Source organism: Mesoplodon bidens (genome assembly GCF_964165515.1).
Source record: "Mesoplodon bidens genome assembly, chromosome: 17".
Lineage (NCBI taxonomy): Eukaryota > Metazoa > Chordata > Mammalia > Artiodactyla > Ziphiidae > Mesoplodon > Mesoplodon bidens.
In genome coordinates this window covers 19226499-19370677 of record NC_138174.1, presented here as the reverse complement: position 1 = coordinate 19370677, position 144179 = coordinate 19226499, and the positions used below count along the sequence as shown (strand labels likewise).

Genomic DNA, 144179 nt, shown 5'->3' with positions numbered 1-144179 from the left:
CACCAGACCAAACAAATGAAGAGGAAATAGGCAGTCTACCTGAAAAAGAATTCAGAGTAATGATAGTAAAGATGATACAAAATATTGGAGATAGAATGGAGAAAATACAAGAAACGTTTAACAAGGACCTAGAAGAACTAAAGAGCAAACAAACAGTGATGAACAACACAAAAAATGAAATTAAAAATTCTCTAGAAGGAATCAATAGCAGAATAACTGAGGCAGAAGAACGGATAAGTGACCTGGAAGATAAAATAGTGGAAATAACTACCACAGAGCAGAATAAAGAAAAAAGAATGAAAAGAATTGAGGATGGTCTCAGAGACCTCTAGGACAACACTAAATGTACCAACATTCAAATTATAGGGGTCTCAGAAGAAGAAGAGAAAAAGAAAAGGACTGAGAAAATATTTGAAGAGATTATAGTTGAAAGCTTCCCTTATATGGGAAAGGAAATAGTCAGTCAAGTCCAGGAAGCAGAGAGAGTCCCATACAGGATAAATCCAAGGAGAAACATGCCAAGACACATACTAATCAAACTATCAAAAATTAAATACAAAGAAAAACTATCAAAAGTAGCAAGGGAAAAGCAACAAATAATATACAAGGGAATCCCCATAAGGTTAACAGCTGATCTTTCAGCAGAAACTCTGCAAGCCAGAAGGGAGTGGCAGGACATATTTAAAGTGATGAAAGGGAAGAACCTACAACCAAGATGACTCTATCCAGCAAGGACCTCATTCAGATTCGATGGAGAAATTAAAACCTTTACAGACAAGCAAAAGCTAAGAGAATTCAGCAACACCAAACCAGCTTTTCAACAAATGCTAAAGAAACTTCTCTAGGCAGGAAACACAAGAGAAGGAAAAGACTTACAATAACAAACCCAAAACAATTAAGAAAATGGTAATAGGAACATACATATCAATAACTACCTTAAATGTTAATTGATTAAATGCTCCCACCAAAAGACCTGGACTGGCTGAATGGATACAAACACAAGACGTCTATATATACTGTCCACAAGAGACCCACTTCAGACCTAGGGACACATACAGACTTAAAGTGAGGGGATGGAAAAAGATATTCCATGCAAATGGAAATCAAAAGAAAGCTGGAGTAGCAATTCTCATATCAGACAAAATAGACTTTAAAATAAAGACTATTACAAGAGACAAAAAAAGGACAGTACATAATGATCAAGGGATCAATCCAAGAAGATATAACAATTGTAAATATTTATGCACCCAACATATGAGCACCACAATACATAAGGCAAATGTTAACAGCCATAAAAGGGGAAATCGACAGTAACACAATCATAGTAGGGGACTTTAACACCCCACTTTCACAAATGGACAGATCATCCAAAATGAAAATACATAAGGAAACACAAGCTTTAAATGATACATTAAAAAAGATGGACTTAATTGATATTTATAGGACATTCCATCCAAAAACAGCAGAATACACTTTCTTCTCAAGTGCTCATGGAACATTCTCCAGGATAGATCATATCTTGGGTCACAAATCAAGCCTTGGAAAATGTAAGAAAATTGAAATCATATCAAGTATCTTTTCCAACCACAACACTATGAGACTAGATATGAATTACAAGAAAAAAACTGTAAAAAATACAAACACATGGAGGCTAAACAATATGCTACTAAATAACCAAGAGATCACTGAAGAAATCAAAGAGGAAATCAAAAAATACCTAGAAACAAACGACAATGAAAACACGAGAAACCAAACCTATGGGATGCAGCAAAAGCAGTTCTAAGAGGGAAGTTTATAGCAATACAAGCCTAACTCAAGAAACAAGAAAACTCTCAAATAAACAACCTAAAGCAATTAGAGAAAGAAGAACAAAAAAACCCCAAAGTTAGCAGAAGGAAAGAAATCATAAAGATCAGATCAGAAATAAATGAAAAACAAATGAAGAAAACAATAGCAAACATCAATAAAACTAAAAGCTGGTTCTTTGAGAAGATAAACAAAATTGATAAACCATTAGCCAGACTCATCAAGAAAAAATGGGAGAAGACTCAAATCAACAGAATTTGAAATGAAAAAGGAGAAGTAACAACTGACACTGAAGAAATACAAAGTATCATGAGAGATTACTACAAGCAACTATATGCCAATAAAATGGGCAACCTGGAAGAAATGGACAATTTCTTAGAAAAGCACAACCTTCTGAGACTAAACCAGGAAGAAATAGAAAATATAAACAGACCAATCACAAGCCCTGAAATTGAAACTGTGATTTAAAATCTTCCAACAAACAAAGCCCAGGACCAGATGGATTCACAGGCAAATTCTATCAAACATTTAGAGAAGAGCTAACACCTATTCTTCTCAAACTCTTCCAAAATATAGCAGAGGGAGGAACACTCCCAAACTTGTTCTACGAGGCCACCATCACCCTGATACCAAAACCGGATAATGTAACAACCAAAAAGAGGTTACAAAAAAAAGAAGACTACAGGCCAATATCACTGATGAACATAGATGCAAAAGTCCTCAACAAAATACTAGCAAACAGAATCCAATAGCACATTAAAAGGATCATACACCATGATCAAGTGGGGTTTATTCCAGGGATGCAAGGATTCTTCAATATACACAAATCAATCAATGTGATACACCATATTATCAAATTGAAGGATAAAAGCCATATGATCATCTCAATAGATGCAGAAAAAGCTTTTGACAAAATTCAATACCCATTTATGATAAAAACTCTCCAGAATGAAGGCATATAGGGAACTCACCTCAACATAATAAAGGCCATATATGACAAACCCACAGCCAACATCATCCTCAATGGTGAAAAACTGAAACCATTTCCTCTAAGATCAGGAACAAGACAAGGGTGCCCACTCCCACCACTATTATTCAACATAGTTTTGGAAGTTTTAGCCACAGCAATGAGATGAAAAAGAAATAAAAGGAATACAAATCATTAAAGAAGAAGTAAAACTGTCACTGTGCACGGATGGCATGATACTATACATACAGAATCCTAAAGATGCTAACAGAAAACTACTATAACTAATCAATGAATTTGGTAAAGTAGAAGGATACAAAATTGATGCACAGATTATCTTGCATTCCTATACACGAATTATGAAAAATCTGAAAGAGAAATTAAGGAAGCACTCCCATTTACCACTGCAACAAAAAGAATAAAATACTTAGGAATAAACCTACCTAAGGAGACAAAAGACCTGTATGCAGAAAACTATAAGACACTGATGAAAGAAATTAAAGATTATACCAACAGATGGAGAGATATACCATGTTCTTGGATTGGAAGAATCAACATTGTGAAAATGACTAAATTACCCAAAGCAATCTACAGATTCAGTGCAATCCCTATCAAACTACAAATGGCATTTTTCACTGAACTAGAACAAAAAATTTCACAGTTGGTATGGAAACACAAAAGACCCCAAATAGCCAAAGCAATCTTGAGAAAGACAAACGGAGCTGGAGGGATCAGGCTCCCGGACTTCAGACTATAATACAAAGCTACAGTAATCAAGACAGTATGGCACTGGCACAAAAACAGAAATACAGATCAATGGAACAGGATAGAAAGCCCAGAGATAAACCCATGCATATGTGGTCGCCTTATCTTTGATAAAGGAGGCAAGAATATACAATGGAGAAAAAACAGCCTCTTCAATAAGCAGTGCTGGGACAACTGGACAGCTACATGTAAAAGAATGAAATTAGAACACTTCTTAACACCATACACAAAAATAAACTCAAAATGGATTAAAGACCTAAATGTAAGGCCAGACACTACAAAACTCTTAGAGGAAAACATAGGCACACACTCTATGACATAAATCACAGCAAGGTCCTTTTGACCCACCTCCTAGAGGAATGGAAATAAAAACAAAAATAAACAAATGGGACCTAATGAAACTTAAAATCTTTTGCACAACAAAGGAAACTACAAGCAAGATGAAAAGACAACCCTCAGAATGGGAGAAAATATTTGCAAATGAAGCAACTGACAGAGGATTAACCTCCAAAATTTACAAGCAGCTCATGCAGCTCAATATCAAAAAAACAAAAACCCAATCCAAAAATGGGCAGACAACCTAAACAGACAATTCTCCAAAGAACGTATACAGATTGCCAACAAACACATGAACGGATGCTCAACATCACTAATCATTAGAGAAATGCAAATCAAAACTACAATGAGGGGCTTCCCTGGTGGTGCAGTGGCTGAGAGTCCGCCTGCCGATGCAGGGGACATGGGTTCGTGCCCTAGTCCGGGAAGATCCCACATGCCGCGGAGCAACTAAGCCCATGCACCACAACTACTGAGTCTGCACTCTAGAGCCAATGTGCCACAACTACTGAGCCCACATGCCACAACTACTTAAGTCCACGTGCCTAGAGCCCATGCTCCACAACAGAAGAAGCCACCACATGAGAAGCCCACGCACCGCAACAAAGAGTACCCACCCCCTGCTCGCTGCAACTAGAGAAAACCTGCGTGCAGCAACAAGACGCAACGTACCCAAATAAATAAAATAAAGTAAATAAATAAAACAAAATAAAAAACACTAAAATAAATAAATAAATGAGTAATAATGATTGATTGTTCCAATTAAATACATTTTTCCCTGATTCAGAAATTGCCCAGCAGTGAAGCTTGAATCATTTGGGTTCTGTATAATGTCTTTAAGCTCTGTCTTCAAGTTCTGTCTTTGAGCTTTGAAAGATGGTAGAGGAAATTGGCTTGCATCCTGAGGAAAGCACAGAGGAAGTTTGAAAGGAGAGGAAGATATGACCCTTAGATGAAAAGGAGTGAGTGTCCAGCCAGGGTCAGAGGTCAGGGGCCAGAGGTCAGAGACCGGTCAGCTCTTTGGCCTGCAGGCCCCTTGCCTTTCTTCTCCAACACCCTGTATTCTATTCAATAGAAGACTTCCTGCATCCATTTGCTCTCAGCACATTTTACAATCATCTTTTGTAGCTGGGGGTACAGTTAGAAAGAGATTTACTCTCTCCATATTGATACATGGGCTACTATATATCTAATTATGCTGGGTGCTAGAAACACACCAGCAGACCAAAGCAGTGTTTTCCAAGTCCATTGCTATGAGCACGTTGATGAATTGGGGGAGATTTCCCAAGCTAAGGGGCAAGGGCCATAGCTGCTAGTAGTATTCTATATACTTTTAAATCTGGGCTTAGACCTAAAGTAGTTCCTGTTCAAAAAAGTTAAGACCTAAATTTATTTCAATCCATGCATTGCCATACGTTCTGCCCAGTATCACCACAGACGCATTTCTCTGCAATCCAAATCTATTCCCATCCGCCAAGAATTAGTGTTTAGTCATTATATTTTAATCAAAGAGTCCAAACCAAGTATAAATTGGTAAACCTTTCTGGAGGACAAGTTGGCAATACATACATAGTAAATTTTATTTTAGGTCTACAAATTCACTTGCTGTAGTGTGCAGAAATACAGGCCTACACCTATGTGTTACAGCATTGTTTGTAACAGGAACATTAGAAACAACATAAATCCATTCATAGGACTGGTTAAATAAATCACTGTACATCCATACAATGGAATATATGCAGTCATTAAAAAGAATGAAGTATATATCTCTAAATAGTGACAATGAAGATGGCCAAGACACATGATCAAGGGGAAAAAAAAACAGGTCTGTTATATATATTATAAGCCCACTTATGTAAACAGAAAAATAACTTGTTTATATGCTCATATAAACATAGAAAATGTAGAAAATATTTGAAACTATTTTATTTCATCTAGTAAATTTTTATATGAGCCTTACAATGTACCAGGCACTATTTTAAGCTCTTTGTAAATAGTAACTTGTTTAATCCTTACGACAACCTCTGAGGTAGGTACTGTTACTATTTCCATTTCAGGTAAGAAACAAGAGAGTCAGACAGCCCAAGGTCACAGCCAAGATTCCACGCAGGCAGTTTGGCCCAGCAACTCTTCAGCCATTGCAACATGCTCCTTCTTTCCAGCACTGCTTTAATATTTTTTAAAAATAAACAGTTATTGCTTTTATTTTAAAATGTAAGAATTAAGAGAAAAAAGGCCTAAACCCATTTGGGGCCTATCAGTGGCTGTTTTAAGGCATAAAAACACATTGCCGTCTCAGGGTTTAGGTTTTTGAGAACACAATTCAGAAACAGGAGCAGGGTTTTTGCCTTCTCAGTGATAGGAAAAGCAGAATTTAAAATTTTGATGCTTACTGAAACCTAGCTCAGGAGAGCAAGTTGATCTGAGAGATCCTACTTTTAGAGACGTGTCCATGAGATCCTCAGAGAGAAGCCAGGAGTAGCATTTCCCAGCAAAGGAGCTTTCCAGTAAGACCTCGCTCCCGCAAGGTGGCCAGGAAGCAGATGGGGAGGAGAATGGGAACTGTATTGGCTGTGGATACCCAAGGGTCAAGCAGATCTCAGGAATATCATAGTAATTCCCCTCCCCTTTAAGGTGGACACTGAAATTATTGGAAGTGACTCACCGCTTCCCTCCTCTTAATGGTTTTGGCTTCAACCAGCTGGGGGGTTATCACTGCTGCTCCATTTAAATGATGACATCACACGTGAAGTTTTGTTAGATGTACTGAGAGGTGCGCAAAGGGTCTGTGGATGAAAAACAAAAATGGAATCAGCTGGAAAACAGAAAGGAGAGGGGCCCTCAGTCCAGAGGGTCCCTCGGGATCTGGGGAAGGAAACAACCCCAAACCACGTGTATGGGACCAAGCGAGAGGGCATGGGTGGGGCAGGGCATCGTGAGTACACGCAGGGCTGGTGAGAAGGGCTTCGGAACAGCCTGGAACTTGGCTGCAAATAGTAAGAACCAGCCCGCGGTAGCTAACAGAAGAGGGAGTGGGTGAGGTATGACAAGCACAGAGGGAAGCCAGTGGCTGTCCACAGTCCTGAAAGAGCCGAACTTGAAACTGGAAATCCAGCAGGCTCCCTGGTTGCAGAATTCTCAGACCTGCCAGAGTTCCAGTCCGTTAATAGCCTTCACCCCACATCCACAGCAGAAGAAAGCACTGTCTCTGTCACCTTTCCAGGCTTTCGTCACTGGTTTCCAAAAATCCAGACAGTTCCAGCATCTATAGCAAGTTGGCGGTGTCCCTGGCTCCCTGGATGATTTTGCAATCTGCCACTCACACCTCTTAGCCTCCTTGACAGGAGGAAAGGGAGACAGCATTTCCATTTCTCTCTGCGATGCCAACTTCTTTTCTCCTCTCATTTTATCTTCTTTCTTTCTTCTTCCATGACTTTTCTCTGGCTGGCCAGAAAGTCATTTACAGACTCCCTCATGGCTTCTCTTGTCCCCTCCCCCGGCCACGAGTCTTCCCTGTGGTACATTTCTGTAATAGTTTATTGATTGCTCTGAATGGAACTATTCTGCTGTCTGCATTCAGGCTTAACTGCACACACAACAGCAGTGCCCTGACCCATGGGCGGTCTAACTGTCCTGCAGAGAGCAGGGTCCAGAAACTTTAGAGTGCTGAGGATGACCAGTTTTCACATCAGGAGCTGTCTTAGTTTGGTCTCCACTGAGAGCAGAGCCTGAGATGAGAACTTGGTGTGGGTAGTTAATTTGAGAGGCGATCCCAGGAAGCAGGAATGGGGGGAGGGAGGCGGCGGTAGCAGAAGGCACGAGAACGAGGAAAAATTCAATTTAAGGGTATGTTATCAAGATGGTCTCAGCAGGTAACTGGGGATGCATTCTGCTGGGGACCTCTGTCAAGTGCGTCAAACGTTCGGATTCCTCCCAGAATTACCAGCCGAAAGAGGAGGAGATCAAAATTCTCTTCCCCCCTTGTTAAAGCTTATCCCCAGGGGTCTGTATGCATCTCCACTTCCTAGTTGCTCCTATTCATGAACCAGGCGGGCTCCCATGATTCTGAAGAAGTCTTTTGAGGCATAAAGCAAATTTAAAAAAAAAAGAAAGAAAGAAAGGAAAAAAGAAAAAAAAAACAAGCAAAAGGAAAAAGAAAGCAATAGTGGGAGCCAGACACTGTCAGTAGAAGCAAGGTAAGAATTTGCAGAGAAGAGCCTGCTGCACTGCAGCCAAACTCAGGAGTGGGCAGAGAGGGTGGGACACAAAACCCTACCTGGGACACGTCTGGAACTGCTCAAAGTAGAGTGTGCACGTGACTTTTTTTAAAATCGACTAGAGAAGAGTACAGAGTAAAAAGCAGCAATTTCATACTCATCCCTCCCCAAAGTCAACCACTTATAACCATTACTGATTTTTCTGATATTTACCTCCAGGTGCTTCTAGTTCTTACTCTTCCTCAAAAGAAATACATTGTAAAATCATCCATTCTATCTACATCAGGGATTTTTCATGAAGCTTTAGGGTTTTTTTTTTTTAACTTTTTTTAGTAATTTATTTATCTTTTTTTTTTTTTTTGGTTGCGTTGGGTCTTCATTGCTGCGCACAGGCTTTCTCTAGTTGTGTCGAGCTGGGGCTACTCTCCGTTGCAGTGTACGGGCTTCTCATTGTGGTGGCTTCTCTTGTTGTGGAGCATGGGCTCTAGGCACACGGGCTTCAGTAGTTGTGGCACGCGGGCTCAACAGTTGTGGCACGCGGGCTCCAGAGCGCAGGCTCAGTAGTTGTGGCACACGGGCTTAGTTGCTCCGTGGCATGTGGGATCTTCCTGGACCAGGGTTTTTTTCCTGATCTACCTTTTTGCCTAAGGAATCACAGATAAAAAAATGGGAGAGGGGTTGAACCCAGAGTTTAGCTCTTTGTATATAGGCATTTATATCTCATGAAGGTTAGGAAGTACTTGGATTCATACAATTTTATTTCCTTGCCCGAGATGACTGCAGGAAACAGAAATAGTTGTTGTGATACAAAGGCAGAATCCTAGAGCAGGAAATAAATGGAATTATAAATCTGGAAATTGGTGCCATGGACATGGCAGATTGTTTTGGATAAGCACTGATTCTAACAAGAATTGAATTTCTGAAAACACTATACCCAACCCAAGGAGATATCTTGGAACATGGTGGGTTTTCTCTGAAGACTCAGAACTTCTCTTTACCCAGTCAGCATAGAGAGGATCATTTAACTGTGTGATGGAGGTAACATGTCCAAGGCAGATACACACCCCAGATTTGCTGGGACAAACACAATTACAGATATTCTATCCAAGTGAATCTTTAGGGCCCTTGTTAGATCACATATATGGCAACACAAGACACTGGCTGACAAAAAGAGAGGTGAACCTAGCCCTAGACTAAGAGTTAAGCCCAACAGCTGTGAACTTAACTGTCTTGACACACCTCTCGGCATTGCCACACTTAGGGAGGGGATGATGACATGATAGCTATCTACAATATTTCCTGGATTAGACATATTCAGAAAGAAATTAACTGGGACTAATGAATACAAGTAAAAGGGAAACTTATTTGTTTACATATACACACACAAATATTTTTAAATAGGAACATTAAAGAATTTTTAACAATGGGTCACCCAATGAGAAAATGAAAAATCTGCAGCTCCATGAATTTTTTAACAATAACAGTGGTGATGGAAGGATTAAACCATGAATACAAAAACAACATGCACAAAAAGTTTTACCACCCTTATTCAATCAAAGTGCATCATAATATCGATCAAGTCAATGAAACTAGGGGCACTTATAGGAATAAGTGGTCTCCAAAAAACTGAGATCTATTCAACAAGCATATGTATGTCTAAATTTTGACCTCAGATTTATCTCATAGACAGTAGCTCTCAATTTGTACCTCAACTTGTATTTAACTTGTATTTGAACACCTTCATGAAAAAGAAAATACTTTCGTAAAGATAGGTGAAAACAAATATTGCCCAAACTTTAGCCATATAAATTTCATAACAGTTCTGGAATTAATTACTTACTTTTCACATTACAGAGATTCTATATCACCTTGAAAGGCTTAATTATCCCTCAGCCCAGTTGAGGCCCCTCAAAACTAAGCCAAACTAATAGGACATATTCTTGAGAATTCATCACATCCTCTGAGGCTTGCACTTGAAAGACTGTTGCAGAAACATAATGTATAATTCATACTCCTCAGATATCTGTGAGTATCTTCTGAAATTGTGTCTTCATTTCCATTAAATAGCTCTGGAATTCCACAAAGCATATGAATCTACTGAGCTCAGGACAGATCAGCAAGAGGAAATGAGCATAATCTCCAATAACCATCTGTTTAAACCACAAGTGAGTCAGTTAGGATGTTTTCAGTAGCTAAGAAGAGAAAACTCAACTCAGACTGGCTCAAACATTGAATGAGATTTATTTGCTCACATAACTTAAATTTCAAAGTTAGCACATATCTTAGGCATGATTTCTTTAGGACTCCAGCTCAATACCTCTACATTTCTCTCGACGTTATCATTATGTCTGCGTGAGCTGCTTCACAGAACGGCTTCCCAATACGATACAATCATGGTAGCATTATGTATCCATAATCTCCATTATCCCAGAGAGAGAGAGAAAGAGAGATTTCCGGGGTCCCAGAACTCTCAGTAAATTTTCTAAATTTTCTAAGTATCATATTGATTATGCAACCTCTGAACCAATTCCTGGAACTAAGGGAATATCATGCACTGAATAGCTTAGAACTGAATTATCTGAAGCAATAATTGTGCAGACAGAGGAAGCAGGGCAAGACCTGGATCTGTAGCCAATTCCCACGGTTGTACATATTATACTACTACCATAGCCAATAAGGTGAGACAAAGAGAAGAGAAAAACTATGAAGAATGCCAGAGACATTGTCAAAGATAAAGAAGGAAGAAATAAATTGAAGAAAACATTTGAAGGCATTGGGGCCAGGGGCGGGGCAGGGGAGGTGGTGGAAATAATGCCTTTCCCTGATTGTACCCTACTGAGGTAAGTCCACTTGATAAAATGGTTACATATATAAAGACTGGAATAATAGACACCAAGACATTAACAGTTGTGATTTTTTGGTGGTAGAATTATGAATAAACTTCTTTTTTTAAAATATACATTTGTATGAATGTATAACATTATTTTTATAATAGGAAAAAGTGATATGTTCTTAATACTATTTGCCAAACAAAAGCAAAGCACATCAAAAAACAGATTGCCAGCAATGAGCACTCCAAATGTAGCATTCTCTAATTATGTATAATCAATCAACAAGCATTCCTCTCAAGCAAAGTAATAGAATATTCCTTTAACTTTAAAGGAATGAATTCTTTAATAAAGGAAATGGTTGCTTTTCACATTATAAATATGCTTCTTCTGCAATTGTCACTCAAATATTTATTGATCGTCCTCTATCTACCATAATAGTCTTCATGAATTGCTCCAAAACAGTTTTGTTGACATTCATCTTTTTAATAATATTCCAAAATTTTAATTGGAATAAAAGTCATATAAATGAGTGCATGTTTTACAGATTAATCATCTTATTCAGCTATTACTGTGGTGCTTACTTAGAGCTGCAAGTCACAAAAGAATGGGAAAAAAATGATGAAGTTGATGGACCAGCAAAATTATCTATTAATTTTGTCAGGAAATTAAATTATCAAAAACTAAGTGGTTCTCCTTGCTTAAAAAATTATAATGTCTGAGTGGCAGATAAAATGAAATAAGACAGAAATTTATCTTTCTTCCTCTGCCCCTTTTTCATAAACCTTTTTGTTAATTTCAAAATGGAAAGTATGAAGAATTAATGAGATTTCTGCCTGAAGTATATCCTTCTAAGCTCATATCTATTTAAATTAGAAATTCACAGAAATGGTGTGTGCTTTTTCAGTGATTCTTGAACAACAATTCAATAGCCTCCAAATAACAGTCTCAAATGATAAAGAAATTATACAAATATATTTAAGAAACAAGTATCCAAATCTATGTTTTTTCCCTCTTGAATCTTTTTTTTAAGTTGAAGGCTTCAGATGAAATGTTTTATAAGCCTATTCAAATGTATGCACTTCTTTCTGTACCTAGCATAAGATCATATTATTTTGTCATGTCAGAAAAACAGCAGTTATAGAAGCACTACACTGAAATTCATATGCCACAACACATATGTCCAAAGGATTTACAGTGGCGTGACCTTGAGAATAGAAAATGATTTCTCCCTCCAGGTATACATCTTCTATACTAGATTAGTTATTCCTTGAGGCAAGGGAGCATCCTTGTGTCATATGCATCTTTGCATACTGATGGACAAATAATAGGTTTTCAGTGAATATTGGCTGACTAAATGAGTCAGCCATTGAGTGAAGCTCTGATTTGCCCCACGTCTCAAATTCACTAATCCAGAAACAACTTTAAACTTAAATAAACAGAGATGTAAATTTTGATGAGGGACATAGTCACATGGTGGCTTCTCAAGTCATACTAGTCCATTCATTCTCAAAATCTCAGAGAGACCACCTTCTAGGTCAAGGAAATTATGGCATTTCCACATTATTTACTGGAAGCCAGTGCCTAATTCAGGCCTCAAGAAGCCCTCCCAGCAAGGTATTAAGACAAGTACCAGGGGGCTGACTGGAACACTGAGTCCTGAGTTATGGGTGCCCCTCTGTCAATGAATTCTCCCTATCTTATAATTCTCCCTTCCCAGAACTAACATTCTCAAGATCTGCCCCCTACACGTGTTCCCACAGTTCCTCCAGGTACTTCTGCAATTCCTTTGTGAGGACTATTTTTTCCTGAAGCAGGACTCATACTTCCCTATTCAGGCTGAGCAGAGACCTGAATCTGGTTACTGGCATGAACACAAGGAGGGGTGGAAGGAGACAAGGGCTTTCCATTGAGTGGGCAGCTAAGGACTGGGGTACAGAGAAGCAACTCGAATCTAAGGAGGCACATAAACTAAGTCTGATACAACAACTTATAAATTCTCATAGTGTGAGACCTCAAAAATTGGAAACCCAACACAGATAGACAACAGAGGCAAAATTCCTATTTTTAAAAGTTTTCTAAAAATTTCATCAGTACACACACACACACACACACACCAGCTAATTCATAATTACTATATGTTGCCAAACAAACTTTAGGCTTGATTAGCTATACCCAGTGAATTTTTCTGGACTGCCTTGGACACGTTCCACTTTTCTGCATTCTTTTTACTAAAAGCAAGAGTAGAGTGTCTGTGCTAGATTAGCATTTCTTTTGTTGGGCAATCCTGATGTTGGACAAGACCAGATTCTGTCACCCAAGTCTTACTGGAAGGTCTGGACCATCTATCCATTGGTACTCTTTGATTCCAGGATGTCTTAGCATCAATGGTGCCGCCATCTTAGGTCCAGCTCTGGGGTAATTTCCTCCATGGAACAATGTTCTTCTGCAAACATGTGTGTTGCTATTCTTCTTCCATGATTTCTACCTACATGCTTTCTTACCCACACATTCCCTTCTTTATTGGCTTTTTAACTCTAAACTATTTTGTATCACAGTTATAGTTGTTATTACAATTAACCTAGTATTTATGGCTATTAAAATCAAAATTTTAGTTATGATTAAGTTCATCTTAGGATTTGTTCTCAATGGGTTTGAATTCCAGAAAAAGAAATCTAGGGTAGATCAAAGGAATCATTTAAATGATTGATTCTTAAGCTTACAGACACTGATACGGCTACTGAGGAAAGTTCTGGGTCACCTTTCCTGTAAATATCCAAAACGCTTAAAGGAATACACTGCTTCCTATGGAGTTCAGTGTGAGAGTCACTACAAGTCTCCAAATTAAAAAAAAAAAAAAAAGTGGATTAGCTGACCATATGTCCTTATGAATTTAGGACACTGGGGACTTAAGGCCTCTTTGGGTTCTAAGTTTCAACCTAAAAAGCTCACATCAGCAGTTTTCTCCATGAACAGCTCCTCCTCCACTCTGTGGGCAATGCCCAGGTAACAGAGGCCAAAGGCCACAGAGAGCGGGCCCTGTGATGTCACCTTCCTGGCTCCAGGAAAATTCGTAAAAATAATGAATGACAACAAAAGTGTGTTTTTTGTGTGTGTTTTTTTGTTTTTTTAATAAATTTTATTTATTTACTTATTTTTGGCTGTGTTGGGTCTTTGTTGCTGCATGTGAGCTTTCTCTAGTTGCAGCGAGAGGGGGCTACTCTTCATTGTGGTGCGCGCGCTTCAGTAGTTGTGGCACATGGGCTCAATAGTTGTGGCTCGCGGGCTCTAGAGCACAGGCTCAGTAGTTGTGGTGCATGGGCTTAGTTGCTCTGCAGCATGTGGGATCTTCCCGGACCAGGGCGCAAACCCGTGTCCCCTGCATTGGCCTGCGGATTCTTAACCACTGCGCCACTAGGGAAGTCCCAAAAAGTGTGTTTTTATAAGAGCTATGGTTGTAGACGTTGTTAAATGTACTCAAGGACCTAAAGTAGCTTCAGTACTTGGCTTTTCAAACAAAATATAGTCAATGGATTGAAACGGTAATAGCCTGTCAGGATTCCTGACATAAATGGGGCCTGGTAGGCAAATTACTTTATATGGAAATTACTTCAAAGTCTACTCTGATACATACTGTTTTTGAACATATAGAGCAAGATTCAGTAAAGTTAACTCTAATAGGATCTGATATCCTATGTTTTCTTAGTGGTTCTACAGGTTTAGTATGTTTCAGAATTGCTTGAGCTACTTGTTCAATATGCCCATTTTGGATGACACCCTCAGAGCTTTTGAATCAGTAGATCTGAGTGGGATCTAGAAATCTATATTTTTAACAAGTGTCCTCTTCCTTCATGTGATTCTGACACAGGTCATTCACAAAGTGCTCTTTTAAAATAACCAGTGTGGGGGTCTATGGCTTGACCCCTACTCTGAAACCTCAGTGGACCTGATGACTCAGCAAGGATTACAATGGGGAATTTGGTAAGTTGTAAGCATTGGTATCAGACACATCTTCCAACTCCTCTTACAACCCTTCAGATCCTCTCAGGCCTCACTTGTCACCAATTCCCTTAACCTAGCAATCAGCGGCCCGCTCTGCATGGACTCTGGCCAACTTCATGGAGTTACCATCCATCAGAACTTTATCTCACACCTGCGTCTCCCATTCTCCCCAGCCCCCAGGGCTTCAAGGTTGGCCCAGAGACATGAGACATTGTGGGACCCACTGGCACCCACATAAATGTAACTCATAAGTACCTGGGGAATTAATGTCCCATAAAGCAAAACTTTGATCCAGAAAAAATGGAGACAGCAGATAAATTCTTCACTATGCTCCCCCAGTGGACAATCCCAAGAGGCAGTCATTTATATGACCTCCTGGAAGATGGTTCCACTGAGATCAAACAATTATCACACTCAATACCTCAAACAGCTCTCTCTTCTTCCTGCCTTCTCCCCTGGTCCCTCACCTGCACTCTGTGGTATAAAATATACTCCTTGATAACATAAGAGCACATAAGCCTTTGGTTCTGGGTCTGCTTTCTGGAGAATCCAGGCTAAGATACATTATAGAACTAAGTTATTCCATTGTAATGCAGTAAAGAGTTATGAATCTGTGAGCTCCTCTGACCTGACACATTCCTCCCTCATTGAAGATTGCCGAGGCCTGTGACCTTGGGCAGAATATGTCTATGAGAGACAAAGGAGGTCCTGAGAAGCCACACTCACTTATACCAGCATGTATCCTTGGTCCTGTGTGTATCCTTTGCATTACTTGCTAGCTAAAGAAGCTTAGCCAAGCCTCATCTAAATTGTCATTCTCACCAATTCCAAAATCTGGACTGACCAGACTTTACAGTTCAGCATGACTCAACTGGGTCACACAAAATTCAATTAGATTAAAAAGTTTATCTGTTCAGTGAGAATGAACTTGGGTTAGAGATTCAGAACTTTATCCCAACAAAGCTGAAATCCATTTCTCAGCTGTATCCTTTTTATGACCTATCCTAGGCCATCACATCCACCACATTCTACTAATGAGAAGTAAGTCTCCAGTACAGCTCTCATTCACATTCCCGTGGGGGGAGATGAGACTTCAGCTTTTGCATGGGAGTATATCAGAGAACCTACAGATGTAAAGAAAACCACCACCTGGTTTTGCCCTGGAAAGGCTTACAGGCATATTCGCATACCAGAATCCCTAACTGCTCCTTCCTGAGGACAGAATTATGACCACTTCCTAGTGCAGAGCTGTAAGCACAGAAGACCACAAATGTTTGCTAAGTAAATAAACTCAAAAGAAAAGGCCGTTATCTTCACGGTTCCCTGCACTTTAGTTACTTCAATCATCATTAAAACCAGGTATTAACTCACATGAAAGATCAGGTGGAAAATTGAGGCAGTTAGCTGAATAACTCAAGCAAAAAGACCTTTCACTTCAATGGTTTCAAAAGATGACACAGGAATGAACATTTTGGTACATGACTCTTTTTGAATTATGGTTTTCTCACGGTATATGCCCAGTAGTGGGTTTGCTGGGTCGTATGGTAGTTCTATTTGTAGTTTTTTAAGGAACCTCTATACTGTTCTCCATAGTGGCTGTATCAATTTACATTCCCACCAACAGTGCAAGAGGGTTCCCTTTTCTCCACACCCTCTCCAGCATTTATTGTTTCTAGATTTTTTGATTATGGCCATTCTGACCGGTGTGAGATGATATCTCATTGTAGTTTTGATTTGCATTTCTCTAATGATTAATGATGTTGAGCATTCTTTCATGTGTTTGTTGGCAGTCTGTATATCTTCTGTGGAGAAATGTCTATTTAGATCTTCTGCCCATTTTTGGATTGGGTTGTTTGTTTTTTTGTTATTGAGCTGCATGAGCTGCTTGTAAATTTTGGAGATTAATCCTTTGTCAGTTGCTTCATTAGCAAATATTTTCTCCCATTCTGAGGGTTGTCTTATGGTCTTGTTTATGGTTTCCTTTGCTGTGCAAAAGCCTTTAAGTTTCATTAGGTCCCATTTGTTTATTTTTGTTTTTATTTCCATTTCTCTAGGAGGTGGGTCAAAAAGGATCTTGCTGTGATTTATGTCATAGAGTGTTCTGCCTATGTTTTCCTCTACGAGTTTGATAGTGTCTGGACTTACATTTAGGTCTTTAATCCATTTTGAGTTTATTTTTGTGTATGGTGTACCAAAATGTTCATTGCAGCTCTATTTACAATAGCCAGGACATGGAAGCAACCTAAGTGACCATCATCGGATGAATGGATAAAGAAGATGTGGCACATACATACAATGGAATATTACTCAGCCATAAAAAGAAACGAAATTATTTGTAGTGAGGTGGACGGACCTAGAGTCTGTCATACAGAGTGAAGTGAGTCAGAAAGAGAAAGACAAATACCGTATGCTAACACATATATACGGAATTTAAAAAAAAAATGTCATGAAGAACCTAGGGGCAAAACGAGAATAAAGACACAGACCTACTTGAGAATGGACTTGAGGATATGGGGAGGGGGAAGGGTAAGCTGTGACAAAGCGAAAGAGAGGCATGGACATATATACAGTACCAAACGTAAGGTAGATAGATAGTGGGAAGCAGCCGCAGAGCACAGGGAGATCAGCTCAGTGCTTTGTGACCGCCTGGAGGGGTGGGATGGGGAGGGTGGGAGGGAGGGAGATGCATGAGGGAAGGGATGTGGGAACAGATGTATATGTATGACTGATTCACTTTGTTATAAAGCAGAAACTAATTAAAAAAAAAAAAAAAAAAAAGAGAAATCTAGAAACAATAAATGCTGGAGAGGGTGTGGAGAAAAGGGAACACTCTTGCACTGCTGGTGGGAATGTGAATTGGTACAGCCACTATGGAGAACGGTATGGAGGTTCCTTAAAAAACTACAAATAGAACTACCATATGACCCAGCAATCCCACTACTGGGCATATACCCTGAGAAAACCATAATTCAAAAAGAGACATGTACCAAAATGTTCATTGCAGCTCTATTCACAATAGCCCGGAGCTGGAAACAACCTAAGTGTCCATCATCGGATGAATGGATAAAGAAGATGTGGCACATATATACAATGGAATATTACTCAGCCATAAAAAGAAACGAAACTGAGCTATTTGTAATGAGGTGGATAGACCTAGAGTCTGTCATACAGAGTGAAGTCAGTCAGAAAGAGAAAGACAAATACCGTATGCTAACACATATATACGGAATTTAAAAAAAAAATGTCATGAAGAACCTAGGGGCAAAACGGGAATGAAGACGCAGACCTACTTGAGAATGGACTTGAGGATATGGGGAGGGGGAAGGGTGGGCTGTGACAAGGCGAAAGAGAGGCATGGACGTGTATACACTACCAAACGTAAGGTAGATAGATAGTGGGAAGCAGCCGCAGAGCACAGGGAGATCAGCTCGGTGCTTTGTGACCGCCTGGAGGGGTGGGATGGGGAGGGTGGGAGGGAGGGAGATGCATGAGGGAAGGGATGTGGGAACAGATGTATATGTATGACTGATTCACTTTGTTATAAAGCAGAAACTAATTAAAAAAATAAATAAATAAACTTAAAAAAAAAAAAAAAAAAAAAAAAAAAAAAGGCCATGAAGAACCTAGGGGTAAGATGGGAATAAAGACACAGACCTACTACAGCATGGACTTGAGGATATGGGGAGGAAGAAGGGTAAGCTGTGACAAAGTGAGAGAGTAGCATGGACATATATAAACTACCAAACGTAAAATAGATAGCTAGTAGGAAGCAGCCACATAGCACAGGGAGATCAGCTAGGTGGTTTGTGACCACCTAGAGGGGCAGGATAGGGAGGGTGGGAGGGAAGGAGACACAAGAGGGAAGAGGGATATGGGAACATATGTATATGTATAACTGATTCACTTTGTTATAAAGCAGAAACTAACACACCATTGTAAAGCAATTAAACTCCAATAAAGATGTTAAAAAAAAAAAAAGATGATGCAGGAATTTTTGCCTATCATGAGATTTTTTTCTTTCCCCACTAGAGGCAGCAGACTTTCTCCTAAAGCGTTTTCCTCTGTCAATGTCAAATTTCTCCCAGGTGACTCTGAGCAAGCCATAGAAGCGATGTGTCACTGATCCTTCTGTTGAAGGTGTAAGGCACTGCTCCAGTCTAAACTAGTCCCAGATGAGCTGTAAATTAACAAGAACTAACACCTTCATTACCTTCATACAGACAGCCATCCCTGTGATTTCCAAGGGACGAGAACCACACTGTCTCAACAACAAAAACAGGAACCCACTTAGCATCTACAACAAAGCAAGCATCAAGCCCAAGAAGCCAAATGTATATGTTTAAAACTATAGTATCTGAGATTGAAAACAGAGTTGAAAAAGAAAAGAGATTCTCCCCACCTATTCCTAACTACACTTTCTCTAAAAAAGAAACTTTTGCCAAAATGCTTCCATTTACTCCACTTCCCCAAGATCAACCAAAAAAAAAAAAAAAGTCAACATGATCTCCAAAAGAAAAGAATCTGAAGCATAATTTATCCCATTTTCACTATCTAGTTATATCCAATGTTCAAACTGCCTGTGAAGCAATAGTAAGCTTCTTATTATTTATGGCAATGGTTCAAGAATATAAATTCAGCCCTTTCGAAGAAACTCTTATTCCCCTTACCATAAACTCATCCCTTTCTAACTTAAAAAATATGGCATTTTAATTACAGAGGCAGTGGCTGTGAAAAGTCAAGTTTTGCCTATTTTTGGAAACTGAAACCTCCTAGGACACAAATTACCAGGTGTGGCCCACATGTGCTGTGCTAACAATAGACTTGGCCTAGCAGCAAAAGAGAGCATCACTGAGACACAAATATAGAGTGAAGATGTTAGTGGTTCTTAAGAAACAAAGCCAGACGCATCTGGCTTTTTTCACTTACAACTCCCACATCTGTGATAGGAGATACGCGCTCATTTCTTTTATCAGCATTTAAAATGGGTAGGTGACACATGACTGAATTTACCTGCTAGAATATAGGACACATCATTATATAAGGTGCCAAGACTTTGCTCTAAAGGCAAATGGGTAACCGTGACTCTTCTGAGCCATGCCTTACAAGCTAGCCATTACGGCATTAATAGAATATACAGGTGCTTGTGCTGGAGACTGACATTAGATACAGATTGAATTCCAAGGCCTAGGAGATAGAGCAAAAGCAGAGCAGGAGGTGATACAGGATGAGACGCTGACTTAAGAGTAAAAGTTGCCAAGTACAAGGAGGGCCAATGGCCTGGATGAGGCCAGACCCACTGAACTGATGAGGTGGAAGAAAAGGACAGTGGGACCAGGGAGCTTATCTGTGAGACCAGATAAATTTGCACTGATATCATTCTGGAGCAGCTAGACTTCTGTTCAGCTCCAGCCCTGACAGAACTGAGAAGCTGTATTCTGTGCTGGGGCAGCTGGGAAAACCCATTTTTATGTCTCTAAACCGTCACACATGCTTCAATACTCTGCCACTATAAAGGTTTCTATCCAGGGCCATACAAAATTGCTGTCCCAAAGGTCTTTGAGAATGATAAAAATACCCATCGGTCAAAAAGAATTAGAAGTGACAAGACAAATTTTCAGACGCCTCCAGGTGTCTGCTTTCCAATAGGCTTCAAATGGAATTATCCCCCAAACCACCACATTGGCTTTGTAATCTGAATGCCTTCCCAACTGCAATAAAGCTGCAGGATCCATTTCACCCAAGTGAAAAGTCAAGTACAAAGGGTATCAGAGAGAAGAAAAGCAAAGAGAACTAGAACAAGCAGCTTCCAAAATTAAGTGATGAGTATCCAGGGATTCTTAAAAGGTCAGTGTGAGATCATGTCAGAGGTTCATTCATTCCTTGGGCACCATCCATGTGCCAGATACTGTGCTGGGTATGAAGAAGATGAAGATGAAATTCATTTAGGATCTTCAGGACCAGAAATAGAGACTTTACAACACGGTGTGTTACTTTGTATAACACTGAGCAAATGCTGAGGTGTATGGAGGAAAGGACAAATAACTACTGAAGAGTCAGTGGACCTCATGGAGGAGGTGGCCACTGAATTATACCTTAACTGTGAAAGAGAAAATGTAACCATCCAGGAAAGGGAAAATGGACTGTCCAGGAAGGAGAGCTAGCATATAAAAGGTGCATGATGGTGAAAGGTCTCTGACGAAGAAGATCTCTCCACTTTCTTTGCAAAAGATTGGGAGGTAGGGGCCAAGAAAGATGAGTTCCCTTCCTGAACTGCTTTAAACTAAGAATGAAACTTGAGCCATCAAATGCTAAACGTTTCAGGAGCACACCAAAGGGATAAAAGAGATGGTCTCTCTTCTCCCTCAGCACCTCCAGTCAGTAATGTTGGGGTAATTTGCCTTTCAACTCATTCAAGGCTAAAATTAGTATTTACACATCTGTAAGTGAAAGGCTAATATTTTGTGTTTCTGTAATCATAAGATATGGATAATTGTGTTGTGTTAATTTAGAATCTTTAAAGAAATATGATTAATAATTGACATCAGTAACACTGCTTCACAAAACCACTTCCGAGTGAGTGTTCCCTGCCGTGTTGGGTCTCACAGGAGTCCACCTCCTTGCCAATCTCTGGGAAAAACAAGCAATTGCAAGTAGACAACCATCATCTCATCCCCCAGGAAGCCCTTCTCACCACCAAGCGGGGAGAGAACCCTTAGGTCTCAATACTGGCAGAGCATCTGATGGGCCCGCAAATAAAAGGCAACAGGAAACACAGCACCTCTGTATAAGGGCACAAGACTCTCTTCTTTGCTATCAGAACTTGCCGGTATGATCAACGAAAGGCATCTTGAATTTGAGTAGAAACTGAACCTCCCCCCATGCTATTTTTTTCTTAAAATCTTATCTGTCATGCAAACTAAATTTAACATATGATCCTAAGTTGGATCCTAAACCAGAAAAGAAAATTGATATAATAGATCTAGGGACAATTGGAGAAATTTAACTAAGATATAGACTAATCCTGAATCGACGTTAAATTTCCTGATTTTGATCATTGTACTGTGGCTGGGTAAGAGAATTTCCTGATTCTTAGTAAATGCACACTGATGTATCTAGGGGAAAGTGGCAGGATTTCTGCAACTTATTCTCAGATGGTTCAAAAAGTAATTATCTGTAGACAGAAAGAGTGAGAAAGGATAAAGCAAATGTGGCAAAATATTAGCAGTTGGTAAATTAGGGTGAAAGGTATGCAGGAGTTCTTTGTGCTGGAGTTACATTTCTCTAAGTTTGGAAGTTATTTCAAGATAAAATTAAAAAAGAGTTTTATCTGTACTTCTGGTACAGTACTGAGAAATGTATTGTCTGCTTCCTGCCATCATATTGTACTCCTCCCATCTGGCCTTCTCCCACGTGCTTCTGGTTATCACTTGGGGAGCACTTACGTCTCAGAGACTGTGCTGGGTAGTCTGGGGGAATAAAGAGTAGTGAGATGCAAGCCCTACCCTTGGTCCAGTGGGGAAGTTCAAGTGTGGGCACATATAACCACCCCGGAGAAAGTAGCTACCATGTGCAAAGAGGGAGGACACAGGAGGAAATCAGAAACACCGGGGCCAGTTCAGAGTTCAGAAGGCTTTGTGTAGAGGACATTTGAGGTCAACCCAAGGACAGGTAGGATTTTGACAGCAGAATGCAGGGGTGTTGTAGGATGGGTAGCAGAAAGCAAAGGGGTAATTGGAAAGTCCTAATAAGACCCCTGATGCAGGAAGAGCAAGGTGGGTTCAATCTGGGTGGGTAAGTTTGGGAATGCGATGGGCAGGGGTTTGAAATGAGGCTGGAAAGAAAAGACAGGGTGAGATGCTGAGTGGCCTTAAATGACAAAAAGAAAGTATTTTGAATTTTATTTTAGACAATAGGGTATTAAGATTTTTGAGAAAGTGGTTGTTTCCTTCTGAGACTGGGGACCATCTCTTGAAGTATCCTTTGTAGAATTTTAGTTCACACATAGTTGACATTCAATAAATAGCAATGGTGTGATGTTTGTAAAAATAAACACTGACAACCTAATGCAATTTTATTCAAACTCAAATCTCAGAGAGAAATTGTTAAAATGTTGAATAAGTTTTGAAGGGGGAAAAATTGTTGGGTGCCTCCCATATACCAAATGTTTCACATATTCTCTTATTCAACTTCCCCAACTCCCACATTTAAAAAGTAGAGCAAAAAGATTAAACACCCAAAATCATAGTTAATGGACAAGTTAGTGTACTTTGGTTTCAAGCAATAAAAGTGACATTTAACTCAAAGAGAAAATGGGGAGTAATTTAAGAATTGAAGGGAAAGTTTGGCAACCAGATTTAGAAATTACAATCAAGAACCAAGGCAGGGGAAAAAAAAGAAAAAGAACAAAGGTGGTAGCTGCTGAGATGAATTCACCTCTGTGGTTTTTAACCTCTTGGTCATTCTACCCAAGATCCAAATTCTAGGCAGATCTCATTCACAGCCATCCTTAGTTAGGGGAAGGTAGGACACCCAACTGTATTCCCAACATTCTGTATCCATGAGGCAGGTACCGAACCCAAGTTTGGCAGTTCACCACTCAAAAGGCCAATACTGGAGAGACAAGTGTTGGTGGAAAAGGAAATCTTGCTTTATGCAGGAGGCCAGCAACCTGGGAAGACGATGGACTAATGTCCTAAGACCATCTCCAAGTTGCTAGTTAGGAGACAAAGGTTTTAAAGGCGGCGTGAGGGAGGAGGCTGTAGGGTGTGTGAGCAGCTTGTGCACCATTATCGGATTGGTTGGCAACAAGGTGAAGATTTGAGCATCACCAATCTTCTGGTTTCAACCAGTCTGGGGTCTACATGCTTGAGGTCAGCAGTTCTCATCTGGTGAGTGTCCACTTCCCATAAAAAACAACTTAGGGGGCTTCCCTGGTGGCGCAGTGGTTGAGAGTCCGCCTGCCGATGCAGGGGACACGGGTTTGTGCCCCAGTCCGGGAAGATCCCACATGCCGCGGAGCGGCTGGGCCCGTGAGCCATGGCCACTGAGGTCCGGAGCCTGTGCTCCGCAACGGGAGAGGCCACAACAGTGAGAGGCCCGTGCACCGCAAAAAAAAAAAAAAAAAAAGAAAAAAAAACCCTTAGGAATGTGTGTCAGACCTTTATGTACATCTTTCAGGGAACTGAGAGTTTGGTGACTCTGCTACGTGGCTGGTTTATAGTCTAAATTGTTACCAGTTTCCAGCCCAACCAGTATTCTTTGTTTCTACGTCTTCACATTTCCTAACCCTTAACTCTTGAGACAGCCTTTTGAGACTCAGAGGAAGCCTGGGAAACTAAAGCTCTTCTACAAACAAGAGGCAGGCACAGGACACTCGGAGGTCTGTCCCAGGAAGGTCCCATAGGGTCCTACTTGGTTACAGTCCCCCCTTTTCTGTGATACTCCTCAATCTTGAGGGGAACAGATGTAGAACAAAAAAGGGAAGAACATTTTGATAGAGAGGTTAATCATAAACTCAGGAGAGGACTTCGGTTTCAGGCGGACTCAGTTTCAAAACCAGAATATGTTTTTAGAGTCTGTGGTGGTCATGGAAACGGGCCTCTCAGATCCCCCGCTGCAAGGACGTCTGGCAGCCCAGCTGCTGCCCTCTGGACCCACCACCACTTTCCCTCCAAGACCATACATCTCACCACTTGTCCCAGACAACAACTGAACACAGTGGGGCTACTAGGTGAGGACTCATTCCTGCGAGACACAGGCCTCCTCCAACAGACCCCTGTGGCTTGAGATTCCCCACGTTAACACTGCAGTTCAAAACTTCCCACACAACCCTCCTTCCCATCCTCTTTCTCAGGTGTCCGACATGCAAGTGACCTGAAGTCCTGCTCTATTCCAGCCGCCCCCGCTCCCTCCCCCATTAAATCTCTGTACGACTAATCCTGTCCCGGCGTCTGCTTCTCAACAGAGCAGAACTGAAGTAGGAGGAAAGCTAAAAGTTGAACTCTAGTCTATGTGGTCTCAAATCTATGCTTTTTTAGCACTCTCACAGGAGCTGTTGTAGGCAGAAAAAAAGTGATTACCCTAATAATTACAGATTATGAGACCCCCCGCTCTCTTAGGTGTCAAGATAGAGGACATACTTATCTATAACAATAAGAAAGCTAGATATGAAATTTGTTTCTTAAATGGACGGATGAAGAGGTAATTTTTCTATTTCTCACATCTTTGACTCTTTGTGAGATTGGTTTAAAGCCTTGAGTTCTGCTAGTAGGTTTGAAATACACAGTGACTTACTACTACTCTCCCGGCTTCCTGCCCAGTCAAAACTCTGCTCCTGTACTTGGTAACAGCAGGAGGCAAAAAAGAATTCTGATAATCTCCCTCCAAAGCTCTCCTCCCAAACTGGAAACTGCTGCAAGAATCAAGTCCCATTGAGGACAAAGAAAAACAATGGCCGGTATCATGCAGGCTCAGCCCTGTTGCCACTGCCAAGGCGGAGGTGAAAAAGTGTCTTTTATACAAAGAAGACCACTGTATTGTATTTCCAAAAGTTCAACAGAACCCCAGTGAGAGCTGGGCCCCAAGAGACTTCAGAGACACCAGCCAGAAAAGCTCATGGGGCTTCCCTGGTGGTGCAGTGGTTGAGAGTCTGCCTGTCAATGCAGGGGACACGGGTTCGAGCCCTGGTCCGGGAAGATCCCACATGCCTCAGAGCAACTAAGCCCGTGTGCCACAACTACTGAGCCCATGTGCCACAACTACTGAAGCCCGTGCACCTAGAGCCCATGCTCCACAACAAGAGAAGCCACCGCAATGAGAAGCTCACACACCGCAATGAAGAGTAGCCCATGCTCACCGCAAATAGAGAAAGCCTGTGCACAGCAATGAAGACCCAACGCAGCCAAAAATAAAATAAATAAATTTTAAAAAAAGGAAAAGTGTTAAAGTGTTAAAGAACCTAGGATGGGAAAAGTATCTTTTATTGGTCAACTGGAACTACACTGAAGTGAGACTTTTTAAAAAATATATTTATTTGTTTACTTATTTATTCCTGGCTGCATTGGGTCTTAGTTGCGGCATGCAGTGTGCGGGCTTCTCTCTAGTTGTGGCGTCAGGCTTAGTTGCCCCACGGCATGTGGGATCTTAGTTCCCCGACCAGGGATCAAACCCAAGTCCCCTGCATTGGAAGGTGGATTCTTAACCACTGGACCACCAGGGAAGTTCCTGAAGTGAGACATTTTAATTTTTCAGTCCTTTCCACACCACTCAACCAATAGAAGATATTTTTATACTACTGGGGACTTATTTGAGGAAAACTGAAGGTATTCATAACAGAACAAAACAAGAATCTAGAAGACGTAGGAGAAAATCTTGATTGAAATCAAGAAACTTCTATCCATCCATTTATGTAGCAAGTATTTAATGAGTACTTCCTAAGTACATAGTCTTTGCATAGATCAAAGACTCCTTTCTTCAAAGAATTTATAAATCAAATGAGGATGAATAAGTATGTGGGGAATTGTGAATGGAACCAACTTTTATCATGTAGATAAGATACAGGCGCCAGACAAGACATATACATATGAAGATTTCAATAGCAGTACAGGAAGAGAGGTCTCCAGTCCTGAGACATTTACAAGCAAGTGCAAAACACAAGGTACTTAGATTGAAGTTTCTCAAATTGTGGTCCTGGGCACATTAGTAGTAGCATCGCCTGGGAACTTAGAATGCAAAATCGCCAGCACCACCCCAGATCTCCTGAATGCTTGAGGTTAGGGCCCAGAAGTCTGTGTTTTTGCAAACTCTCTGGGTAATTCTGATTCGCACTAAAGTTTGAAAAACACTGATAAAAATAACAAGGGCTCTGAGCCTCCAAGAAGGTGAGGGTGGAAGTGGTTAGAGACGGCGTCTTAGGATCTAAGTTAGACTTGGGAAATGGATGAGAGAGGAACCCCAAAGTAGGGTGGAGTCAGAATGTACACACCCTATTGAACCCCTGCCACTGTTTTCCCCTGGGTCTTGAAAGCTTGCTTTATTTGATGATGGGGCAAATCGCTGCTTTTTAGTTGTAAGGGTGGATTTGAGATACTTAAACTATGGTTTTATTCAGTGGCTTAACTCAGTCTAGTCCTGGTCCCTGATACTGGATCCAATTTAACCTCTCAGTGAAAGTAGTTTGAGCAGTGCTTAGCATCTTAACAAGATGACATTATTAATTCCTAACCCTGCAGATGAAATGCTCTCCCCAGCTGGTCCCTTTCAGCCTGTTACTACCTTGGTTATCTTCCAAACTCTCTTCAGTCTATTTTACTCTCCCCAGTACAAACAGAAGGGATTTTTTTTAAAGGAAAATATCCTGAAGTATAGAACACAGAGAGCATGAATTTCAATCTATCATCTAGGGGAGAATTGCACACTTCAGATGATTATTTAAAACTTGGATAGAAGCGTCTTCTACAGTTGCAGCTGCAGCTTAATAACCAATCACAGCACGGCACTGTGTGGGAATTTCTAGCAGTTATGCAAATACTTCTAAGGCTCATCAACCTGCTTCCCAAAAACGCCTCTCTTTTCCCAGCAAAATTTGCATTTCATCTGCCAATGTCCTACCCTCCTACACACCCCATATTTCTTTCTAGCACTTCTCAAGGTCCCAAGTAAGAGTGAGAACAGGGCTTCCCTGGTGGCACAGTGGTTGAGAATCTGCCTGCCAATGCAGGGGACACGGGTTCGAGCCCTGGTCCGGGAGGATCCCACATGCCGCGGAGCAACTAGGCCCGTGAGCCACAACTACTGAGCCTGAGCATCTGGAGCCTGTTCTCCGCAACAAGAGAGGCCGCGATAGTGAGAGGCCCGCGCACCGCGATGAAGAGTGGTCCCCGCTTGCCACAACTAGAGAAAGCCCTCGCACAGAAACGAAGACCCAACACAGCCAAAAATAAAAATAAATTAATTTTAAAAAAGATACAAGAGTGAGAACAAGTTATAGTTAAAACTGCATAGTTAAACTTATACACTATAACAGAAACAAGGTCTCCATTCTAAGCCACCCAGTGAAATGGGACAAAGACCTCTCGCTTTAAGCAGCGCACACTATAATTATGCTTATTTATTCATTCAATAAACACTTATGAACACCTCCTGTTGGGAGACTCTTCCCACCCCTGGTCCTGAGCATCCTGTGTGTTCTTGCTGACTGTGCCAGACCTCAAGCCTCCTCCATCTCCTGACGCTGAAGATGATGAAGGGGTAGCCAAGAGTAACTACCATGTAACTACTTGTCCCCCAGGGAGGGGAATTAGCTTGTTGCTCGCTGCAGTGTTCACCGCTTGCTCAAAAAGCGCTGTGCCTTTGACCCCAGGCTCCTCAGATGCAGTATAGATTGTGTGTAGCACCCTTCAGCCTCATCACTTTGCACAAGGAACCCCGGGGAACTGGTCCCATCTAGGTAATGCTCCTGCTATTTCCCCACTATGAGTAATCACCATATTGCACTGATCCCTTAAGTCTTTTTTTTTTCTTTCTTTTTCTTTTTTTTTTTTTTTGCGGTACGTGGGCCTCTCACTGCTGCGGCCTCTCCTGTTACGGAGCACAGGCTCTGGATGCGCAGGCTCAGCAGCCATGGCTCACGGGCCCAGCCGCTCCGCGGCATGTGGGATCCTCCCGGACCGGGGCACGAACCCGTGTCCCCTGCATCGGCAGGCGGACTCTCAACCACTGTGCCACCAGGGAAGCGCCAATCCCTTAAGTCTTGTTGTCTACTTTTGGCACCCAGAGAACGGCAGTAGGTTTGCTCCTTATCCTCTGTGAGATTGGGGTTCATCTTTGACACCTACTATGTGCCAGGACCTGTGATAGTCACTGTTGCCCCACATCCCCCCACAAAAGAACCATGGGCCCTGTACTCTCAGCCCCACAAGGCATCACAAGGGATGTTTGGATGGAACTTAGACTGATGGGCAACCTTTCCCAAATCTTCAAGCAAGGCCTTATGACAACATGAGTCCAAAAGAAAGAAAGCGAGTGAAAGCAATGGGGGTCCATCCTTTCGGGAGACACGGAACTGTGCCACCCAGATCCTGATATTATCCACTCTTCACTTAAACCCTTACTTCTTCCTCTCGATAGGCTCAGTTATCCAACTGTTGCCTATCCTCCATTCATGCCCTTAATTTCTCTTCACCTTTCACCTCAGCTGCCCTTAAAAACTCAGCATCTCCATCACGAATCTACCAGAAAAGAGCTCTTCCAGCTTGACCCAGCTCCCATGACAGTCTCTTCAGCATGTTCACTCATTCACGTATTCATTCAATATTTAAGTAGCAATGATTAAATGCCAGGCAGTATAATAGGCATGCAGTAGATACAAGAGAAATAAGATTGCTTTCGTGGAGTGGGAGGACTGACAATAAACAAATAAAGAAGCAAAATAACTCTGGTATGTGAAGAAAATAAACAAGATATTATGATAGGTTATGATAGAAAATAAAAATAACTGGGACAGTTGGACATTTGATCCCTTCTAATCAGGTGTGGTTCCTGGAAGGTAGAACCACCCCAGACCTGTTGAATCAGAATCTACATTTCAACAAAAAGCTATTACAGACCTCCCTTGACCAGCACTAGGACTTACACACCATTGACCAACATAGAAACAAAGGAGGGAGAGAGGATTTGCAGGTGAAAGCTAGATCACGACCTTTGTTGTGAACAAATATGGAGTCCTAACTCAGGAGGGATCCCAGAGTTGAAGCTGTAGGTTTGGGAGCTAAAGTTTCTAGAATGAAACAGGGTACGAGTTTGTGATCTGCTCTTCAATCATCTGCCAGTCAATTTGATGAACCAGTGGTTCTCCATTTTACCTGTACATTAGGACCATCTGGAAAGCTTTGAAAAATATTGACTCTTGGGTCTTGCCCCCAAAGATTCTGTTTTAAGCAGTCTGAGGTGTAGCCTGGGCATTGGGGATTTTTAAAGCTCTCCAGGTGATTTGAAGACAAGATTGAGAACCACTGTAGATCAACAACAATAACAAAAAAATGGGCCTGTGTTCAACATTTGGGACCTGAGGTAAGCTTCTCCTGGTAGGAAATTGCTCTACACATTACCTACTGTCATTCTTGGACCACACTAATTTGACTAATGTTAATTTTATTTTAATTGACCAGTCCACAGATATCTCTTCATTGAAGTCACATGAAAGAAGAATTATTCAGAAGGTTATTGAAAAACCCCTCTCAAGCAAAGTGGCCACAGGTTATCATATTTTAACCAACTTTCTCCACAAACATGGGCATTAAACAAGCGAGGAACTAAATGAATATTGATAGGTCCTTGTCATTTGGTGTAAAGTGATGAAGAGTGAAGAGATCAAGTGATTTGGTGCAAAGTGATGAAGAGTGAAGAGATCAAGTGATTTTTACAACTTGAAATTATGTTGCTTTTGGTCAAGAACCCTTGCAATTGGTTCTTTTCATCTCGAAGCAGAGTGTGAAATTTCAGACTGGTATGAAGAAATAACATCACCCAAAAGGCCTAATGAAGTGTGGCCCCCTCAAAGCACTACGTAGGCAGCCAAGCAGTCTGAAGCTAGAAAAATTAAACTCGAATACGAGTCATTAAGTTTTAAGCTTTTAAATCTTGGTGAGAATAACCCTCCAAAATGGAGTCTATCTTATGTTATCTATGAATAATCTTTAGTGACTCCAGTCCTCCAGTTGTTCAAAACCCTCCCTTACAGTTTTTTTTTTTTTTTAACTCACCAGCTTAGCGTACAAGATATGATATTTGAAGGAGAAAATCCAAACTACTGGTAGGACGTTTGTCATTCTGGGCTTCTCAAAACCCTTTCTAATGTTGGGGTGGGGGACAACACACAAAGGCAGACAGATCTGTACCTTCCTCTACAGAAGTCAAAGATGGGGGGATGTTTGCTCTTTCAGAAACTGGCCCCAAGGGCTCAGCCAATCAGATGTTCCCACCTGAGACCTCCAATCTTAAGGGCTCAGGGATGGTCAAATGTGATAGAGCCAAGGGTACCCTGAGTTAGCTTTGGCTGGTTGAAACCTGAGTGGAACTATACTTCTTAATTGCTTCATTCTTTCTTTCCATACATCCCTTAGGTTGGTGGTGCCCCAACTCTGATGGGGCTATGTTTAGCCTTCTGGGCCATGATGAAGCTCCAGAACCAATGGACACATATAATATTGAAAGCCTTCCATATGTGAACCTCGTAAGTCTAGATTTTATTGACATCCAGTTGTTCTCTCAGTTGATGTGATGATTTTCTTGTGATCATGAACACAACTTTATTGTTTAAAAAAGGAATTAGCAAACAAAAGCACAGTGAAAGTTTGAACCTGCAGAATCTTTTTTTAGGGAATCCCTGTGTTACCAAATGAGGGCTGTGATTTTGAAATCACAGGCAAATAGAACTTCCAACACTTCCTACTTCTAAAATGGATTTACACAGGAAGGAACAAAGAGAGAATGAATAAGGAAAGAAAGGAAACTAGGAAAGAAAGGGGGGGGAAGAGGAAGGGAGGAAGAGAGGGAGGATCAAAGTCAAAAAAGTCACTTACAATGCATGAATAACAGCAGCCTTTTTCCAAAAACTATATCAGAAAGAAAGAGTAATAAGGTACAGCTCTTTTTATTCCTGCCACCACTAAAGCAATTTCATCTACCTGCACAAGGAGATTCTTAAGAGAAAGAAAAGCTTCCCTTTAAGCCAGAAAAACTCTCTCTGGGTCCTGGTATCTCTCGGTCAAAAAAGGCAGCATCTTCTTGGAAGCTACTAAATGTAATGGTACCATGGAGTGTAATAATAAAGTGACCCTCAGGTATCACTCAGGAGCGAGCAGCAGAATACGGAGAAAGGGCTGTCAAGACTTCCAGGACCTGTCCCAGGGTCTAGCTAGATGTGTGTATGTGTGTGTGTGTGAGTGTGTGTGTGTGTGAGTGTGTGTGTGTGTGTCGGGGAAGGGGGAAGTGTCAATTTAAAAGTCTAACCTCTTGCATCTCCCTCCCACCCTCCCTATCACAAGAGGGAGGAGATATGGGGATGTATGTATATGTATAGCTGATTCACTTTGTTATAAAGCAGAAACTAACACACCATTGTAAAGTAATTATACTCCAATAAAGATGTTAAAAAAATAAAATAAAATAAAGTCAGCTGGAGACTCTCAAATAAATAAATAAATAAATAAACAAGTCTAAGCTGTGTCCCATTATAGAACTGTACTTCTAGGAGTGAACAATTTTTTAATTTTAATTTATTTATTAAATTTGTAATTCATCCTCATGATACAACAATTGAGAAAGTTCTAGTGCAGCAGTAAAGGACAGATCTCCTTCCCATCTCTGTCTCCCAGTAATCCTATTGCTTTCCCAAGAGAGTTTGTTTGTAAACGGGATATTCTATACATCTGCAGGCAAACATGTGTGTTCGGGGGGGTGTTATATGCATAATATATATTCTTAAAGTGGAAACATACTATACAAATTGTTCTGCACGTTGTTTGATTTTTTCTTCCAGTTTTATTGAGATATAACTGACATACAGCACTGTATAAGTTTAAGGTGTGCAGCATAATGATTTGATTTATATACATCATGAAATGATATTTTTTATTGCTCCTTAACAATATGTTTTGGAGCTAATTCCATATCAGTATATAAAGATATACTTCATTTTTTAATGACTGTATAATGTACCATCGTACACATTTATAATATTTATTTTAATCCATCCCGTCTTGGTAGACATTTAAATGGTTTAAATATTCTCTACCGTACACGTTTATAATATTTATTTTAATCCATCCCCTCTTGGTAGACATTTAAATGGTTTAAATATTCTCTACCGTGCGGCAGTGAAGGATTGCCTACATCTGTCATTTTATATTTGCATGAGTGTAACTGTAGGATAAAGTTCTAGAAGTGGCATATGCAGGCCAGAAGGCACATGCATTTGTAATATATATCCACGTTAGCAAATTGGTCTCCAGGGAGTTTGTCCTCCCACCATCAATCTGTAAGAGTGTGTATTTCCCACAGCTTCTCTAACAGAGTATGTTATCAAACAGTTTTATATTTTCTAGTTTAATAGGTGAAAGATGATGTCCTAGAATTCAGGTTGCATTTTCCTATTAGGAGTAAAGTTGGGCATTTATTTATATGTTTGAGCCATTTCCATTTCATTACCTCAGTTTATATCCTTTGGCCATTTTTCTATGGGCTTGTTGCTCTTTCATTAAATTATAGGGGCCCTTAATATATTAGGGAAATCAGTGCTTAATCTACGATATGAGTTACAAATGGTTTTTCTCATTTGTTTGTCTTTAGATTTTGATTATACAGGATTTTGCCTCGCAGAAATTTTATGTTTTCATATATTTAAAAATATCAACAGTATCTTTTCTGCTTCTGGGTTTTGTGTCACATTTTGAAGTCTTTCCCACTAGGATAATCGTTTTAACTCTTCCATAGTTTTTCCAAGTACTTTTAATGATTTCATGGGTCAAGTTTAAATATTTGCTCCACTGTGAAATTATTTTTGGTGTAACAGTGTATCTCAACACACTATTCATTGTATCATCCATCTTTTCTCCACTGATTAGAACCATATTATAAAAACTAATAATTAATGTTTTATTAATTTTATAATAAATACTATCTTAGGACTAAAACAACTCTACTTACATGTGCTAAAGTATTTTCTTATTAAATGTAAACATGTGAATTCTAACACAAGTTGGGCTTGTCTTCACTTTTAAGGATGCCCTAGGAACCTCAAACAGAGAGCTGGCCAAGACTTCGCTTCACTGATGAGGGGCCCCTGGAAAGATGACCAGTTCCCTCGAAGCTCCACCTATAGCAAGACCCCTTAGTTCCTCTTCTCTCTTCTCCATCCCCCAGCTCAGAAACATGGAGGAAAATTCCAATTGTCTTAAAGAAGAAAGTCTTGCCTCCAGAGACTGTTAAACAAAGACCTAGATATTCATGTCACCAAGGTGACAACTGTGGTGACTCAGGGCCAACGATGGCAAGAGATGACATGTAGAAGATTGGAGGGGCCAACAAAAGCATCTGAACTGCTTACGATTATGTCCACCACTAGAAAGTCCTCAGAAGTAACTGACAGCAGAGCAGAGGGGAGAAGATTCTGACAAACAGGAGAGAACCTGACCTGGAAAGTGTTCCAGCCCCTCCCTGGGACTGGGCTGCATCAGAGTCCCCCAAACACAGCACAACTGAGGGAAGCACGGTGTGTGTGTGTGTGTGTGTGTGTGTGTGTGTGTGTGTGTGTGTGTGTGTGTGTGTGTGTGTGTGTGTGTGTGTGTGTGTGTGTGTGTGTTGGAGGTGGTGGGGACCTGGTTTTGTTTGTTTGGAGGTTGTGGTTTGGGGCAGATTTGGGGGTTTGGGTTTGGGTTTTGCTGTTTGTTCCATGCAGTGGGTTCTGCACCTGAATGTCTTTTGTTTTACCCTGAGTTGTTTTGACTGTATCCCAAGATGCTTTCCCCAGGGGATATTTTGGTAAGGAGCTCAGAATAGTTAAATTGGATCTAGTTCTCCTGATTATTCAGTGACAGAGATAAGATAATATAAGCTTGCTGTTTATTTTTTGCTCTCTTGAATCTGAAACAAGTTTACTGCCAGAAATGACTGCAGATAAAAATATATTCAAGAGACTGGGACTTGGAATAGCCCACAGAAAAGGGTCTCCTATTTAATGTCAGAAAGCAAAACAAGAAAATGTTGGGTTTTTTGTAATGAATGTTCAGCTAAATAATGTCCACTCCCCATGGAGGCTGGTGGGTAAAGGAGACAGGTAAACACTCCAGTCCCCAGTCCAGGAGAAGTTAACATATAGAAGACTCTGGTGAACAAAAACAGACAGTGCCCTGACCTCCTCCAGCTTACAGTCCATGGGCTGTTAGGATAGAGGCAGAGAGAAGAAATGGCTTTCATTTCTCATAGTGCAATAATTAGAAGGCACATTTAAGAGTATCTACTTGGATGGCCTCATTTTCACAGATGAGGAAACTAAAACTATCCCCAAATAATTCATAACCCCTCACCACAGTCACGTGGAGTAGACTGTACTTAGGCCCATTTTCAGAAAGGTTCAGTCTCTAGGTTGTCAATAACTAACTGATGAATGGATGAATGAATGAATGAAGAATTCTAATGCATTTACTCTGTTGTTATGTCGTCATCATATTCTTCCTCCAGGAGCTCCCTTGACAGGTCATCACTCCCCCACCGAGCCTATCTTCTCCTGGGTTCCCTGTCTCAGTGAATGGCCTACCAAGCAACACTGGCACAAGCAAGAAACTTAGGCATCTCCTTAACCACCACGTTCTCAGGTGGGTGTCAGAGGACACCAAATCCTTCACCAAATCCTAATAGCTTCCCCTCCTAGAATTCTGAATCCACCCACAGCTCTTTACCTCCACCACCTCGACCCTTGTCCAAACTGCCACCATCTCTCACCTGATGACTGCAGCCGCCTCCTAACGGGATCTCCCCATGGACTCTGGGCTCCCTTCAATCTGCCTTCCACATTATAGAAAGAGTGCCCTTTGCAAAAGACAAATCCCTTCATTCTTTTTCTCTTCCTTTTTCTTTCCCTTTCCTTCCTGAACAGTTGAGGTGCAAAGCCACTAGGTGGGACACATCAAGGTAGGCGTCCCAGCCTGAGATCTAAGAAGTTGTCTGAAAAGAGACTCACAGAATACAACCCAAGGTAACATAGGTACGTAGGACCCAAACCAGCTCCATTCAGCTCTCTATCCCACTGAGACTGGGGATTAAAAATCAAGAATTTTGGGCTTCCCTGGTGGCGCAGTGGTTGACAGTCCGCCTGCCGATGCAGGGGACACAGGCTCGTGCCCCGTTCCGGGAAGATCCCACATGCCGCGGAGCGGCTGGGCCCGTGAGCCATGGCCGCTGAGCCTGCGCGTCCAGAGCCTGTGCTCCACAACGGGAGAGGCCACAACAGTGAGAGGCCCGCGTACCACAAAAAAATAATAAATAAATAAATAAAAATAAAAAATTTCCATAGTTATGGAACCTGCTGACAAAGCTCTAGTGAGAGATGAGCCACAGAACCCGGCAACAAAGCAAAGTCTCCTTGACATCCGTCTCCGCTGCCTCTCTCTGTAGGCTCTGATGTCATCCATGGCTCCCCATCTTGTTTTTCCCTTCTTGCCCTTCCTGCTGAGCTCTTTGAGGACAGCCTTGCTATACATGTTAATTCACCAGAGAGCTGACAAAGCCCAAAGTAGTATCAACATCTGCCCGCCCCCAAGCACAGATAGTGGGAAATTATTGAGTTAACACTTAACAGCCCATAGTTTACATCCTCAAGGCCTTAGTCTTAGGTGTGGGCTCATGAACAAGGCAAAAATATATTCTCTTTTACATTTACAAATACTAACGGATTATCTGGAGGGAGGCATAGGAAACTGATGACAACAGCTGCCTGAAGGAGTGGAACTGCTGTGCTGGGAACAGGAATTTGAGTGAAACTGTGTCAGTCAGCATTTGCATTGCAAGCAACAAAAAACAACCCTGGCTGATTTAAGTAGGAAGGGAGTTTGTTAGAAGGATATTGTAAGGCTTAGATAGTTCCGAATCAGGCTTAGGGGACTAAAATGTCAGAAACAATTCCCCAAATCAATTCTACCTTCTGCCGTGAGAAGCAGGCTTTGCCTCAAAAGGATGGAAGAATCCTCCAACACAGCACAGTGGCTTAGAATCTAAGTAACCAAAAAGAATCACAATCCAGCAATTACACTTATAGGTATATAGCCAAAAGAATTGAAAGCAGGAACTCAAACAGACATTTATACCAATGTTCATAGCAGCATTACTCACACTAGCCAAAAGGTGGAAACAACCCAAATATCCATCAATGTAAAAATGGGTAAACAAAATGTGGTATATACATACCATGGAATATTGCTTAGCCGTAAAAAGAAATGAAATTCTGATACCTGTTAGAATGTGGATGAACCTCTAAGGCAGGCAAAGTGAAACAAGCCAGTCACAAAAAGACAAATTGTATATGATTCCACTTTTATGAGTAGTCAAATTCCTGGAGACAGAAAGTAGAACAGTAGTTACCAAAGACTGGAGGGAGGAAGGGAAATTATTGTTTAATGGGTACAGAGTTTTTGTTGTGGGGATGATGGAAAAGTTGTGAATATTGATACTGGTGATGATTATACAACCTTACAAATGTACTTAATGTCATTGAATTGTACACTTACGAATGGTTAAAATGATAAATATGTATTTTTACCAGAATAATAAAAAAGAATTGCAAATACCCGCAACACACTTTTCACTGCATATTCTTCTGTACATTCATATCATAGGCATGCATTACCTATTTAAAGTAGATTTTTTTTTTAAATCAAGGGATTAACTTTTATACATTTACAGGTTGTGCTTCCAACTTGGAAAAAGTGATTCTACTGTATCTTAGAAATGGCAAATTATTGAGAAAAAAACCACAAAAGCCCCAAACTACATCTGTGTGTAAATATATTCATCAATGTAAATAAATTCATCCACTGCTGCTGTCCCCACCAGAGCAAAGTGCAGACTCACGGCCCTCTTTCCTCTCCTCACAGCCCAACCCCAGTTTCCTGTCACACACCTTGAGAATTTCATAATTCTAGCGATCTCTTATCCAAAAATGGCCCTTGGCACAAGATTTATCACTCCCCCAAATCACAATGCAAATTACATTTTTAATGCCTAGAATATTACTTTGAGGAGGCAAGCAAAAATTGCAGGACTGTCACAAAAAGATTTTCAGTCTTTTTTTTTCTAAGGTAGAGAACAATGGAGGATGTTGAAACTGTGACTGGCCAGGAGAGTGCAGACAACCAAAATGGGTTTCCAACAGCATTAAATGAACCACAAAGGAACAGGTTAGTCAGGCTCTATTCCTTGGCTGACACTTTGCACCATGATACCAGAGTGTTCATCCAAGATATTGGAAATACACACACCAAAATAAGTCATCAACACACTTTTAAGAGCCTGGTACACACCCAGAAATGTAACTTCAAGTCTTTATCCTACCGCACCTGTGGCGTCAAGTGGAAAAGGGAAATTTTCCAGCTCTGCCATGCCCTATGTTGAACTTACTGAGAACAGAATATGTTTTGTTCATTGTCCAATCCCTGACAACAGTAGGTGCTTAAAAGATGTTTGAAGTGATGAATGACTGAAGAAATGATGGTCCAGAGCACCTGCCTCATAGGTCTGTGTGCCAATCAACGGGGGCCTCGCCTTCAACATTCAGACCCACGGCAAGCGGATCATTAGGTCAAGCTGTGACCTTGCTGAGTGGTGGCTGGGGAACTAGGGATTTGACTCACCCCAGAAGCACCTGTTGAATGCCTAGTCTGTTCCAGACACTGTACTAAATCCTAAGGGTACAAAGGAAATAGAATGCCCCGTGCTTTGGATGCTTACAGTCTAGGAGGGGAGACCAGCGTGTGAGCCTACAATTACACTGCAGGATGAGAAGTGCCACAGAGCAGGTGTGAGCTGAGGGCTCTGGGAGCAATGGATATGGGCACCACAGAAGATTCTGGTATTTCAAACAGGGACAGCCAAACTGCGGTGGGGTAAGGAATAGCAGGAGGAGAGACCCTCAGGAAAGGGCCACCAAGCGGGTCTGGAGGCGGTGTCCCGGGAAAGGGGAGCTGGACAGGAAGGCGCCAGCACGAGAGCTACAGGTGCTGAAGAAGGAAAAACATAAATGTCAAGGCTGGGGATGGGTAGCTAAAGACAAATTTAACTTGCCCTTTGCATTTCCCCCTGGGAGAACCCTAAAAGGAGGCTGGGTGGGTGGCTTGGTGTTGGGGGGAGCACATTGGGAGTGAGCAATGGCTGAGAGCTGGGAGGCTTCGCCTGGAGCCGAGAGGAACCCTGGGTATGACGAAAGGAGCTGGACGCCACTGCCCTCCTGTCCTTGGGACATGGTATCACTCTGAGGAGGTTTCTGCCTGACTGTCATTCATCCCCAGGGAGGCAGGTAGGGCCTGTAACTCCAGCCCAGACTGGAGCCAAACGAGGTTTGGGGTTGTGGAGAAAGGAGGTTGGGATACCCGATTTTTTTAATCCAGATGTTTCCAGTTCCCCCCCTTTTTTTTTTTTTTTTTTGCGGTACGCGGGCCTCTCACTGTTGTGGCCTCTCCCGTTGCGGAGCACAGGCTCCGGACGCGCAGGCTCAGCGGCCATGGCTCACGGCCCCAGCCGCTCTGCAGCATGTGGGATCTTCCCGGACCGGGGCACGAACCCGTATCCCCTGCATGGGCAGGCGGACTCTCAACCACTGCGCCACCAGGGAAGCCCCTCCAGTTCCCCTTTTTGAATTCAGGATCCTCATCTGTAAAGTGGGTGGAAGGACCAGGTATTTGAAGTCCATTCCAATCCTACTAGCCTCTGACTCTCTGATCTAGGATCCATTACAGGTGTAGAGATATACGGTGCTATGGGCTGACTTGTATCCCATCCAAACACATATGTTAAACTCATAAGTCCTAGTACCTCAGATTGTGACTGTATTGGGAGATAGAGCTTTAAAGAGGTAATTAAGGTTAAATGAGTCCAAAAAATAAAGGTTAAATGAGTCATATCGGTGGGCCCTAATCCAGTCTGACGGATGTTCTTACAAAAGGAAATTTGGACACACAAAGAGATACCAGGGATGCACAGAGAAAAGGCCACGTGAGGACACAGCAAGAAGGTGGCCATCTGCAAGCCAGGGAGAGGCCTTGGGAGAAACCAAACCTGCCAACACCTTGATCTTGGACTTCCAGCCTCCAGAGCTGTGAGTCAGTAAATTCCTCTTTTGTAAGCCACCAGTCCGTGTATTTTGCTGTGGAAGCCCTAGCAAGCGAATACATACGGTAACAGAACAATTGTTAAAAACTTAAATTGTCCAGGAAGAGAACTTCCTCAAGCAAAACAGCTTCTGGTTCTTCTGACATTTAGCCAGTTCACCTGGGGCCCTGTGCCATGACTAATAAGACTCAGCTCAATACAACAAACATTGACTAAGCGACAGTTACAATGAGGGGCACTGCGGTACACATCTAATCCTGCAAAGTCATGGGGATTAAGCAGGGAGGAAGAAAGGACAGGTCAATCAAAAATCTAACAGTACGCAGCAACGTAGATGGACCTAGAGATTATCATTCTAAGTGAAATAAGACAAAAGACAATATCATGATACCACTTATATGTGGAATCTAAAAAAAAATGATGTGAATGAACTTATTTACAAAACAGAAATAGATCGCAGACACAGAAAACAAACTGATGGTTACCAAAGGGGAAATGAGAGGGGAGGGAGTAATTAGCAGTTTGGGATTTAAATAAGTACACAATTATATATAAATAAATAACCAACAAGGACCTATTGTATAGCACAAGGAACTATACTCAGTATCTTGTAATAGCCTATAATGGAAGAGAATCTAAAAAAAAGGATACATACATATATATATATATATATATATATATATATATATATATATATGTACAACTGAATCACTTTGCTCTATACCTGGAAACAACACAACATTGTAAATCAACTATAATTTTCAATAAAAACTTTTAAAAATAATAAATTTTTAAAAATCTAACACTAGCCAAAAAACCCAAACCCCTCCCTCCTTCATATGTAACCTGAGCTGAAACGACTGATAGATTCCCGGCCCTCAGGATTAGCCCAGTCTCTCCCAGAGGTGCTGATAAGCCACGAGTCAGTATGAGAAGGAAGGAGGTATAGACATGCACAAACTCAGAATGGCTGTCCCAACAAAGGAGAAGCTGGGGCTGCTCCCCGTGAGGGAGTCCCCATCTCAAAGGGAAAAGAAAATTCAGGAAGCGTAAGGACCTATGAAAACTTCCCGGTGATCATCATCAGAGCAGCTTCTTTCACTAAGGTGGAAATCCACTGAATAGGAAAGAATTGTTTAGAAAGCCCTTAGATGGTTTTCTCAGATATGCCCAGAAAAGTGTGGAGAAGAAGGAAATTTCACATCGGAGCTCTTTCTTTTGATAAAAATATGATGAAACGGAGACAAAGAGGACTGGAAAATGGCAAGGAGGAAAGAAAGATCTGGGTCTTGCTTTATTCTTATAATTAATGTCCTGTCAGAGATGAACATCTTTAGAAGCCACTCTATTATCACAAATCTTTCAGCCCTCAACAACATTAAAATGAAAACACAGGGCTAAATATTCTATCTCAACATCTTAAACATCAAAGTCCCACACATACCCCTGAAAGGCTTCTGGAATACCCACTGGGAACCTAGGCTCCACCAAGATCTCAGGAAGGTGACCTCTCATCTCTTGCTTTTCAAGTGACAAAGATCTAAGCTCAATTCTAGGAGCCTGCTCCTAGCAGGGGAGCACAGCATAAAGATTTTTTTTCTTAAAGTTCCTTTTGAAATTCTCTGTCCTTATATCCTTCTCCGGCAGAGAAAGGCAGCTGCTGTCCTTCTGGGGTCCTCTCTCCTTTCTCAAGAGAAGCTGGCAGTCATTTCCAGGACCTGGTCTGTACTTCCCAGAATCCACCCTCACTCCACAGCCCACGCCAGGACCTTCGGCCAAATCCTCAGGGCACTCAGCAACCCCAGGCCAAACCGAGGCTGCCGACCATCACAGGCCTGCAGCCCTGGGCAGGAAGGCTTCATCTGCCTGAACCTGGGCAGCAGCATGGGGGTATGGGGAGGCCCTGTGGACAATCCTCTTAGAGAATCAGAGTCTGGAATTTGTGTACTTGCAAAGCTGGTGGTTTGGTCTGAAAGAAACCCAATTGCTAGCAAACATATAACAGAGACTGTGTGTTCTAGAGGAAAGAGCGCTGGACTAGGAGTCTCTAGGGTCTAGCTCCATCTTTGCTGTGTGACCTCGAACAAGTCACCTAACTTGTCTGGACGTCTGTGTTTTTTACTGGAAGAAAGCAAGTGTCAGATCAATCCCTAAGGCTCTTTCCAGCTCTGAATGTGTTAGGGCTTCAGTTTCTTCAATTTGCTCTGGTTGATATTCATAGAAAACAATCTTTAGCCCACATAAGATTATGACTCATCAACAATAAGTTATTGAACTGTCACGGATTGGCAATACTATTTTCCTAATTTACACCTGGTATTTCTCATTCTTTTGGGGCTGCCCTTCCTGTATTGGAGCAATCTCCCACCTTAGGAGGTGTTATGGGTTGAACTGTGTCCCTCGAAAACTCCTATGTTGAAGTCCTAATCCCTAGTGCCTTGGTATGTGACCTTATTTGGAAATAAGTTCGTTGCAGATGTAATCAGTTAAGATAAGGTCATCCTGGAGTAATCAGGCCCTGATCCAATGTGATCGGTGCCCTTATAAAAAGGGACAGACACGCACAGGGAGACACCATGTGAGGATGGGAGTTACACTGCCATAAACCATGGAAGTACCAGAAGCTGGGAGAGGGCCTGGAACATACCCTTCCCCTATAGCACCTTCAGAGGGAGCACGGCCCTGCTCACACCTTGATCTGGGACTTCTGGCCTCTAGAACTGTGAGGCAATAAATTTTTGTTGTTTAAGCCCCCCAGTTTGTGATACTTTGTTACGGCAGCCCTAGCAAACTAATAGAGGAGGTAAAACCCATTTCCTGCTGTAAAGCTGAAGATGCCAGCTCCCCATCTTCCCAGCATTGTCTGTGGCTGGGCTCTGTTGATCAGAAACACCTGCACAGCTAGCGATGCAGAGAAGCGGGGACTGTATAAATCCCATCAGATGACATGCGGTGGCAGCGGCAGCCACTACACACAGGTCCCAGAGGCAGTTACAGCAGAAGCTGCAACAGCGCATCCAGCTGGAAACTGCAGTGCCAACAGCGAGGGCTGGATCGGACATCAAGGGCAACAGTGTCTCTGCAGGACGAGCTCTGCATCCTGATTCCGGGGAGTACTCTGAGTCTGGCCCTTCTGGAGGTTCCTAAGTTACCCAATGCTTTCTCATAAATTTCCTTTCTACTTCCATTAACCAGAGTAGGTTTCTGCTGCCAGCCGAAAACACTTCCTGACACACAGTAAGTAGGTCTCCAGTATTTGTCAGTGTTGAATAAACCCTGAACTGAGTGGTATTATATAAATCACACGACGTTCTAAAACAATTCAATTTAATATACTACATACATTTTGTGAATATCAAAATAACAATTAGGCATTTAATGAACACAGCTCATGTAGCGGGCCCTTACCAAGCTCCCTATTTGTTACCTGAACACGGCAGCACCTCTAGGCTTTCTGAATTTCATAGATGAGGAAACTCATGTTTGGAGACTTGCCAAGCGATGGAGCTAGCAGAGGGCAAATACAGGATTTGAACCCAGGCATTCTGACTATAATATATGTACTGGAGCTCTCTGGAGCAATATGGATAATAAATTTTTTTAAACTTTCAGGTATATACTTTTTTTTTTGCGTTACGCGGACCTCTCTCTGTTGTGGCCTCTCCCACTGCGGAGCACAGGCTCCGGACACGCAGGTTCAGCAGCCATGGCTCACGGGTCCAGCCGCTTCGTGGCATGTGGGATCTTCCCGGATCAGGGCACGAACCTGCGTCCCCTGCATCGGCAGGCGGACTCTCCACCACTGCGCCACGAGGGAAGCCCCTATATACCTTTTTGAAAATGAAAAATTTAAATGACAGTATTAAGAAAAAATTCAAAGGTTCTGATTCTGAACTAGTTACAGAACAATATTTTAAGTTTGCCTTGATGTCTATTTGTCTGGAAATATTTACATGTGCTTTTCCCTGAAGGAAGAGAAATGAACTAGGAACTCCCTACTTTTCTGGGAATGGTCCAAAGGAAATTGATGTAAATAGCTAAATAATTTAGGCCACAAATTATTCAGGCAGTAAAGCTGAGGAATTAATTTATCTGAGAAATTGTGTTGTGTCAGCTTGACTTATAAAACCAAATTCCTTTTTAAAAGTGTTAGCCATTACAAATTCTGAGACACTTTGTAAAGCTCCTGTTTGGCAAATGAGAACAGTTGGAAAAACAAATATGTACAGTGAAAAGAGATAAAATATCTTGTTCAGCAAGAAATTCTGATAACTGTGAAAACCAAAGTATCCAAACAAATGTCCGTTCTTAAGCTTGGCAGCCTGTCACCATCAGAATCATTTGTGAAAAAATATTCAAAAGAAGCCCACAGAGTAGGTGACAGTAACAAATTGTCTGTTGGAGCTTCTAAAGCGGGGATCAGCTGTGTCAGCTGGACCCTGCCCTCCCAATCTCAGGTAGGAATCCTCTCTTGCAGGATTTACTGCTGAAACTAGGTACTTCCCTGTATGTTCACCCAGAATCATATTAAGCTCCGTCATGCCCTCCCACACTAAGAATGGAATTAAGTCCATCTGAGCTCTTTCCCTGCCTGGGTTGGATGGGATACATCCCTTCTCCAGGCCTTGGTTTTCTCACAGAGTGTGAGGTCACCTGCTTTACCCTGCCTGACCTTTGAGGCTGGGATTGCTCCTGACACCCCTGCAAGTTCCCACAGACCTTCCGGTTAAGCCACCATTTAACTCCTAGTTACTTCCATTCCTAGTCTCTCTCCAACCTCTGGGCTCGTACATGTCATGAGGAAGTTGAGAGTTCTGAGACACGAGGCAAAGGCTCAGAGTCCAAGGTTCAAAAGAGCCTCAGGGAAACTGTTTGAACTTATTAAGGTGAAACATACACTAACCCAGTGATTCTACTGCTAAGTGTCCACCCAACAAAAATGTGTGCATGTCTCATCCAGGAGATGTGTGCTCATAATGGGCAGAAACCGGACGCGGTCCACCAATACAATGAACAAACTATGGCATATTCATACATTATTACACAGCAATAAGAAAGAGTAAACCACTTTTATCTTCAACAATATGGATGAATATAAGATGGAATGAAAAGAGGCTAGACACCAAAGAGTGCATACTGTACGACTCCATTTATAGGAAGTTCAAGAAGGGGAAACACACATCTGCAGTGAAAGAGGTCAGAATATGGGTCAAGTCTGAGGGAGAGAGGGTGGGTATTGACTGGGAGGGAACATAAAGGAACCTTCCAGGATGCTGTAAATGTCCTGGATATTTGTCCTAATAGTGATTACATAGGTATATATGTAGGTGAAAATTCAAATAATTTGTATATTTCTGTATGAATATTATATTATTTAAAAAAATAAGGCAGAGGCTTTTGAGACCCAGGACTTCAGTCTTAAAATGATGAGGAATAAGGGGAGATTAGAGGTGCTCAGGTTGGAGCCCTCAGGCCCCACATCCAGATGGCTCAGGATTCAGAGGCTGTAACTGAAGGAAATATCTGCAGGTGAATAATCGTAACCGTGTGAAGCCCATTCCAGGCACCAGGCTCTAGACAAAGCATTTTACAAACACGACCGCATTTAATACTTACAACAACTTTATAAGGTAGGTGCTGGTATTATCTCATTTTATAGAATAATGACATGTCTCGCTCAAGGTCATGCTGCAGTGAGTGGCAAAGCCAGGACGCTAACCAAGAGGGGGAAAAATGGGTTTTCCAGGTTCCTCTGCTCTGGGTCTTTTTTTTTTTTTTTTTTTTTAAGCTGTGTTGGGTCTTTGTTGCTGTGCGCAGGCTTTCTGTAGTTGCGGCGAGTGGGGGCTACTCTTTGCTGCGGTGCACGGGCTTCTCATTGTGGTGGCTTCTCTTGTTGTGGAGCACAGGCTCTAGGCGCGCGGGCTTCAGTAGTTGTGGCACATGGGCTCAGTAGTTGTGGCACGCAGGCTCTAGAGTACAGGCTCAGTAGTTGTGGCGCACGGGCTTAGTTGCTCCGAGGCATACGGGATCTTCCCAAACCAGGACTCGAACCTGTGTTTCCTGCACTGGCAGGCGGGTTCTTAACCACTGCGCCACCAGGGAAGTCCTGCTCTGGGTCTTTACAATTCATGGTAAGAGATTAAGCAAAACTTCAGAAACAGAAACTCCACTCCTGCCCTAGGCAACCAAGCAATCAATACATGAAAATGAAGAATGTTCTAAGGGGACAAATCAGGTCCAGATATGATTGGCTTCTGCTTTTGTCAGCCAGCACTTTTCCTTCCTTTCTTCTGGAACAGGCTTCACAGTGACCCAGCAGGGCCCGTCAGAGTCTCTTCCTTGGGCACATGAAGCACTAGTGCTGACACAAGGATGCAAGAGGGACCAGAGCCACACTGTCATTCAAGGACCAGAACTCTTGTGGCCAAGGTCACAGGGCTGCCGGCTCCCTGCCTTTCCCACACTGCTTGCACCACTTTTCTTCCCCTTTTGTGAACTGCCCCAGGATCTTTTCAATCAAACCTGTGTTGTTAACAGTTAGAGCTCTTGGCTACAGTAAAAAGAACCCAGTTTGTTAGAGACACAGCCCCAGGATGGAATCACGGCCTGGAGCCCTGTAGGGAGCCTGGGGGCCTCTCTCTGCATCACTCCCTCTACTTTCCCTACACATCTGCCCCACTCCTCCCTGTTACTACAGACCAGCCTCCTCGGCTCTTTCATACACTTGGTGGGACACAGCCATACTGCTCACAGCGGTTATACGTTTCAAACTCATATGCCCAATAAGAAGCCCATCTCTAGCTCTTATTTCCAAGGCCAAAATCTCCAGGAAAGGATTGATTGGCCAGCTTGGATCAAATGCCCCTAGACCCAAAAAATGTGGCAGGGGTCAGGATCACATTTAATCAGGGCATCTCCTACCACAATCAGGTGAATGGATGGGGGAAGAAGAAACTAGTAGAAAAGAGATGGTGGACAACAATCTGATGGGCATCTACCACATGGCCGAACTTAACCAATCCTTTGATCATGGGAAATCATTAGCGATGCAGCCTGCTAATTTATGGCATTTCACTGGGGCATCTCATGCTCTTAAAAATTTGTTTTCAAAAAAATATTGGGCTTCCCTAGTGGTGCACTGGTTAAGAATCCGCCTGCCAACACAGGGGACACAGGTTCGAGCCCTGCTCCAGGAAGATCCCACATGCCACGGAGCAACTAAGCCTGTGTGCCACAACTGCTGAGCCTGCTCTCTAGAGCCCGCGAACCACAGCTACGGAGCCCACGTGCTACAACTACTGAAGCCCGCGCACCTAGAGCCCATGCTCCCCAACAAGAGAAGACCCCACTCACTGCAACTAGAGAAAGCCTGCACGCAGAAACAAAGACCCAATGCAGCCAAAAATAAACAAAATAAATTTATATTAAAAAAACACTTTAAAAAATATAGATACATGTGAGTTACCTTAGTTCTTGCTGCAAAAAAGGTGAGAGGCTGAGAGTGTAACGTGCTTCAGGTACCCAAGCTAACCCCTCCCTACAAAGCAGATAGCAGTAACTTTCATCCTTAGGCTGTTTGGATTTGTTGAATGATAAGCAGTAAGTTGTCAGTGATAAGCTATAAATAAGAAAGATCTGAAGAGACCAAAAAGCTTATCACACTATGGTTGGCAGGGGAGGCAGGTGGGAAGTACCTCTTTCTTTTTCTCTTTTCATAGAACGAAGAGAACCATTTCTTACTTTAGGAAATCCTGGAGTATCTCAAACATACATCCTGATTTAACACCTTGAATGCATTGGCTTCACGTTATCAATATCAAGGTGGTATTTTCAGAAAACAAAGACAACAGATATTGACTTTGAACACAGCATGTCAGGGCTTTGAGAAAGTGTCTTGTTAAGAGAAAAGGCCAGTCTCTTAAAGTTTAACATATTTGACATATTGTGGCTTAGAATTCCCAGCACAGCCAACAACCAACTTCTTGCTCACATTAGGATCTGTAATAATTCTCATTCTCTGAGGCTGAATGAAGGCCAGAGAAATTGCTCCATCTACAGAGTCTGCCAGAAATTGGTACATGTGTGTCTATCATATTCAAATTTAGAGTAGCATTTTGTTTATAAAAATTTATAAATAGCCCACATATAATTAGCATTTTATACTGAATAATTTTTCCTTAGGTAAATGAAGAATGTATCTGCAACCTAAAATTCTAGCCCACATTTTATGATGGGAAAGGATTCAAGTCTTCTTTAAGTTAAACCATTTCGAACTGAAAAAGCAGGGATTCCCTCTTTAGCATCATGAAAAACACAGTGTGTTCACATGAGAATCATAGAAACCCACCCAGCACAGGAAACCCCTTTACAACAGTCCTGCAAATGATCATCTAGCTTCTCACTTAATACTTTGAAATGATGGGGACCTACTCAGTAATTTACAGGTATCCTTACTACTGTTTGCCATATTTATATTTATATCCTTTGGTACTTATTATGCTTCCAAAGCAAAAAGAACCATTTCTGATGCTAACCCTCTGATTTAAAAGAGAGGGACAGCTCAATCATCAGCTCCCCCAGAGGATTTGCTTCAGGGAAAGATACAGTTAGAGAGATTGGGTTTTTAAATCAACTTGTGGACAATGTGGCTGACATAATCCTGCAAAAGATTTATAGTGAGAAGCATGTTCTTGGGAAGCGGTGTCCAATTTTTTTTTAAATTCAAAACAGTCTCATTCCTCTTTTCTATCTCTCTTTGAATATATCTCAACTGCATTTGTTAAAACTGTAGGTAGAAGGACAAGGATTACTCTTTAAAGAGGGATAACTGACAAAACAGGAGTGTGTGGCATGAAAATTAGAATGATTATTCTTATGCGAGGGTCAGAAATTATGTCTTTATGATGATGATGTTGTGATTTCGATGTTTACATCCTCTAAAAATTCATATGTTGAAATCCTAACCCCCAACGTGATGGTATTTGGAGGTGAGGCCTTTGGGAGGTGAATAGGTCATGAGGGTGGAGCTCACATGAATGGGATTAGTGTCCTTATAAGAAGAGACCCCAGAGAGTTTGCTCCTTCTGCCATGGGAGGGCCCACAGAAAGAACCAAGAACCAGCAAGCGGGCCCTCACCAGACAGTGAAACTTCCAGCATATTGATCTTGGGCTTCCCAGCCTCCAGAACAGTGAGAAATAAATGTTTGTTGTTTAAGCCACCCAGTCTATGGTATTTTTGTTATAGCAGCCTGAGCTAAGACATATGATAACCTAGTATGCTTTGGAAATGTTCCAGAAGAGAACCATGAGGCATGTAACATACCCTTCAGAAATAAAGGTAAGGTTCTTGTATCATGAGAGTCACTTCTGGTTAGTATAACTTTGTGTGAATTCCCTCTAGCTATTATTTGGGTAAATACCTTTGCCCTCTCCCCACACAAACCCAAACCACTTTTTAGCATTCCTGGGAATATGTGAAGTTTAAGAAGAACATTTGTACCTGACTGGTTTCAATAAGTGTAATTATAAAGCACACTATATGATGTAGATATTAAGCATGAAGTTTATGTTCTATATCTACTCTGAGGGTTCTTGGGCCACCTGGGCAGTCACCATCTTCTCTTTCCCATAATTTTTCCTCACAGATATCACTATTGTATCACTTTCCACTAGCTCAAAGTCACCTCCACTCTGCTATGGGACTAATAGTGTGGCTGTATGCCTGTATCATAGCCTATTACACACTATTTCTGTTCCCTTGTGGACCTTAAGGGTTAAACAAGGATATTCCCAATTACATCTCTGAAGCCATGGATTTCAAGCCTTAGAATCACTTGGGAAGCTTTTTTGAAATGCAAATGCCAAGGCTTCAACCTCAGAGATTCTAATTTAATGGAAGGCCCTGACATCAGTAATTCTTAAAAGATTTTCAGGTGATTTCAATGTGTAGCCAAGGTTAAGAATTATTGTTCTAATACTTTGACATACCTGCAAGCTGTGATGTATGCCATCAGTAACAGGTTCTCATGACTACAGTTACTTTCATAGGGCAGAGGGAGGGAGATTCCTAGAGATGGACAGCTTCCAACAAAGAGTCGCAGAACACCTTCAGAAATAAACAGAATCAAGAATTAAATGTCTCATAAAAGATGACACTAAAATTCACATGGGAAAATAAAGGTTAAGAAAACACTGACAAGGAAGAGTCTGAGGAAGACTAGCCCAAACAGGTATTAAAACATACTACAAAGCCTCTATAATTAAATCAGTGTAGTACTGGTACATGAATAGAAAACAAATGAAAGAAATGGAATGAAAAGCCCGCAAACAGATTCAACTACATATAAAAATCAAGTATATGATAAAGGTAGTATCTTAAATCACTAAAGCAAAGATAGTCACTTGTAATAAATGGTGTTGGGACAACTGGATAGCCATTTGAAAAAAAAAATATTAGATCCACTCCTCATACCAGAGAAAAGAATGAACTTCAAATGGATCAGAGACCTAAATGCAAAAAGTAAAACTGTACAAATATGAGAAGAAAACATGAGTGAATCCTGTTTAACATTGGAGTAGAGAAAGGTTTTCTAAATATGGCTCAAAATTCAGAGGCAATAAAAGAAAAGATTGATAAATTTGACTACATAAAGAAAAAAATTAAAACTTTCGTATGGTCAAAAATACTGTAAGCAAACTATACTACAAAGTTACAGTAATCAAGACAGTATGGTACTGGCACAAAAACAGAAATATAGATCAATGGAACAGGATAGAAAGCCCAGAGATAAACCCACGCACATATGGTCACCTTATCTTTGATAAAGGGGGCAAGAATATACAATGGAGAAAAGACAGCCTCTTCAATAAGTGGTGCTGGGAAAACTGAACAGCTACATGTAAAAGAATGAAATTAGAATACTTCCTAACACCATACACAAAAATAAACTCAAAATGGATTAAAGACCTAAGTGTAAGTCCCACCTCCTAGAGAAATGGAAATAAAAACAAAAATAAACAAATGGGACCTAATGAAACTTAAAAGCTTTTGCACAGCAAAGGAAACCATAAACAAGATGAAAAGACAGCCCTCAGAATGGGAGAAAATATTTGCAAATGAAGCAACTGACAAAGGAATAATCTCCAAAATATACAAGCAGCTCATGCAGCTCAATCTCAAAAAAAAAGAAAAACCCAATCCAAAAATTGGCAGAAGACCTAAATAGACAATTCTCCAAAAAAGATATACAGATTGCCAACACACACATGAAAGGATGCTCAACATCACTAATCATTAGATAAATGCAAATCAAAACTACAATGAGGTATCACCTCACACCAGTCAGAATGGCCATCATCAAAAACCAACAAACAATAAATGCTGGAGAGGGTGTGGAGAAAAGGGAACCCTCTTGCACTGTTGGGGGGAATGTAAATTGATACAGCCACTATGGAGAACAGTATGGAGGTTCCTTAGAAAACTAAAGATAGAACAACCATACGACCCAGCAATCCCACTACTGGGCATATACCCGGAGAAAACCATAATTCAAAAAGAGTCATGTATCACAATATTCATTGCAGAACTATTTACAATAGCCAGGAAGTGGAAGCAACCTAAGTGTGCATTGACAGATGAATGGATAAAGAAAATGTGGCACACATATACAATGGAGTTTAACTCAACCGTAAAAAGAAATGGAATTGAGTTATTTGTAGTGAGGTGGATGTACCTAGAGACTGTCATACAGAGTGAAGGAAGTCAGAAAGAGAAAAACAAATACCGTATGCTAACACATATATATGGAATCTAAAAAAAGAAAAAAAAAGGTTCTGAAGAAGCTAGGGGCAGGACAGGAATAAAGATACAGACGTAGAGAATGCACTTGAGGACACGGGGAGGGGGAAGGGTAGAGTGGGACAAAGTGAGAGAGTGGCATGGACATATATACACTACCAAATGTAAAATAGCTAGTGGGAAGCAGCTGCATAGCACAGGAAGATCAGCTTGGTGCTTTGTGTCCACCTAGAGGGGTGGGATAGGGAGGGTGGGAGAGAGATGCAAGAGGGAGGGGATATGGGGATATATGTATCTGTATAGCTGATTCACTTTGTTATACAGCAGAAACTAACACACCATTGTAAAGCAATTATACTCCAATAAAGATGTTAAAAAAATACTTTAAGCAAAGTCAAGACAAAGGACAGACTGGTAGTAAATACCTGTGACATATACCAAAGCTAATATGCCCAATCTATTTTTTTAACTTTTTTAATTGAGGGAAAATTATAAGTAAAATGGGCAAAAGACATGAACAGACAATTCATAAAAGGATTTTAAAATGGACTTTCAATAAATGAAAAGATGTTTAACTTCACTCATAATAAGTGAAATGCAAAACTTTAAAACTTTACTGAGATAGCATTTATCACTTATAAGATTGGCAAAAAAAAAAAAAAAAAATCAAGAAGTTGCAATGCCCTCTCTGGACAAGATTGTGGGGAAAACAGGCACTTCCATACATTGTTGAGGGGAAAGCAAAGTGGAATAGTCCCCATGGAGGGGAATTTGGCAATATCTAAAAAACTACATTGGGACTTCCCTGGCGGTCTAGTGGTTAAGACCTCGCCTTCCAATGCAGGGGCGTGGGTTCAATTCCTGGTCAGGGAGCTAAGGTCCCATACGCCTCGTGGCCAAAAAACCAAAAAACGTAAAACAGAAGCAACTGTAACAAATTTGATGAAGACTTTTAAAATGGCCCACATCCAAAAAAAATCTTTAAAAATATATATATACATAAATAAAAATTTAAAAACTACATCAAACCAGTAATCCCATTTGTGGGAATGTATCCTAAAGATACACGTCCAATAACACCAACATATACAGGCACATGGTTATTCATTACAGCATTACTTGTACCTGCAAAATACTGGAAACTTCCTGATGTCCAGAGCAAGGGAATTGGTTGCATACGTTATGGTATGTACACCCAAGTGAGTACCACATAAAGAAGAAAGAGGAAGATGCCTATGAACTGAAGTAAAGCAGTTTCCAGGAGGTATTAAGTTAAAAAGAAAATTTTAAGCAAGTTGCAAAAACAGCATATATAGCATGCCACCATTTGTGTAAATTTTTTTAAATAAGAAAAAAATGCACAGATTTTCTTATTATTATTTAAAAAATAAAACCCAGAACTAATAAACTAGTAAACAATGAAACTGGTTACCTACAGAGGGGAGGGGAGAGAGAGAAATGGGAAATAATGGTGCTTCTGTATTTGTCTTTTTGTGTAGCTTTCACTTTTGAAAGCATCAACTGATCTCTTACTTGTCCCAAAAGATAGAGTGGAATCAGTAAGAATGGGAAGGAAAAAACCCTAAAATTGAAAGCAAACTGAAACAAATGAACCTAATCGTATGGATGAATAGTTTAATCACACTGAAAGAAAAAAATGAAAAGAACCAATCCAGGTAACTTATGAACACAGTACAGCAAAGTGTTTGACTATATTCCCCCTACCTGGGGCAGGTAGGATCGGGAGTAAGGCAAAGGAGTGCAAACAAAGCCTAACTCTTTTTAGTAGCTTGGCTTATGGCCGTGGGATGGGGAAAACAATTCTGAAACTATCTTGGATGCAGTATTAGACTGAGAAAAAGAGTGAATATGTTGATATTGTTGAAATACACGATTCTCATTGTGGAAGGAAGGACATTCGAATATTGATTCGGATTCAAAAACAGCTTCCGTCTGTGACATGATTCCTTTCTATTGTCAGCTTGAACAGTTTGTTGGGCCTCTAGTGCTTTTCATAGGTCATTTTACATCTATGCCACATGAGACCAAGTAAATCTGAAGCACCTTTAAAAGGCAAGGTGAGGGCTTCCCTGGTGGCGGAGTGGTTGAGAGTCCACCTGCCGAGGCAGGGGACACGGGTTCGTGCCCCGGTCCGGGAAGATCCCACATGCCGCGGAGCGGCTGGGCCCGTGAGCCATGGCCGCTGAGCTTGCGTGTCCGGAGCCTGTGCTAAAAGGCAAGGTGAGACTCAAGGGCAATGACAATGATCCCAGATCCCACATCAAGTGGCTACAAAACAAATTTAAATTAGTCTTCATAAGTGTGAAGTAGAAGGGACTTTCAGTTGTGCTGGCATTCAGGAACCATTCATGGGACTTCCCTGGTGGCTCAGTGGTTAAGAATCCGCCTGCCAATGCAGGGGACACGGCTTCGAGCCCTGGTCCGGGAAGATCCCACATGCCGCGGAGCAACTAAGCCCGTGCGCCACGACTACTGAGCCCACATGCTGCAACTACTGAAGCCTGTGCGCCTAGAGCCCGTGCTCCACAACAAGAGAAGCCACCGCAATGAGAAGCCCGCGCACCGCAATGAAGAGTAGCCCCCACTCACCGCAACTAGAGAAAGCCCGCGCACAGCAACAAAGACCCAACGCAGCCAAAAATAAATTAATTAATTAATTTAAAACAAAAAAGAACCATTCATATCCACTAGTTTGTTTTCTATATCTGTGAGTCCTAGTGGTTACCAGTGGGGAGAGGGAAGGGAGGAGGGGCAAGACAGGGGTATAGTAATTAGAGGAACAAACTACTGTGTATAAAATAGATAAGCAACAAGGATATATTGTACAACACAGGGAATATAGCCATTATTTTGTAGTAACTTTAAGTGGAGTAAAATCTATAAAAATATTGAATCACTATGTTGTACACCTGAAACTAATATAATATTTTAAATCAACTACACTTCAATTAAAAAAAAAAAAGAGCCATTAATAAGATCCTTTGAACCCTGGGCCTTGCAGGCTGCCAGGAAGCTCAGAGACCAGTTGAGAAACACAATTACCTTCATGCTTCACATAGGTGCTGCACCCTCCCTGCCTGGACTGTGATTTTCTATTCCCAAGCTAACTAATGTCACCGTGCGTGTGGTGCTGGCACTAGAGCTGCCTGCCTCACCTCTGAGCACATGCTCAGGCCACTCCTTCACCAGGAATGCCCTTGCCCTACCTGTCCCCACCTGGCTGACTCCCACTCCTCCTTGAAGACCTGGCTGCGCAAACATTCCCTTATCTCCCCAGGGTGGTGAAGTACTGCCCCCCGCCCCGCACCATCTCTCTTCCCTTCATCACCCTGAGCACACCCTTATCACAGTGGAAACTACATTCTAGCAAATGTAGTAAATTTTCCCCTTAAAGCCCCTAAAATGACAGAGACGTTAGTCACATTTGTATCCCCAGTACTTACTAATGAGTCTAGCAATTGACAAATGTTTGTTCAACTCAGCTGAATTCCACGTTTTTTGTTGTAAGCCACCGAAGCGTTTTTGCGGAAAGAAGAGTATAAATAAGCAGGAAATATGAGATTTGGTGGGTGGAAGGAAGTAGCTCTACCTCCCAGGAAAAGGAACAATCCTTCTCAGAAATTCCCTTTGGTGAATCGTCGGTGTCACAGTAGAAAATAAGGAAGGGATTTTATCTGATAATGAACTGGCTGGTTTGACTTGTGGAAAATCAACCTCTAGTGCCGTCTCTCAGGGTGACTGGGATTTTCATGTGAGAAAAAGCAGCTAATTATTGGGTGCTTAATTATAGCACTGTCTTGTCTAGAAATGGTAAAAGTAATAGACTGAGCTGTGTTGACCTAAGGTGATAGCTTATAGGAACCTTAAAGTCAATTTTAAGCACAAATCATATTCCCTGTAAGTTATTTACTACCCAAACTTGTGTTCTTTGCTGATTAAAGATGCAGCAGCAGTGAGCTACTTGAGTTACTTTTAGCCAGACACAAGAAGAGATGTCTTACCCTTACAAATTCAGGAGTGAGATGTTCATTTGCCACCTCTGAGGAGTTCATGTCTCATTTCTTCACACAAGGTCTGGTGTTCTTCCTACCTCTACGCAGCGTTAACAGCTTTTTTGGAATGTGATTATAAAAGCACCAACCCCTTATACATTTGCTATCTGTGTTCTTAACTAATGCTCACTCCAAATGTGCTATAGTTTACCAAGCAGCCTATTTTCCTTTGGGCGAGTTTTTCTCACTGTCTCCTAATTTAGGGCATAAAATCTACTCCAAATACATTTCGATTTGGTGGCTTAAGGAGTATGTTTATCTTTGCACCCCAGAGACTGCAGATTCAGGGTTGATTGAGTCTGACCCCTACTCCTGCCGATGACAGAAAATGCTCTAGCTCTGAGGTCATCAACCTTTCCAGTCTGGGAGATGAAAGCCTGTGCATTAGCAGAAGGAAAGAGCAAAAAGAAAACTAAAGAATAGAGAGGAAAGGTGGACAGCCAACAAGGAAGAGGGGAAGAGGAAGAACTGAAACCGCATGAAGCTCGTGAGGAATAGGGGAGCCCCAGCAGGAACAGCCCCTGTGTGAGTTCTCCTCCTATTCAGAAAGGGAATCTTTCTGAATTGAGATCTTCCAGCAACTAGCGTCAAATGACAGAATATTCTACCATCAAATGACAGAATATTCTAACATCACTTTCACTTTTAAACCAACAAGGTATAGAGGAAGAGTGTGGAAATATCGTTTGAAAACACATGGCATTTAAGTCAAAAGGCCGGGTTCAGGTCACAGTGACCCGACCGTGCAAAGACACGATAGTACTATCAAGGATATTTCTTCTTAATTGATGTTCAGAAGTTCTCATAAGAGTCCCAGCCAAGACTGTTTCAAGTTCCGTGAGGGAAGTGGCTTACTAGTCTACAACTTCCATCTGCAAACCGACTTCACAGTCAGTCCGGGGGCTACAGATTAACCAAATGAGTCCTCTTCCCTGGGAAATTAATTGGGTTTCTCTTCTCATTGCCACTTCTGCTGGAGGACAGGCTGGGCACAGAAAATAAATCAAGTCAAATTATGGGCATGGGCTTCCCTGGTGGCGCAGTGGTTGAGAGTCCGCCTGCCGATGCAGGGGACACGGGTTCGTGCCCCGGTCCGGGAGGATCCCACATGCCGCGGAGCGGCTGGGCCCGTGAGCCATGGCCGCTGAGCCTGCGCGTCCGGAGCCTGTGCTCCGCAACGGGAGAGGCCACAACAGTGAGAGGCCCGCGTACCGCAAAAAAAAAAAAAAAAAAAAAAAAATTATGGGCATGAATTTCGCAACTACAATAAAAGCCAGGACTCGTGAGCCTGGCTCTAGTGCTGTCTCTCTGGAACTCTCCCACTCAGACTCTTCTCCATCCCTCCACTCAAAGCTGTTCTATTTTTGCCCTCAGAAGGCTTGAATGTCTGTAAGCTGGTCCCTGAATCTGTTACCAGTCTATGCAACAAGGTAAGAAGTTACACCAGAACATAAATGAAAGCACTGAAGCACTGAAGCTTCCTTCATTGAAATATCTTGCTACCAAGACAAAAATACATATCAGCTGAACTAAATAGCGTGCTTAGCGATGTAATTGGTGTACATCTTGGCGGAAGATCCTTGCCTGGTTGCAAATCAGTAACAAATAGCTTCAGAGAATGGCATTGTGCTAAGGCATAAAATGGTATCTCCTCCTGGGGCTAAAGGACAATAAGAAGCTTAAAACCAAAGAAATAATTCCCTAGGTAGGGGTTCTAAAACACAAAAAAAAATCATTTCTAGAAGGTAGACACAGTACTTGAGGTTTGGGAGGGAACCACTGAAATGGGGTATCCTGGCATGACCGAGTCTGGTACTTAGTAGGGGCGTAAATCAGTATCAACTCATTTTCTCCTACCCTCTACCCCAATCCAATGTTTTGCAAAGGACCACCTGCATTAGAATTACCTAAGGGGTTTAATAAACATACACGTTGCCAGGTCAACTGAATTAGAATCTCTAGGTATGAGAACTAGGAAGCTGCATGCTTAACAGGCATCTGAAAGATTTTTTTATGTACACTAAAATCCAGAACCACTGGACTAGGTCAGCCAAGACTGCAGAAGAGATCTTATTACACAGTTTTACAGCTGCAAAGGAAACTAAAGTAAAAGCCAAAAGTGGGCATCAAAGAAGTTTGTGTCCCTGCCACACTTATTTCAGAAACTATGTGAGTACAGTGTAGCTGATCAACTGATGCAAATACTGCTTAATCTATAAAGAGGCCTTGCCCTACAGTCTGTCTACCATTTATTGTTTAAGCAAGCCAAATGTATGATGATTTCCTGGCCCATGTTTAACTGCCATTAACCTCATAGGATTCTTGACACTGGATAGCACATTTCTCAATAAGATACTGGATATCTGATTACATTGAAGTGAGAAACAATGGTTTCTTTGGTTTTGATTTTTTTTAATATATATTTATTTATTTACTTTGGCTGTGCCGGGTCTTAGTTGCGGCAGGCAGGACCTAGTTCCCCGACTAGGGATCGAACCCGGTCCCCCTGCATTGGGAGCTCAGAGTCTTACCCACTGGACCACCAGGGAAGTCCCTAAATGAAACTTCCCCACTTTAGAACCAGCCTGAAATTCAATTGGCCTTTTTCTCACTGAGAAAATTTCAAAACGATGGACTTATTTCAAATAGCATTTTACTCACAAGTCCCCTAAATAACTGTCTTGCCAAGCCCTGCTCAAGTAAGCAAGCTGAGTGCACTACTAGAAGTTATTTGGCATTGCAGTGACAACGTAAACCGGGATGTCGTTTTTTTATAATCCCACTCACTACACGGTCTTATCAACAATGATACCTCTGTAAGATGGGCACTAGGCCAAGTGCTGTACCACAAAAAGTAACCTTTGCCTGTTGTGGCATTAATGCTCAGCCAAGCAGCTGGTCTCAGTCCACAGTCAAGTACAGAACAGGTATCAAAGGGCAGAATCTAAACCACTGGGGGAAGCACCACAGAAAGGAATCATACCAGACACCAAATGTCAGGAATGCTGGGTTTACCTAAGGTGTCAGATACGGTTCCTTATCTGGTCCTCTTGAGGACCTCCAACAGTAAGAAAAGGATTAGATAGGAAGATTCAGATCTATGCCTTCCCCCTTCACAAGAGTCTTGGTGCACCAGACATAAAGTAAATCATCACTCAAACCAGTATTTCCATTTCTTCCTTATCTGCCCGCACAGGCTTATACATCTGGTGTCAAATATTATAGCTTATTTTTGCTCTAGTAGAATCTGAATCATCAGAAAGAGGAAAGTTAAATTTTTCACAAATAAACAGTGATAACTTTGATAGCTAAATGACTGAAAGGGAAACTCCTTCGCCTGTGATAACTTGTGCCATGGTTTCAACATTCTCCAACCGCAAGTAAAAGTTAAATAAAGAGTGTGTCTGTAAATGCTAGTTTCATGTACATCCAAGAACACACAGGAAGTTGGTATTTAATAAAGATGGTATTCTAAAATTGGTGGGAAATGGATGAAAGAGTAAACAAATTGTGTTTGTGAAGTTGGCCAGCCATTTAGGGGGAATAAATATATGCATTCATAACTCAAGTTCAGACCTTATGCCAAAATAAATTAAGCCTTTCAAAATATGTCACAAAAACCAGAAACCACAAAGACTGTACATTTAATTATATTAAAAAATTACATATGAGAAAAATACTATATGATTCCACTTATATGAGGTATCTAAAATAGTCAAACTCACAGAAACAGAGTAGAATGGTGGTTTTCCAGGGGTTGGGGAAGGGGGAAATGAGGAGCTGCTATTCAATGGGTATAAAGCTTCAGTTGTACAAGATGAACAAGTTCTGGAGATCTGCTAAACAGCACTGTGCCTACAGCTCACAATACTGTTATGTGCACTTAAAAATTTGTTGAGAGGGTAGATTTCCTGTTGTGTTCTCACCACGATAAAAAAACTACAAATGATAAAACATATGTATTATAACAAATGGTTAATCTCAAATACGCAAAAAAGTTCTTAAATATCAAAGAATAAACGGTCATTGGAAAAATAGTCAAAGAGCATGGAATGGAAGTCATACACATACACTCCTCCACAAAGGACTAGTAAACAGATGAAAGCCTAGTCAACATTCAACAGGAAGAACATGGTTTTTGCCTATTTGGAATTAGTGACACGCTGTTGTCAAAGGTTTGGAAAAACCATTATGCACCGCAAATGGGAGAGTAACCAGTACAGATTTTCTGCAAAGCAGCTCAGCAACTGCCATGAAAATATTACATACAGTTATGATTCTACACAGCTATTCCACCTACAGGTTTTTATCTGAAGGAGAAATTAACCACGTGATAAACATAGGCACCAGGGCATTCACCTCTGTTATTTATAATGCTAAAAATGTAGAAACTAAATGTCCATAATGCAAGACTGGGTTGTGTAAGATGATAGTACATGCATTCTCTTGTGTGTGTAGCCATTGAAAAAGATGCAGACCTATATCGGACACCATGGAAAGTTACCTAAGTGTTTACTGAAGAAAAGCAAATTGTAAAACATTATATATAATTTGATCCCATTTGTGTAAAAGTATATTCGTATGTCTGTGCACATATGTTCATATGTAGAGAAGACCAGAAGTATGTTTACCAAACTGTTAACAAGTTATCTCTGGGATCTGGCATTGCAATTGATTTTTACTTGTCTTACACTTTCTGTATTGTTGGGAGTTTTTGTTTTTACAATGAGTGTGTATCATTTTCACTAAAACAAAGGTCTCTTTTTGTAAGACGATGCTAGTTTCATCAAACACATATATCAAAAACAGAATAAAAAGATGCTTTCTGTATTTGGAACTCATCAGAGGAATAATCACGCACTATTCAAGGTCTGTCTCCAGTTTCCTTCTTACGAAATGTCCATCCCATTACCCTGGAACATGTTGCCTGAACATGCAAGATCTCAACTGGTGGTCAGATAACTCCTACCAAAGACATTGATAATGTTAGTATTCAGTTAGCATCATACAAACCAGACTTGAAACTCAGGCCACCCCTGGCCCTTTCACTGCATCCCCCTCTAATTCACTAAACGGATCGATTTCGATATTAGAGTCAACTAGACGCTAGAGCACACAGAAGTCACGTGGCTTTTTTGATGAATGGTAATTGCTTCAGAGATTTACAAAGCTGCGAGTACCATAATGTTCACTAGAAACTATTCAATGTCGAGCCTCTCAACCCTAGATGTTTGTTTACATCCTACTTCCAATTCGTGTGTTTACATCCTCACAAATTGGTGTGATAGAGTCTTCTTTGGTCCTACTCAAAATGTGATATGTGTGAACTGATGCTGATCCACAGATAGTTCGCAAATCTCAAAGACATAAGAAGATATTTAAGAGTAATTAGAAACTCTTATAGCAATTTGAAAAAGCAATTTTATGCTGTTGAATCAAAAATAAATAAAAGAATTGGGGCTTATAATTTGTATGCTTTTTAAAATTTTATTTCTCTAGGCATAGTTTTTATTGCGTGTTATAAAAGAATCAGTCCATGACAGATTAGAAATGTTTAAATTGCTAACTTTTAAAAAAAGTCCCTTCACCTCAGTTTCAGGGGTGAAACTAATTTCCAGCAGTATGGATATGTTAGCATATTAAGTTTCCCATTACTGTTGTAACAAATTACCACCAAGTTTAGCATCTTAAAACAACACAAATTTATTACCTCTCACTTCTGTGGGTCAGAAGTCCCAGTGGGCTTGTCTGGTTTCTCTGCTCAGTCTCACAAAACCAAAATCAAGGTGTCAGCCAGCTACACTTTCATCAGGAGGCTCTGGGAAGAATCCACTACTGAATGCATTCCAACTGTTAGCAAAATCCGATTCCTTTCAGCTGTGGGACTGAGGTCACCCTTCCCTTGCTGGCTGTCAGCTGAGGGCCATCTTCAGCTAAAGGTCCCTCTCTGGTCCTTGCACATGGATACTCCTTCTCAGAAGCAGCAATGATGCACTGAATTCTCATGCTTGGAATCTCTCAACTTCCCCTTCAGCCGCATTGCTCTTGCTTCCAGCTGGCGACTGTATTCTGCTTTTAAGGGCTCGTGGGATTTAGATTGGGCCTTGCTACAGACTATCTGTGTCCCCCAAAATTCATGTTGAAACTTAATGCCCAGTGTGGTAGTATTAGGAAGTGGGGCCTTTGGGAGGTGCTCAGATTATGAGGGTGGAGCCCCCATGAACGGAATTAGTGCCCTTATAAAAGGGACCCCCAAGAGCTCCCTCACCCTTTCTACCACGTGAGGACACAGTGAGAAGGCGTCATCTATGAACCAGGAAGCAGGCTCTCGCCAGACAATGAATCTACCAGTACCTTGATCTTAGACTTCCCAGCCTGCAGAGCTGTGAGAAACATTTCTGTTGTTTATAAACCACCCAGTCTATGGTATTTTGTTATAGAAGCCCAAACAGACTAAACATTGGCCTTCAGGGATAATCCAGGATAATCTTTTTATTTTAAGGGCCACAGCCTTAATCACACCTGCAAGGTCCTTTGCCATGTAATGTAACATAGGCACAGGTTGCAGGGATTGGAACCTCAGGATGTGGACATCTGTGAAGGGGGCGTTATTCTGCCAACCACAGACAGGGCAAGGTGAAGTCCAGGAGTCCTCACATACTTGTTCTTCAGGTGGGGAACCCAAAGGCTAAGTGAAAGGAATGAACAATGATGAAGGAATGAAAAACAGTGGAAGTGACCGTGGAGGACACATCAAACTCCCACAGGAAGCTAACCAACCTGACCCTGGAAAGGTAGGCCCTTCCAGTCTCATTTTTCCAGGATGGCTGCTTACTGAGTAGAGTTCGCTGCTGACTGCACCATCAGTGGGATTGTCAAGTGAAAGAAGACAAGTGGCGGTGGCTCCCCCTGATGAAAGCTGAAGGGGAGGCAATACACAGGAAAACAGCAAAGTACACACACAATTGAAAGAAACGAAAAATGGAAAGAAGCTGGTTATGTGTGAAGAAACAAAAAGGTGTCCACGATCTTACCTCCTTATGAGGCAAAGTTATGAACAACAAAGCCCTTCAATTTCTTCAGAGCAGAAAAAGATGCTGACAAAGCCGGCTTTTTGAAAAGGAGAACAAAGACTGCCAAAGCCTCGATCCGAGAACATTCAGACCGTAGGTCAAATCCTGGCGCTCAAGGACAGTCGGCTCTATCTCCAGTCTCTTCTGCATCATCATGGACAGGCCTTCATTGCTCCGTTTTCTCCTCACCAGGCTGTCACTTAGACACCAACTTTCACATCATTATTATTTTATCCCTTCACGTTCGCTGCTTCATTTTAAATCAAACGTTAAACAAAAATTGATTTACCAACCTCTTATCTTTCATTTTAGATTGCAAGCCTCTATATCTCATTTCAGGTTATCGCCACACGATAAATTACGTAAATCTGAAAATTGATTTTTCCACAGGTTTTTCTCACCCTTTACGTTTCAACATGACCAGAGGGCATGATTCTAATTACAGCCTTGCACACCTGACCCACGGCCTGCTAACATTTACGCCCATGATCTTTTAATTTCTCTAAATAGAATTCTTTGCCAGGCAGAAACAACTCACTAAAGTGTAAATAGCTTCAATGTCCTGCTGGGGTTGTGAGTGTCGTTTCTCTTTTTTGGTTTATGCTTGTTTTTTCTCCCTTAACATGTGTCGGTTTTTTAATCCCATCTGCTACGAAGCACCAGTATCTATTGGGCTTACTGTCCTAGGTTCTGTAGCTATACAGTTGATGTAATAGTCAAAATTGGTTATATTCTATGTAGAAACTGGAGATGTTTATATGTATCTACTCAATTGTAACTTAGAGAATTTAAACGTTGAAGTAGGTTTCTCCACATGAAGCAGGTACAGCTGTAGAGAAGGAAGCATCAAGACTGTATAAAGAATATTCATGGGTATACAGGCACACTGCGTTTTACCACACTTGACTTTATTGTGCTTCACAGATGCTGTTTTTTACAAGTTGAAGGTTTGTGGCATCCCTGCCTATCGGTGCCATTTTTCCAACAGCATTTGCTAAATTAGTGTCTCTGTGTCACGTTTTGGAATTCTTGCAATATTTCAAACTTCATTTTTATTTTATTTGTTACGGTGATCTGTTGTGATCAGTGACCTTTGATGTCACTAATAGGACTCACTGAAGGCTCAGAAGATGGTTTGCGTTTTTTTTAGCAATAAAGACATTTTAATGAAGGTAGGTATGCTGTTTTTTTAGATACAATGCCATTGCACACTTAATAGACGACAGTATAGTATAAACATAACTTTTATACACATTGGGAAACCAAAAACTTTGTGTGACTCCCTTGATTGGATATTTGCTTTATTGCAGTCTTCTAGAACCAAACCCACGATATGGCTGAGGTGTCTCTATGCGTGCTTGGGGGATGAGGTAGCAGGGTGTATGAGTAGCCACCAGCCACTTGTTTCAACGCTCCCTTCTCCACAGAACGGACTTCCTCCCCCACCATTACATTATAATCATTCTTACCAAGATTAGTTGTAGCCTGTTTCAGTTCCACTAGATAGTTTGTGTCCTGTTACCTGACTTCTCAGCAGTAATTGATACTATCAATCGCTCCGGGTCCACCAGTTAAAGCAGGGTTTGAACATCAGCAGCCACGGCCCTCTCCCTCTCAGTGGTCTGAGCATCAGAACTCTTCCAAGCTCCTAGATTCTCATTACTACCTCAGTCCTAGCAGTTACTAATCTCTGAGTGAACTCAGCATGCACTGTTTGCTTTCAGCACCCAGCAGGAGTTGTGATGGTTCTAAAATCTGTCAATAAACGCCCTGATACTTCCCCCTTCAAGAATGGAGCTGGGAGGAGCTTCAAGATGGCGGAAGAGTAAGACATGGAGATCACCTTCCTCCCCATAAATACATCAGAAATACATCTACATGTGGAACAAGCCCTACAGAACACCTACTGAACGCTGGCAGAAGACCTCAGACCTCCCAAAAGGCAAGAAACTCCCCAGGTACCTGGGTAGGGCAAAAGAAAAAACAAAGACAAAAGAATAGGGATGGGACCTGCACCAGTGGGAGGGAGCTGTGAAGGAGGAAAAGTTTCCACACACTAGGAAGCCCCTTTGCGGGCGGAGACGGGGGCTGGTCGGGGGCGGGGGAAGCTTCAGAGCCGCGGAGGAGAGCACAGCAACAGGGGAGTGGAGGGCAAAGCTGAGAGATTCCCACACAGAGGATCGCTGCCACCCGGCACTCACCAGCCCGAGAGACTTGTCTGCTCACCCGCCGGGGCGGGCGGGGCTGGGAGCTGAGGCTCGGGCTTCGGAGGTCGGATCCCAGGGAGAGGACTGGGGTTGGAGGCGTGAACACAGCCTGAAGGGGGCTAGTGCGCCACAGCTAGCCAGGAGGGAGTCCAGGAAAAAGCCTGGAGCTGCCGAAGAGACAAGAGACTTTTTCTTGCCTCTTTGTTTCCTAGTGCGCGAGGAGAGGGGATTAAGAGCGCTGCTTAAAGGAGCTCCAGACAAGGGCGGGAGCCACAGCTATCAGCGTGGACCCCAGAGACGGGTATGAGACGCTAAGGCTGCTGCTACAGCCACCAAGTAGCCTGTGTACGAGCACAGGTCACTCTCCACACCTCCTCTCCTGGGAGCCTGTGCAGCCTGCCACTGCCAGGGTCCCATGATCCAGGGACAACTTCCCCGGGAGAACACACGGCGCCCCTCAGGCTGGTGCAAAGTCATGCCGGCCTCTGCCGCCGCAGGCTCGCCCTGCACTCCGTACCCCTCCCTCCCCTCGGCCTGAGTGAGCCAAAGCCCCCGAATCAGCTGTTCCTTTAACCCCGTCCTGTCTGAGCGAAGAACAGACGCCCTCAGGCAACCTACACGCAGAGGCAGGGCCAAATCCAAAGCTGAACCCCGGGAGCTGTGCAAACAAAGAAGAGAAAGGGAAATCTCTCCCAGCAGCCTCAAGAGCAGCAGATTAAATCTCCACAATCAACTGGATGTACCCTGCATCTATGGAATACCCGAATAGACAACAAATCATCCCAAATTGAGGAGGTGGATTTTGGGAGCAACAATATATATATATATATATATATTTCCCTATTTCTCTTTTTGTGTGTATGTGTATGCTTCTGTGTCTGATTTGTCTGTATAGCTTTGCTTTTACCATTTTCCTAGGGTTCTATTTTTTTTTCTTTCTTTCAGTATACTTTTTAGCACTTGTTATCATTGGTGGATTTGTTTTTAGGTGTGGTTGCTCTCTTTCTTTTATTACTTAAAAAATTTTTTTTATTCTTAATAATTATTATTTATTTTTTCTCCTTTTTATTCTGAGGCGTGTGGATGACAGGGTCTTGGTGCTCTGGCTGGGTATCAGACCTGAGCCTCTGAGGTGGGAGAGCTGAGTTCAGGACATTGGTCCACCAGAGAGCTGGCAGCTCCACGTAATATCAAACAGCGAAACTCGCCCAGAGATCTCCATCTCAATGCCAACACCCAGCTCCACTCAACAACCAGAAAGCTACAGTGCTGGACACCCTATGCCAAACAACTAGCAAGACAGGAACACAACCCCACCCATTAGCAGAGAGGCTGCCTAAAATCACAGTAAGGTCACAGACACCCCAAAACACACCAGACGCGGTCCTGCCCACCAGAAAGACAAGATCCAGCTTCATCCACCAGAACAAAGGGACTAGTCCCCTCCACCAGGAAGCCTACACAACCCACTGAACCAATCTTAGCCATTGGGGGCAGACACCAAAAACAACAGGAACTATGAACCTGCAGCCTACACAAAGCAGACCCCAAACACAGTAAGTTAAGCAAAATGAGAAGACAGAGAAACACACAACAGATGAAGGAGCAAGGTAAACACCCACCAGACCAAACAAATGAAGAGGAAATAGGCAGTCTACCTGAAAAAGAATTTAGAATAATGATAGTAAAGATGATCCAAAATCTTGGAAATAGAACGGAGAAAATACAAGAAACATTTAACAAGGACTTAAAAGAACTAAAGAGAAAACAAACAATGATGAACAACACAATAAATGAAATTAAAAATTCTCTAGGAGGAATCAATAGCAGAATAACTGAGGCAGAAGAACGGAGAAGTGACCTGGAAGATAAAATAGTGGAAATATCTACCACAGAGCAGAATAAAGAAAAACAATGAAAAGAATTGAGGACAGTCTCAGAGACCTCTGGGACAACATTAAACGCACCAACATTCGAATTATAGGGGTCCCAGAAGAAGAAGAGACAAAGAAAGGGACTGAGAAAATATCTGAAGAAATTATAATTGAAAACTTCCCTAATATGGGAAAGGAAATAATCAATCAACTCCAGGAAGTGCAGAGTCCCATACAGGATAAATCAAAGGAGAAACACGCCAAGACACATATTAATCAAACTATCAAAAATTAAATACAGAGAAAAAACATTATAAGCAGCAAGGAAAAAACAACAAATAACATACAAGGAAATCCCCATAAGGTTAACAGCTGATCTTTCAGCAGAAACTCTGCAAGCCAGAGGGATTGGCAGGACATATTTAAAGAGATGAAGGAGAAAAACCTGCAACCAAGATTACTCTACCCAGCAAGGATCTCATTCAGATTCGATGGAGAAATTAAAACCTTTACAGACAAGCAAAAGCTAAGAGAATCAGCACCATGAAACCAGCTTTACAACAAATGCTAAAGGAACTTCTCTAGCAGGAAACACAAGAGAAGGGAAACACCTACAATAACAAACCCAAAACAATTAAGAAAATGGTAACAGGAACATCCATATCGATAATTACCTTAAATATAAACGTATTAAATACTCCAACCAAAAGACACAGACTGGCTGAATGGATACAAAAATATGACCTGTACATATGATGTCTACAAGAGACCCACTTGAGACAGCGACACATAAAGACTGAAAGTGAGGGGATGGAAAAAGATATTCCATGCAAATGGAAATCAAAAGAAAGCTGGAATAGCAATTCTCATATTAGACAAAACAGACTTTAAAACAAAGACTATTACAAGAGACAAAGAAGGACACTACATAATGATCAAGGAATCAATCCAAGAAGATATAACAGTTGTAAATATTTATGCACCCAACATAGGAGCACCTCAGTACATAAGGCAAATGCTAACAGCCAGAAAACAGGAAACCAACAGTACACAATCATAGTAGGGGACTTTAACACCCCACTTTCACCAATGGACAGATCATCCAAAATGAAAATAAATAAGGAAACACAAGCTTTAAATGATACATTAAACAAGATGGACTTAATTGATATTTATAGGACATTCCATCCAAAAACAGCAGAATACACTTTCTTCTCAAGTGCTCATGGAACATTCTCCAGGATAGATCATCTCTTGGGTCACAAGTCAAGCTTTGGTAAATTTAAGAAAACTGAAATCGTATCAAGTATCTCTTCGGACCACAGCGCTATGAGACTAGACATCAAATACAGGACAAAGTCTGTAAAAAAACACAAACACATGGAAGCTAAACAATACACTACTTAATAACCAAGAGATCACTGAAGAAATCAAAGAGGAAATCAAGAAATACCTAGAAACAAATAACAATGAAAACACGATGACCCAAAACCTATGGGATGCAGCAAAAGCAGTTCTAAGAGGGAAGTTTACAGCAATACAATCCTACCTTAAGAAACAAGAAACATCTCAAATAAACAATCTAACCTTACACCTAAAGCAATTAGAGAAAGAAGAACCAAAAAACCCCAAAGTTAGCAGAAGGAAAGAAATCATAAAGATCAGATCAGAAATAAATGAAAAAGAAATGAAGGAAACAACAGCAAAGATCAATAAAACTAAAAGCTGGTTCTTTGAGAAGATAAACAAAATTGATAAACCATTAGCCAGACTCATCAAGAAAAAAGGGAGAAGACTCAAATCAATAGAATTAGAAATGAAAAAGAAGTAACAACTGACACTACAGAAATACAAAGGATCATGAGAGATTACTACAAGCAAATATATGGCAATAAAATGGACAACCTGGAAGAAATGGGCACATTCTTAGAAAAGTACAACCTTCCAAAACTGAACCAGGAAGAAACTGAAAATATAAAGAGACCAATCACAAGCACTGAAATTGAAACTGTGATTAAAAATCTTCCAACAAACAAAAGCCAAGGACCAGATGGCTCCACAGGTGAATTCTATCAAACATTTAGAGAAGAGCTAACACCTATTCTTCTCAAACTCTTCAAAAATATAGCAGAGGGAGGAACACTCCTAAACTCATTCTATGAGGCCACCATCACCCTGATACCAAAGCCAGACAAAGATGTCACAAAGAAAGAAAACTACAGGCCAATATCACTGATGAACATAGATGCAAAAATCCTCAACAAAAAACTAGCAAACAGAATCCAACAGCACATTAAAAGGATCATACACCCTGATCAAGTAGGGTTTATCCCAGGGATGCAAGGATTCTTCAATATACGCAAATCAATCAGTGTGATACACCATACTAACAAACTGAAGAATAAAAACCATATGATCATCTCAATAGATGCAGAAAAAGCTTTTGACAAAATTCAACACCCATTTTTGATAAAAACCCTCTAGAAGGTAGGCAAAGAGGGAACTTATCTCAACATAATTAAGGCCATATACGACAAACCCACAGCCAACATCGTCCTCAATGGTGAAAAACTGAAACCACTTTCTCTAAGATCAGGAAAAAGACAAGGTTTCCCACTCTTACCCCTATTATTCAACATTGTTTTGGAAGTTTTAGCCATAGCAATCAGAGAAGAAAAATAAATAAAAGGAATCCAAATCGGAAGATAAGAAGTAAAGCTGTCACTGTTTGCAGATGACATGATATTATACATAGAGAATCCTAAAGATGCTACCAGAAAACTACTAGAGCTAATCAATGAATTTGGTATAGTAGCAGAATACAACATTAGTGCACAGAAATCTCTTGCATTCCTATACACTAATGACGAAAAATCTGAAAGTGAAATTAAGGAAACCCTCCCATTTACCATTGCAACAAAAAGAATAAAATACCTAGGAATAAACCTACCTAGGGAGACAAAAGACCTGTATGCAGAAAACTATAAGACACTGATGAAATTAAAGGTGATACAAATAGATGGAGAGATACACCATGTTCTTGGATTAGAAGAATCAACATTGTGAAAATAACTATACTACCCAAGCAATCTACAGATTCAATGCAATCTCTATCAAATTACCAATTTTTCACAGAACTAAAACGGAAAATTTCACAATTTGTATGGAAACACAGAAGACCCCGAATAGCCAAAGCAATCTTGAGAAAGAATAACGGAGCTGGAGTAATCAGGCTCCCTGACTTCAGACTATACTACAAAGCTACAGTAATCAAGACAGTATGGTACTGGCACAAAAACAGAAACAGAGATCAATGCAACAGGATGGAAAGCCCAGAGATATACCCACGCACATATGGTCACCTTATTTTTGATAAAGGAGGCAAGAATATACAATGGAGAAAAGACAGCCTCTTCGATAAATGTTGCTGGGAAAACTGGACAGTTACATTTAAAAGAATGAAATTAGAACACTCCCTAACACCATACACAAAAATAAACTCAAAATGGATTAAAGACCTAAATGTAAGGCCAGACACTATAAAATGCTTAGAGGAAGACGTAACAGAACACTCCATGACATAAATCACAGCAAGATCCTTTTTGACCCATCTCCTAGAGCAATGGAAATAAAAACAAAACTAAACAAATGGGACCTAATGAAACTTAAAAGCTTTTGCCCAGCAAAGGAAACCATAAACAAGACGAAAAGACAACCCTCAGAATGGGAGAAAATATTTGCAAATGAAGCAACTGACAAAGGATTAATCTCCAAAATTTACAAGCAGCTCATGAAGCTGAATATCAAAACAACAACCCAATCCAAAAATGGGCAGACCTAAATAGACATTTCTCCAAAGAAGATATACAGATTGCCCACACATGAAAGGATGCTCAACATCACTATCATTAGAGAAATGCAAATCAGATCTACAATATCACCTCACACTAGTCAGAATGGCCATCATCAAAAAAATCTCCAAATAATAAATGCTGGAGAGGGTGTAAAGAAAAGGGAATCCTCTTGCACTGTTGGTGGGAATGTAAATTGATACAGCCACTATGGAGAACAGTATGGAGGTTCCTTAAAAAACTAAAAATAGAACTACCATACAACCCAGGAATCCCACTATTGGGCATATACCCTGAGAAAACCATAATTCAGAGTCATGTACCACAATGTTCATTGAAGCTCTATTTATAATAGCTAGGACATAGAAGCAACCTAAGTGTCCATTGACAGATGAATGGATAAAGAAGATGTGGCACATATATACAATGGAATATTACTCAGCCATAAAAAGGAACGTAATTGAGTTATTTGTAGTGAGGTGGACAGACCCAGAGTCTGTCATACAGAGTGAAGTAAGTCAGAAAGAGAAAAACAAATACCGTATGCTAACACATATATATGGAATCTAAAAAAAAAAGAAAAATGGTCATGAAGAACCTAGGGACAGGACGAGAAGAAAGACAGACCTACTAGAGAATGAACCTGAGGATACGGGGAGGGGGAAGGGTAAGCTGGGACAAAATGAGAGAGTGGCATGGACATATATACACTACCAAATGTAAAACCGATAGCTAGCGGAAGCATCCACATAGCACAGGGAGGTCAGCTCAGTGCTTTGTGACCGCTTGGAAGGGTGGGATAGGGAGGGTGGGAGGGAGGGAGACGTATGAGGGAAGACATATGGGGATATATGTATATGTATAGGTGATTCACCCTGTTATAAAGCAGAAACTAACACACCATTGTAAAGCAATTATATTCCAATAAAGATATTTAAAAAAATAATGGAGCTGATTTCCCCTCTTCTTGGGGCCTGGACTTAGTGATTCATTTCTAATAGAGTGTGGCAGAAATGACAACGAGAGGAGAACACAAGTATCTGAGATTAGAACACAGAAGGAATTGTAGCTTCCTTCTTGTTCCCTTGGATCACTTGCTCTGGAGGGAGCCAGCTGCCCTATCACAAGGACACAAAATCAGCCCCGAGGATAGGCGGACAAAGGGAGGAACTGAGGTCAACAGCCACGTGTGGGGGCCATCTTGGGAGAACTACTCAAACTTGCAAGTAACTGCATCACCAGAACTACCACCCAGCTGAACTGCTTCCAATTTTCTGACACATAGAAATATTAAAATTTTGTTGTTTGAAAATCACTAAATTTGGGGATAATGTATTATCCAAGAATAGATAACCAGAACACTGGCATTACATCCTCTCTGAAATACCAAGCATTGTCTTTAATTCCTGATTAGACCCAACCAATACAAATGCCAATATCTTCTGAGCTAATCACTGGCTGGCATTCTTTGGAATGATTTTTTTTTTAATTAAAAGCTAAAGATTTGGACTTTTAATTATAACTTTATCACAATTTTAAATGGTTTAAGGGCTCTGATTTAGTCTTTTAATGTATAGGCAGGGAAGACAGACCAATATATAATCATATGATATACATATAGTTGGTTTCAATATATATATATTTCATGTGTTTTCTATATAATTTCCCTCCCTCTGTCTCTTTGCCTCTGTCTCCCTCTCCCCTCTAAATAATTCTAGTGAAGATGAGAAAGGAGCTTGAGGAAACTGAGGTACAGTGAAATTTAGAAACTTGCCCAACTTATATAGCTAGTAAGTAGTGGAGCCAAGATTCAAACCAGATTCACTTTCAAATTCTGCACTCATAATCAATTTATGCTATGCTGCCTCTCATTGTGTGTGTGTGTGTGTGTGTGTGTGTGTGTGAGAGAGAGAGAGAGAGAGAGAGAGAGAGAGAGAGAGAGAGAGATCACGTTTTAAGAAATAGGTATAAGTTCTCAAATTCACCAGTATGTTTACCTACATAGTCTACTGCTTGGCTGGTATTTCCTTCCATGGTACTTACACTGTTATTATCACATGGTCTGAACATTGTTAATAGTTAAATATCAACTGTTCTATGCAATGAAGAAAAGATGGACATGTACATATATACATACACACACACACACACACATACACAAATTGGGACACAAAGGACAATGTGGGCTTTTTGGAGAAGGTACCAGATGGCACACACGTAAACAGTAGAATTCAACTGAAATATCTGTAGATCTCTTTATAATATGTAATATCATGCCCCAGTACATGATCTACAAATCAGTTCCAGAGAGGTGTTTAGTGCAATGATAAACACATCACCTTCACTGTGTTTACTTAAAAAAGAAAAAAAAAAAAAACACTAATGCAAATCACATTGGGAGATTTTTTATTAACTTAAATTGACATTGTTAATTTTGTCTGCCAAGTCCTTAATAAATATATCCTTACATGATACAAACCTACAGCTTCTTCTCAATACCACAAGATCATGAGGACTTGCACATATCAGTGTTCTGTAATGATTAAAACAATGCTCAAATAATTCACAAGTTACTTTACTGAAATACTTAAAAGAATATTCTGGGGAGTGTTTGAAAGGTCTGTTTATAAATAGTGACTGATATATTTAGTTAGGTATTTGTTGTTGAAGATAGACACTTCTTATATAAACATTGTTTTAATACACTGCTCTACTAATGAAACTAATTATTAGATATAATACATTTCTAACACTAAAGAATAAAGCTTTGTCTTCATATTTATTTCATTCATAAGACTCTTATCAAGGAAGAATGCTGTACCCAACAATAATAAACTGGCATATTGCAAGTGACATTCTGTGAAACTGAGAAAGAAAGCTGCAACAAAACAAACTAGATAACTGCATTACACATTCTTTATACAAACAGCCCATTCTGAACAGAATTAAATGCAGACCAAATGCTTTTAAAAGTTTTTGTGCCTAGACGGTAATTACAATCTTCACACACTAAAGAGAAAAGGAACAATAATAATACAGAACTCAGTATTTTTAACAATTATAACACATTTAACATCTTCAGCCAACCACTGGGTTCTCAAATCAGATTGGCAACTGAAATTTCACATCCACCTGGGCTTGCTTGGCTAAGGTCACTATCTCAGAGAGCTTTACAACCTGAAAGGAAAAAAACAAGCTTTGTCTCTATTTTCATAAAAACATAGAATCAGAACGATTGGTCAATGTCAAATTAATTGCATGTTCAGTCTTTTTCATTTAAAATATCTGGGCTATTCTAACATTGTTATAAATCACTTCACAGTCTTATAAGCATTTGCCGCTCCTGAAGGATAGTCAAATCTAACACTGTTCACAACCCACACCATAACCCACACTGGATTTTATTCATATATATAATATCAGAAGGTATTAAATAGATACATATCTGATATATGTATATATCTCTTCGTCATTGCCTAAATTTTATTTATATTTTTTTCCTTTTTTTAAAATTACAGTTGATTTACAATGTTGTGTTAGTTTCAGGTGTACAGCAAAGTGATTCTGTATTATATTTATATATATATATATATATATATATATATATATATATATTCAGTTTTATATATAGATTCTTTTCTCTTATAGATATTGAATATAATTCCCTGTGCTATACAGTAGGTCCTTGTTGGTCATTTTTTTATATATACTAGTTTGTATCTGTTAATCCCAAACTCCTAATTTATCCCTCCCCATCTCCCTTTCCCCTTTGGTAACCCTAAGTTTGTTTTCTATGTCTGTGAGTCTGTTCCTGTTTTGTAAATAAGTTCATTTGTGTCATATTTTAGATTCCACATATAAGTGATATCATATGGTATTTGTCTTTCTCTTTCTGACTTACTTCACTTAGAATGATGATCTCTAGGTCCATCCATATTGTTGAAAATGGCATTATATCATTCTTTTTTATGGCTGAGTAGTATTCAATTGCATATATATACTACATCTTCTTTATCCATTCATCTGTTGATTTAGGCTGCTTCCATGTCTTGGCTATTGTAAATAGTGCTGCTATGACCATAGGGATGCATGTATCTTTTCCAATTATGGTTTTCTCCGGACATATGCCCAGGAGTGGGATTGCTGGATCATATGGTAGTTCTGTTTATAGGGTTTTTTTTTTTGCGGTACACAGGCCTCTCACTGTTGTGGCCTCTCCCGCTGTGGAGCACAGGCTCCAGATGTGCAGGCTCAGCAGCCATGGCTCACGGGCCTAGCCGCTCCGCGGCATGTGGGATCCTCCCAGACCGGGGCACGAACCCACGTCCCCTGCATTGGCAGGCGGACTCTCAACCACTGCACCACCAGGGAAGCCCTGGTTTTAGTTTTTTGAGGAACCTCCATACTGTTCTCCATAGTGGCTGTACCAATTTATATTCCCACCAACAGTGTAGGAGGGTTCCCTTCTCTCCACACCCTCTCCAGCATTTGTTATTTGTAGACTAAAATACAGACTGGCCATTCTGACCAGTGTGAGGTGATACCTCACTGTAGTTTTTATTTGCATTTCTCTAATAATTAGTGATGTTGAGCATTTTTTCATGTGCCTGTTTGCCATCTGTATGTCTTCTTTGGAGAAATGTCTATTTAGATCTTCTGCCTTTATCTTTAAAGATAGAAACAGTGACTGTCTTAGCTGGATACTACAGAACGCAAGGCACATCTAAATAAAAGCAATTCCTTAGTGGTCCAGTGGTTAGGACTCAGCGCTTTCACTGCTGGGCCCCAGTTTAATCTCTAGTCAGGGAACTAAGATCCCACAAGCCTTGCAGTGTGGCCATAAATAAATAAATAAATAAATAAATAAATCTTTTAAAAAGTGTAAATAATCTTAACTTACAATGTTGGGATAGGAGCTTGGGTTTAAGAGTTAGTATTTTACTTTCTGTCAGTAAGTTAACAATTATCAAGCTGAATTCCAATGTTCTCTCTATAATCTGTCTGGGAATATCCAGCTGGTACCATACAACATATACAAATTAAACATATCTAAAACCAAACAACAGATTTAGCTTCTCTCCTCCCCAGTAGAGTAGTTAAGAGAAGATTTTAAAGTTAGACACCTTGAGTTCAGATCCCACTCTGATGCTTATGATACATGATCCTGAATAAGTTAATTTATCTAGCCTCCGTTTCTTCATCTATAAAAATGGAGATTATTTCACCAAACTTGTATTAAATAAGATAATACCCGAAGGAAAAAAAAAGGCTTAGCATTGCATGCACAATAAATTATAAATGGTAGCAGTTGCTAATATTATATTATTAATATTGTCATGACTTCCATAACCTCCTACTCAGTAGAAAAGCACTACAGACACAACGAAAATCAACTGTTCACTTTTATCTTTCATGGTCTATTTGATCAAGGTCGTACTGATTCTTCTCCTTTCTCTCCATGTCCACAAAGCTTTTCTTAATTCAGGCTCTCATTGCAAACAAGCATATTTTCAGAGAAAAGTTCTAACCTATCCATTACCTTCACCTCACATCTAATTATTATACTAGCCAGACTCCTACTGTCCCTCACTCTTCCCTTCAACAACTGACTCCACATCTCAGAGTCAAAACAGGCTTTCTGAAACACTTTCTCCCTAACATTCCCTTGCTCAAAATCTTAATTTAAACTCAGGACTGAGTGTAAATTCCTCTGTCTCTAAACTGCAGTTGAATTTTATTTACTAGCTAAGTTTTTTCCCAAAGTGTGTCCTAAAGAAGGAAATAAGACCTTTATTATTCTTATGAAAAGATATCACATTAACAAAGCAAATCTCAAAAGCCTAGTTACTGATTAAACCATATAGCCCCAAAGAGTATTCTGTGAAACGTCTATAAACACAGGTGGGAAAGAATCAGAAGTTTTCATTTCAAAACATCTCTGTATCTACTAGGGAGTGTGCACCAAGATATAGTGTTAAGTAAAAGAAATGAGGTAAAATACGTTACCATCATATAATGTGGGAAAGTGGAGAGATATATGTATACGTACATCTATATGTATACACATACATTATTTGCTTGTGTTTTTAAAAAAGTGAAAACATGAACAAAAAAAATCCTAAGAAAACCAAAAAACTGGTTACCTATGGGGAAGGAACAAACAGGAATAGGTATAAAGGTTAGATTCTCTAAGTATACCTTGTTTTACAGTTTGACTTTGGAAATATTATAACAAAAAAAAATTTTAAGCAATTCCTTTAAAATAAATAAATGAAGCTAACCATGCATCAAAGGTGGGATAAAACAGAGAACTGTTTCATGTGAATTTTAAAATCCAGCAAATTATGGGAAATACTTCAAAGGACAAAAAGAACTGCACATACAAGTCTTGAACTACTTTCAGTAGTCATATTGTTGGTATTATTATTCTAAAACTGTCATGTCTGTATTGAGGGACAAAGCAAAGGAATATTTATGTTAGTACAGAATGGGAAAAAAAAAGAGAAACAGGTATCAGATAAGAAAAAAAAACTGTACCTTGGATTTGCATTGGAAATATTGGAAGTATGTACTCATGTATTTATCTCTTTAAAAAATACATATTTTCCTAGATTTGCCACTTAAAAATATCTAGAAACAATGAACAACCCAATAGTTGTAAGCACCCTTAAAGCTTAAATTGTGCTGTCTAAACACCATGTGGCTGATTCCAGGTCTGCAGCAAAAAAATTTAAAGATGAGCCTGAAAAATCTCATCATATCAGGAAGCATATCACAGGGCATGTAGGAAGGACTCAGGAGTCAACTTGAAGAGGTTCCCACTGACCAAACATGAAATAATCTAAGCATCAATAAAAATAACTAAAATGGACTGAACCACATCAAATATATTTAAATCCATGAGTTCAAAATAGCATGTGCATACATGTGTGCATGCAACACACAACACACACACCTAAAAACAAAAACTAAGAAACAAAAAAGCCTGGGTCACTTTAGTAGGCCATAATGGAACAAACCCATTATTTTGAAAACTGATCAATAAAACCAAAGAGTTAAGTAAGTATCCTGCTTTTTCTATGAAAATTGTACTTCACGCCAACAAATAGTTGATACAAGAAAGTTTCGCTTTTTGTAAGTATGCCATATAATAAATAATCACAGAGTTAGAAAATCACCACTTTGCATAAACAAAATATTGGATCTAGTTATGAATGTCAATGACTGCTAGTATTACAAAAAGAGAAATTATCTGACATTTATATACCTCCTTATGGAATTACACAAAATCAACCATAAAATATTCTTGCTCCCCGCTCCTCAAAATCAAATACATATATGATCAAACCTATAGATTGAACGACCAGTTTACAGGAAATACAGGAGCAGAGAAACATGTTAAATGACACCCCATGAATACAATCATTAAAATCCAGACTACAGGAAACACTACAAGACCATCAGCCTAGTTTTTTCAACCAATAAAGTTAAGAGTAAAAAAAGAGGCAAGGGAGATTCTATAAAAAGAAATTTAGTGATATATTAACCAACTGCAAGCACAGACTTATTTTGATCCTAATTCTAACAAAGAACCTAGGCAAAAAATAAGAGAATCAGGGAAATTTCAATACTGACTTGATTCTTTTTTTATAAAACATAAACATAATACCACTATCCCATCTGAAACAAGTAATAATCATCCCTTTATATCATCAATACCTTTATCTTTTACAGATACATGATAAGTATGAAATAATATAATGTCTGGGATTTGCTTCAAAATAATCATGGGCAAGGAAGGAAGTAGGTAAGAATAAGATGAGACAAGATTGATCATGAACTGGTAATTGTTTAAGATGGGTGATAGGTATATGGGGTTCAATACTCCTAGTGTTTAGCTGAAACACTAATTATTAGCAATATTAGCTGGTTCATTTTAGAATCCAAATATTTATAAATCTTTCATACACTGCAAATTTATCCTCAGATCAACATAACCTGTTTACCATTTTAGCAGCTTCATCCAAGTCATCACAAGCAAGAATTTTAAGTCCACTGTCCGCTATCAGTGCCTTAGCATCATCAACTCGTGTACCTGGAAATGATTTATGCAAATACAGACATTTTAAATATCTACATAAAATCATTTAAAATGTTTGTCACAATATACGTTTACAAATATGAAATTTCAACTCACTTCGGTCATTTAATACAAATGCTTCTAAACCAAAGAAAATACTATAAAAACCTGGAGTTACCTTGTGAAATACTTTGCCTTATCACATTAATGGTAATTCAGACAAGTCAGAATTCAAGATATGCACAACAAATAAATAATGTATCAACTTATACCAAGCAAAACTATGAACAATTTTGCTCCAATGTTAGAATTTTTTTTAAACCCACGTTTTAAAAATTCCCTACTATACTCTCATTTTAAAAATACAGCTATTGGGACAAAGTAAGAGAGTGGCATGGACATATATACACTACCAAATGTATAATAGATAGCTAGTGGGAAGCAGCCGCATAGCACAGGGAGATCAGCTCGGTGCTTTGTGACCACCTAGAGGGGTGGGATAGGGAGGGTGGGAGGGAGATGCAAGAAGGAGGGGATATGAGGATATATGTATTCGTATAGCTGATTCGTGATAGAGCAGAAACTAACACACTATCGTAAAGCCGTTATACTCCGATAAAGATGTTAAAAAAAAAAATACAGCTATTTAAAACTATATTTAAAACTAAATGAACCGGGCTTCCCTGGTGGCGCAGTGGTTGAGAGTCCGCCTGCCGATGCAGGGGACGCGGGTTCGTGCCCCGGTCCGGGAAGATCCCACATGCCGCGGAGCGGCTGGGCCCGTGAGCCATGGCCGCTGAGCCTGCGCGTCCGGAGCCTGTGCTCCGCAACGGAAAAGGCCACAACAGTGAGAGGCCCACGTACCACACACACAAAAAAAAACCAAAAAAAAACCCCTAAATGAACCAAACCCCTTGGAATTATGAACTTTTAAGCAATTAGAGTTCATAGAACAACTGCAAGATCCTTTTACACTTACCCTGTAACCGTACCACAATAGGTATTTTAATTTCCAAATCCTTTACTGCCATGACTATACCCTGTGCAATAACATCACACCGCATGATTCCTCCGAAGATGTTGACCAGAATAGACAGTACCTGCCAATAAAATGTTTTAGATTAAAATTTTAAAGGAGTGACTGTTTTCCCTTCCTTCCCAAGAAAACACTAGTATCTGTGCCTTATGATAAAAGTTAACTCCATGGAAAACATTTTCAGACCAAACAACCATACTCTGCATGCAGCTCTCATCACTGAAACCTGTGCAGTCCACCACCCAGCAAAACTTATTTCCCCTCCTTGGGTAATTTCAACACCTGGCTCACAGTCTCTTCTCTCCTGTCACATATTAACAAGACCTCCCAATTCCATTTACTTGTTTCCTATTAAGCATAGTCATTACCAACATTACTAACCCAGACCATGTTGTAAGACAACATCATATGCAAGATCTCCAATTTAGTCCTCATTAACTATCATCTCTTCATTTTTCCCCATCAACTCTACCAATTTTTCACACAAACCAGGCCCTCAAAATTACTCAACATCTGTATGGCCACTCCTGGCTACACATCACATCCAAACCTCAGGGCCTATTTGGGTTGGCATTCTTTCATCATCACACTGATAGTCTGAATCGCTATTCTTCTCCTTTAGAAAAAAACCTTATTTGTGTTTTAAAAAGAGGCTTAGTTTATTCAGCTACACCAGAACTTCTCAACCAGTGAGATACAAATGGGTTATAGACACACCAAGATATCGTTCCCCTCACCCCTTAGAGCAGGGGTCGCGAGGCCCTGGACCGCTACCGGTCCGTGGCCTCTTAGGAACCGGGCCGCACAGCAGGAGGTGAGCGGCGGGTGCGGGAGCGAAGCTTCATCTGCCGCTCCCCACCGCTCCCACCACTCCGCATCGCTCGCGTTACCGCCTGAACCATCCCCCACCCCCACCCCGTCCGTGGAAGAACTGTCTTCCACAAAACCGGTTCCTGGTGCCAAAAAGGTTGGGGACCTCTGCCTTAGAGCAATTAGGAAGGTTCTGGGACGGCTGGCACCTTGAGCCAGTGGCCTCTGACAACAAGAAACCTTCCCCATATACCTCCCATGCCCCACTGAAATGTTACTTTCTGTGAAGGCCATGACAGGAAAAAACTTGAGACACACTGAGTTATACTAAGCGTTCCTTATCTTTACCACTATTATTTCTATACTTCAAGAAATAAAGGTCTAGAATTCATAATGGAATAGAATTCACAGTGGACTCTGGCACCCTCCCATCTCACCCCCTCCCGCCCCATGTGGGATAGCTACAGTATGCACCACAGGCATCATCTAGCACTTGAGCCTTAAAGTGACTGGAGCTCTACCATGTCACTTTTACCTCCAGTCCATATCAACTGATCACTACCAAGGACAGATCCTTGACCTGACCAGAATGAACGTCTCTACAACATCAAATGTGTGAATCCCGCTCTTGCTCGACCTCCTCTCCTTCCACTTAACGCCTTTCATCTCTAAGTCTATCACGTCCAATCTGTTAAAGCCTCTAGTGCCTCAACCCCTTCCTAATCAACCAGTCTATCGGCTCTCCCGCATCTGGCGTGCTTCACGATACAGCCTAGAAGCCACAGCTGAGCAAATCGATGACACTGTCGTGGGCACACTCAGCTTCCTCATAGCCACTCCTCTCTCACACCCAGTCTACCTGCCATCCCCATTCAAATAAGGCATGATTCCAGCCTATTAGTTTATCCATTCCAACTTCAAGAAAAGCAAAAGAGTGGGAAAAAACAAAACCAAACACCAAACCTGTGAAACACAAGCATAACCTGAAGAGCAGTATAAAAATGATTCATCAGCAATAGTTTGACTCATACCTTAGGAATCTGACCCATACCTTTCAACTTTCTCCATGAGCCTCCTATCCCACTTCAAACTCTCTAACTTCTAGCATATGATCTTCCTTTTCCAGTAATACCATAAGGAGTAACCTCTTCTCCAAAACTAACCTCATCACTAATTACTGTACTGTGTCTCCTCCAGGTCTTCACTCCTTTAGCTATATTCACTCTCTTCTTTATCTTCAAATCTCTTCTCCAGCTAGAAATAGCCCATCTCCTTGGTCTTCTACACAAACACGCATACACCGCACAGCTCTTCTCAAGCCGACCTCCACTCAACTGCGAGCACTACGTCCTTCTGTGCCTCCTCAGACTCCACCGCCGAAAGAGTAACTCTCCTATATGACTCAACACCCTCAATTCCCAATCACAACTCAACCCACTGCAGCCTGGCCTCTGCCCCGCTCTCCTCTCTTTCAGCATCTAACACCACTGCCCATTCCCTTACTTCTCAGAACTCTTCACCCTGGCCTTTGATGTCACCACTCTCTCCTGATCTGCAACTATCTCTGTCAGTTTGTTCTTTCCCTCTTTTATTGGGTCTTCCTTCCTTATTCAATCCTTCAGCACTGGGTGGGAGGAGCCAGGTTCCATTCTTGGCTTCCTCAAATCACTTGCATGAGTCATATCACCAATGCCTAACACTTCAACTTTTCTCAATATACTGAGGACTCTCAAATACACATCTGACCATTATAGGAAGAATATCTTTACAACTATCTACCAGGTATAATCACCACAGGGCAAACTTAACACATTCATTCAAAAATACCAAATTTCTTTACTTTGCCTCTGACAGCATCACCAACCAATGATTCTCTGCAGCCAGAAGTGCTAACCAATCCCTCACCATGCCACGCCCAAAAAGGAAAAAAATGAACTTAAGGATTCTATCTCAGCAGTGTAGGTTTCATTGCTTTATTCTTACTGACACTGCCTTCGTTATGGACCTCTTCATCCTTCCCAACAAGCAGGTATAATAACCAAATTGATCTCTCCTGCCAGTGTCTCCCTATTCTCCATTTCACCCTTTACTAGCAGAATTACCTTCTTTTTTAAAAATTAAAAAACAAAAAGGTAAGGAGCTGATATATGTATTTGTAAATGTGCTGGGGTAGAAGTATTAAATTCAAAACTCCTTAGCTATAGATACAGGGATCTTCACAACTTGGGTCTCAATTTGCCAACATTACTTCTTATCATTCATCCCAATAATGCTGTATCTTTATGCATAAGCATCTTACCAATCCATGAACACAGTGGCCCTCTCTGGACCCCATGCCTCTGCACATTTCCTTCCCCTTGCCCAACTCTTTCAATTCTCAACACAGTTCAAGGTATCTTGATCCCTACCAATGACAAATTCTCAGTCTAAATTCAGTAAGACTAGTTACATGAAGGCCACTATCTTATTTCCATAAGCCTTAAAAAAACCCACATTGGTCACACAGTAGATATATTACTTAAAAAAATATCTGATGAATGATAATATGTCTGTTTCTTGGATCAGAATGCTTCACATCTCTTGTATTCTGATAATCATTTATAAATTCGTAATTAAAATTATGGCATATCTATATATGACAGATTATGCAAACATTACAATGAGTGTTTTAGAATAATACTTTAACACAAAAAGTGCTCAAGAGATGTTAGCAAGAAAAGACTCAAAATGTGTGTATTGAAAGATATATATATGAATGGGTGAAATATATGGCATGTGAATTATATCATTTTTTAATTTTTGGAAGCCAGGTTTTTTTTTGGTTTATTTTTATTTTTATTTATTTTATTCATTTATTTTTGGCTGCACTGGGTCTTCGTTGCTGCCTGTGGGCTTTCTCTAGTTGCAGTGAGTGGGGGCTACTCTTCCTGTGGTGCACAGGCTTCTCCTTGTGGTAGCTTCTCTTGTTGCGGAGCATGGGCTCTAGGTGCACAGGCTTCAGTAGTTGTGGCATGCAGGCTCAGTAGTTGTGGCACACGGGCTTAGTTGCTCCGCAGCATGTGGGATCTTCACGGATAAGGGCTCGAACCCATGTCCCCTGCACTGGCAGGCAGATTCTTAACCACTGCGCCACCAGGGAAGCCCCGTGAATTATATCTTAATAAAGCTGTTTCTAGAATGATACATTTGCAATGTGTATGAGTGTATGTGTGAAATATATAAGCATTAACAAGGCTTAAAAAAATAAATCAATAGTAACAAAAGCTATGTCTGAATAGAATTAAAGACGATTTTTATTTTCTTTTTAGCTTTACAGACTTTCCAGATTTCTGGCTTTTTTGATCAACTAACAGCTCCAAAATTTTTTCTATAGTAATGGGTTCTCATGCCAAATCACTACCATTTATAGTATTATCTAATATCATCCAGTATTTCTTCACCTTGTTTTCTAAATCACAATGGGAAAGTTTATCTTTCTTTCTTGCTAACTTCTATTTTATTGATTTCAGCAAATTTTTCCAAACTATTGAGGACTTTTGAATTTTAACACTCAACTACTATGACGACCACATTTACTAATTAATCAAGTTACTTCTCTCCATTCAAATTCTAAAACATAAGTTCTGCCCCTACCTTTTTATCTGAAGTGATAAGTTTAAATGCTTCTGTTACTTGATGGACTGTGGCACCACCACCAACATCAAGAAAGTTGGCTGGAGTCCCTCCATGAAGCTTTATTATATCCATTGTGGCCATTGCCAAACCAGCACCATTTACTATCAAGAAGGGAAAATGATTTGTATAAGCAACAAACAAAGAAAATAAATTAAGCTTAGCCAATCCAACTCTTAACATAAAAACAGGTGGTACCTAGACAGCCTATATTTCCATCTAGGCCAATGTAGTTGAGATCTGCCTTAGCTGCATCTTTGTCCCTTTCATCTTCCTGGGTCCAGTCCTGTAGGTCAAAGATTTTCTTCTGGCGGTAAGCTGAATTAGAATCAAAATTGATCTTTGCATCCATACATAGCACTTTGAAGGAAAAAAAGAAAGTGATGTTAATTTCAAGATAGACACAATAAACTATACAGTAATCAAATGTTTTTAACTTCAGAAGAAAAACACATTTTGTTACTTACTTAAAGTATTTCAATCTATGTTCACAATTAATTCAAACTGTTTCTTGAAAAAGAATATGTGAGAATTAAAACTGCCCCATCAAAGTTACTGGTTCTACACCTATCCTAAGCAACAGATAAAGAAGGGGAAAAAAAAAAACCCTCAAAAGCATTTAATTTTCTTTTTAATTACCAAGAATTAACTGTCCATGTTCCTAGCTAACTCCTTTGCTTGGGCCCAGGGTCTCAACTCAAGGGGATTGTTCCACTAATTTTCTTTCCTGCACTATAAATTCCACCCCACCCCACTTTTCTATTGGCTAAATCAAACTGACTTGTAAAAATGCTGTTCTTTCCCCCACCTCAATAAAAAGAAAGAAAAAACTCTTTACTCCCTACCTCCCCCCAGCCCCTTACTCTCCTCTTTCTATACAGCATAACTCACGGAAAGAGTTGTCTCTTTAAACCTGGGGTCAGCAAACTATGGCCTACAGGCCAGATTCAGCCTGTGCTGATTTTTTTATGGCCTGTGAGCCTACAAAGGGTTTTATATTTTTAACAGGTTATGAAGAAGAAAGAAGAAAGAAAGGGTAAAGGAAGAAGAAGAACAAGTAGAGAAATAGCAGTAACTGAGACTACATCTGCCAAGCCCTGCCTAAAAAACTCCCTGTACCAAGTTTTTCTCCTGCCATTCTCTCTTAAATCCACTCTAATCAGGCTTTTACCTCCAACACTCTACCAAAATGGCCCTTATGAAGGTTAATTCTCTGACTTCATCTTACAATATGTATTCTATCCCTTCCTTGCTCCAATGTAACTACAACTTTCTCCTTATTCCTGAACAGACAGAGGCTAAAAGAACTGAGCAGTTTCAGCTGTTGCACAAAACAAGAGACAAAATTTAGAGTCAGCCAAATTAACTATTAACAATAAAAACCAACATTCTTTCAGAGGAAGATGACAGAATTCAGTCTCCCAAAATGTCTAGTATACAACTAGAAATTACTAGACCTGTGAAGAAACAGGAAAATGTAACCAACAGTAAAGAGACAAAGCAGTCAAAAGAAACCAAACTCAAGATGACTCAAATTTTAAAGTATCAGAGGACTGTGAAATAGCTATTTTAAACATGTTTAATGATTTAAGGGAAAATATGGTCATAATAAAGCACCACGTAAATAATCTCAGCAGAAAAAAAAACTATGAAAGGAACCATATTGAAAATTTGGAACTAAAAAGTACAAATTGAAATCACTGAAATCACTGGTGAATGATAATATGTATGTTTCTTGGATTGTGATCCTTCAGATCCCTTGTATTTTGATAATCATTTATAAATTTATAGTTATAAATTGTGGCATATCTATATATGACAGATTTTCCAAATATTAAAATAAGTGTTTTAGAAGAATGCTTTAGTAAATGCAAAAAGTGCTCAAGATATGTTAGCAAAAAAATCTGCATGTAACTTTACAGTTGGCCCTCCATACCTGCAGTTTTGCATCCAAAGATTCAACCAACCACGGATTATGTAGTACTGTAGTACATACTTATTGAAAAAAAAATCTGCTTATAAGTGGACCCTCATGGTTCAAATTCATGTTTTTCAAGAGTCAACCGTATATCTATTAAATTAATAAAATTAACATGCCATTCAAAAAACAATGAGGAACACATAGTAAAGGCATTAATCCTTAGTAGGCCTCTAAAGTATATAAACTCAAGAAGATAAAGACAGGTTCACTCAGGTGATGGTGATTCTCCAATAAAAACATACTTGGGGTGAAATACCTAGGAAGTATATTTCCTAGACCTGAGCTCTGCAACAACAGTTGTCAGCCACTGACAACTCTGCTAACAGCAAGGGTATGTGTAATATCAGTAAACAGAGCCTATACTCAATTCATAGTGTTCAAAAGAGGAAAAACTTTGAAGAAATGTACATTTTGGGGTTTTTTCCCCCCTAGAAGTCACAAATGCACCAGGCCAAAATTAATTCCTTACTTGGATATTTCTCCCAACTGAGTTCAGGTCCATAGGTAAGATAATCAAGACAATTGGCATCCTGGGGAGACTAATATCAGTCCATTCTATTTCATTCAGCTTTCACTGAGTTTCTACAATGACCCTTGATAAAACGAAGTACATGGTTCTGAGAACATTATTGTGCCTGAGATCACTGTCCCTGGCAGTGGGAATGGCTTGAGTTTTGGGGGGCGTTTTCTCCAAATTTAGTAATTGAGGATCAAAGCTGTGATAAACTTATATGTATTATTAACCTTTTGTACACTTTTAGAATTCAGGCACATAAGAGATCCGAAATTCAAATAATATAACTTCTGAGATCACAAAGAAACTCCACCCATTCCTATGACAGACAGTCCAAACTGCCATGGCTAAAAGAATTTTCAAACTATCTAGAATTCATAACCTCTCATTCAATCAAAATATTTACGAAATTAGAAAGAACATTAATTTCTTTGAACTTCTAACTCAGATAAGAGAATGTGACTTGGGACTTCAGTTCTCTAGGTCCTCTGGACTTTTATCACATTTGGACTTTAAATCCAGCTGTGTCTTTATGTAATTTACTATTAGAGTATTTCAGAGTATTTTAATGCCATAATCTAATCTCACTGATGAACTTTTGAAATTCCAACAGACAACCTGACTGAACATAACATGGTGTCAGAAACAGAAAAGAATAAATTTTCAGAATTGAGCATAACACTTTCTTAAAGCTGATACTGGTGTACTATTTTGACCCATTTTAGAAACTTCTGGGGGTAAAAATCTAAACTACCTATAGATGCTCCCATAATAGCCAAAGGAACAACGGCTGGGATTGGAAAGGCAGCCTCAAAGTCAGAACAAGATTACCCAAACAGACAACTAACCTCTCCTCCCTCAAGAGCTCCACCTCCACCCTGACAGATCACAGGCTTGATGGTTGAGCTCAGTGGCTAAAGAAAATACTAAGGAATGTTTGGGGGGGAGGGGGCGGGATCAAGTCTTCCCCACTCCTGATGCTTCCTTTCACATTCAAAGGATTCACTTAGTATAAGATCTGTCTCTCACTGTCTGTTTACTTAATTCTTCCCAGAGGAAAAGACGCAAATTATCTGTCTAGTTAATCTAGATATTATAAAACTAGGCATGCATAATTCTGCTCAATCCTTCTTCCTCTTGGGAGTAAGCTTCCCACAGCAAACAACCATTTCCAACTGCTATTCCCAAGGCATAGTCTATCCCTGAAAGGACTGCCCTGTTTAAAGCCTCATATTTGAATAGATTTATTAAGTCTGTCTAATTGTGTTATTTAGTTGTCAGATCCATTTTAATTAGAACTCTGTCAGTGAAGATCAGTAATCACTGGAAGATCTCTCTCAGAAACCCCAATGATGGCAATGGTATGCTAAGCTATTTAAGCAACTGTATTCAAATATATATATATATATATGTATTTTTTTATATTACCTTATGTTTTCAGAGCATTACTAGGAAAATAAGTCTAGAGTCTATAAGCTTTCTTCTTACAATTAATCAAACAATTAAACCAGTACAAATTAAGAGGTATACTGGGCTTCCCTGGTGGCGCAGTGGTTGAGAGTCTGCCTGCCAATGCAGGGGACACGGGTTCGAGCCCTGGTCTGGGAAGATCCCACATGCCGCGGAGCAACTAGCCCCGTGAGCCACAATTACTGAGCCTGCGCGTCTGGAGCCTGTGCTCCGCAACAAGAAAGGCCGCGATAGTCAGAGGCCTGCGCACCACGATGAGGAGTGGCCCCCACTTGCCGCAACTAGAGAAAGCCCTCGCACAGAAACGAAGTGTCAACACAGCCATAAATAAATTAATTAATTAATTTTAAAAAAAAATTAAAAGAAAAAAAAGAGGTATACTTCATTCTATGCAGCATATATGTTCCAAAAAAACTGTGCACAAAGGAAATAATTCCAAATTTAGTCATTCAAAATATCCTTAAACTACTATTTTAAGGAATACTATGATAATTTCCTCAAATGTATATTCTATCTTGTCATATGGTAACTTAGTACCAAAAGGAGACAAATATCTATATTTTCTATTTTTAAAAATATTACTTTTGAAACTCAATATGAACCTTATAACTAAAACATATCAATCTGCATATGTTTATAACTACATAGTCTGCATTGGTCTAAAGCCTCCATTAAAAATATATAAAGAAAGTACTGTGAGAAATGTCGATCTGCTAACAGAGCCTGAGCTTGAACTCATCTGTAAAATAAAGCCTTCTCCTTTCCATTCCCACTGCCTTTGTTACCTCCTGCTTAGATTACTGCTACAGCTTCTTAACCTAAAAGATATACCTTATTGCTAATCCCTTCCTACTCCAATAATGTTGATATACTACTCTCTACCCAAAATATCCCTGTCATACAACTGTGTCATATGTAAGAGTACAAATTCTGCAGTTGACTGTTTAGATTCACCGCCCAGTTATACCACTAGCTATGTGTCCCTGGGCAAGTCACTTAACCTTTTGGTAACTCAGTTTCCTAACCTATAAAATAAGGATAGTAATAGTATCTACCTCACAAAACTGCTATAAACATTTAATGAACTATAGGGGTCCATATCTGAAAAGTTCTTACAATAGTGCCTAGCATATAGTATTTGCTATGTTTTCATTAAATAGAGTTTCAAAAAATAAACTTTACTATAGGAAACCAAAGTATACTTAGAATGTCTCTTCTGTACGGTCAAAATTCAAAACTATGTACTATGAAAGAAGAAACTGAAAATAAACCTAAACATGGGAGACAAGCTGAAACTGAGCAGAGATATTTTTCAAAGACTAAGGAAAACAAATGCAACAATAGAATTAAAATCTTCAAATGAAGAACAAAATCAACAGTCTCTGTATACCAGCAATAAACAGTAAGAAAATACAATGGCAGAAAAGATCCCATTCAAAATAGCAAAAAAATATATTTCTACAAATAAATCTAAAAAGAAATATAATACCTATCCAAAGAAAATAAGTCTTATTTAAAAAAATATAAATCAAGACTTACATAAATGGAAAAATAAGGTATTTCTAGTTGGAAAAACTGATTACTAGGAAGATGTTAATTTTTCCCTAACAATTTATAGGATGAATACAATTCCAATAAAATTCCAGTATGATCGGTTTTGAAACCTGACAAAAGGATTCTAAAGGTTGCCTAGCAATAGGAGTTAGTAATTTCACATCCAAGTACCAAATGCAGGACCAAAGGCTTCAAGGAGTTTGAGAACCCCTAAACTGCATGAAAAACAGTGCATATGCACATGCACACATGGGAACACTGGTGCAGACTCCTTGGTGAGGGTTGCTCGTTTTCATGCAATTTTCACTGCATTTCTTAAAATTTGTCCTTGACCCACAAAGGGTTAAGTAATGCCAATCTAAAAGAATAAATAGGTAAGAACTGCCTCCTTTAAAAAAAAAATATCGGTTTCATACAGATAATTCTCCTTCACTGGACATTTCATTTTTAAAATGTGCATCAGCCCTCACTCTTTAAAAAAATTTAATTATTTTTAGTTTTATAAACTACCTCTACAATCACAAAAAAATTTACTCATTTTTCTTTATACAACCATATAAATGACCAGTTAAAAACTGACTTCTATAATAATGAATATAACTAATTAGAAGTATAAAAGTGAAAGAGAGCTACAAATGCTTAAGATTAGAAATGTCCAAAGAGACTTGAAACAAAATCAAACAAATTACAGCAACAGAAGCAATTAATGTAAAATATCAAGAAAAATTTAGGCTACAATAAAGCAACTTATATTTTTAGAAAAACTATACATGGAAGGCATGATAATTCAAAACCTGATTTACCTTTTAAACATACGTAAAAGAAAAACTGTCAAAGTGACAAGCTAATCTTACTTCCCTAATATTAAAGGACTCTAGTATCAGAATACACACTTTGTACAATAACAATCATGGTGTCTCTAAAGTTTGAAACCTGGGGAGACTAAAATGGCTAATTCCCCAAAACTACAACTATTTATTCACTACTGTAGTGGATACTCTAATCCATCACTGCCCAACAGAACTTTTTGCAATGATGAAACTGTTCTTTATGTGTGCTGTCCAACACAGAGCTGTCCAATACATGGGCCTACAGAGCACTGGAACTGTAACTAGCGCAACTGAGAAATAGTTTAATCTTGTATCATTTCAATTAATTTTAACTGCCTCATGTGACGGTAGCTGCCATACAGTGCAGCTTTATATACTTATTTAAGGTGTTTGTTTTAAAGGGTCTGTTTAATATTTGGTCACATTCACTCTTTTCATTATAAAATAAGCTTCTACATAGAAATGAGTTCACTTCCTTATGAGTTCAACTTCCTCAGTGAAGAATAGGATAAGTGGATAAACAGACAATCAATGTTTGATAAAAGAAGATAAGGTACCTTACCAGCTCCGTCTGAATCCTCTACCATTGGATTTATTTCTACCATGGTTGCATCATATTTCAGAAAAAGGCTGTAAAGCTTGATCATGTTTTCTGCTGCAGAATCCACAATATTGGCTGGAAATCCCATCTTCTGTGCAAGCTGAAAGCAATTTGTCTCTTTATTATAGGAATGCTGTATACATCCAATCAACATTAAATTATTACAAATAAAAAACCTTGTAGTTTATCATTTAAATAATAAGCATGACTCATTTATGGTCAAACATCAATCACTGAAATAGCATCTACTATCACTAAATGGTTAAACAAAAGTTTTTATTCAAAATCCTCACAAAGCAGGTAGTATGCCCATTTTACAAAGAAAGAGATTCAGAGAGGTCAAATGACTTGTCATTCGCCTCAATTCCTGTCCCTGTGTTATTCCATAGCCTCCATACTACCACTAAGCCTTATGGCCAACCTAAACTGAAAAAAGAGGCTTACATTTTATTAAAACTACATATAAAAGGTAGACTGATAATCCAAATGGTCCAAAAACAATGGCCAAAATATTAACTCACCCTATTTTACCTTTTAGGTAATTTATGAAGAGTGTCTACCAAGCAATGAAGACACATCCAGTCAAACAAGTATTATCCCATTCATTCAAAAATCTACTGAACACCTAACATATGCTAGATTCAAAAGATATACAGGTACTTAAGCTTCTAATCTAGTAGAAGAGTTTACAGTCTTGAGCAGAGGTTCCTCCCTAAATATACCTGAAGAGCTTTTTTTTCTCCCTTTCAATTTTTATTTATTTATTTATTTATTTTTGGCTGCATTGGGTCTCCGTTGCTGCACATGGGCTTTCTCTAGTTGTGGCGAGCAGGGGCTACTCTTCGTTGCGGTGTGCGGGCTTCTCATTGTGGTGACTTCTCTCGTTGCGGAGCATGGGCTCTAGGCGCGCGGGCTTCAGTAGTTGTGGCGCATGGGCTTAGTTGCTCTGCGGCATGTGGGATCTTCCCGGGACAGGGATCAAAACTGTATCCCCTGCATTGGCAGGCAGATTCTTATCTACTGTGCTCTTCAAGGAAGCCCTGAAGAGCTTTTAAAAAAATACACACACCAGGACTTCCCTGGTGGCGCAGTGGTTGAGAGTCCGCCTGCCGATGCAGGGGACACGGGTTCGTACCCCGGTCCAGGAAGATCCCACATGCCGCGGAGCGGCTAGGCCCGTGAGCCATGGCCGCTGAGCCTGCGCGTCTGGAGCCTGTGCTCCGCAACGGGAGAGGCCACAACAGTGAGAGGCCCACGAACCGCAAAAAAATACATACACCAAGGTCTCAACCCAGAAGTTGTGGTTCACAAGTTCTACAGTGGACCAAAAATCCATAAATATTTTAAAGTTCTATAAGCAATTCTGAACCACTGGTGTAGAAGCCACATGTCTCTCTTTTTATCCTAACTGTTGCAGCTGCTCAGGAAACCTATGGAGTAGTTTTCTCCTCACTTCCAATTGTTATCTAAGGCTACAATATATCTGACTTTCAATAACAGAAAATATTAAATTCTTTGAAAGTGAATGTGATTCTTGCAAGAAGACAAATGCAAATAATCAAATGAAAATAAAGTGGATGATCAAACTAAGAAATGTAATTTTGGGTTAAATATTTCAAAAAAAGAATAATGAGAAATAAAGTACCATTTCATTTAGAAAGATTTTCACTAGGTTACAATCTACTGTTTTAAATGTAAACATCTGAGAATTGCAAAAGAATTCTGATCAGCCCAGTATGACATTAGTTTGTCAAGCACTGGGCTGGGAACTATTTCTGTTCATCCATCACTCAAAAAGGTACAATCTTAGTAGATTATTCCTTCAAGTATTCTTGTAAATCAAGTATTTTCTTTTTCATTTAAATTTAAGTCTCCAGTCATCACTCTCACATAACTACCTAATGAATCAAATCTCTGTCCCCTTTAAACATTTATACGATTCACTTGCCTAAATGACTTGCTTCACGCTTTAGCAGGGAAATCTTTGTATCAGTCAAAATTCCTGCTCTATTGTACTTCAATACCATAAGCTTCTTTTGACAGTTTCCTAATAAGAGATGTTAATTTCATTCAAACTTTAATATTCAAACTTCTTTTTAAGATGGGTCACTCATTTTTTATATATAAACTAAACAATTTAATAGCAGTATTACAAACATTAACAAGCAACCCTCACAGGCCATAATACTAAACTTCATGGTTAAGTTTTTGTTTTGGGGGGCTTTTCTTGGGTGGGGTGGGAATCGAATGGGAGGAAGAGGCATACAAGAAGGATGGTACAGAAAACTAGTGAAACTGTAGGCACAATTTACTGAGTATGTGCATACACTGAGAGAAAGTCCACAGCTTTAAACAGATTCTTAAAAGCGTCCATAAAACCCCCCAAAAATAAAATCTCTGATCTATCGTAGGGATCTATGAGACAGTGTCCCTACCATTCCATACAACTTACAGGAAATAAAGGGGGGGATAGGACATGTTAAATGCCACCATGGGGATGTAAAATCTAGACTATGAAAAATGATAAAGTATAATTAACCCAGGTTCTTCAACAAAATGAAAGAAAATGGATGAAGAAAGTGAGGGGAAGGAAACCTATAAACTAGAAGAAGACCTATGAGACCTATTAACCAACCACAGTGAAAGAGCTTATATGGATCCCAACTCAAACTGTAAAAGAAAAAAAAAATTGAGACAATTAGGGAATTTGAATGACTGGGTAAGTGATGATATTAAGAAGTTATTGTTAGTTTTACTAGGGATGGCAATAGTGTAGTGGCTATTTTAAAAGAATCCTTATCTTTTAAAGATACATAGTAAAATATTTATGGAGGATATGAAGAAAAACGCTTTAGATACTTCTAAAAAGTTGCAATTTCAAACTACATATTAACATGCCTTAACACTCAAAAAATTTTTTAAGAAGTTTTGTCAATCACTTCACTTATACAGAGTTAATTCTCTTTAAGGGTTGTAATTATCCAATCAAAAGCTAGAAATGTTTCGGAGTACAACATACCCGGACAGCTTGTTCCTTTTTGATGCCTTCTACAATATCAATAGGTTCTTTAACTATGGCCTCAGGAGTCTCAGCAGCAACATCTTCAATGTTGACACCACCTTGAGAACTTCCTATCAATACAGGACCCTAGCAGGAGGGGAAACAGCCAAAATATCTAGATTTTATTTTGGAACCGTCAATAAAATCTTAATATCTATTTGTGTACACTATCAGACTTATACATCTATCACTCCCCACTATTTTTAAATTCCCTTGAGAATTTATCCTTGCATCTCCTGCACAATGCCCCCCTAAGTGTTCAACTGAAATAATGGAAAAGAAGTGAAAAGGAAGAGGAAGACAATGGCTCACCTGTGAAGGAAAAAGATTAAAAATAGATACAAATGTATACCAAACAACTTAATATAAACACATACATATGTGAAATATAACCTAAGCATTTTTCACAAGAACTGAAGGGACATTAAAGTATTGTTTAAAGAACATTTAAAAATCATAAAACAGTTTACTGATATTTAATAAGGAAAGCCTAATAAACAAAAGGTCCTGATTTTGTAAGCTCTAGCCCTACTGGAAGTCAGTAAAAAAGAAAGCTACCTACCTTGAAAGAATAGCTCTGGCTATTATCACGAGCAATATAAGAAGGTAAGATGATAAATACCAAACAATTAAGTTAACTTTTAAGTCTTCTAAAATCAATCAAGAAAAAACAAAGTAAAATTATCTAATAGATTTACTAATTTATGCACAAAACCAGAAATAATCTTAACATGCAAAAACAAGGAAATGGTAAAACCATGCTACTAAAGATTATTTAATGCATCTAGAAAGGAAAATGATCTCAGCAGTGTAATCTGGGAAAAAATGACACAAAACCTTAGATTCTATTCTCAACTGTGTTTTTTTTTAAACATAAAGTGTGTTTAAATATGCACCCTCCCACTATTCACACAAGCAGAAAAAAGATAAGAAATAAAACATTAAATGATAAGACTTTTGTTATTTTATGTGTCACTATTTTCCAAAAAAAATTTCTACAGTGAATATATTATTCTTAATCCAGAAAAAAGAAAAAACAAACCTCAAAAGACTAATTTCACTTTTCTATCCCAGCACCTAAGTGTTTCAGTAACAAATTCATTTCAAGGTATAATGTAAAGAAATAATATTATATTCATTACTGTTTGGAGAACAATACAGTCCTTCAAATCCTCAAAATATGGCAATAGCCAAAGGGACCAGGGTGGGGTAGGCGGGGGGGGTGGAATTTATTATTTTTTAAAGAGAGTTAACTGTTATTTAGGCAAAAAAAAGATTTAAGTATCAGCCTTCCAGGAGAAAAACTGGGTGCTTGAGGAACAGGGATGGGTGGAAGATTTGTATTTCCCTGTACATCTTTGTACCTTTTAAATTTTATACTGCCTGACTAGATTTCAATATACATGTGTAGTAGAGAATTTGGCTGGCCTTTGTCCCCAGTGCGTGGGAGGCAACTTCTAAACCCTCCCCTACATCTGAGAGTTTATGTTAATGAGGTGACTCACAATGGACCCCTAGATAATACAAAGGAGATGACTCAGGTGGGCACTGACCAGGTCAGAAAGACTAATGATGTGATTAGAAGGTTGGAGCTTTGAGCCACATGATATCAGCCTACACTTCCAAGAGGGAAGGAGGCCTGGAGATTAAGTTTAAATCAGTGGGCAATGATTCAGTCAATCATTACTACTTCATAACCCCTGCACACCCCCACTGCCACTACCCAAAAATACTCTGGACATCAGGGTCAGCAAGATGGTGGAAAAGAAAGCCCCAGATTTTGCTCTCCCACAGAAACACTAACTTAACAACAATATATGACCAAAATGTCTATTAGAGAAAACCAGAAACCAGTTAAGAAGTTGCAGTACCCCAAGCAAGTTCAACTGCAAGGAAATGGGTACGAAAAGTCATTTTATTTCATCTAAGTGAGCCCCTCCCCCAAGCCAACACAGCTCAATATCTGAGAAATAGCCCAATGCGGGGCTTCCCCCTTGGGAGGGAAAGAGAAGAGTCAAATGTGCATCCAACATTTCTGCTTTTCAGGGGTCTGTCCAAGGAACTGGTTTCTGTCTCACCTGACTTGGAGGGCTAACAGGGAACCTGCAAACTCTGAATGTCTTGTGGGGGAGAGGCACTGAGAACAAAAGAAAGCTCAGCAACTTGTGACAGCACCAGAGAACTTGTAATACTACAGACAGAAGCCAACACAGCTCACCAAAGTTGGAGGAAAGCACCCAACTCATGGCTTTCTTTTTAACAACTCAAGGAAGTAGAAAAAGAAGAACAAACTGAACCCAATGTTAGCAAAAGGAAGGAAATAATAAAGATTAAAGCAGAAACATATGAAATAGAAAATTTAAAAAAAAACAAAAAAATTAGCAAAACTAAGAGTTGGTTTGTTAAAATGATCAACAAAATTGACTAACCATTAGCTAGACTAAGAAAAAAAGAAAAGATTCAAATAACAAAAAGCAGTAGTGAAAGAGGAGACATTACAACTGATGCCACAGAAGTGAAAAGGACCATAAAAGACTACTATGAACAATCAAACACCAACAAACTGGGTAACCTAGAAGAAATAAATTCCTAGAAACATACAATCTACCAAGACTGAGCCATGAAGAAATAAAAAATCTGAATAGACCTATAACAAGGAGATTGAATGAGTAATCAAAAACCTCCCGACGAAGAAAACCCAGGACGAGATGGCTTCACTGAAGAATTCCACCATTCTTTCTCAAACTATTCCAAAAAAAAAGAAAACTGAAGAGGAGGGAACACTGCCAAACTCATTCTATAAGGCTAGCATTACCCTGTTACAACATCAGACAAAGATACTACAGGAAAACTACTGACCAATATCCCTGATGAATATTGATGGAAAAACTCTTAACAAAATATTAGCTTACCAAATTCAATGACACATTAAAAGGATTATATATCATGATCAAAGGGGGTTTATTCCTGGAATGCAAGGATGGTTCAACATTGGAAAATCAATCAGTGTACCACACCACATTAGTAGAATCAAGGTCAAAAACCACATGACCATCTCAATTGCTGCAGAAAAAGCATTTGAAAAAATTCAACACCCTTTCATAAAAACACTCAACAAACTAAGAAGAGAAGGACTACATCAACATAATAAAGGCCACAGATGAAAAGCCTACAAAGAACATCATATTCAATGGTGAACAACTGAACGCTTGCCTTCTAAGATTAGGAAAAAGGCAAGGATGCCCATTCTCACCATTTTATCCAATATAGATAGTATTGGAAGTCCTAGCTAGAGCAACCAGACAAGAGAAAGAAACAGAAAGCACCCAAATAGGAAAGGAAGAAGTAAAATTACCTCTGTTCACAGATATGATCATGCATATACAAAACTCCCAAGAATCCCCCAAAAAACTGGCTAAGGGGGCTTCCCTGGTGGCGCAGTGGTTGAGAGTCCGCCTGCCGATGCAGGGGACACGGGTTCGGGTCCCGGTCCGGGAAGATCCCACATGCCGCGGAGCAACTGGGCCCGTGAGCCATGGCTGCTGAGCCTGCGCGTCCGGAGCCTGTGCTCCGCAACGGGAGAGGCCACAGCAGTGAGAGGCCCGTGTACCACAAAAAAAAAAAAAAAACTGGCTAAAAATAAATGAGTTCAGCAAAGTTATAGCACAAAATCAACACACAAATATGTCTTGCATCTCTATACACTGACAATGAACAATCCAAAAAGGAAATTAAGACAATGATCCCATTTATTGATATAACAGAGTCAAAAAGAATAAAATACTTAGGAATAAACTTAACCAAGGAGACAAAAGACTTGTACACTAAAAACTACAAAACAATGCTGAATGAAATTGAAGAAGACACAGATAAGTAAACATCCTGTGTTCATGGATTGGAAGACTTAATATTATTAGAATGTCCAATACTACCCAAAGCAATCTACAGATTCAATGCAATCCCTATTAAAATCCTAATGGTATCTTTTCCCCAATACAATCTTTTTTCCACTGTCCATTTTTTGCAAAAATAGGGAAAAAAATTCCTAAAATTCACATGGAATCTCATAGGACCCTGAATAACCAAAATATCTTGAGAAAGAAAAACAAAGCTGGAGGCCTCTTACTTCCTGATTTCAAAACATATTACAAAGCTATAGTAATCAAAACAGTATGGTTCTGACATAAAGACAGACCTCAATGGAACAGAATAGAGAACCCAGAAATAAATCCTCATATATATGGTCAAATGGTCTTCCAAAGGTACCAAGGCTACACAATGGGGAAAGGACAGGCTCTTCAACAAATGGTATTAGGGAAACTAGATACCACATGTATAATAATGAAGTTAGACCCTTACCTTATACATATGCAAAAATTATCTCAAAATGGATGAAAGACCTAAATGTAAGACCTGAAACTGTAAAATTCCTAGAAAACACAGGGGGAAAAAAAGCTTCATGACATTGGATTTGGCAATAATTTCTTGAATAAGAGAAAATCACAGGCAACAAAAGCAAAATACACAAATGGAACTATATCAAACTTAAAAACTTCTACACAGCAGAAGAAACAACAAAAAGGCAACCTAGAGACTGGGAGAAAATATATGCAAACTGTATGTGAGAGATTAATATTCAGAATACACAAAGAACTATAACTCAACCAGAAAACCAAACAACCCAATTTAAAAATCGGCAAAAGACTTGAATAGACATTTCTCCAAAGGAAATACACATCTTAGCTTAGGATGCTGTAACAAAATACCAGACTGGGTGGCTTAAACAACAGACATTTATTTCTCACAATTCATGGTTCACACCCATATTAATCTCCTTATCAAATGGTTCTTCAGCCACACCCTTCATAATTATCTTCCGAATAGCTTTCTAGTTTTTTGCAATATAGGCAGGCTGAGAATTTTCCAAACGTTTAACTTCCGATTCCTTTTTGCTTAACAATTCCTTCTTCAATTCATTTCTCTCTTCTCAAATTTTACTATAAGCAGTAAGGAGAAATGAAGCCACCCCTTGAATACTTTGCTTAGAAATCTCCTCAGCTGGGACTTCCCTTGTGGCGCAGTGGTTAAGAATCCACCTGCCAATGTAGGGGATATGGGTTTGAGCCCTGGTCCGGGAAGATCCCATGTGCCTCAGCGCAACTAAGCCCGTACTCCAGACCCCATGAGCCACAACTACTGAGCCTGCACACCACAACTACTGAAGCCTGCGCACCTAGAGCTGGTGCTCTGCAACAAGAGGAGCCACCGCAATGAGAAGCCTGTGCACCGCAATGAAGAATAGCCCCCGCTCCCGCAACTAGAGAAAGCCCATGCGCAGCAACGAAGACCGAAAGCAGCCAAAATTTTTTAAATCAATAAATAAATTTGTTTAAAAAAATCTCCTCAGCAAAATATTTAATGTCATCACTCCCAAGTTCTACCTTCCACAAAACACTGGAACATGAATACAATTCAGTCAAATTCTTTGCCACTTTACAACAAGGATCATCTTTTTTGCACCATCCAAAGACATGTTCTTCATTTCTGAGACCTCACCAGAATGGTCTTTACCATCCGTACTTCTACCAACATTCTGTTCATGATTATTTATATAATCTCTAAGAAGATGGAAGCTTTCTCTGTATCTCTACTCTTTTCTTTCTGAGTCCTCACCAGAATCAACTTTAAAAGTCCTTTCATGGCAATCTCAGCTTTTTCTAGCATGCACCTCAACTCCTGCAGTTACACAGTTCCATGACATTGGCAGTTAAGGCTTCAATATATGAATTTTGGGGAAGACATAAACATTCAGTCCATAATAACATACAAATGGCGAACAAGCATGTGAAAGGGTACTCAATATATTATTAATCATTGGGGAAATGCAAATCAAAACCACAATATTACCTCATACCCATTAGGATAATTTCTGTCAATAATAATAATAATAGTGTTTATGAGAAAGTGGAGAAAATGGAACTCTTGTACTCTGTTGGTAGAAATGTAAAATAGTGGACTCACTGTAGAAAACAGTATGGAGGTTCCTCAAAAACTTCAATATATGATCCAGCAATCCCACTTTTGGGTATATATCCAAAAAAACTGAAAACAGAACCTCAAACAGATACTTCCACGCCCATGTTAACTGCAACATTATTGATAATAGCCAAGAGGCAGAAGAAACCTGGATGTCCGCCAACAGATGAAAGATAAAGAAAATAATGTACATAAATACAGTGGAATATTACTCAGCCTTTAAAAGTAAGGAAATCTTGACATATGCTACAACATAGATGAACCTTGAGGACATTAGGTTAAGCAAAATAAACCAATCGCAAAAAGACAAATACTGCATGATTCCACTGATATGAGGTATCTAAAAGAGTCAAAATCTTAAAAATAGAAAGAATGGTGGTTGCCAGGAGTTGGAGGAAGGGATAAAGGAGAAGGTGTTTTTCAATGGATATACAGTTTCAGTTTCACAAGATGGAAAATGTCCTTGGGCTTCCCTGGTGGCGCAGTGGTTGAGAGTCCGCCTGCCGACGCAGGGGACACGGGTTCGTGCCCCGGTCCGGGAAGATCCCGCATGCCGTGGAGCGGCTGGGCCCGTGAGCCATGGCCGTTGGGCCTGCGCGTCCGGAGCCTGTGCTCCACAACGGGAGAGGCCACAGCAGTGAGAGGCCTGCATACCGCAAAAAAAAAAAAAAAAAAAAAAAAAAAAAAAAGAAAATGTCCTTGATCTGTTGTACAATATGCACAAAGTTAACATTATTGTACTGTACACATAAAAGCTGTTAAAGATAGTAAATTTCATATTCTATGTTTTGACCACAATTTAAAAAATAAAAACCACTCGACTAGAAACTCAGTGAGCTTTTGTGGTTGCCAATATTCTGTGTATTGTCACATATCAATATGTCAGGAGGGTGACACATCCCTGAAGCAAATGGAAACTTTATGCTTGGGACTCTCCCAGACCTTGCCCTATGCATCATCTGTCCATTTTGCTGGTTCTGATTTGTATCCTTTGGCAATAGTAAAACTGTAATCACAAGTGTAGTATTTTCCTAAGTTCTGTGAGTCATTCTAGCAAATTATGGAACCTGAGGGGTACTAGGAATTCCCAAACTTGTTGCCAGCTCATCAGAAGTGAGGGTGACCTGGGGACCCCCAAACTTGAGGCTGATGATGTCTGAAGTGAGGGCAGTCATGTGGAGGACTGTGCCCTTAACCTGTGAAGTCTGGCTCAATTCTGGTTACTTGGTGTCAGAACTCACTGCAACAAACACAAAAAAAATTTAATAGAAGAATTCATTGTGCGTTTCTGAGACTAAAGAAGAGAACAATGGCAAGCTTAAGTCAAGGGAAATGTTTGAAATTAAAGTCTAATTTTTACTTTCTCTATAAATTTCAAATGAAAAGGTATTCTTCATTTCCTCCCTAGAAAGGCAATTCAAAATTATAAGCTTTTACAGAGATCTAAAGAGAGAGGAAAAAACTCAGATTTAAGAAGAATCTATCAGCTACTGTCATGCTATTGAAGTATAATATAAGTAACTTAATCTACAGATAACCCCCAAATACAATTTTATTCAACTGAAAAGGTAGAATCAACAAACTTTTAAAGTATTTGAACATTTTAGTCTAGTTTTACTATCCTTTTCTTTTCATACCTACTGATAAGAGAAGTGAAAAGCCACATAAAAGGCAGCACTACTGGGGGAAAAAAGTTTCTCACTAAAGTAATGATTAGATCTCCAAGAGTTCGCTATAAGTTAGAGAAAAGTCTAAAAAAAAAATACATATGAAATAATAAATATATAAAAGAAAGTGAACAAATTCTCTTTGTACTAATTCCCTGACCAACTAGAAAGAAACCCCAAAATTTATAGCCGATTAGTCAGAAGAAAGCTTACATAGGTAAATAAAACAGATCAGTTAAAACAATGACTGTATTATTGCATATGATCATGACTGCTGAATGAATTGGTGCTTCTGTTTAAAGATTTGGTTTTAACTTTTAAATTTTAGTAATAAGCTTTCAGAAAAATTTAAGTTCCAGCAAAGAACTGTAATTTCAAATAAATTAATAATGCTATTTTCACCTTCTTAACCTAAATCCTCTTTTCTTGTTGGTCTTGCAAAAGGTTTTGCCTTAAAATGGATTTGAATTTAAAATCATATGACAAAGAGGCCACTTAAAATAAATATCTCTTTTTAAGAAAAGTATGGAAAATAAAATTTGGAATTCTCGCAGCACATTTTATATTTAATCCAAGCAAAGTAAAAAACTGACACAGTTAAACGTACCATTCATTTACAGCAGACTGCAATGTTTTACTAGGAAAACAAAGCAGCAAATGTGATTTGTTAAATCAGATTTGTCTCAGCCCAGAAGTTCCCAACAGGCACTGGGCAAATGTTAAGAAATCTGATTTTTAAAAAGTACCAAAACACAGAATAGGAATTTAAATTGATTTTTTTTTTGGCATGTCAACCCCATGGTACATATCTGCCCAGGCTTCCTGATGCAATACATACAAAGAATACCAGTAGAGTTTATGATTCATCTTCTGAAAACAGATAAGCAACAAAAGCAATTTTCAAAGATCAGTTAAGTCCTGGACTTCCCTGGTGGTGGAGTTGTTAAGAATCCGCCTGCCAATTCAGGGGACATGGGTTCAAGCCCTGGTCCGGGAAGATCCCACATGCCGCAGAGCAACTAAGCCCGTGCGCCACAACTACTGAGCCCGCGTAACATAACTACTGAAGCCTGCATACCTAGAGCCTGTGCTCTGCAACAAGAGAAGCCACCACAATGAGAAGCCCACACATGGCAACAAAAAGTAGCCCGTGCTCCCTGCAACTAGAGGAAGCCTGCACACAGCAACCAAGACCCAACGCAGCCAAAAATAAATAAATAAATAAATAAATTTTTAAGCCCGCATATTAAAAAAAAAAAATCAGTTAAGTCCTAAGCATATGACTTTAATTCAATCAAAATGGGCTTTTCTTTTTAAATAGCTGACTTATTTTTTGTTGTTTAATAGGAACCTGTCCAGAGGGATTCCCAAAATAGTTCTTTTTACGCCAAAAAGTAACACCAACCAACTCCACATTGGCCTAGTATTATAGCATCAAAGCACATTACAATGTCTTTGGCCAGATGGTTCAACTAGTACTATTGAATTTTTAGCATGAATTATTACAACTATATATTACTTGTACAAATGGAATAAAAACATTTTTCCTTAATAAGACTCAGAGTTCTGCAAAAATTCAAGTTCTTAAAATGAATTCAAATTTGATCATTTTTCCTAATGCTTTAACATATCTTTAATACAATATATTCACTGTGTTATATACATATCTTTAATAACACATATTCAGTTTGCTACATTTATTCTAATCAAGATGAGCTACTCTGTGCAATATTACAGGACTCATATCTTAAACTGTCCAGGCACATATACCTTGTTCCTGGCTATACAGAAAGTAAAAAATTAATAACTAACAAAATGATAGATGTTGATATATAACATCAATGAAAAGGAAAAGAAAATGTAGTGAAAATAAATGAATTTGTAAAAACATAATTTTTGCAAATATTTGTAATATATAAGGTTATTGTCATGGGATTTCTAAAGTAACTTACAAAACTAAATTCTATCACATAAAGAAACCTACAGAGGTAAAGACATCACTTAGGAACAAAACAATGTTCTTTAATCTTATATTCTTAGTGGGTTTTTACTACCATCTAGTGTTATACCTTGAAAAATACTTTCTTATAAAAATTCAAAGTTACAAAAGATATTTTATAATATCACTCAAACATTACAAGAAAACTTAATTAACTGTAAAAAAAAATCACAATATGGAAAACAGCTATTTTTTAAAAAGCTGTTTTATATAAGAAAACATTTTCATGACCCCTTAAAATTTTTGTTACATTACTAATTATATAATTAGTGATGTTCTACATTAAATCCTGACTAGGGCTACCAAATATGTACCAGCCTGCTTCAAAAGACAAGCTAGTTACTACACAGATTCAGCTCATAAAAGTTAACCAATGCACTCAAAAAGCCAGATAATTACACCATAAAATCACTGTCCATGCCCTTTCCAAGCCCTAGGTCTATGAAGGAATTTTCTCTTCATGTGATGCCTTAAGTTCATTGCTAGCATTCTAAGTTCCATAAAGAGAACAGAGCAGAATAAGGTTATGCTCCTTAGAAGCATACTGTTTGCTACTGAATGCCATCCTTGAACTTACCAAGTATCAAATCCTCTTGTGAAACAAACTGCAAACTATAAAAAATACGAAGAGGTTGAAAAAGAAAAAGATGAAGCCAGGGATACACATTCTCTTAGCGGTTCCAGAGACTTTCTCTTTGGTTAGAATATCTTACTGTGCTAGAAGTTATTTTCTCAGTCTATGGAATCTAAAGGTGAATCAGAAATGATTTAAGCTGCTCTTAGCAAATTAACAATTTGGAAATTCTGTGGATTTTACTTCAGCATGGTTTTGCCTGCAGTTTTTATTACCACAATATTATAGTATTAAGTTTGATGGCATTAATCATGTTGGTTTTTAAAAATGACGTAAAAATATTGTTCCCATGACATATACAAATAGATTATGGACCATACCTTTTTAACCCTTCCCATACAAATAGAAATAATAATCAACTTTTGAAATTGAATGTAATAAGATCATCCTAAATGTATCATGTCTACAATTACTCACTTGAAATGACCTTTCCATTGTAATAGCAAAGTAGTATTCTCTCCTGGGATATCTTCGCTCACAAACCAATACTTGATTGCATATTCTGCCCTTTTCTCCTGTTTGCTTGGTAAACAACCTTTTCCCAATCATCTGTGAGGAAACAGCTTTTGCTTCTTCTGGACTAAAATAAGAAAAAGAACTCTAACTCTTTTCTCCTCCAACTGAGAAAAATAAAAGCACATGACAGCCAAAATCTTACCTCATCTAATACTTAAATCTCAGTATTTTTATCAATTCAATAATAAGGGGCATCTTTTACAAATATACATTGTTTTCTTTAATAATGATGTTTGTATGTGTAAAACGTAACTTACGAGAAAACTATCTTCACTCCCCCTTTGAGGCCACTTTCAAATGTTCCTTTTCCTCTACCACCAGCTAAAACTTGTGCCTTTATCACAACATCTTTTGAACCTAGAAGAAAAACACTTCTATTAGATACAAAGTATGGGGCAGCATGCAACACACAATATTTTGTTATTAAACATACATATTAAGCAGTGTTATTAAACGTAGTAAAGTCTCATTTACCCACAAAGTCAAAAAAGGAGGCATTCCATGTACAGATTTTCTAGATTAGAACACTAAAACATTCACCACCTAAAGACCCACAAACTTAAAAAAATGAGCCACTCATATTAAGCCATTTCTTAAAGCATACTGAAAATAATTTTACCTTTCCTTGATACTTTAAATATCTAGTACTTTGCAAGGTACTAAAAGTACAAAATTGAGGGTCAAATGTCTTCCTAACAATTTCTTCCCTCTATTGATATGTAAACTTACTACACTATGACAATTTGAATTATAAATGCTGCTTTGAGTAGAAATGTACAATGACTTTCAGGGAAAGTGCCACTATTGATACCAATTCACACTGTCCCACTGACAGAAAGTCCTGTTAATACACATTCTTGAGCTGTACTGTTGTGAGAAGGACTATTAAGAGTTAAGGTATGTTTATCAAAAGATTCTAGAATGTTACACTTCTAAGTCTTTAAAACATTTTTTAAGAAATACTCTGAATTTTTCTTCTTTAACAGGTAAACTGGTCTCTCTCTTTTCTTCCCCTTTCTAACATGCTGAAGAAAATTACCCAACTAGCTGTTTAAGCCTAGGTACTACTCTTCATGACCCAGAGCAATACATCTTAGAGGGGCATTCTGTCCCCCGAGACAGGCAGAATTTCAAAGCCTCCTCATGTCGCTTCTCACTGTATTTTGCCCAATACTAGCAGTGTAACACCAATATTACATTATGAAAAACAATTAACCTTTAAGGTCAGGGTTAAGGACATTGTCTTATTCGTTGTATCCCTAGCACAAAGCAGTTCCTGGGATATAACCACCACTCCATAAATGTGTATCTGAATAGGCTAAAGATGGGAATTCTACTACTGGGGAAAGGCCACTCCCTAATGCGCATATACCAAGCTGAACGAGAGGGCTCTCCCATCTGATCAAGGAGGTAACAAATAGTTTGTGATCAAACAAATAAGAAATGACCAAAAGTTAACACTTAAACAATTACTACAAAATGTTTAGAAAATTAATGATATGAATGTGTCCACATTGGAGATGTACACTTAAGTCAGAAGACAGCCCTATGAATCAGTCCAGGCAGTGTTTTTTAAAAAAAATCCTCTTTCTCATACTCCACATCCATTCAGTCAGGAAATCATAGTGGTTCCACCTTCAAAATGTATCTAGAATCTTGACCACTCTTCATCACCTCCATTTTAGGCCCTGGTCCCAGCCACCATTACATCTCACCTAGATTACCCTTGTCCCCAAAAGAATATTCTCAAAGCAGCAGCCAAAGTACGCATATAACTTCCTCTACTTAAAACCTTGCACTCAATGCCCACTTCACTCAGAGTTAAAGCCAGAGTCCCTACAATGGCCTCAAGGCCCTGTGTAATCCCCCAGCACCCTTGCCCTTTGCATCACACCCTCTCCATTGTTCACTTCACACCAGCAACTCTAATCTTCCTGTTCCTGGGCATGTTCCTCCCTTCTTTTACGACTTGGCACTGATGCTCCCTCTCTCCCTGAATACTCTTCATCCAGGTATCCGTTTGGGAAAGGTCCTGATTCCCTTCCAGTTTTTCTTTAAGTCTAAATTGTCCATGAGACTTACTTACCCTGATCACCCTACTTAACACTGCCAACTGCCCACCCATGACCAATCCCCCTTAGCCCGCTCATTTTTTTTCATAGAAATCACCTTTGAACATAACATATAATCTTCCCATGTTTATCATTTTTGTTTTGCTCCCCCCCTAAAATATAGACTCCAGGAGGGCAGAATCTTTGTTATGTTCGTTGATGTTTGCAAGGTCCTGGGAGGGTTCCTAGCACATAATATTTTCTGAATGATAAATAAAAGAACATTTAGAAATCAAGAGAATTCTTATGAATCTAGATCTTCCACTGCTCTTGAGAAACACAGAACTGGAAATCCTGGGCCCTGCAACTAGAACTGACCGCAAGTGCCTTGTTTACATAAGACATCATTTTAATTTGCCACAGTCCCCACCATTCCCAAGTGCCACAACTAATATCAGATGAAGATTAGAGAAAGTTTAGAAATTTCCTTAAAAGTAACAATAATTTTCTTACTGAGAAGACAACAGGTAGCCTCAGGGACTATGGCAAATTAGAGAGTTCATGCCCGAACTAAAAGGAGCAGCCACTAGTCATTGTACCTGTTTCTGGTTACCTGCCAAGTCAGTTTTCTAGTACTTCAGCAATATTCATTTATCTCCAAAGAGGATACCTATAATCCAAACAGTGTAAATGTAATGTAAAAATGGACAACAGTTAAACTGGTGCTTTGCTGGGCTAAATTCAAACATTCCCATTAATTAAGCTGGGAACTTAACATACTGAGCTATTACGTAAGAGTAATGAAGCTCTATTTTTTCAAAAACATTTTATAAGACAGAAGGCTCTTCCCTAAAGTGTCAATTTTCTTTTTTTAAGAAAATAAACTCCTTTAGGGCACAGATGATTCTTCAAAAATTCCTTCTAAAAAAGCCCTGGGCTTCCCTGGTGGCGCAGTGGTTGAGAGTCCGCCTGCCAATGCAGGGAACACGGGTTCGTGCCCCGGTCTGGGAGGATCCCACATGCTGCGGAGCGGCTGGGCCCGTGAGCCATGGCCGCTGAGCCTGCGCGTCCAGAGCCTGTGCTCCTCAGCAGGAGAGGCCACAACAGTGAGAGGCCCACGTACCGCAAAAAAAAAAAAAAAAAAAAAAGCCCTTCACGGGGACTTCCCTGGTGGTCCACCCTGGCCAGAGAACCAGATCCCGCATGCATGCCACAACTAAGAGTTCACATGCCATAACTAAGAAATCCACGTGCTGCAACTAAGACCTGACACAGCCTAAATAAATAAATTAATTAAAAAAATAAAATAAAATAAAAAGACCTTCACAACAAAAGAAAAACAAACAAAAAAAAGTAATGACATACAATCTCATCAACTATCAAGACAGGGAGAAGAATTAGAAGATAAATCTGAGGACAACTGACTGAAACAAAGATTTTATTCAATTCCATTAATTCAGTCAACAGTTACATCTACATACCAGATACTGTGCTGGACTTGTAGATACAACAATGAGCAAATCAGTCTTGCTAGATTTGGCCCTTTGCTCTAGCCAGACTAAATAGTTTATGGATCCCAAGATTGTCTTTAAAATATATTCACCATCCCTCCTAGCTTTAGTCATTCACAAATGTTGTAAGCATTCCTCATTTACAGTCATCTAATAAAACAATGGAAAAAGGAAAAAAAAGGCAAAGTCCTACTGTATGCCATGAGAAATCTCCCTCTGGGCTGACATTCATTAATTGACACCCTCTGCATGTTTATTCACCCAGAGAAAAATTCTACGTTAACTATACTAGAATCCAAACTATATTTCCAGTCCATAGGGAAATCATACGAACTCTGCTAAATGCCTTACTGAAATCATATTTTCTTGTAACTACAAGAAGGAGGTGGGAATCTGCTCTTAGAACTGACCCCAAATTATAACTACTTCATTTCTCTGTGCTTAACAACCATCCCTTTGATAATCCATTCCAGAAACTTCTCTATGATCTTCCAGCTCATCAACCTTCATTGGTGGACTCATACAGTCTTTTAAAATATTGGAATTAGATTTCTTTCTAACCATTTTTCCACCCCTAACTTCAGTTATTCACAACAGGTAGAACTTGCCTCCAGGACAGTGTTTTCCAACTTTTATCACATCATGACACACACAGAAAATGACAGAATTTGTAGGGAATACTGGGGAAAGAGGTCAGAACTATTTTGGGAGGAGTTACCAGCTATAGGGCTCAGGGGCCCCAGTCCCCATGTTAACTCAGCTTCTCTTGCCACCCACAAAGACAAGCAATAGTTTGCCACACCTGTAATGCATTTATGCCCTAGTATATTGCTTGATGAGGTAAGACTTTTTAAATAAATGGGAATTAACATTTTATGAATTTTGCAGTAACTGAGAAGCAAAAATTAGCCAAAGTCAGCACTGGGAATTGCTAGCTAGATGGAAAGAACCAGGTGTATTTCTAGGGCACCTCATATCACACCCTGTGCAATTATATCTCATAATCAATATCTTCTGATATTAATGACTCACCACAAAAAAAAAAACTGTCTCAACATCCTCAAAGTAGCTAGGAAATACATCTTTTAAAAAGTAGTATTTCTGCTCCTCTAGATTTAAAGGTCCTTATTAGTCACTAATCCCACTCCCATACTACAATCATCATTTGCAGCCTTCTTTGACAAAGACACACTTTCTAGATAAACAAGATGCCTTCTGTTTCAAGGAGCTGAAAATCAGAGCTGCCTACCTGCTGCTTACTACCTGTAAGTCCTGGTTCCAGAGAACTTGCCAGAAATACTCACAGTTACAGTATATCCTATACATATTAACTATTCCTTTTTCTACAGCTAAAAATCATTAAAGATTTTTACAATGAGTAAAGAAATCAAGAGACTGGCATCTGAATAAATCCTACTCGTTTTATGAAAAAGTTTGTATACAAATTATTTTTTCTGACAAAATAGTGAAATCTGACTAAATGAGAAAACATATGGAAAATTAAGAAAACCAATTATAATAATTTGGAAATAGAGAAAGAAATACTGGCTTTCACTGACTGACTTCATTAAATCAGGCCCTTTAATCAGTGGTATGAAAAACACTTTATGCCTTCAGCATTATTAAGAAGGAAAGAACTGGTAAACAAAATATGCATCACTCAAGAGATTAAACTAACAAAATTAAAAGAACAAAGTCAAGGGTCTGAAATTCATCCTTAAGAATAGAAGGGTAGGATAAGAAAACCTTATACTTTCTCAATTACATTTCCAAATTTTCCTTCTTACTTAGCTGGGTCTTCTTTAGAAATTAACATTTAGGTCATATATATAAGATTGAATCTCAAGAACGTAGTTAATAAAGTGTCTTTGCAAGAAATACTACAGAAATACAATCATGAGTTTTCCTAAAGCCTTGACCCTTAAGAGCCTCTAACATACTTAGCATTTTAAAGGTTAAAATGACGTACATCTTTTACCATGGACAAATTCAAACTACAAGTCACCATAAATTAACAAAAATTTCAGCAAAAGTAGTATGAATTTACATAAGGCTTTTGCTGAATAAAAAGAAGCTTGCTTGTAATCTGAATAAAAAGGATTGTTTTTCTAAGCTTTTGACAAAATTCAACACCCATTTATGATAAAAACCCTCCAGAAAGTAGGCATAGAGGGAACTTACCTCAACATGGTAAAGGCCATATATAACAAACCCACAGCCAATATCATTCTCAATGGTGAAAAACTGAAACCATTTCCTCTAAGATCAGGAACAAGACAAGGTTGTCCACTCACACCACTATTGTTCAACACAGTTTTGGAAGTTTTAGCCACAGCAGTAAGAGAAGAAAAAGAAATAAAAGGAATCCAAGTTGGAAAAGAAGAAGTAAAGTTGTCACTGTTTGCAGATGACATGATACTATATAGAGAGAATCCTAAAAATGCTACCAGAAGACTATTACAGCTAATCAATGAATTTGGTAAAGTAGCAGGATAAAAAATTAATGCCCAGAAATCTCTTGCATTCCTATACACTAATGACAAAAAATCTGAAAGAGAAAGTAAGGAAACACTCCCATTTATCACTGCAACAAAAAGAATAAAATACCAAGGAATAAACCTACCTAAGGAGACAAAAGACCTGTATGTAGAAAACGATAAGACACTGATGAAAGAAATTAAAGATGATACAAATAGATGGAGAGATATACCATGTTCTTGGACTGGAAGGATCAACATTGTGAAAATGACTATACTACCCAAGCAATCTAAAGATTCAATGCAGTCCCTATCAAACTACCAATGGCATTTTCCACAGAACTAGAACAAAAAATTTCACAATTTGTATGGAAACACAAAAGACCCCAATAGCCAAAGCAATCTTGAGAAAGAAAAACAGAGCTGGAGCAATCAGGCTCCCGGACTTCAGACTATACTACAAAGCTACAGTAATCAAGGCAGTATGGTACTGGCACAAAAACAGAAATATAGATCAATGGAACAGGATAGAAAGCCCAGAGATAAACCCACACACACACGGTCACCTTATTTTTGATAAAGGAGGCAAGAATATACAATGGAGAAAAGACAGCCTCTTCATTAAGTGCGGCTGGGAAAACTGGACAGCTACATGTAAAAGAATGAAATTAGAACACTCCCTAACACCACAGACAAAAATAAACTCAAAATGGATGAAAGACCTAAATGTAAGGCCAGATACTACAAAACTCTTAGAGGAAAACATAGGCAGAACACTCTATTACATAAATCACAGCAAGATCCTTTTTGACCCACCTCCTAGAGAAATGGAAATAAAAACAAAAATAAACAAATGAGACCTAATGAAACTTAAAAGCTTCTGCACAGCAAAGGAAACCATAAACAAGAACAAAAGACAACCCTCAGAATGTGAGAAAATATTTGCAAATAAAGCAACTGACAAAGGATTAATCTCCAAAATTTACAAGCAGCTCATGCAGCTCAATAACAAAAAATCAAACAATCCAATCCAAAAATGGGCAGAAGACCTAAATAGACATTTCTCCAAAGAAGATATACAGATTGCCAACAAACACATAAAAGGATGCTCAACATCACTAATCATTAGAGAAACGCAAATCAAAACTACAATGAGGTATCACCTCACACCAGTCAGAATGGGCATCATCAAAAAATCTACAAACAACAAATGCTGGCGAGGGTGTGGAGAAAAGGGAACCCTCTTGCACTGTTGGTGGGAATGTAAATTGATACAGCCACTATGGAGAGCAGAATGGAGGTTCCTTAGAAAAGTAAAAACAGAACTACCATACGACCCAGCAATCCCACTACTGGGCATAAACCCTGAGAAAACCATAATTCAGAAAGAGTCATGTACCACCATGTTCACTGCAGCACCACTTAAATAGTCAGGACATGGAAGCAACCTAAGTGTCCATCGACAGATGAATGGATAAAGAAGATGTAGCACATATATACAATGGAATACTACTTAGCCATAAAAAGAAACTAAATTGAGTTATTTGTAGTGAGGTGGATGGACCTAGAGACTGTCATACAGAGTGAATTAAGTCAGAAAGAGAAAAACAAATCCCGTATGCTAACACATATATATGGAATCTAAAAAAAAAAAAAAAAAAAAAAAAAGGTTCTGAAGAACCTAGGGGCAGGACAGGAATAAAGTCCCAGACATAGAGAATGGACTTGAGGACACAGGGAGGGGGAAGGGTAAGCTGGGACGAAGTGAGATAGTGGCATGGACATATATACACTACCAAATGTAAAACAGATAGCTAGTGGGAAGCAGCTGCACAGCACAGGGGGATCAGCTCGATGCTCTGTGACCACCTACAGGGGTGGGATAGGGAGAATGGAGGGAGACACAAGAGGGAGGAGATATGGGGATATATGTATAGCTGATTCACTTTGTTATAAAGCAGAAACTAACATACCATTGTAAAGCAATTATACTCCAATAAAGATGTTAAATAAATAAATTAAGTAAGTAAGTAAGTATGTATAAGCCCTTCAAGCCAGCAGTTTCACTCCTGGGATTCTGTACTAAATAAATAAAACCATCAGTCCTTAAAAAAACAAAAAAAACAAAAAAAAAAACCTGTTTCTCTGATTAACAATAAACAAAACTGTAAATTAAAAATCATGCTTCCGGGGCTTCCCTGCTGGCACAGTGGTTGGGAGTCCGCCTGCCGGTGCAGGGGACACAGGTTTGTGCCCCGGTCCGGTAGGATCCCACACACCTTGGAGCGGCTGGACCCGTGAGCCATGGCCACTGAGCCTGAGCGTCTGGAGCCTGTGCTCCGTGGCAGCGAGGCCACAGCAGTGAGAGGCCCGCGTACTGCAAAAAAAAAAAAAAAAAAAAAATCATGCTTCCTTGACATATATACACTACCAAATGTAAAACACATAGCTAGTGGGAAGCAGCTGCATCACACAGGGAGAACAGCTCGGTGCTTTGTGACCACCTAGAGCGGTGGGATAGGGAGGGGGGGAGGGAGACGCAAGAGAGAGGGGATATGGGGGTATATGTATATATATATAGCTGATTCACTTTGTTATACAGCAGAAACTAACACAACATTGTAAAGCAATTATACTCCAATAAAGATGTTTTAAAAACAAATCATGCGGGCTTCCCTGGTGGCGCAGTGGTTGAGAGTCTGCCTGCCGATGCAGGGGACACGGGTTCGTGCCCCGGTCCGGGAAGATCCCACATGCCGCGGAGCGGCTGGGCCCATGAGCCATGGCTGCTGAGCCTGCGCGTCCGGAGCCTGTGCTCCGCAACGGGAGAGGCCACAACAGTGAGAGGCCTGCGTACCGCCAAAAAAATAAAAATAAAAATAAAAACAAATCATGCTTCCATGTCAAGGAAATCAAGCCTACCTCATTCAAAAACATATCATATAATATATGACAACTTTCTTATCTTCTACAGGCTCTCACTTTTGAAAGAAAAACCCATTCTAGAAACAAATAAGTACAAATAGAGATGAAGACTTTTACAGTTTTAAAGTTTAAAATGTTCCACATCTTTCTTGAAAAACTAATAAAAGCAAAATCTCCACCAAAGCACATTTAAAGCCATATTAATCAAATGTACATAAAAAGGAGATTAATTATGGTAATCTACATAAAATTGTTGGGATTTTAAATATTACTACTAAGAAAATGCAGTGTATAGCTATTACATTACTCATTATCATGTTCTTATTAAATCCTTAAAAAGATAAAGTGAAGCATACTTTCCAAACTCAAAATTTATTTTATAATTAAAAGATTAATATAAATTAACAAAACCTATTAAGGTTTTTGTTATCAATAAAATAATCTACTAATAAACACAGGCAACTATTTAATTCATTTAACGATATTAATATTTATTGATTACCTAAGTGTCAGGCCCTCTTCTAAGAGATTGGGATATTATCAGTGAACAAAATAAGACAAAGAAACCCTGCTCTTATAGAGCTTATATTCTAATGCTCAACTTCTTTTTTCCCCCCTCTGGCTCTCTATTTTTCACATCCAAAAAAAGGACAGGAGAAATACTGGACCTCCCTTTACAATCACATAAACAGGTAAGATTTTCTGTCACCATTTCCCTGAAGAATCATCACAGCCAGAATTTTCTTCCCCATAATTATAGCATATAAAAACAGAACCTCAGCTTCCCGAAGCTTTGATTCTTACGTTATCTACGGGAGCGCAGAATAATCTCATAATAATTTTAGGATGCCAACAATCATAAGTTCCACCTTCTCTTTTATGTTAATAAAACTTATTTTTTAAATATAAAATAAAAGCCAAAAGTTGTTATTAAACCAAAAGTAAAGTTCGTATCTTATCAAAGATCCCATGTCGAGATGGCATAAGTTTTTGTTAATTTAGTACCTAATTTTTTGGCAATTGCATAAGCCTCATCTGGTGACTTAGCCACGTGTCCTTTGGGAATGGAGACGCCAGCTTCTTGCAACAATTCCATACTCATGTATTCATGTAGTGAGAGATTCCTTTGCTGTTGCTGCTGTATTTGGAGTCCATGGTTGTTAAATAATCCAGAACTTCCCAGAACCTAGAGAAATTGGGGACACATTTATACAGAGAGTGATTTGGCAGTAATTCTTGTTAAAAACACCTTCTGAAAATAATTTATTTAGAGTACTCCATTCTTCAAAACTATAACAGAATTGTTATATTAAGACATCAAAATATAATATTCAGAGTAAATTACAACACAAAACTAAGAGCTAATCTACTAGCTAATATCAAATGTTACCCTTGTAGTTTTAACTATTTCCTCATCACCTCTAGTCCTTATCTTTTATTTGAGCTTTAGTACCATATCTCTAATGATCTACAGAGCATTTCTACCTCAATGCCAAATTTTGCAGATCTAAAACTAATCTCCTATTTCCACCAAATCAAAAATCCTTCCCATCTTTCTTCTCTCCACCATTCCTCCAGAACCTAACAAATTGCCTGACACTAGATATAACTGAATGATTTGGTACCATTAAGCTTTTGTGCATTCAAAGCTAAAACCCCTACTTCATCTGTAGTGCACATTGTGGTGTGCTGCCCAGATCCTCCCTTGGGACCAAGGCATTCATAGCCCAGCTGCTGGGAGTGTTGGCAGCTGACAGGTCTCAGCTGAGTCCCCTCACTGGAGCCTCCCTGCCTTAAGTCATACCTCCTTTCCCACTGTCAGCCTGCAGCCAATGACTGGCCAATGAGGGTTAAGGGAAGGATGTAAAGACCTGGCACCTCACCCCAATTTGGGACAGTTCAGGACCATCCTAGCTGCAGACCTTCCATATAGGAAGAGCAGAGGTCCCCAATGCACTGCACCACAGTTCTATGACTCCCTCTGTTCAGTCCTCCTTCCTTCACTCTCCCGCAGGTGTTGGTCCAGAGATCACTTTCTAGTAAACTTCCTCCATGACACTCTCCATCTAATAGTCTGCAAATTACAGCTCAGAGAACCAATCTGCAACATCATCTTTAATGCATTCCTTCTAAATGATTCCTTTAACTGGTGTCTCCTTTACAAACCCAGTTCAGGTGTATGCCCTTCACAACTGGACTGCGATAACTTCCAAGAAAGAAATGCCCTACAAACTTCTCTTTTTCAATCTACATAGAACGTTCATTCATTCAAAAACTTACTGAGCACCTAGACACTGGAAATAGTGAGGTGAACCCAACAAAACCCTTGCACCTAAAGCTGACAATCTACTGTGTATTTGTGTCGGGGGTAGGGGGAGGCACAGACAATAAACAAAATACATCAAACAGTAGTAATAAGAGTAAGGAGACAGAAAATGTAATAAGAGTAAGGAGACAGAAAATAAAAAAATAAGAAGTGCTATTTTATACAGCTGGAGGAGTTTTCTCCACTAAAATATCCCTCAGTAGAGCTGAGTAAGAATTATTTTTTCAAAAAGAAATAAGTAGGAAACAGAAATAAGATGTCCCTCTACCAGCTGAATAAGTCACTGCTGAAAGACAAAGGAGTATGAGAGCTGTCAGCCACCAGTGGCAAGGCCACAACAATGAGAACTATTGAAGGAAGGATGCAATCAGAAAGATCTCTAGCATCTATGGTCCCAAAGCTCCACTAAGTTAGAGCCTAGTCTTAGCCTATCATTAACAACACAAAGAAACACCTCCCTCCCTTTTTTCAAACTCCTCAATCCTATCAACTTTATATGGCAATATGTAGAACAAATTAAGTGCTATGAAAGCCTTGGAAAACTGCACTGGAATCACACATTTAAGTGTTATCCACCCATACATTCCCATTATCTCCACACAGAATACAGAATACTGAAACATCGTACATACGAAACAGTACCGTAAGAACTGAATTGAAAGAAATCTTATACAAAAGAGTCTGATTTTAAAGAGAAAAGTCTGCATCAAAATTACCTGGGAATGCCTCTAAAAATGCAGATTCTAGGGTCCCCCTTTCATCTACAAAATCAGAGCCTCTGGATTGGGCCACAAGAAATCTGCACTTGTAAAAAGTTATTCAGCTGATTCTTAAGCATGCTACAGCGTGAGAACCACTAGTCTAACCAATCAATCACATAGAATAGCAAGCTATTTCTGATTCATCTGGTAAGCTAAAATCCTGGATAACATCTCTCTTGGGTAGCTCAATTCCCTGATTTAGTTTCACTTTAATATTAAAAACCAACAACTTCCCAAACTTCAGTATTCATCTACCTTGCGAAATCCCATTCCTGGGTATACACTCAACAGAAATGAGTGCTTAGTCTACCAAAAGGCATATATAAGAATGCTCATAGCAGGCTTATTCATAATAGACAAAAAAATGAATTGCCCATCAATAGAAGAATGGGTAAATTGTAGTATATTAATATAATAGAATAATACAGAGCAAAAAAGAAAAAACCTACTGCTCACAAAACAATGGATTAATCTCACAAATATAATTTTAAGGGAAAGAAGACAGACACAAGAATACATACTTATATGATTTCTTTTTTTATAGTTCGGACCCAGTCAGAATTAACATACAGTGATGGAAGTCAGAATAAGTGGTTACCTTCTATTAGTGAGTATTGGTAAAGAGAGTGCCTTCTGAGGGCTAAAAACACTGTATGTATATCTTGATCTGAATGGTGGCTACATAGATGGACACATACATAAAAATTAATCTAGCTATCCACTGAAGTTGTACATAAATTATGCACTTTGCTGTACATAAGCTATACCTCAAAATAATAAAAATAAGGGGGGAAGGGGGAGTACCTAGCATAAGCTTGGCGAAAATAGTCATACACTGAAACATTTTTGAATGCCTATATACCAGACACTGTACCAGGGACACACAAAGAATGAGGCCAACCACAGAGTTCATAGATGTATAAATAAACAGCTGCAACACATATAAGAGCAATCACAATCACTAGGTGGCACCTAATTAGCTGGACAGACCAGAAAAAATATACCATAGAGGCCTGATCCTAGTTTAAAAAAAGAAAATCTAACATTTATAGAGGACACTTTGGGGACAACTGGGGAAATATGAATCTGATTTATACGCTACACATAAGTATTTCAGCAATTTAAAATTTCCTAAGTATGATAACTATATTGTGGTTATTTAGGAGAATGTCCTTATTCTTAAGAGACATACACTGAAACATCTAAGGGTGAAGAAGTGCCATGATACCTGCAACTTACTCTCAAATGGTTCAGCAAAAATACATGAATATAATTTATACATACATACATATGTATATAAATTATATGACTGCATAGCATATAATTTTTTTAAAGATAAAGCAAATGTGGCATAAAGTTAAATGTAGGTGAAGGCAATATGGGTGTTCAATGTACTGGCTGGAACATACCTATCAGTTTGAAATTTTTCCAAAAAAGGCTGAGGATAAATCCATGATGCAAAACTCTAAGTATATTTTTATGGTTTCTTTCAAATATCTATATCTATTTTCAAATATCTTTATTTACAAAGAATTAGTAGTACTCATAAGGTATTGCTGATAGTTTTTTATACCACTTTAAAGTTTTTTTAAATATCTGAAATATTTTGATAATCATTTCCTTGCACCACTACAAGTTGTAACTTGAAATATCATCAGCTGTGAATTATGTTGGTAATACAGATCACTGCATAATCACAAAGATTCCCACATTTAAGTATTTTTCTTTCCTGATATTATCACTTAGAAGATTCCTACTGCCAAAAGGCCACAAATTCCTGGTCAAATTCCTACCCCACCACCTATCCAATCACATACCTAGTTTAAATAATACTTAGTCAAAAGTGGAAAAATGTAGTTACTGGGGAGTATGATTCACAACAAACAAGAAGATACCTTAAATTATTTAACTTGAACTATTTTTACCAAATATACACTGGACGAAAGACAGAGAAACTAGAAAAGGGTCAGAGAACTAAACAAAGTGTTTAAGAGAATTTGCTAAACTCAGTGGGTGACCTTGAACAAGATTCCTTAGGCCCTACACCTCTATGTCCCCATGTACAAAAGCAAGAGGTTAGACCCAATTTTCACTGCAGCACAATTTACAATAGCCAAGACGTGGAAGCAACCTAAATATCCATCGAAAGACGAATGGATTAAGAAGATGTGGTACACATATACAATGAAATACTACTCAGCCATAAAAAAGAATGAAATAATGCCATTTGCAGCAACATGGATGGACCTAAAGATTATCATACTAAGTGAACTCAGTCAGACAGAGAGACAAATACCATATCATATCACTTACATGCAGAATTTTAAAAAAATGGATACAAATTAACTTATTTACAAAACAGAAACAGACTCACAGACACAGAAAACAAACTTATGGTTACGAAAGGGGAAACGTTGGGGGGGGGGGTGGAGTGATAAATTAGGAGACTGGGATTGACATATACACACTACTATATATAAAATAGATAATCAATAAGGACCTACTGTATAGTACATGGAACTCTACTCAATATTCCATAATAACTTGTATGGGAAGACAGTTTGAAAAAGAATGGATATGTGTATAACTGAATCACTTAGCTGTACACCTGAAACTAACACAACACTGTAAATTAACTATACTCCAATATAAAACAAAAATTAAATTAAAAAAAAAAGCAAGGGGTTAGACTAAGGTGATTCCAAACTCTAAAGCTATATTACTTAATGTGAGGGTGGAAGAGAAGGTGTTTAAGACAATATAATAAGCATCTCTATATGGAGAGATAAAGACTTTTAAAGGAATTTCCAAAAGTATAAAGACAATGTTAAGAATGGAAACATATTTGTTCACCAAAGTCTCATTTTCTAAAAACTAGACAGCCCCCTTTAAGACCCATAAGAGGGAAGTTCAAGGCCAAAAAAGAATCACTTCTCCTATTAGGAAGCAAACTCACAGAATTCACTAGGTTGAAAGTATGAATAGTTCTAAAAAGAAAAAAAAAGTCTAAATCAATTCATTTATGGCATGTCTGAGGTTACTTCAGAACACAACCTAAAATTCTGGAATTGACTTAGGAAGCTAATCATGCCCTTCCACAAATTTATCAGTGCCAATGTTGGAAAGAATTGTTTAATTCTTATGCTCTAGGAAAAACCGTAAAGCAGATTCAAGCACACAGGTTTTAGAGCCAGGCACTTCTGGAATTAAGCCTCAGCTATGACCTCACCTGCTTGGTGACCTAGACCAAATTACTCGTTCTCTTAGCCAAGGTTTCTCCATCAATGATGCGGAAATTAATGACTGACTTACAGTGTCGCTGAAAAGCCTACTGAGAGATTACATGTAAAATGCTTGGCACAGTTCCTGGCCTACAATAAATGCTCCAACTGAGCCCTCCTACAACCAAGTTCCCTTACTGAACTTATGATTAATCTCTCTACCCAAAAGCTTATTCCCTTTCTTGTCCCCTCCAACTTCAATCCTGTGTTAACTGAACACCAATCAACCAGAGTCAGATGACGAAAATTGCTGTGTTGATAACATCATTAATGCACTAAAATTGCTATTGCAGATACCATCATTAAAGTACAAACTCAGGTTGTTTCTCCAGGGCAAGATGAGCTAATAGGCCCCCAAGCCATGGACCACTTGGCCAGAGAACCATAAACAGGAGACAACCTGACCCTCTGTAACTAGAATTAAGAAATGTCACAGAAATTACACAAGCCAATGATTAATCCCAGCTTCTTTGTTCTTCCCCTTTAAAAACAACTCCTAACTCAAAAGACCAAGTTGTAGTGGATTTGTGACTTGTCTCACACTCCCTTGCTTGGCGCGCTGCAAATAAACGCTTACTTTGCTGCAAACAACCCCTGACAGTTTGGCTTTCTGTGCCACGGGCACACAAGCCCTTGCTCCCTTACACACACACACACACACACACACACACACGGGCACACAAGCCCTTGCTCCCTTAAACACACACACACACACACACCCCCTGCGTCTATCATACTATATTCCATACAAAAATGAAGTGATCCAAAAGACTATCTTATTTCCCCAGTTGGTAAGCTGGTAAACATCATGTCACTACCGCTATTAAACAGAACAGTACACCACTACTTGGGGGAGATGGGACACTTCCCGGCCTCGTCCCAGAAAAGGCCAGTCAGCAAGCACGGCTGGTTCTGTGAAGCCACTCCTACGTGTGACAGCTTCCAAGAGACACAAGAGTACATCTGAAGGGCATTTTCCCCTTCCCCAAAGAGGGGCCGCGGAAACCTCGGCCCACCGCGCCGGACGCCGGAGCAGCAGGAGAAAGCGTCCGGCCGCCACCTCTCCACACGGAGCCCACCCTGGCTCCCCGCCGCCCCCCTCAGTGACTAGGTGAGCAGCCCTCGCCAGAATGCTGGAGCTCTTCGCAGACTTAAGCCTGGAGCAGAAAAGCGCAAACAAGAGTCCGCTCGCAGTCCTGGCGGGCAGCACTCCCGGGCAAGCCGCCCGCCGGCCCGGCGGGGCACCCCCTGTTACCCAATGTCACCGACTGCGGAGTGACCCCGAGCCGGGCCCCGGATCCCCTCACACCTCGCCCACAGCAGCCAGTCCCCCACCTCGCCCTTTCTCCTGCCGACCCTCAAAGCGAGGGCAGGCTGGGCCGCAATACCTGGGCAGCGGCCCGCAGCGCCGTCCGGGGCCCGTGGCTCCTAAGGGTGGCGGCAGCCAACAGCCGGCTGTAGAACATGGAGGCCGCCATTTCTGAGTCCGACCCAGGTTCCTGGGCGCCGCGCGCAGGCGCAGAAGCTCTAGGCTGCGGACGACGCAGGGGCTCCCGACACGCGGACCGCCCCTGGCCCCGCCCATGGGGCGGAGTCTCGGGTTAACTCTGCTGAGGCTGCTCGCCCCGGGCAGGCAAAGCAGGAATTGCTCCTGAGAAGCTGGGCTTGGCGGGCGTAGAGCAAACTTTGACCTTTGTAACTGTTCACTGCAGCCTCAATATACGACCTTCGGCCATCGCTCAGCAACCTGTAGTTTTCCTAGCGAAATGTAATAGAGAGACGACCAGCGCCACCACCTGTATGATCTTAAGTTCTCTGAGCCTCAGGTGCCTCATCTCTTTAAGATGGGGTTCATTCAGAAAATAAGAACTGCATGTCTGTTTTGTGCCAAACACTGCAGTTGAGCTTTGGGATACAGCAGTGAGTAAAACAGAGCGGTTCTGCCCTCTAAGAGAAGATGCTCAGCCACTGGTTACTGAGAACTGTTGCCGGGAGACAGCCTCTCAGCTCTGAGGAACTGCTCCAAAAAGGTAAGGGAGGAGCCAGGTTGTACAGGAGTTTTTTGGTGGGGAAAAAAAAACATGTAGTCGAACATAGAAGGATCACTGCTAATCACAAAGAGCAGACATCTCAAGTTAATGATTTTAGTGCCTTTCTAGGTATGGGAAGATGCAAGGATCTGGGTTCATTGAAATTATTCCTCAGAAATGCATCTTAACTAACTAGGACCAGTATCCAGAGCACAGAATGCTTCCTGTTTTTCTCCATCCTGAATTCCCCTCGGGGCACACCCAGGAGAGGAGGTGTATGTGTCTGGGGCTCCGGTGGCTGATGATGGCTTGATCCTTGGGTAAGTGGAATGGGGGGCAACATTCGCTATCCAGATTACCAACCCAGAGGATGTATCAGAATCACCTGGGAAGCTTTTTAAAAAAATACTTTCACCAGAACCCATCTAAGGAGTGGAGTCAGGGCATCTGTAAGAGTTCTGCAGGTGAATCACATGCACACATTGTGCATGGAAAACCCTGAGATGACATGTGCCCCACCAAAGAGTTGACCACTGGACAAATGACCGGGTGCCCATTCGGCTCTGAACAGCGAGCTTTAAAATGTGTCAAAGCGATTTCTGTGGGCAAGATCTTAACCTAAGAGTAAGTGGGTGTTGCTGACAGGCAGTAGCCAGGCTCTGGCACCTACCTCTGATGCACAGTGACCCGATCCACAGAACAGCACTGTGCAAAGAAAAAGTGAATCTAAAACAAGCAGCCTATTGAATTAGGGAATGTAAAGGAGCTTTGTGCATCCCCCCTTCCCCCCCACCCAAATCTCTTAACTTCTTAAAGGTAGGACTTTCTTAAAGACTTTATTGTTTCATTGACACTCATGCGGGGACTGACCTCAAGTCTCCTTTCATCATTAATTGATATTTTGTGCAGTTAGAAACAGGAAGAGGGGAAACAGACATTAGCAGTTCAGATGTCTCTTGCTCCACCTTTCTACTGCCCAATCTAACCAATCAAATAAAATCTGGATAATGTCCCAAAACCCAGCATTGAGACCTACTGGTTTCTGTTAGGAACAGCTATCCCATCAGATACGAATAGAGCTTATACTTATTTTCAAGCCAGCTCTTTTTAATTGACAGTAGACACAGTAGTTGAGCTACCAAGTACCACCAACCGTCTGAGTCCAAGGCCAGTTATTTAAAGGGCATGTGGGTAAACCCAGAATAAGTCAGCATACTAAAATAAGATGTAATGCTACAGCCCGGCTAGGATCCTGACTGGGTTAACTTTGCTTCACAAGCTTCAAGTCGGTCATAGGTGATTCATTAAAGAAAACATCTCCACTGCCATGCCCTCTGCAATACTAGCTCAAAAACAAGAACAGCAACAGGAGAAGTAGGGAATAGGAGCAGGAGTGAGAAAAAGCACATGCAGGTCCCATGGGCCCCAGCTCCTTTAGAAGCGTAGGCAAGGAGGTGGGAGCAAACTCGTCCCACAGCATTTCTTGGCTGTGCTCAGAGCTCTGTACCTCTAGATAGGTAGGTAAAATGATGATATGGGCGTCATACCTGCTAAGTGCTTCACCACTACACAACGAGCCTTAAAAAATGAAATCATTTTATCAAGAAACTACTTTTTGCACAGCAAAAACGTGTGCAGTCCTTATCTACAAGGATCTTAGAAACTAGTAATGAGCAGTAAAGGATAGCAGAATGTGATTAAGGAAAATAGACGCTGAGGTCTTGGTTTGCTTTTTTTTTTTTTAAGTTGGGAGAGGTAGGAGGGAGAATCCTTGAGGAAGAGGGGAAAGGAAGAATTGTTCTTCAGGTACAATGGCATTCCTATCCTTAACCTTTAGTCTCCCACTTTGTCTATCTCTTCCTTTTACTAGGTGATTAACGGTAGGATGGTATGCAGGAAAAAAGGCAAAAGAAATTTCCTGAGGGAAATTTAATTTTAATTTTTAAATTAAATTTTTCACAGTTTTTTAAAAACATTAAAGGTTTACACCCTCTACATTTCAATGCCCAGAGCAAAGCCTTAGCTAAACTGTCCTATTGTTAACTATAGAATTAATAGAATTACAAAGTGCTGTAGAAACAACTTGCAACATATCTGCTTACCCCAAACTTCTGAGGGCTAAGATGAATAATAGCCATCTACTGAACACTTAATTTTTAGTGCCAGATTCTTACATCCATTTTCTTTCTTTTTTTCCCCTATCCTTTATTTTGCCATGAGACATTTTCAGAATTCTCTGGTTTTCATCTTACTCCATTTTACACATCCAACCTCTGCAAGAGAAAGAAACTAACCAGATATATACAGTCTCTTGAACTAAAGTTTGGGGGTAAAGGAAGATCAGTAACACAACATGGGACAGCTGGATATTTACACAAGATTTCTCTTAGTTCTCTTGAAGCCTCAGAAATGGTAGAAGGAGAAACCTCATCTAGCCCACTCTTGAATGGCAGCGGCAACAGAGAGAGAAACATACATTTGCATATTAATCCTCACAACAAATCCTGTATTTTACATAAAGGAAAACTGAGGCTCAGAAACAGTAAGTAACTTGCCCAGTGTCACAGCTTTTACTTGGCTGTTGCAGCATGATATTTGAACCCAATTCTGGGTGGCAGGATGAGAATTTGAGATAACAACTGAGATTCAAATCTTCTTCTTTAATCCTTTACCTTTCACACCATTTAGATAAAAAAAGTATTCATCACCTAAAGAAAAAATGATAGTGCAGACCAGCAGAGGACAGGTTTTGAATTGCAAGTTCAAGAGCTTTGAATTTCAAGAGACTGAACTTTAAGTCAAAGTCCAGTAGGACTCAAGGAAGGTTTATGCCTCAGAAATAGAATTGGAATTACCTTGCCCCTCGAGACAATGGGCAGGAGAGTAGAAGGGAAGCAAGACACTCTCTGGTGGTTCCTTGACAAAGGTCCCCTTGCTGTGTACTTGCCAAAGCCATTGTCTCCAGGACAAAAGGCAATTCCACCTCCAAAAAGATTCAGGAATCTAAAACAAGGAGCACTGGAGGGAGATTCAAAATCCCTTGAGTACAGGGATGGCACAGGGGTGGAAACCTCTGGCAGGCTGGTGCACCCCTGCAGATGGAGCTGAATAATATTCTCAGGATTTGGGAAAGTCTACAAGGGCTTTCTGAACCCTTGAGAGTTATGTCGACAAGCATGGAGAGCCAGCAGGCCAGAACAAGAAAGGATAGACCTGTAAGGAGAAATGACCCAGAGCATACAAGAAGAGGGTGTATCAATATATGCCAGCTTAGTTAAGTATATGCCAAGGACTAGATGGTCCCTGCTGATCTGTCCTGCATGTATCTCCTGGATCTAAAGAGGAGGGAGAGAGATAGATCCTAATTTAACAAAGGTTAAGTTTCTGGCACTTGATGCAATAATAGTTAATAATAGAATTCAAATTCAAATGTAGAAAAATATACAAATATTTTCATAAACATGAATATATGGAATGAAATTGGAATCACTGCACCACTGGTTCTCAACCTTGGCTGCCCCCTAGTATCACGTGGAGAGCTTTTAAAAATACCTTTAGGGCTTCCCTGGTGGCGCAGTGGTTGAGAGTCCGCCTGCCGATGCAGGGGACACAGGTTCATGCCCCGGTCCGGGAAGATCCCACATGCCGTGGAGCGGCTGGGCCCGTGAGCCATGGCCGCTGAGCCTGCGCGTCCAGAGCCTGTGCTCCACAATGGGAGAGGCCACAGCAGTGAGAGGCCCGCGTGCCACAAGAAAAAAATAAATAAATAAAAATAAAATAAAATAAAATAAAAATACCTTTACTTGGGCCCCACCACCAAAGAGTCTAATTCAGTTGTCCAGGGTGGGTCCTAGAGAGGTATTTTGTAAAAGTTCCCCTAATGTTTGTAATAAGCACCCAAAGATGACAACCACTTCTGTCTTGCTCTTTCTATGATCCTCTCTGTCTCACTGAGGGAAGGGGCTCAGTAAGGGAGGAGGCAGCCACCATGGATGAGCATTGGATTTAAAGTCAATAGACCTGGATTTGAATTCCAGTTCGGCCACCTGCTAGCAGTATGGTCTTAAACAAGTTGTTTACTCTCTCTGAGTTTCAGGTTCTACATTTGTAAACGTGGGTGTATTCATTTCCAATAGCTGCTGTAACAAATTGCCACAAACTTGGTGGCTTTAAAACAACAGAAATTTATCCTCAGTTCTGAAACCAGAAGTCCAAAATCCTTATCATTGGGCCAAATTGAAGGTGTCAGCAGGGACATGCTCCATCTGGAAGATTTAGGGGAAAACCTGTTCCTTGACTTTTCCAGCTTCTGGTGGATACTGGCACTTCTTAGCCTGTAGCCACGTTACTTCAGCCTCTGCCTCCTTCTCTTCTATCTGTGTCAGATCTCCTTCTGCTTTTCTCTTATAAGGATACATGTACATTTAGGGCCAACCATAATCCAGAATGATCTCCTCATCTCAAAATCCTAGTTTAATCACATCTGCAAAGTACTTTTTGCCATATAAGTTACAAAGTATGTAAGGTAAATGTAGTTAGGAACAACTAATATAAGTGTGTGAAAGCTCCTTAAATTTTAGACAAATATAAGCTGTAATCAATATTGCCAGTTTTCATGACTTAGCTTCTAAAACCCCCAATGACATGTGCTGTGCCCCTGGCAGCTTCCCAGCTGGTCTCCTAGAACATCTCCCTTGAGGCAGAACCAGCACCACCCCAAGTCTATACAGTCCCTTATGAGAATTAGAAAGGGAAGTGACTCTATCCTCAAGACATTTCACTTCTGCCTGTTGGAAAATTAACAAAATATATTCTACCATCTCTCAAAAACTTGTTGTAAGAGGAAATTGAGCAAATAAGTGACTATATTAAGAATAGTGGGAGGCAGGTTTCTCTCAATCAAAGAAGGAACTTAAAGCATAGCAAGAAAGAATTTCCTCTCAATTGGAATTAAGTATTAGTGTAAACTCATGGTTTTCAATATATAGATATAAATATACATATTGTATTAGGATTCTCCAGAGAAACAGAACCAATAGGATATGAATATATATAGAGAGAGATTCATTTTGGTAGATTAGCTCATTCAGTAATGAAAGCTGGCAAATGCAAAATCTACAAGGTGAGTCATCAGGCAGGAAACCCAAGGAAGAGCTGATGTTGTGGTTCAAGTCCAAAGGCCATCAGGCAGGAGACACAGGGAAGAGCTAATGTTTCATTCAAGTCCAAAGTCCATCAGGCTGGAGAATTTGCTCTTTCTTGGGAGAGGTGCGTCTCTTATTCTAGTCAGGCCTTCGGATGATGGGGTAAGGCCCACCCACACTATGGAGGACAATCTGCTTTACTCAAAGTCCACTGATTTAAATGTAAATCTCTTACAAAAACACCCTCATAGACACATGTAGAATAATGTTTGACCAAATATCTGGGCACCATGGCCCAGTCAAGTGGAAACATAAAATTAACTGTCACAGATATAAATATGTGTGTACACTCTGTCCACTGAGAAGGCCTGGGAGCAGCAACCCCCAATAAAAATAAGCACATCTAGTGCCCATATATAACTACCCTCCTCCACTAGAAGGTACTAGAGCTTCTTAGAGAAATGGCTGCTTACAGGATTGGGCAGGGAAAGTACAAGATGAGCCTGGAACATTCTGTTAGCCCAAAAAGTTAGGATGTGTTCAAAGAATGATGGAAATGCATCAGATATATGCAGAAGCCAATTTGAAGGGTCTCCCAGTGGCCAGTTATGAGAAAGTTTGAATAACAAAATAAGTAATAGTGGGGAACATGGAGCAGATGTACTTTTCCTATTCTTCCCACTTAGTACAACTAAAAACTGTAGACATTATATATAAAACAATCATAACAAGATTCTGATAGGAGGCGAGAAGAAGACAAACCAGCTGGGAACCTCTGGAACCAAGGAACAGCATGGTGGTGAGTTCCCTGGGTTTTCCTTTCTGCCCTATATATCCTAAATTGGTGCTAAAGAAGCTAGCAAGCCAGAGATGCCATTGAGTGCAGACCAGAAAAAAGCACTCCCATCCAAGCCAGCTCGCTGTAGCTAAAAGACTAGGAAATGTACAGCCTTACAAGATAGAAAGTTTTCAGACAACAACATTCTACTCTGGCCAAACACCACAAGTAAAACTGTGGCCCCACTTCCACCAATGCCAACAAAGTCTGAGTGAGGCATCAAGAATTTCATCCTTGCAAGAGTGTAGCTAGTTACTCCAGCACCCCACTAAGGGTGGTGTGTCAGAGAAGGACACTGAGAACCTTATTTCCACTGACTGACATTGAGCTCCCCCCATCCCTCAGTGTTTAAGAGACCATACAGGGAACCTGGACTTCAGCCCCAACCCAGAAGTAATGAGATGCTCCTCCCCTTCCCCACTGGGGTGGTGAAAGAAGAAGCCTAATGGAGAGTCAGTATTTTCATCATTGAGGAGTGGTAACAAAACCACCTCCACTGTGGTGTCAGTGGAAACCAGAACTCCCATTCCCACTCAGCAGTAATAAGGATCTCCCCACCTTGGGGGTCCATGAAGGCCAAGAGGAGAACCTTGTCTTCTACCTCTACCTGGCAGTATCTAGGCAGCACTGCCCCTTTTCCCTGACAAAGCAGTGTCAAAAAAAAAAAAAGTTTCAATAAAATGCACAATCTCATAACATAATACAAAATGTCCAGATTTCAATACAAAATCATTCATCATATGAAGAAGCAGAAAATATCAAACTGAATGAAAAAAGACAATCAATACATGCCAACACAGGGATGATACAGATGTTAGATTACCTGACAAAGATTTTAAAGCAACCATGATAAAAATGCTTCATTGAGCAATTATAGACATGCTTGAAACAGATGAAAAAATTAAACACCTCAGCAAACCATCAGAGATATAAGGAATTTCCAAATGGAAATTTTAGCAATGAAAAATACAATAACTGAAATAAACGATGGGCTCAACAGCAGAATGGAACAGAGCAAAAACTGAGTGAACTGGAAGATAGAAGAATAGAAATTATCCGATCTGAACAACAGAAAGGAAACTATAAATAAAATAAACAAACAAATAAATAAATAAAATAAACAGAGCCTCAGGGACTCACAAAACTGTAACAAAAGATTGAATATTTATGACATCAGAATTCAGAAGGAGAGAACAAAGAGGACAGGACTGAAAAAGTATTCCAAGAAGTAATGGCTGAAAACTTCCCACATTTGGCAAGAAACATAAACCTATAGATTAAAGAAGTTGAGCAGACTCTAAACAGGACAAACCCAAAGAGATCCACACAAGACACATCATAATTAAACTTATGAAAACAAAAATCTTGACAGCAGCTAGAGAAAAATGATTCTTAACTGAGGGGGAAAACAATTCAAATCATAGCAGATTTCTCATCAGTGATCTTTGAGGCCAGAAGGAAACAGCACAATATTCCTCAAGCACTGAAAGAAAAGGATTGTCAACCCAGAATCCTATACCTAGTAAAAATATCCTTCAGGAACAAAGAGGAAATCAAGACATTTTTGCTAAGAGAATTTGTCGCCAGAGAACTTAAGACCTAAAAGAAGGTATAAAGGGAGTTCTCTAGACAGAGGGGAAAAGATCAAAGAAGAAACCTTGGAACATCAGTAAGGAAAAAGAACATGGCAAGCAAAAATATGATTAATACAATAGGTGTTCTTTTTCCTCTTGAGTTTTCTAAATTATGTTTGATAGTTGAAGTAAAATGATAACACTGTCAGATATGGTTCAAAATGTATGCAGAGAAAATACTTAAGACAATTATATACTATAAACAAATGACAGTAAAGGGACATAAATGGAGGTAAGTTTTCTATACTTCACACACCTGAAAAAACAACAGTATTCCATAAGTGAAGTATGTATAATGTAATACCTAGAGCAGCCACTAAAAAAGCTATAAAAAGAGACACGAAAACAGTATAAGTAAATAAAAATAGAATTCTAAAAAGGTATTCAAGTAACCTTCAGGAAGACGGGAAAAGGAAAACAGAAAAACAAATAACAGAGAACAAACAGAAAATAAAATGGCAGCCTTAAGCCCTAACATATCAATAATTACATTAAATGTAAATTGTCTAAATGCACCAATTAAAATACAGATATTGACAGGGTTGCTTAAAATACAACTCAACTATATGCTGTCTTTGAGAAACACTTCACATATAACGATGCAGGCGAATTGAAAGTAAAAGGATAAAAAAAATGTCATGCAAATATTAATCAAAGGAAAGCAGGAGTGACTATATTAATAGCAGATAAAGTACTTTAGATAAAAGAAAATTACCAGAGAAAAAGAGGGACATTATATATTATAAAAGAATTAATCCACAAAGTCATAGGAATACTAAGTGTATAGGCACCAAACAACAGAGTGCAAAATATGTGAAGCAAAAACACAGAAGTGAAAGGAGAAATAGACAAATCAACAATTATAGTTGGAGACTTCAATGCCCCTCTCTTAATAATTGCTAGAACAACTTATACAGAAGACCAGCAAGGATATGAAAGAACTCAACAACATTCTCAACCAACAGATAATAGACATTTATACAGCACTCCACCCAACAACAACAAAATACGCATTCATTTCAAGTGTGTACCAAGATAGATCATATCCTAGGCCATAAAACAAATCTCAGCAAATTCAAAGGAATTGAAATCATACAGAGTATGTTTTCTGGTCACAGTGGAATCAAACTAGAAATCAATAACAGAAGGATAACAAAAGAATCTCCAAACACTTGGAAACTAAGCAACACACTTTTTTTTTTTTTTTTGCGGTACACGGGCCTCTCACTGTTGTGGCCTCTCTCGTTGCGGAGCACAGGCTCCGGACACGCAGGCTCAATGGCCATGGCTCACGGGCCCAGCCGCTCTGCAGCATGTGGGATCTTCCCGGACCGGGGCACGAACCCATGTCCCCTGCATTGGCAGGCGGACTCTCAACCACTGCGCCACCAGGGAAGCCTGCAACACACTTTTAAATGATCCACAGATCAGAGAAAGTCCCAAGAGAATTTTTTTAAAAAAATACATTGAGGTAATGACAGTGAAAATACAACATATCAAAATTTGTGGGACACAGTCAAAGCAGAGCTGACGGGGAAATTTATAACACAAATGCTTGCCTTAGAAAAGAATAAAATTCTCAGATGAATAATCTAAGCTCCCACCACAAGAACCTAGAAAAGAAAAGCAAAGTAAACCCAAAGCAAGCAGATGGAAGAAAATAATAAAGATGAGAGCATGAATAAATGAAATCAATAAAAGTAAAACAGTAGAGAAAATCAGTGAAACAAGGAGCTGATTCTTTGAAAAGATCAATAAAATTAATAAAACTCTAACAAGACTAAGAAAAAACAAGAGAAGACATAAATTACCAGTGTGAGCAATGTAGCAGGGAGTAAAATTTATAGACCCTACAGATGTCAAAAGGATAATAAGGGAATATCACAAATAATACCACACACACATAAATTTGACAACTTTGATGAAATGGACCAATTTCTCAAAAGGCACAAATTATCACAACTCATCCAGTATGAAAAACATAATTTGAATAAATCCTATAACTATAAGGAAAATTGTAATTTTAAAATTCAAAAAAACTCCAAGTGGTTTCACTGAAGAATTCTACCAGATGTTTAAACAAGAATTAACACCAATTCTATACAATCTCTTCCAGAGATTGAAGAGGAGAAAACACTTCTCAATTCATGTTATGAATCTAGTGTTACCCTGATACCAGAACCAGAAAAATACAGAATACACACAAAAAAGAATACAGACCAATATCTTTTATGAATAGATGCAAAAATTCATAACAAAATATTAACAAATACAATTCAGCAACATATAAAAAAACTATACACCATGACCAAGTGGGATTTATTCCAGGGATGCAAGACTGTTTCAATATTTGAAAATATGTAATCCAGCATATTAGTAGAATAAAGAAGAACACTCACTGATCATATCAATCAAAGCAGAAAAAAAAAGCATTTTACAACTTCAAGACCGCTTCATGATAAAAACTCAGATAAACAGAAGTATAGGAAGCTTCCTCAACTTTGATAAAGAGCATCTGCAAAACACCTACAGTTAACATTGTAATTAATGGTGAAAGACTGACTGCTTTCCCCCTAAGATTGGGAACGAGGCAAGGATGTTCACTCTCACCACTCTTATTCCACATAGTTCACACAAAAGTCTGTACATGAATGTTTATAGCAGCTTTATTTATAATAGCCAAAAACTAGAAACAATCCAGATGTCATTCAATGAATGAATGGCTAAACAAACTGTGTAACATTTATACTATGAAATACAACTCAGCAATAAAAAGGGACTATTGATACACCCAGAATTATGCTAAATTCAAAAAGCCAATCCCAAAAGTTTACATATTGTATCATTCCATTTATATAACATTCTTGCAATGACAAAACTGTACACATGGAGAACAGATTACTGGTTGCCAGGGTGGGGTGGTGGGGTGGGAGAGAAATGGGTGTAGCTATAAAAGGGCAACATGAGGGATTCTGTGGCGATAGAAATGTTCTATTGATATATCTTGACTGTATCAATATCCTGTTTATGATGTTACAATTGTTGGAAAAGTAATTTTTTAAGATGCAGGGGAGGGGAGGATCTGGCAATGGTAACAGATTTTTCCCATTACCTAGCAATGTAGCCTTGGGGCAGTCAAGTAACCACCTTATGCTTCAGATTCTTATGTGTAACATGAGAGAATGGACTAGGTATCCTCTGGGGTTCCTTCTGGTACTAAAGTGCTCCCATTCTGTAAACCACCATAAATTATCCCTTATTCCCCCAACAACCAACACAGGACAAACTAAAGTTTTTCCTCAAATCCAAGGTTTTCCAAACCCCTGCTAGCTCTCCTTTGTTTCTTTAACAAATTCGGAAAAGCTACACCAAAGTATTACATATTACAAATGATCATTCTTTTTCCTGACCAGCCTGCCCTGTGATCTGGCAGAGAAACAAATGCCCCACTCCTGAGAGACATTGTCCGAGGAGAATGGCACACCTAGGTGGAGATAGGTATTGAATATAGAAAATGAGTTCTCTTTCCTGTGCAAACATGACAGTGCCAACTGAAAGTAGAGCATACTGTCCATCCTCTGGCCATGATGCTAGTCACTACGACAGGCCTGAGGCCCTTATTAGTTGAGGTATGCATTTGCAAGATTGCTGGCCAGGTCTAGGTATGCAATTCTTGGCTATGTACCAGGGCTAAACTAGATACTCATTCATTCATTTATTCATTCATTTAGTGCCCATCCAAGCAGAGCAATGTAGTAGTGAAGAGCATGGACTACAAAGCCAGACAACCTGGGCTACAATTTCAGCTCTACCATTAAAATCCATGTGATGCCAATTAAGATGTTAAAAAAAAAATCCATGTGATGCTGGACATTAACTTCTCTGTGCCTCAGTGTCTTCATTAACAAGCTGAGGATGACTGCTGAGTACCTACTTCAGAGGATTGTCATGAGGGCCAAATAAGTTCATAAATATTTAGCATTTATAACAGTGCTTGGCACATAGCTCTCAAAATATATTACTTATTATTGTTGTCATTATTATTATTTTTGGCCACACCATGCAGTATGTGGGATCTTAATTCCCTGACCAGGGATCGAACCCATGCCTCCTGCAGTGGGAGCTCGGAGTCTTAACCACTGGACCACCAGGGAAATCCCTGTTATCATTACTCTTATTTGTAGGTCCTAAGTTTCCAAATAAATAAACCACTTAGGAATTACATGATTATGCTTAGAATATAGAACATAAGCATGAGGGTTTTGTCTTTTTCATTACCATAGGACCTTTATGAGTCAATTACACATTTTGGACACTCAATAAATGTTCACTGAATAAGTCAATGACCTAACTAATGAAATTAATCTAAAATTAGACAGCAGGTTAGCCAGGCACATGGATAATTTTCAGATTGTTGATTTGAATGTAAATATCCATTTTGAGTTTAAGAATTTTATCTTGAAATTAACTGGTAAAGGAAACTTGTCATTTTAATTTTTTGTCTTTTTATTATCTGAGCAAGAATTTTATAAAGCTTATTCTGATAAATAGTAGAACATTTCATCATGGCATTGCAAGGCCTTGGGTAAGTGCATTATAACCAAAGTGTTTCAAAGTGTGATCCAAGCATTGGGAAAAATTGTTAAGAAATGGTTTGCAGCCATCCTATATATTGGTCAGGAATTGTTCACAGAATTTTTGCATCAAATGAAACAGAAGTATCATTTCTATGACAAATCTATAGAAGCTAGTATATACCTGAATTAATTGTTGCATCTTCTGTGTTACCTTTCTGAGGTTGTATCTAACTTGATAAATGAAATAATACTCATCAGTTGATGTGAGCAGGCATTTGAAAATAAATTCATTCAGACCTTAAATCTAATTTTAATTATTGTAGATTGACCTGTAGAACTCTAACACATTTGCATAATTAGTGCACTAAAAGGAAAAAGAAGACAAACAACCCAATTGAAAAACGGACAAAAGAGGCTTACTTAATTCTCACTGGAGTGTGGGATATCAAAATTGTACCTAAATCCTATTCTAAATGAGCCTTTAAATTATTTCTTTGTTTAGGAAAGCTTATCTAAAATTGTTCCAAAAGACAGTTCCAGCCGGTTTTAAAATTTGAAATCCATCTCATTAACATGAAGAATGGCTTCCCTTTGGCTACTGGCCATGGTCAAGGGCTGTTGTACTCTTCGGCCCATTGCACCCTAAGTGAAGGATACAGAAGTGAAGGGAAAGCCTCCAATGTCCACTCCATCTTCTATGAATAGTAACAGTGCCAGCTGGTGTGAGTCATAACTCCTTGGCTCCGGTCCTGATAAGGATCAAGAATTCCAAAGGAGGGCTTCCCTGGTGGCGCAGTGGTTGAGAGTCCGCCTGCCGATGCAGGGGACACGGGTTCGTGCTCCAGTCCGGGAAGATCCCACATGCCGCAGAGAGGCTGGGCCCGTGAGCCATGGCCGCTGAGCCTGCGCGTCCGGAGCCTGTGCTCCACAACGGGAGAGGCCACAACAGTGAGGTTTTTGAGGTATGCAGCCCGCATACCACAAAAAAAAAAAAAAAAAAAAAAAAACCCGTAAGTTAGATCGTGCCACTTCTCTGAATCTTAGGGTAAAAGCCAAAGTTCTTCAAAATGTCCTGCAAAGCCATGGGTCTAGACCTGATAACCAATAAGACTGTATCTCCTGTTACTCTCTCTTGTTTTTTCCACCCCAAGCACACTGGCCTCTGTGCTCTTCTTGGAATACATCAGGCATGTTTCTGCCTTGAGCTTTTGACAATTGTCCTTCCTTCTGCCTAGAAGGAACTGTATAAGTTTAAGTGTACAGCATGATGGTTTGATTTATACATATTGTGAAATGATACCACAATAGGTCTAGCTAACATCCATCATCTCATATAGATACAATAAAAAGAAAAAAATTCTCCTTGTGATGAGAACTCTCAAGATCTACTCTCTTAATGTCTTTCCTATACATCATACAGCAGTGTTAACTATAGTCGTCATATTGTATATTACATCCTTAGTATTTATTTATCTTTAACTGGAAGTTTATTCAACTACCTTCCTCCAATTCCCCCTACCCCTATCCCACCCCACTCCTCACCTCTGATAATCACAGATCTGATCTCTTTTTCTATGAATTTGGTGGAGGGTTTTTGGTTATTACTTATTTTTGAAAATCATTTTTGACAATATCCTTAGAGTAAGTATAGCATTAATACTCCCACAGAGCTGTTTCTTATAGTCCTCAATTCAAAGGTCAATTCAACATAAAAAACAAAAACAAAACAGAACAAAAGTAGGGACTTCCCTGGTGGCACAGCAGATAGGACCCCACACTCCCAGTGTAGGGGGCCCAGGTTCGATCCCTGGTCAGGGAACTAGATCCCACATGCATGCCACAACTAAGGAGCTGGCAAGCCACAACTAAGGAGCCCTCCTGCTGCAACTAAGATCCAGTGCAACCAAATAATAAATAAATATTAAAACAAACAAACAAAAAACAGAACAAAAATAAACAGAGGTTGGGGAGGTGGGGAGAATAATACAATGATAATCCAAATACCCAGTCCAGTGCAGGGATGTATTTTGGAGTCTGGATTAGGAGGTGAACTGAATGTAGGTCTTTTAATCTCTTGACCTAGAACATCATTTATCTCTCATTTGAGGTTTTAATAAATGTTGAAAAATACAAGCTGAAGATTTAACTGTCTGGCCTGGAGAGAAGCTATTCTAATGTTAGCAGTTAAAGATAAACTAGACTTGGGAATTCCCTGGTGGTCCAGTGGTTAGGACTCCACACCACTTTCACTGCCGAAGGTGCGGGTTCAGTCCCTGGTCGGGGAACTAAGATCCCTCAAGCCCAGTGACCAAAAAAGCAAACAAACAAAACAAAAACAACAATAACAACAAAAAACCAAGTCCTTAAAGGGCAAGATCAATTAAAAATAAACCAAAAAAAAAGATCAACTAGACTTGTAGACCTTAAGTAGACCCTGTGTCTCAATAGGCCATCTCACTCTGGTTTTGAAGATACCTAGCTTTTCCTTAGAACACTGTTTCAGTCTGCTCTATAGAACAGAGGAACAGGAGCATCATGTCTTAGACAAATTAAGCAGGGACAAAAATTCCACAAAGACTGTTAGTCTTTATAAGAGTGTGCAGGGCAGTAACAGGAAGTACATCATCCTAGATGGGCCCCTGCCCTGACCCCTCCTCCTTCATCTCTTTGGTATTGCCCCAAAGATGCAAAGGAACAAGCGAAACAGGAACCCAAAGGGTGTCCCCAGATTCTCCTAGCCACCCTGCGATCTATCCTCCATAGTGTGACTAGATTTATTAATGCAAATGCAGCATTACAGAAGCTTCAGAGGTGCAGTTGTGTTTCCAAGTATAAAGACCATCAGTGGTTCCTTGGCATTCAAAACCTCTTCGTCTCCCGTCTCCCTCCACATTCTTACATACTCTGAAGACTTGCTGAACTGCTTGCAGTTAAAAGTATATTGCAATTAAAGGTCGTGGCACTGGGCCAGTGTACATGCTGCTCCTTGTCTTACTCACCTCTCACTGGGCAGCTGCCTCCTAGTTGGCTTTTAGGACTTAATACAACGGGCAACTCTTCTTGGAACACTTTCCCAACTGCCTCTACCTGCCCTTTCTCACTCCCCACTCCCACCCAGGCTGAGGCTGAAGCTCCTGTGCTGTGTATGTCTTTTCATAGCACATATAGCATTATATTGAAATCACTGAGGGGTTTGATTTTTTTTTTTCACTGGACTTGAGCTCTCTGAGGCAAGGTCTATACTTTTATCTTTGGTGCTTAATTCAGTGCCTGACAGCTGGTCAAAAATTAAGTGTTGAATGAAGGAAGGAGTTCAATGCAAAATATCTATTGATTGAATGTCTGTTCTAGAAGCTGTGGATCTGGGCACCTGGGGAAACAGTGGCAAGCAAAAAATCAACACAGCGTTACCTCTCATGTGGAGGAGCAGGCATGAGCTAAATACCCATAGTAACGAATAAATAACTGAAACTAAAATGTATGTTTTAGGACTTCCCTGGTGGTCCAATGGTTAAGGCTCCATGCTTCCAATGCAGGGGTCGCGGGTTTGATCCCTGGTCAGGAAAGTAAGATCCCTCATGCTGCACCACACGGCCAAAAAATAAAAAATAAAGAAATTTAAAATGTGTGCTTTGAAATGAGGAGCACTGTTTAATGAGAGCAGTTAAAAAGGACCACGATTGGGACTTCCCTGGTGGCGCAGTGGTTAAGAATCTGCCCGCCAATGCTGGGGACACGGGTTCGAGCCCTGGCCCGGGAAGATCCCACATGCTGTGAGCAGCTAAGCCCATGCGCCACAACTACTGAAGCCCGTGCGCCTGGAGTCCGTGCTTCACAACAAGAGAAGCCACCGCAATGAGAAGCCCGCGCACTGCAACGAAGAGTAGCCCCCGCTCGCCACAACTAGAGAGAGCCCACACACAGCAACGAAGACCCAACACAGCCAAAAATAAATTAATTAATTTTTTTTAAAAAAAGACCATGATCTAGACTATCTATCTCTTTTATTTTCTGTTCGTATTTGTCTGTTTGGTTTTAGATGGAATAGATCTGAGTATATTTAGACTGGATGGGAACAATTCAGGTGAGTGAAAGAGGTTAAATAATATACAGGAGAGAAAAGGATTAAATAAGAGAGCATGCTTCTGGAGAGGATAAGGAGGATCTTAGACCCCTCGTGGAGGGACTGGCCTCTTCTGAAGCCACAAGAGGGAACATTGAGAGAGTGGATACAGAAGTAGGGGGGTGGCAGGTTTTGTACCAGAAAATTGAATGAGGTCCTGTCCAAAAGCTTGGATTTTCTCTGAGGGAGAGGAGTCAAAGTTGTCTATTGGAAATAAGGCAGAAGGGGAGAAAGTCAGACATCTGAAAGAGTCTGGAGAGGGTTTGAAGCTTTCACCATGGACTGCAGGAAAGCAAGTCAACTGAGAAATGCCGCAGGATGGTTGGGGTGTGTCAAGAAGAACCCATCTGAGGTAGGTGATGGTGACTATATAGTAACAACAGTCTGCCTATTGTGTAATTTTCCCCAGAAACCACAGAGAAAGCATACAGTTGGTTTCATTCAGGGTTGGGGATTTGCCACATTGAGATGAGGAAGTGCCAGTGGGTCAAGGGAGTTTAGGATAATTGGTAAGAATGTGATGGAAATAAAGGACCCCAGAATCCAAGAGGAGAAGCCTGATTAATTGGAAAAAGGGGAGGGGTGTCAGTGGACTGGAGTTGCCAAGGAGATGGAAGAACAACTATAGTGAGGGTGGTTGAACAGTAGGCTGGAAGGAAGGACAAGAGCACAGCTGGAAGACGGCAGGATGGGGGGGGGGCTATCCCTGAACACATTCTCCAAACAGAACCTCTTCAACAATATTAGATATTAAGACATGATGAAAAAATATTAGAGGAAGAAGCATGAAAGCAAGGCAGTGACAGCCAAGACCCATCAATAAAGTGATAAAAGAGTGGTGCTTTTTTAGCATCACCTTTGCTCCACTGTCAACCATTAGCATAAGCCCCAGACCTCAGCCCACACCCTACCCACTCCCAGGTTTCGTCTCCCCAGTGTTGGAGCCTGACTAGGCTGGTGAGGAGGGAAGGACACAATTACAGGTCATTACACATTTATCAGTGCTTAAATTCGTTATTCTGGACAGTTTCAAATGGTTACAAAATTCGGGGTATGGCTATGGGAGTGGGTGGCAGAAGTGGAGAAAGGCCATTGGAAATGAGGAAGTCAGCGTCTTGGAGGGTCATCCACGCAGGGTGATGGTACACTTGGTAGAGAAGGCTGAGTTAAGCATAAAAGTCTTCACTGAATGATAGAGTGTAACTCCAAGGTGGGCATATGACAGGGACCTGGAGACAAGATGGGACAACACATGACCCATAGAAAAGGAGATTTTTTTGCAGGAGAGTGAGGGAGTAATGGTCTGGAAGAAGCAGTGGAAAGAAGGCAGACACAAAACCTAATGCTGGTTCCTGAGGACAGTGGGTATAAGGGCATAAACAGTCAACATTTAATCTAGTGAAAGGGACACATTAGAAGAAACATTCCCTAAGCTGTGCCCCAGTGGACTGTATCAGCCCAAAGGCATGTCTTTCAGATTTGCCAAATGCACCCTCCAGACTGGCTGTGACCTTGGCTGAGAAAGTGCTGACCTAAGGAAGAGTCAGATTTCAGTTAAGGCAAGGAGATGGAAGGGATGGCAGAGAAAGGCTGATTATGCATTAGCCAAGGGTGTAGTAGAATAAATAGTCATTCAGTCATTTAAGAGAAAACTCTAAGGTTTTATCTCTAGATTGAAAGCTGGATGGACAAGCTGCAGCTTGTTAACCATTGTTGCCCCAGGGCCCAGCACTACCTCTAGCAGAGAGCAAGTTCCTGAAATACATTAGTTAAAAGTAGGAATGAACTTCCTATTACTAGAGTTGTAGTCTGGAAGGGAAATGGGTGAGCAAAACAGTGATACTTTAAACTCCATAGGTAGAAATAAGGTGTGGATATAGAGCACAAAGGAGATTGAAAGTCAATGCCCTCAAGAGAAGCTTTGCAAAGTGCCTTTGTCCCCTGACTTCTAAAGTCATTGTTCCAGAAATGGACTGTACCCAGGATGCCTCCTCCCAAGATGAGTTCTCAAGGACTACAGTAGAGGCTGAGCAGTAACTAAAATGGGGGAGAGAGAGGGGGAGAGAAAAAGAGAGAGAGAGTTGTCTCTATTAGAAGAGGCTGTAACTAGTACTCATCTAAATTCAAAGATGGAAATTCAAGCCCGTATTGATTTTATCCTATGTTTTATATGAAGTTAGAAGGAGCAGTAGATACATAAGATGCTTATTAATTTTCCAGTAGTATCTTAGGAGAGAGACACAGCATAAATGTTAACAGTAGTTATCTCTGGCTGGTAGACTTGTTTTTCCTCTTTGTACATTTCTTCATGTCTGCGTATTCTATATTGTATATATCTGACTTCGATTTTCTTAGAAAAAACTGTAGAAATATATTATGCCCCTTCTAAATTTCTCACAAGCCCAGAATATCTTTTTTTAGGGCAAAATTGGTTGCAAACTAAAGGGATTATAAGGCTTCAAAAGAAATTACTTCTAGTAATTTCAGCAGTGGTGCAGTAATTGTGAAGAATCAATACATAGTAAATTTAATAAAATGAAAGTTGTTAGGAAAGCAAACAACATGCAAAACACCAGCTGTGTGACTTAATATTGATATTGATCTTCAGCATACAAGAAGGAAGATTCAAGGCTACAAGAAACCTTGCTACTTTTAATGGGAGAAAGACACATGTTTTAGGAAATCTGCATGACAAGCTACCCAAGGGAAAATAACTAAATAACTATTGCTATAAATAGTCTCAGACTGATACTAGTTTGAAACTAGATATTTTTAAATTAAACAGAATTTTTCCTTACTTGAAGTACCTATAAGGATACATCCATCATTCCAACACAACTAAGAACTAGAAATATGTATTTGATTTAGCTAGATCATGCTGCAGTAACGAACAGCCCCCAAAATCTCCATGGCTTCCAACAAGTTTATTTCTCATTCATGTTACATGTGAGGGGCTGCAGGTCAGCTGTGGTTCTGCTCCATTTTTTTTTCTCATTTTAAGACCCGGGCTGAAGGAATGGTCTTTATCTGGAGCTGACATTCTCATGGCAGAGGAAAATATTACGTGAGTTAGTGGGAAACAACAATGGCTCTTAACACTTCTGCTAAGAACTGCCATATTGTAATCTCCCTTGTTTTTGGTTTTTGTGGGGTTTTGTTGTTTTGTTGTTGTTGTTGTTGTTTTTGTTAAAGAGACATGGCTAAGCCTAGTGATAAGGCAGTGACTTATACTCCTTCCAAGGGATGCACTACATGGCAGTAGGCAGAAGTGTACAATCATTTTACAAGGAAGGGATCAGTGGATATTTGGGAATAATAATACAATCTCTCACAAAATGTATTCACTTACTGAGCAATTACTATGATGGTGAGAACTGGAAGAATGCAGAGAAGATGAAAAACATCATTTGTATTCTTAGGAGCTCAGTGCATAGCTACATAGAGTGCCTGCTGTGCGGCATATACTACACTAGATCCTCTACTTACTGTGTCCCGTTTAAGCCTTTCAGTAACACTTTCAGGAATTATAGGTACTCCTTTTTCTCATTTTATTTAAGAGAAAACTGGAGTTGGCTAACTCTTCCAGGGTCTATCTGGTAGATTGTAAAAATGGCCACAATCTTCTCCCTGCATCAACACCTTGCAATGTCACTTGGCAGATATTCCCATTAAGGAATGGAGACTATTTCTCCACTCTTAAATCAGATTGGCTGGCCATGTGGCTTGCTTTGGCCAATGAGACATTAATACATGTGACAAGCTTGAAAAGTGCTTGCACACTGGGGCTTGTCCTTTTGCTGCTCTTGAATCATGTGCCATGAGAACAAGTCCAGGCTACCTTTCCAGATGAGCAACATGTGGTTCATTGCTCCTCTTGTCCCAACTAACAGCCTGCTAATCTAATGACCAGACAAGTGAGTGAGGCCATCCTAAATCATCTAGCCACTAGACAAACCACCACCTGACAACAGGTGCACGAGACAGCCCAGTAGAGACCAGCTGAGATGGCCATCCAGTGATCCTAAGAATCATTAGCTAAATAAACAGTTGTTTCAAGTCACCAAGTTTTGGGGTCGTTTGTTATGAAGCAAAAGCTAACTAAAACGCAGAAAGAAAGGACAGGAAAGGAGTTTGGGTAAAAGTCTGTCTGTCTCCAAAGCCCCTGTTCTTTCTACTAAGCTATACTCCTTCTCTAGGGTGGAAGAGGGACCTTGAAAAGTCATGCATGCCATTCATTCATGCAACATGCTTGTAACAAATATTGATGAGTGACCAGCCTAGCTTATGTCAGGCACTTGACTGTTTACCTTCACTGTATTGAACAAGAAGTAAAAAGCCTCTGTCATTAAGAGCTTACAGTATCACGGCTAGAGGGAAAGCAACAACAAATAATACACAAAGAATTTATTATTATCATTATTATTTATTATTATTATTATTTTTTTGCGGTACGCGGGCCTCTCACTGTTGTGGCCTCTCCTGTTGCGGAGCACAGGCTCCGGACGCGCAGGCTCAGCGGCCATGGCTCACGGGCCTAGCCGCTCCACGGCATGTGGGATCTTCCCAGACCGGGGCACGAACCCACGTCCCCTGCATCGGCAGGCAGACTCTCAACCACTGCACCACCAGGGAAGCCCCTAGAATTTATTATTTTTAATTGTGGTAAGAGATATAAAGAACACCAACATAATTCGGTATCAACAGTAGAAATTTGTAGGATGGGAGAAAAAGACAGGGTTAGGGCAAGGGCTATAGTTTATGTAGAGTTGCCAGCGAGCAGGGAAGGCCCCTCTAAGGAGGTTGTGCTTGTTAGGTTCCCCTGGAAGCAAATATAGAGATTGAGTTAGGAGTGCAGAAGCTTTATTGGAGAGTGACGCTTCTTAAGAAAAAGTGAGGGAGAAATATTGGGCAGGAGGACCATCAAGCAATAACCTGACCACAAGACTGCTAACCCAATAGGGAACTCTGGAGCAAAAATGGCCTGTTAGATAAATTCTACATGAGGTAAAAATGCCTTGTACCTCTGACTCTAACTGTGACCTCAGTCACTGGCCGAGGAACACCATGAGAAGAATGTGACCTCAGCCAAACCCTGAAGCGGGGAGATCCTGAAGAAGCTAACGGCTGGACAATGCTGGCTAACCACACAAGGGTTTACTTCTTGGTTCTCTATTCTATTCCACTGGTCTATATGTCTGTCTTTATGCCAGTACAATACTGTTTTGATAACTATAGTTTTATATGTTTTGCAATCAGAAAATGTAATATCTCCAACTTTTGTTCTTCTTTTACAAGTTGTTTTGGCTATTTGTGATCCTTTAAGATTCCTTAAAGGATTTTGCTATTTCTGCAAAAAAACAACATTGG

The 144179-nt window shown here is 39.8% G+C and overlaps 1 protein-coding gene across 2 annotated transcripts; it reads right to left on the bottom strand.

Annotated features, from left to right (window-relative positions):
* Nucleotides 1-73062: 73062 nt before the first annotated feature.
* Nucleotides 73063-121968, bottom strand: SUCLA2 (succinate-CoA ligase ADP-forming subunit beta). 2 transcript variants are annotated; one of them, XM_081214731.1, is made up of 11 exons: nucleotides 121855-121968; nucleotides 115104-115284; nucleotides 105392-105491; nucleotides 105036-105198; nucleotides 94241-94369; nucleotides 91183-91321; nucleotides 84470-84631; nucleotides 84233-84375; nucleotides 79733-79853; nucleotides 78680-78768; nucleotides 73063-73850 (listed from the first exon to the last, which is right to left on the bottom strand). In XM_081214731.1, exons 1-11 carry the CDS (start codon nucleotides 121942-121944, stop codon nucleotides 73776-73778), a joined length of 1392 nt encoding a protein of 463 aa, XP_081070857.1. In that variant the 5' UTR covers nucleotides 121945-121968; the 3' UTR covers nucleotides 73063-73775. The 2 variants fall into 2 exon arrangements, with proteins under 2 accessions (XP_081070857.1, XP_081070858.1); XM_081214732.1 differs by lacking the exon at nucleotides 94241-94369.
* Between the last annotated feature and the right edge of the window lie 22211 nt (nucleotides 121969-144179).

Excerpts from the sequence above, each read along its gene's own strand:
- SUCLA2 (XM_081214731.1), bottom strand. The coding sequence starts at position 121,944 with ATGGCGGCCTCCATGTTCTACAGCCGGCTGTTGGCTGCCGCCACCCTT. Across the intron at positions 105,492-115,103 it reads TGCAATTGCCAAAAAATTAG|GTTCAAAAGATGTTGTGATA; the intron begins GTACTAAATTAA and ends TTTTTCTTCTAG. Across the intron at positions 84,376-84,469 it reads TGGAAATATAGGCTGTCTAG|TAAATGGTGCTGGTTTGGCA; the intron begins GTACCACCTGTT and ends CCTTCTTGATAG.